This window comes from Neomonachus schauinslandi, chromosome 10 (genome assembly GCF_002201575.2).
Source record: "Neomonachus schauinslandi chromosome 10, ASM220157v2, whole genome shotgun sequence".
Lineage (NCBI taxonomy): Eukaryota > Metazoa > Chordata > Mammalia > Carnivora > Phocidae > Neomonachus > Neomonachus schauinslandi.
The window spans coordinates 30,938,289-31,076,924 of NC_058412.1; the positions used below are offsets into that span (position 1 = coordinate 30,938,289).

Genomic DNA, 138,636 nt, shown 5'->3' on the forward strand with positions numbered 1-138,636 from the left:
CTTCCCGCGGAGCAGGGAGCCCGATGCGGGGCTCGATCCCAGGACCCTGGGACCATGACCTGAGCCGAAGGCAGACGCTTACCGACTGAGCCACTCAGGCGCCCCCAAATAAATAAAATCTTAAAAAAAAAAAAAAGTAGACAAGCAGACAGAGGTAAAGAAGACATTTCAGACAAAACATTTTAAGCAAAAGAATGATAGAATGACTCCACCTCAGCATGCACCTGCTATATGCCAGGCTATGGGGGGATGTGTATAGAATAATATATTGAGTATTTACTATGGATGCCAGGTACTCTCCTGACCCCTTTACATATATTAATTTACCTAATTTTCCCAACCACTCTTTGGTAGAAGTACTATTATTCCCTATTTGCAGATGAGAAACAGAGGCACAGTAAAGCCAAGCAAGTGAAGAATCCAGATTCAAACCTAACCAGTCTAACTTCACAGTCTGTGCATTTTACCATTTTATACCATTTTACCATATTATAACCTTGTTAAAGAAGAACATCCAGGGTGATTTGGAGGACAAGAGAGAGGTACTGCATTAAGCAAAGCAGATCTGACAGGGTTTGGTCACTGATATATGAGAGGAGGGGGAAAAAAAGAGATCTAGTGTGGATGATGGTACCAATCATCTAAAGAGGGAATGCAAGAGTTGGAGGAGGAGGAGATGGCCTTAGGGGTCAATAAATAACATGCCTTTTCCTGCCTGAGTTCAGAACCAACAGGATATAGATGCAAGAGGCAGAACGACACCAAAATATGACCTTTTTGATTAAGTTGATAGTTACTGTGATTTCAGATGTGATGTGCTGCCAAGTGGGCTCACTGATGCTTCGGCCCCTAATTAAACATTTACCCACCTGGTCCCAGGCACAGCTAGAGAGCAGAAAACTCTTCCTGGATTTTTTTTTTTTTAAAGATTTTATTTATTCATTTGAGACACAGAGATACAGAGAGAAAGCACACGTAGGGGGAGAGGCAGAGGGAGAGGGAGAAGCAGGCTTCTCCGGCAGAACAGGGAGCCTGATGTGGGGCTCAATCCCAGGACCCTGGGATCATGACCTGAGCTGAAGGCAGACGCTTAAGGACTGAGCCACCCAGGTGCCCCTCTTCCTGGTTTTTGGTTTCAGACTTTGAACAGGCCAATTCAAAAAGAAGGAATTCAGAAGGCACAGAGCAATACTCTTCCAGATTCTTTTATCAGCTCCCAGCCAGAAGTCAGCCCAGAGTATTCCTCTAGCAGAAAAGTCCCCTTATGGGAACATTAAGAACAAGGACTGGGGGTGGGGGGGGTAAGGAGAGGTTGGTAAAAGAACACAAATTTTCAGTTGTAAGATGAATAAGGTCTGAGGATCTAATATATAAAATGGTGACTATAGTTGATAATACTGTATTGTATAATTGAAATTTGCTGAGAGTAGAAAAATGTTCTCATCCCCCCAAACCATCATGTTATAGATTTTAAATATCTTACAATTTTGTCAATTTTATCTCAATAAAACTGGGACGGGGGAAGAATAGGGAGTGTGTCAACTATACTCAAATAAAAAAAATTTTTTTAAAGGGAATAAGCCTTGCCCCATCAACATTTCTGAAAATGTATGTTATTGATGAAAGAACTTTCGGTTTACAAGGGATTTCCTTCACATGTTTTCTATGTATTACAAATGATTCGAACTTCTCAGAAATACCTCTTAGGTAAATAAAATTCTCTTTCTCTCCCCCTCCCTCTTTGTCTGGTATAGATGAGGATATCCTAATGCTGCACCCACACTATTAGTTTGTCTGCCTCCGTTGTAACAGCGACACCTCAGGCTGCAGAAGTGAGCCTAGTCGGGAGAGCAGGACCTACCCTCATTGCAGCTACGTCACTCCCCTTCAGATATCACCTGTCTCTAAAGTAGGGAAGCAAATATGTCATTTACTCTAAGTAAAAGAGAAAATGATAAGGGGAGTAACTTTACATCAGTCACTGTAAGTAAGGCAGAAAGTGAAGAGGACAAGTTTGAAGACGCCTATGAAGTTATCCCTGTGGCATCAACAATGAATCTAACATCTTCCCTGGAAGAATGCACAACTGGATTGTATTTATTTCTAAATAACAGATTCTCAGAGGCCATAGATCTCATTCATCCGTGGTCGAAAAACAGCATATACCATGCTCTAATTTATAATATCCTTATGGTTGTCAAGGCCATCTTGACTTTTGATCCCTTGGATCTACGGATTGGAATGACTGCCACAAAGGAGGCTTTGAAAACCTGTAACAGTTTCCGAAGAAAATCTAGGATGACAAGTTTTTCTCATCTAGTGAGTAAACAGGGAATAAAGACTATCAAAGAAGAGGAATTGCATGCGGAAGTCTGCTATGCTGAGTGTTTGATTCTGAAATCCTCCATCACATTTATACAGGATGACAGTATGTTTGGTTTTCTTAAAAGCGCAATCAACATCGGGTTAAGTTATCAAATATACAAAGACTGTCAACAAGTATTAACACAGATAACTCACAACCGCAGCAAAACCTACCGACACCTGGTTGGAGGAGTGAAATGTGGTCTTGGAGCATTCAATCTGATATTATCGCTTGTGCCACCAAAGACCCTTAAACTACTCAATATTGCTGGATATTCCGGTAATAAAGAGGTGGGCTTGACTTTGCTTTATGAGAGTGCATCTGAATTCCATATAAATAATATCTTAAGTGTTTTGACTCTCCTCTTTTATTACAGTTATATCTATATAGCTGTTGGTGTTGAAAAGGGTCACAGTTCTGCTGTAGAGGACCTCTTCCTAATATACCTCCAGAAATTTCCAAACTGTGTCGTACTTAAATTTTTTCATGCGCGTTTTAGTATGCTGAAAGGAAATTTTGAAAATGCACAGTTAGTATTAGAGGAGTGCATTTTGATTCAAAACGAATGGGAGCAGGTTCATCACCTGTGTTACTGGGAACTCATGTGGTGCCACATTTTTCTGCGGAATTGGAAGCAAGCTTACCGCTATGCCGATCTACTGTATCATAACAGCAGGTGGTCCAAGGCAATATACGTGTACAGTAAAGCTATGCTACTCGCCCTGCTTCCTTCTGATTCTGTCAAATCAGGGAGCGAGGACATAAACTCTCTCTTCTTAAAAGTGGATAGCCTGAGAATCAAAATCTTGGGAACTTCTGTGCCAATAGAAAAGTTTGTTGCTGAGAAGGGTCAGCGCTACGGCACGACCAGGGGCTGGTTCACAGCACAGCCCATTCTGGAATTCATTTACGCCTGGAGTGGTTTCCGAGTCATGAGCAAAAAACTAGACCTTATTTCAAGCTGGCTCTCGATAATTAATAGAGGACAAGACCTTTTACGAGAAAATTCAAATAAAGAGTATGGCACAGATGACATCAGTTTGTTAAATTTACTGAAAGGTCTATGCCTGAAACACTTAGGCAGATATTCGACAGCTGAGCATTACTTTAATCGTGTCATTCAAAAGGAGAAATTGTTAAAATATGACCACTACTTGGTGCCGTATACTTACTACGAACTAGGAATTCTTCACTATCTAAAAGGAGATTATGACAGTGCAACAAAAAACCTAGACAACATAAAAAACTACAAGGACTATTCCATGGAAGCCCGATTACAGTTTAGGGCTCATGTAGCTCTTGAACAAGTAGCTAAAGAAAAGTGATGGTTTTGACACAAAGTGTGGTTTTGTTTATTATGAGTGAAGTATCTGCAATCGGCAAGGTAATTAACAGTTAGAAAAATCATTTCTTTGTGGAAGAAATCCAAGAAGAGGCAGCTGCTAAGAATCTGATCAGTAACAAGTAAGAAAGGAATTGGCCATTACTTTTCCCTCTTTCCTTCTCCTTACCTATAAAATGGAATGTCTTAGACTGGCAAATGGAGTGATGCACATTCTTGAAAAAGCAAAAGCAAATGATGTACAGTTGACCCTTGAACAACACGGAGATTATGGGTGCTGACCCCTGCGCAGTCAAAAATCTGCGTATAACTTTTGACTCCCCCAAAACTTAACCACTAATAGCCTATTATTGACCAGAAGCCTTATCAATAACAGCCGACTAACATATATTTTGTATGTCGCATGTATACTGTTCCTATAATAAAGGAAGCTAGAGAAAAAACGTCATTAAGAAAATCATAAGAGAAAATACTTTCACAGTACTGTACCATAGCAAAAAAAAATCCATGTGTAAGTTAACCTGCCAGTTCAAACCCATGTTGTTCAAGGGTCAACTGTATATTATGAAATATACTCTCTCTTATATGTTAATGGATTTTTCAATTATGTTAGACATTTTCAAAAAATCAAAAAAAAATTTTTAACATCTCACTCGATAATGTACACAACTTGCAAATAAAATGGGAAAAGTAGCTACACCAGGAATCCCAGTGCCCTATAAATGTTTTTACTGTTAAAAGAAAGAAAAAAACCTTTAAGGTCTTACTGACATTTCAAAACAATGATACACTGAACAGCAAAGACTCTGAATATTTTTCCCTCTTATAATTTTTATTGGCTTTCTATAACAGAGAAGATATTTTCCCCCGTGTCTATGTTACCTTTTACCTTTTTTACTAGGAAGCTCAACTCTGGGTCTATAATTTGCCACAGGGTAGAGAAGAAAAAGCCCCCCACCCCCTCACACACACACAGAGGCAAACCCTTTGAAGATAATTGGAGGAAGCCGGGAGGATAGATTCACTGGGTAGGAAAAAACAGGTTAGGCCTATGGAGGGAGACTTGAGTTACTGCTGGGCCCTCCCTTAGTTACCCTCCCTAAGGTGTATAGAGCTATAATATAATTAAATGCTGCATCTATCCAGTTGCCATTGTTATTGGGCTAATCTGAGAGTAAATAGCAGCTGTCGGCATGGGTTATTGCTTTACCTGCCTTGGGGGTAAAATCAGTACCTAGACCATTTAATTTCCAGACCATTAAATCTGGCTGAGTGTATCCTCCCTTAGAAAGTCACCCTTGGAAACAGACCTTGCTGGGGAAGTCTGGTTTGCTAAAACACATGAGTGAAACACATTATTTATTATTATTATTTTTTAATGCTTTGGGCGTCCAAGCAATCAACTGGAGCACAACGAGGAGCTAGTATTTCAGATTTAAAAATGCTTACTTTGAAAAGCACGTTCTTCATTAACTAAAAATAGACTTTCAGGTGAACAACTGTGCTTAAGTTTTCCTCCATTATTTAATTAGTACGATAGTGTGGTTAAGAGGGCAGGCTCTGGCACTAGCTAGTCGCGTGCTCTTAGCCTCTGTGCCTCAGTGTCCCTGGCTGTAAAGCAGGGTTAATAGTTCCTCTTTCATGTTTTTTCTGTGTTAATTAATATTTTGAGTTAATACAAATGTGTTATTGCTACTACTACTATTACCAGTAGTAATAAGAACAATAATACATTGTTACTCAGTGCAGAGGATTTAAATTACTTTCTTAGAAAAAGCAAAGGTGCCTTTGTTACTGCTTTGCCAATCTGAAATTTGACCTGTTAATTTGTTTTTTCTGTTCTTTGTTTATCTTGGTCACCTATGAAATAAGTAACTCTGCCTACATTATGGTTTGGTCTTTTGTCCCAGCTTCTTCCAGTGAAGAGCAATATTAATTGGGTAAATAAACATGTTGAATGCCTACGATTTGCAGCACTGAACAGGGTATTGAGAATATAAAGATAAAGCATGTTCTCTCTCCTGAGAGAACTTGTCTCCTTTATTAGGGAGACAAGTTAGAAGAGGGTTTTGTTGGGGTGGAAACGCTTAAAATGGTTGCTTAAACAGGTAGGAGTTTGTCTCAAACACAAAAATCTGAAGGTAGGTAGCTCAGGTCTGGTATGGCTCTTTTATTTTTCTGCGTGGTACACCGGCCTTCTCGTACATGTCTCCTCACTCAGTGGAAAGAGCTACCTCATCTCTGGGCCTTATGTCCAAGCCAGGCAGCCTGGAGGAGGAATGGGTAAGGAAGAAAAAAAAGGCTTTCTCCTTCTTAGGAGGCTTTGCCTTTTTGTTTCAGAAGGGACAGTCTTCTCAGGGATTTCCATGTGGATCTCACTGGCCAGGAATATTCATATGGCCACTTCTACCTGCAAGGGAAGCTGAAGATTCAGTGGTAGGTTTCCAGCCTCATTAGGAGGTTGTGGGAAAGGACTGTTAAATGACCCAACCTCCAGTAACTGCCTCCACACATATGTAAATAACAAGATGCTACAAAATGGTATAGAAAGGGCACCGTTGAAAAAGAGCAAGAAAACAATGAGACCAAGGAATCACCTGCAGAAGACTCTATGGGACTCCAACAGGAAATCTTGCAATTGGCATTTCCTTGGTGAAGTTGCTACCCGTAGCCCAGCTTTCTGGTCCTTAACTGGCCCAAAGGTTGACTAGACACATCGAGGCTGATTCTTACCCTGCAAACTCACAAGAGATTAAGGTATAATTTACTCTGCAAATTTATTTATAGTAGGGACTATTCCAGAGTTGCAAACTCAATTTCTTGTGGGATCAGGCAGTTAATGTAAATAATATAAAGTAGCCAAACATAAAACAATAAAAGTGGTTGAAACTAGTTGTGAAGAGAGAGGAAACCTATCTAAAAGCTTTCAAATTAAGGGGTTCCTGGGTGGCTCAGTCGTTAAGCGTCTGCCTTCAGCTCAGGTCATGATCCCAGGGTCCTGGGATCAAGCCCCTCATCGGGCTCCCTGCTCTGTGGGAAGCTGGCTTCTCCCTCTCCCACTCCCCCTGCTTGTGTTCCCTCTCTCGCTGTGTCTCTCTCTGTCAAATAAATAAACAAAATCTTTTTAAAAAAATAAATAAGAGCTTTCAAATTTAAAAAAAATTTTAATAAAGATTTTATTTATTTGAGACAGAGTTAGAGCATGAGCAGGGGGAGAGGGAGAAGCAGACTCCCCACCGAGCAAGGAGCCCGATGCGGGACTCGATCCCAGGTACCCGGAATCATGACCTGAGCGAAGGCAGACGCTTAACCATCTGAGCCACCCAGGTGCCCCTAAAAAAATTTTTAATTAAAAAAATTTTAAACTGTGCAGATATTAAACTATCTGCATGTCCTAATATGACCCCTAGTTTGTGATTTCTGGTCTATTCCTTTCTATTGACTAGAAAGTGCTCATGTTTCCCTGTCAGGAATCACCTCTCCTGATAAACACTCTCCTCCCAGTGTGGAGGAGTCACAAGGCAGCATGGTGAGCATGGAATCAGAATATAAGGAGGCAAATGGTTTTAGGAACGTCTATTCCAGGCCAGGGTGAGATGTGATGAAGCATCTGTTCCCCACAATATGTATATATCTCCGGAAAGTTCCTGCCTTACAGATCCAGGGTCTCTGAGAAATACCTCCCAATCTTTTGCTAACTGACCTTTCTTCTCCCATGTCTTCTGCTGCCAACCCTGGGGTACTGGATGTCCCAGTAGGGTGTCATGACAATCAAGTTTCCATTTACTACTATAAAATCCCATTCCAGTCCTGTGTCCAGAGAATACAACCAGGTCACTTAGTTTGGAATTTTGGTCATCCCCACATTTTCTGGTGATCCAGATTATAGATGGTCTCTCTGTACCAACAAATCACAGATCGAATCACATCCATTTTACTTAACATTTAGAGTTAAAGAGCTTGGCAGAGAGACCTCACTGTGGCCTTCCTGTGCCATAAACACAAAGTGTTATTGAAGCATTTTTTATTCCAGGAAAAAATTTCTTATCTAATTAGTAAATATAATAACTATTTGGAGGCCTGAGATCCTGAAAAAACAAAGAGGAAGAGGGGGTTATGAATGAAGAAAAGAACAGATCAAAGTTCTCAATATGCCCTTGCCCCAATCCAATCAATCACTAAATCCTGTTGATTTTTCCTTCAAAATATTTGTTGATTCTACTCCTTTTTTCTCCTCTTTTTCATTTCCACTGCCATCAGCTTAGGCTAGGACTTTATTATGTCCTGTCTGGGCCACTGCACCAATTTTTAGGAGCTCAGTAGTCAACATCTTCTGTTGTTTCAAGGCAATTCCAGGGAAAAATAAAAATAGTGAACCCCACTTATCATTGACTAAGAGGAACTCAATGAAAAAAATGGCACTGATTTTTAGCCAGTATAAAGGTATTAGCTGAGCATATTTGAAAAGCAACAATTACAGAAGCAGTTTGCTAAACCCTCACGCCTTACATGGATTTAGTGCTTTAGAGTTCACAAAGTCTGTTCAAAGCATTTTCATCCAGGGAAAACAATCCTATCTTCACCTTACTGCTAGGGAAACCAATTTTCTCTGAGGTTGTAAAAATCTCCCCTCTGGGCAGGCCTGGGCAGCGCTGGGCAGAGCAGATAATTAATTTAGAGACACTGCCTCCCTAAATCCGCTTTCCATTTGGAAAGTGGTTCTGGAATTTTGTCCTGATACCACTGCTTTGTTTGGATAGAGAGGCTACATTTTACATAAAGTTTTATGCTGTGTATATATACTGTTTTCTCCACCTCTCATTTTTCTGCATCCTTGCTAATACACTGATTTAATCATGTTATTCCATCACTCAAATTTTTTCCATTCTCTTTGGTATAGTTATTCACTCAAAATGAGGTAATATCTGAAAGTTCTTAAAGTAGTGCCTGGACATATTAGGTGATATGTAACTGCCTAAGAAATGAAAATTCAATTCAAATTGAGCACCTACTATATGCCAGGCAATGTGGTAGAGGTGGGGTATATGGTAGTAAATAAAACAGACATAGCCCCTGCCCTTAGAAGGTTTACAGTGCTTCTAAGTGACTGTATGGCTTAGTCATGAACATTTATTGCTGACAGGATGTTAGGTCATCTAATCCCACATTTTCACTTATAAATGAGGAAACTGAAATCTAAGAAGGCAAATGACATCCAAAGTCATAAAGCTGGTAGGAACACAGTCAGTGGTGTGCAGGAACCAGTTTAAACTGTCTTAAAAGAGCCCTTTGTTAAATATTCAGGAATTTTTTGAGCCAGTTGTTAAATCATTGGTACCTTGAAATCAGCCACGGTAGGAATATTTACACCACAGGAATCAGCAAATGGTACAAATCAAACCTCCTTTTTTCAGGAGAACCAGTTTACCAGGACACTACAGATTTGATCAAATGAAACCAAGGTTTCTAAAACTCCCTGCCCACTGCTTTTCACTCCAACCTACACCTCCTTTGATTAGGTTCTGCGTCCCATAGACACAGAATTTTTTGTGGTTGGTTCATTACTTATAAATCAAGTTCAAGCACTACCTCTTTAAGAAGATTTTCTAAGAACCCTTTCCCCAGCTCTTCCCATTTATTACCAAATTAGGTAGAGGAGACATTATCAGCTTCCCAAAGGGAAGACATTTTTGAAATTAGTTTTTTAATTCCTAGTTGTTAACAGAAAGTGCATGTGTAGGTATACAATATATGCTTGATGAATAAATGCAGAAATAAAGAATAGACACTTTTAACGGACTCTACTTGTTGAATGAATGAAAAAACTAGAACATTAAAAAAAAAAATCTTGGGCCAAAATGACCATTTATTTTTTTCTGACCTTACCTTGCATGAAATATACTCAGCAAATTACTATCCCACCCCCACTCATTTTCTACCTACTTTTTTTTCATGATAAGTATACTCTTTATCTACCTACTATTATGATCCAACACTGTGAATTGAAAATTGTGATAGTCTGGCCAGGGCAGGGCAGGTTTATCTTTGCACCATGATGAAGAACAGTGTAAAACTATTGACAACTTTTTTAAGCTTCTGATGTTCTTCAGAGAAATTAAGAAAAGCTTTTTTTAAAAAAGTGTTTCTTGCTGGGGCACCTGGCTGGTGCCTTTTAAGATTTCATTTATTTATTTGACAGAGAGAGATCGACAGAAGAGAGGGAGGGAGAGCACAAGCAGGGGGAGTGGCAGGCAGAGGGAAAGGGAGAAGCAGGCTCCCTGCCGAGCAGAGAGCTGATGTGGGGCTCCATCCCAGGACCCCGGGATCATGACCCAAGCAGAAGGAGGAGGTTAACCAACTGAGCCACCCAGGTGTCCCAGAGCATGTAATTCTTGATCTCAGGGTCATGAGTTTAAACCCCAAGTTGGGTGTAGAGATTACTTAAAAAAAAAAAGTCTTGCTAAAATTAAAATGTACTCCAAAATCTAGAATAAACAACTTTTCACTTGGCAGAGGAAAAGGTTAAGTGTGTGTGTGTGGGTGGGTGTGAAGGTTTGAGGGGGAGGCAGACATTAGGAAGGAGATGGAGGAAGAGGGAAAGGGAAGAGAGGAAGTAGAAAATGTGAGAGAAGGGACCTCAGCTGGTCTGAGGGAGGCACCAGGTGGACAAGGGTAAGGAAAAGGAAATGGCACCATCTGAACTTGAGGGTGGACTACAGGAGAGGGTCTTTCTGTAAACCTCTATTATGGAGTGGATTGGGCTCAGTCTGTTATAAATCAGTGATTCACATCAGCAGATGCTGGAAATGATTATCTGGGAGACTAAAGGGAGAGGGGAGAGAAGGGAAGGAATTTGCCCCAGTCTTATCACTTTAAAAGGGGTCATTTAAGTTAAGCTTGGAGCTAGCTTCCTTAGTCTTTGATTCTGCAGTACAGATAGAAGGCTTAAAATGCAAATGGCCAGTTGTCACAATTGTTTGAAGCTCTTTTGGACTGAATTTTTATGAGGTCATATGTTTAGCTTCACATTTTAACAACTGGTATGTATGTATGTATGTATTTATACATTTTTTTATTGAAGTAATCTCTATGTGGGGCTCCGACTCACCACCTGGGGATCAAGAGTAGCATACTTTTCTGACTGAGCCAGTCAGGCGCCCCCAACTGGTATTTATATTAGCTCTTTGTAGATTTATAGAGGACTTAACTGGCATAATCTAATTTAATCTACTAAAGCCACATTAATATAATCAACCAAACACTCGAGTGAAGGTTGCCAAAGGATTATTTAAAATGATGGCAATAAGAAACAATGTACTTCAAGGATTATGTGAACTCAGATCCCAAATTGTAAGGGAAAAGCTGACTAATTTTCAATGTTTTCTACACCGTGGTTTGATAGTCCTCTAATTCGGTTTCCGTAAATCTTCCTTGGTGTTCACATTTGCAGAAACTCAATGTTTAACACCTCGTACCATTTTTCAGGATCAGTTTATTTGGACCATGCCAGGAGCCGACTACATACCTGAACCGAAATCTGTGGCAGAAGCGAGTCTTTTGCCCTTTTCCACTGCGGGGGTGGTGAGGGGTTGCGGGGGAGAGGCCCGGGCTTTCCTGTGAGTGAGGCACCCCTCACTAGCGAACGGTCGGCTAGGTGGAAATCATCCCAATCCTGTGCTTTTTCTTTCTGGCTTCTGCACCTCCTGCAGGACTGTAGCCAGGGCACATCCCAAAGGAGCAGACGTATTAATTGCCTTACACTAGCCAAACAAACAAGTATCTTGGCTCTATCACTTTTCTCCAAGGCACTTTCACCTCACACTTCCCGCTTTAGGATTTACCGAGAGGGTTCTTGCGCTTTGAGTCCACCGCAAGGGTGCATTTCCAGGTCTACTCTCAACGAGGAACTTGGCACGAGACTTTTCCTCTTTAAAAACGAAAGATTGAAACGTCCATCGTGACAGTGAAGAGGGGTGGTTCTAGCGAACAAGGAGCCTTATTATTACTACACAAAAATCTCAGGCTCTGCCCGCACCCGGCCTTTATCCCCCCACGCCCGGTGACTCTCGGACTTCTAGGCGTGACCAAGGCCAAGGACTACAAAACAGAGAATTCTGGGGGAAGGAAGTGACGACGTGGCGCAAAGCCTGCTGGGCTCAGATGGGCGCCGCTGGAGTGACTCCTTCCTCACCGCGTGGTTACTGCGTGCCCGTCGCTGCGAGGAGTTCTTGCTGGTATTTCTTTCGTTTGTGGGAATTAAACGTTAAGTACCACCAGGTTTGAGTACCGTTTTAAGGGTCGTGCAGCTGCAAGCTAGGCCACGGAATCTGCGCTCTAGATCCTTCGCTGCTGCCCCCTGGTTCGTGCATCCTCCAAACAAATAAGAGGGAATTGTCAAATCCGGGGCCTCTCCCCGGCGGGATCCAGCGGAGAAAGAGCTGGAGAGAGCAAGTGGGTGGATATCAAAGGAGTTTTCCTCTTCAGTTTTGGCTAAATGTGGTGTGGAGTGAGTTCCTTTGATCGCAGGAGATCAGAGTTAAAAGGTTTGAGCATCTGCTGACCGGAGTTCAAAGCCAGGGTGAAGGCGATTTGGAATCGTACTGGGTGGTGGAATAGAAGTAAGCCGGATGAGTTACCCCGGGCTGGGCCTCATGGCAGCGCCCGTGTCTCCTTAGCTTTCAGACCGAATTGTGAATATCAGCTATTTTCCTGATAATGGAACTTGAGGCAAATCACAGATGTTCTCTATCTCTAGGATGGCACTTGCTTGAGTGGAACATATATTAACGCGAACTGGTGGTGGTTTTAGATCTAGCCAGCTGGCAGCCATGAATGAATGGATGAGGAAAGGCCCCTTAGAATGGCAAGATTACACGTACAAAGAAGTCAGAGTGACAGCCAGTGAGAAGGAGTATAAAGGATGGGTTTTAACCACAGACCCAGTTTCTGCCAAGTGAGTATGGCTCCTTCTCCCCTGAAATCATAATGACACCCCTTTGTGCTGCCTATATGTTATATCCAAACTAAGGAAGTAGATAAATGAAAGGCTAGTTATTCACACATAAGAATTGCGTTGCTTTTGGGCGCCTGGGTGGCTCAGTTGGTTGAGCGACTGCCTTCGGCTCAGGTCATGATCCTGGAGTCCCGGATCGAGTCCCGCATCGGGCTCCCTGCTCGGCAGGGAGTCTGCTTCTCCCTCTGACCCTCCTCCCTCTCGTGCTCTCTGTCTCTCATTCTCTCTGTCTCAAATAAATAGATAAAATCTTAAAAAAAAAAAAAAAAAGAATTGCGTTGCTTTTGAGTCGAAGTGTTGTTCTAACTATGGATTACCTTGGCAGACAAGCCAAGTTTGTAGAAGTGAGACACTTTTTTTGTTACTACATTTTTTTTTTAAGATTTTATTTATTTATTTGAGGGAGACACAGAGCAAGCACGAGGGAGGGGGAGGAGCAGAGGGAGAGGGAGGAGCCGACTCCCCGCTGAGCAGGGAGCCTGACGCAGGAGCCTGGGAGTCCATCCCAGGACTCCGAGATCATGACCTGAGCCGAAGGCAGACGTCCAACTGACTGAGGCACCCAGGCGCCCCTTGTTACCACGTTTTTATTAGACAATCTCAAGCATACATAAATGTAGAGAGAACAGCGTAACAGACACTAGCCTTTCTTTCCCTTTCTAAATATCTTTAAGCCAGTTGCAGATATCATATAATTTTGTTCATAAATACCTCAATATCTTTTAGCAGATAAGGACTCTTTAATAACCACAGTAACATTATAATACCTAACAAAAGTAATAATAACTTTATTATTAACAGTCCGTTTTTAGATTTGCCTGGTTGTCTCAAAATATCTCTTTAATTGGTTTATCAATTTGGTTGGTATGTCTCTGAAGTATCTTAATCTATGACTGCACTTTCTCTTTTTAGTTTTCCATGTCATTTATTTGTTGAAGAAATGGAATCATTTGTCTTATAGAACTGAACACGTTCTGGGTTTAGCTTACTGCATTGTGCATGGTGTAGCTTAACATGTTCTTATATCCGTATTTCCTATAAACTGGTATGCCTATCTAGAGGTTTGATTAGGATCAGATTTGTTTTTTGCAAGACTATTTATTTTTAAGATTTATTTATTTGACAGAGAGAGACAGCGAGAGAGGGACCACAAGCAGGGGGAGTGGGGGAGAGAGAAGCAGGCTTCCCGCCGAACAGGGAGCCCGATGTAGGGCTCAATCCCAGGACCCTGGGCCCATGACCTGAGCCGAAGGCAGACACTTAACAACTGAGCCACCCAGGTGCCCCTTGCCCCTTGCAAGACTACTTTAAAGGTGATGATACACACACACACTTTTTATTTTGGAATGATTTTAGATTTACAGAAAAGAATACAGAGAGGACCCATCTACCCAGCTTCCCCTAATGTTGGCATCTTACCTAACCATGGTACATTCCTCAAAACTAAAACTTTACATAAACTGCAATCATTTGGATTTTAATAGTTTTTCCACTAATTGTTTGCCTTTTTCTGTTCCAGGATCCGATCTAGGATCTGACATTCGTTTAATTGTCATGTGTCCTTAGTCTCCTCTGATCTGTGAGAAAATTTCAGTCCTTCCTTGTTTTTCATGACCTTGACACTTTTGAAGAGTTCTGGTGAGTGAGGTATTTCATAGAATGTCTCTCAGTTTGGGTTTCTGTGATGCTTTCTCATAATTAGCCTGGGATTTTAGGTTTTGGGAGGAGTACCAACGAAGTGAAATTCACATCACATCACACCACATCATTTATTTTATTTAGTTAGGATTTTTGCATTTGTATTCATGAATGAGATTAGCTTGTAGTTTTATATTTTAATCTTCTCCTCTGCTTTTGGTATCAAGATTATATTAACCTCATTAAACAAGTTAAGGCACAGTCCCCCTTTTATAGTCTCTAGAAGAATTTGGTTAGATTAGAAATGTTTGAACCTTGGGGTGCCTGGCTGGCTTAGTCGGTGGAGCGTGCAACTCTTGATCTTGGGATTGTGGATTTGAGCCCCACATTGGGTGTGGAGATTACTTAAAAATAAAATCTTGGGGCGCCTGGGTGGCTTAGTCATTAAGCGTCTGCCTTCGGCTCAGGTCATGATCCCAGGGTCCTGGGATCGAGCTCCACATTGGGCTCCCTGCTCAGCCGGAAGCCTGCTTCTCCCTCTCCCACTCCCCCTGCTTGTGTTCCTTCTCTAGCTGTCTCTCTCCGTCAAATAAATAAAAAAAATATTTAAAAAATAAAATCTTAAAAAAAAAAAATGCTTAGGGTGCCTGGGTGGCTCAGTTGGTTAAGCGACTGCCTTCGACTCAGGTCATGATCCTGGAATCCTGGGATCAAGTCCCACGTCGGGCTCCCAGCTCAGCGGGGAGCCTGCTTCTCCCTCTGGCCCTCTCCCCTCTCATGCTGTCTCTCTCTCTCTCTCTCTTTCTCAAATAAATAAATAAATAAAATCTTAAAAAAATGCTTGAACCTTGAAAATTGTATATAATTTGTTAGTAAAATTGGGCCTTCCCCCCCATGGGAAAATATTTTAAAATACTTACTCAGTTTTTATGAAAGACTATAGGACTATTTATAGTCTCTTTTTTTTTTGACTCAGTAGTAGAAATTTACATTTTCTAGGAAGTTTTCTATTTTAGTTTTCAAGACTATTGGCATAAGTTTGTTCCTAATACTTTAAATTGCCAATCTTTGCTGCCTCCTTCCTAATATTATTTGTATGTGTCTTTTTTTCTATTCTAATCAGTTTTGCCTGAGTTTTGTGAATTTTACGTTGTTTTTGTTTTTTAAAGAACCAACATTTGGCTTTGATGATCTTGTTATTAACTCTTGTTTTCTCTTTCATTAATTTTGTGCTTTGTTATTTTCTTTGGTCTGCTTTGAAGGCAAGTTATTCAGTTGTTTACCTCTAAAATTAAGTCTGTACCCTTTCTTGATTTCTAATACACATTTAAGCCATTTATAACTTTTCAGTGCTTTAACTGCATCCCGCCATGATTGGCTTTAGGCTAGACAAAAAAGTTTAGATGTGTAGGACCCTCGGTGAATACTTATTGAAAGAGTACAAACATTTGGTGGTGAGGGGATTAATTTTAAACAGGGAAGTTCTTATTCCCGATTTCTAATTGCCTGTTGGGGCTGGTGATGCCTCTTCATTCCATTGCTTCTTCCATAGCTTTATGGGCCTTTACATTTTTCTTTTGCAAATCTGCTCTGAACTTAACTTTTCCTCCCAAGTATTGTCCTTGTGAACTTCCTGGAAGATGGCAGCATGTCTGTGACTGGAATTATGGGCCATGCTGTGCAGACCGTTGAAACTGTGAACGAAGGGGACCATGGAGTGAGAGAGAAGCTGATGAATTTGTTCATGTCTGGAGACTGCAAGGCCTACAACCCTGAGGATCTGGAGAAGAGAAAGAACAGCCTAAAGAAATGGCTCGAGAAGAACCACATCCCCATCACAGAACAGGGAGATTCACGAAGGACTCTGTGTGTGGCTGGGGTTCTGACTATAGACCCACCGTATGGTCCAGAAAATTGCAGCAGTTCTAATGAGATTATTCTCTCCCGTGTTCAGGATCTTATTCAAGGACATCTTGCAGCTTGCCAATGAGAGGCCAAGAACTATGGATGCATCAATTGAAATAACATTTCATTTTTTTTCTTCATAAAATGTTTTGAATGTTAAATCCATCATATTACAAGACTTCAAAGGCACACAGTTGTGTGTGTGTGTTTGAGTTTTAATTCTATGTTGTTTTGGTAAAATCAAAGATCTGGATTATAAGTGCTAATAAATAATCAAACTATGGCAAAGCTAGCATCACATGCAACAAAATAGCACAAGGACATTAGAATTGTAAGAGTCTTTTGTTGGTGGGAGTACACCTCCATTTTTGTTAGGCAAGAAACACATGTTAGATTCAATATAAAATGTCTTGTTAAGCCCCTTGCACTAACTGTATGTGTCTGTTTTAAAATATTTATTGTGTAAGGATGAAATCGCTTTTGAATCAGAATCTATTGGAATATATGCTTTTTTGGTTGAAACTTGAAAAGTTTTAACTACTTGTAAAATCTTACCACGTAAGTTGTTTAACTTTCAAAGCCTTTACAGTGAGCCCTGGCTGATATCTCTGACGAAAAAGGTAAATGTGACAAGTATTCTGCTCCTGCACTGAACCCAGTTCCCGTGCCTGGTGGATTCAGCCAAGGCCTTCAGCCCATGCTGCTTTCTGCCTGTAGCCCCCATTCCCGGGTCAGGCTTCACTGAGGGGAGAGAATGCAGGAAGCATGCCTCACTATACCTGGTCCTACCCCTTGGAAGCCAGGCAGGGGCCAGGACTCGATATGGAGGTTTCTGGCCTAGAAACCGAGGGAGGTACCTCAGATTGTCGGTTGGGTGTCTTCTCGGGGGCAGGTCAGATTAGAACCCCTAGGCCTCTGACTCCCTAGGACAAGGGTCAGCAAACTTTGAGCCCTTGGGACAAATGCAGCCTGCTGCCTCCATTTGATAAAAGTTTTCCTGGAACACAGCCATACCCACTGGTTTACGTATTTTCTGTGGCTGCTTTTGAGCCATAGTGGCAGATTTGAATATTGTAACACAAACTATATGGCTTATATTTACAGAAAACTACAGCCCTGCCCTAGGCGTGTGGGGTGGGTGTCTTTATGATAATCACCTGTGACCTACAAAGAATAACCAGACCCTAAAAGGGAAGTAAGCCATTGAAGGAGTTATCAGTAAAGATGTTAAAAGGATTTAAGTTCCCTGGTTAGCGTTCTATAAAAGACCAACCCTGGGATCCCTGGGTGGCTCGGTCCTTAAGTGTCTGCCTTCAGCTCAGGTCATGATCCCGGGGTCCTGGGATCGAGCCCCGCGTTGGGCTCCCTGCTCAGGCGGGAAGCCTGCTTCTCCCTCTGCCTGCTACTCCCCCTGCTTGTGTTCCCTCTCTGCTGTCCTTCTCTGTCAAATAAAATAAATGAAATCTTAAGGAAAAAAAAGACCAACTATCTCTGTCATTATCTCTGTCTCTCAAATAAAGTCCATATATATATATACATATATATATATATAGAAAGTTTGCTCTAGGAAATCCTTGAAGCAGCCTGGTGTGCCAGGGCTTGGGGCAGACTTCCAAAGGCAGTTTTGAACTAGATAGGCCACGTGGGCTGCTATAGGGCTAAACTCAGAACTCTAACTTCTCCCTAGTCTGTCCGCAGGGATTCAGCTGTGCAAACAGCCCTTTCAGTTCTCACGTATGTCCCTTATTCATACAAAAAGAGAAGCGGTACCTTTTGCAAGAAATAGTTTAAAAAAGTCAACTTTTAGGGGGTCTTTGAATGCAGCCCGATCAGCGCAATTTCCTGCATAGTTGTCCAATGACAGGATGTAGCCTCACACTCCTCACACTTCAGCAAGCGTCAGAATCAGTCCGAGAGCTGTTAAAACAGATTGCAGGACCCTACCCCCAGTGGATTCTGTCTCAGGAGGTCCAGGTTGGGACCCAGGCATTGGCATTTCTAACAAACTCCCAGATAATGGTGATGCTACCTGTCTCAGGCCACACTTGAAAAAGCAGTTCAGAAACCTTGGGGAAACAGTCCATCCCTCACAACTTTATAAGGTTCCCATGATCCTAAAAAGATTTAGTGCATAGCCTTGCTCCTTGTGACTAAGACCCTCCCATTCAAATCCTGGAATGTCTTTGGGAAGGAAATAAGGGAAGAGGAGTAAGAACAAATTAAATTTAGTGTGGAAATGATTTTGGCAAAATACGGGGAGGCCTTGAGATGAGAGAAGACATGTAGGAAATTGCCCAAAGCATCAGTTGGGCTTGAGCCCTATTCCAGGGACAGGTGCACTGGTGTTGGTAGATTTGTTTGCTGTCAGACTAATGAGCTGGGGAGAGAGACTGTTTCTTGGCAACTGAGTCCTCTGTTTAAACAATGTGCCTGCAAACAAAAGCTGAGTGCCGAAGAGGGTAAATGATCTGGCTCTGCCACGGAAACCTTATATTCTTATCACTTTGTCAAATCTATTTCTTTGTGTTTCTAATATTTACTCAAATGGAAATATATTCTAATTATGTACTTAGAGCAACATGCACCGCTTTTAACTTATTTTAACGTAATTTCAGATTTATAGGAAATTTGCAAGAACAGGACAAAGAATTCCCATATATCTTTCTCTCAGCAAATGTCAACATTTGACCACATTTGTATTTTCCGTCTATGTGTGTGTGTGTTCATTTTCTCCCCCTGAACTGTTTGAGAGTAAATCATGGACACGATGGAAAAATGAGGACATCTCTTAAATAACCACAGTACAGTCATCAAAATCAGGATAGTAACATTGATATAGTACTGTGATTTAATACACAGCTTATCCAGATCGTCTCAATGTCCTGTACTGGAAAAACAAAACACAAAATGATTTTTTTTTTTTTTTTAAAGATTTCATTTGACAGACATAGACAGCGAGAGAGGGAACACAAGCAGGGAGAGTGGGAGAGGGAGAAGCAGGCCTCCCGCTGAGCAGGGAGCCCGATGCGGGGCTCGATCCTAGGACCCTGGGATCATGACCTGAGCTGAAGGCAGACGCTTAACGACTGAGCCACCCAGGTGCCCCCAAAATGATTTTTAAAATTTGGACCATGCATCATGTTCAGTCATGTCCCTTCCTTTAATTGGAAAGAGTTCCTCAGTCTTTTTTTTTTTTTTTAAAGATTTATTTATTTATTTATTTGAGAGAGAGAGAATGAGAGAGAGCAAGCACATGAGAGGGAGGAGGGTCAGAGGGAGAAGCAGACTCCCTGCCGAGCAGGGAGCCCGATGCGGGACTTGATCCAGGGACTCCAGGATCATGACCTGAGCCGAAGGCAGTCGCTTAACCAACTGAGCCACCCAGGCGCCCAAGAGTTCCTCAGTCTTTCTTTGATTTTTAGGACATTGACATTTATTTTGTGGAATAATCCTCAATTTGAGTTTGATGTTTCATTTTGTTTCAATTTGATAGGATTCTTTTGGGTAGGAATACCCTGGAAATGATAGTGTGTTCTCAATACATCATATCAGGAGGTACATAATATTGATTTGTCCCATTTCTGGTGATGTTAACTGTGATCACTAGGTGAAGGTGGTTTTTCACTTTTCTCCACTGTAAAGTGACTATTTTTTTTGTTTATTTATTTTTTTAGTCATTGCTACACCCAGGGTGGGGCTTGAATTCATGATCTCAAGATCAAGAGTCACATGCTCTTCTGACTGAGCCAGCCAGGTGCCCCACTATTTTTTTGTTTTTTTTTTTTAGTTAAAGGAATCTTACAACAAATTTTTATTTATTTATTTTTAAAGATTTTAAGTAATCTCTATACCCAACATGGGGCTCCGACTCAACAACCCTGAGATCAAGAGTCATATACTCTACCGATTGAGACAGCCAGGTGCCCAGTGTATTTTTTTTTTTAAGAAAGAGCGCATGTGCGCCAGCTGGGGGGGGCAGTTAGGGTGAGGGGAGAGAATCTTTTTTTTTTTTAAGTATGCACGTCTTTTTTTTTTTTTTTAAGATTTTATTTATTTATTTGTCAGAGAGAGCGAGCACAAGCGGGAGAGCGTCAGGCAGAGGGAGAAGCAGGGAGCCAGGATGCCCTGGGATCCTGACATGAGCCAAAGGCAGACGCTTAACCGACTGAGCCACCCAGGCGCCCCAGGCATCCAACATATTTTTTAAAAAGAACTTTAGGGGCACCTGGGTAGCTCAGATGGTTAAGCGTCTGCCTTTGGCTCAGGGTCCTGGGATCAAGTCCCGCCTCGGGCTCCTTGCTTGGCCAGGAGTCTGCTTCTCCCTCTCCCTCTCCCCCTGCTCATGCTCTCTCTCTCTTTCTCAAATGAATAAATAAAATCTTTTTTTAAAGAACTTTATTGAGGTATTATTAACGTATCATAAAATTCATCTACCTGAAGCATATAATTCAGTGATCTTTAGTAAATTTACAGAGTTGTGCAGCCATCACCATAATCCTTTTTTTTTTTAAACATTTTCATCCGCACAAGATTCTGTATCTCATTTGCAGTGAATTCCCATCCCACCCTCAGTCCCAGGCAACCACTAATCTTTTTGTATCTATTGGCTTGACATTTCTGTATATTTCATATAAATGGAATCATACCATATGTGGTCTCTGTGTCTGGCTTCTTTCACTTAGCATTATGTTTCTGAAGTTCATCCATGTTGTAGCATGTATCACAGGCTCCTTTTTCTTAATAATATTCCATTGTGAATATACTCCTTTTTGTTTATTCATTTACCATGGATATTTGGATTATTCCCAGTTTGGAACTATTATGAAAAATGCTGCTGTGAACATTTGTGAGAAGTCTCTGTATGGACATATATTTTCATTTCTCTTATGTGAAATACCTATGAATGGAGTTACTGGATTACATGATAAATTATGTCTAACTTTTTAAGAAATCAAGCTATTTTCTAATATGGCCATACCATTTTACATTCCATCAGCAATGTATGAGGGTTCTAATTTCTCTGCACCCTTATGAATATGTGGTACTGTATGTGATTCTAGAGGTTATGAAGTAGTATCTCATTGTGGTTTTCATTTGCATTTCTCTGATGACTAATGATGTTGAGCATCTTTTCATTTGCTTCTTAAGCCATTTGTATATCCTTGGTGAAATGTTTACTCAAGTATTTTGCCCGTTCTTTAAAACTGAGTTGTCTACTTGAGTTCTAAGAAGTCTTAATATTTCTAGATACAAGTGCTTTATCGAAATATAATTTGCAAATATTTCCTCCCAGTCTGTGGCTTGTCTTGTATTTTCTTAACGATGTTTTTAAGCTGCAAAAGTTTAAGAAATTGACTAAGTATGATTTACCAATTGTTTTTTTTTCTGTTATGGATCATGCTTTTGGTGTTTGTAGCTAAGAACTCTGCCTAACTTAAGGTCACATAGATTTTCTGGGTTTTTTTTTCTCTTTTTTTAATTTTTAAAGTTTATTTATTTTAGAGAGTGCGTGCAATTGGGGGGAGGGGCAGAGGGAGAGAGTCTCAAACAGACTCCCCCACCCCCACCCCAAGCGCAGAGCCTGAGATGGGGCTCCATCCGACAACCCACGACCTGAGCCGAAACCAAGAGTCGGACACTTAACCAACTGAGCCACCCAGGCGCCCTCCAAATACATTTTCAAGAGAGAGTAGACCATAAATTTATTCCCTACAGCTTCTTTTTTGGTGATATGCAGACGTTTGCTCACAATGTTTATTTTTTTTCTCCCCTTTCTTCCTCCACCTGCTTCCCCTTAACAATGTTTGAAGAAACACACCTAGGGGTGCCTGGGTGGCTCAGTCGGTTAAGCGTCTGCCTTCAGCTCAGGTCATGATCCCAGGACCCTGGGATTGAGCCCCACATTGGGCTCCCTGCTCAGCGGGGAGTCTGCTTGTCTCTCTCCTGCTCCCTCTGCCCCTCCCCACCGCTCATGCTCGCTCTTTGTCACTTGCTCTCTCTCTCCAGTAAACAACAACAACAACAAAAAGGCACACCTAATTGCTGAATGAGATGAGATGCTTAAAAAGCAGAATTAAGGGTGCCTGGGTGGCTCAGTCGTTAAGCGTCTGCCTTCGGCTCAGGTCGTGATCCCAGGGTCCTGGGATCGAGCCCCGCATCAGGCTCCTTGCTCCGCGGGAAGCCTGCTTCTCCCTCTCGCGCTCCCCCTGCTTGTGTTGCCTCTCTCGCTGTGTCTCTCTCTGTCAAATAAATAAAATCTTTAAAAAAAAAAAAGCAGAATTAAAAGACTTGGTCAAAGTCATTAGTATCCTTCGTTTTAATTTCAACATATAGGCATCTAGTTTCTTTAGAACCCTCAAAGCCTCTTGCAGGGGGTAAATTATGCTCCTGACTGAATTTATTCAAGTAAACTTTATTTCTTTATTGTCCTGTTTCTCCTGTGTCCCAATTTATCTTTGTTTGTTTTTTTGTTTTTATATTTTATTTATTTATCTGACAGAGAGAGACACAGCAAGAGAGGGAACACAAGCAGGGGGAGTGGGAGAGGGAGAAGCAGGCTTCCCGCCGAGCAAGGAGCCTGATGCGGGGCTCGATCCCAGGACCCTGGGACCATGACCTGAGCTGAAGGCAGCTGCTTAACTGACTGAGCCACCCAGGTGCCCCTCCTGTGTCCCAATTTATCTTTGTATTCCTATCGTGGCTGACACATAGCACCTGCTTAAAATGTTGGTTATATTGAAATTATGAGCATAAATGTGGGAGGAATTTCTGCAACCGCAATATGGGTCTCAAACTAGCCGTGTAGTACACATTAGTTATAAACTGGACATTCAGCCTCCCTGTTAACTAATCAGATTGCATGTTTCAATTAATCCATCTTAGCCATGCTTACTGTGGAAAAGGATGGTATAAAGATTTATGGGCCAGAAATAATGGGGACAGCTGGAGCTTAAATGGGAACATGCACAGGTGAATTTCAGAGGCAGAAGGGTGGCATTAACAGAAACGTCTAATTACGGATTATTTTGTGCTGGGTCTATAATCGATGGATTAGTTTCCTCCTCATATGGGATTGTCCCTTGGTGCCCATGGTATAACATGGCCCCTGATTTGTAAGGACATCTGTCTTCTTTTTTTTTTTTTTTTTTAAGATTTTTATTTGTTTATTTGACAGAGAGAGAGAGACAGCGAGAGAGGGAACACAAGCAGGGGGAGTGGGAGAGGGAGAAGCAGGCTTCCCGCCGAGCAGGGAGCCCGATGCGGGGCAGGACATCTGTCTTCTAAAGAGCATAACACATCTTTGACTTTCAGTCTGGTAATCTTACTAATAATCAAGTCCTTTTTTTTTTTTTTTTTTAAAGATTTTATTTATTTATTTGAGAGAGAGAGAATGAGAGACAGAGAGCATGAGAGGGAGGAGGGTCAGAGGGAGAAGCAGACTCCCCGCCGAGCAGGGAGCCCGATGCGGGACTCGATCCCAGGACTCCAGGATCATGACCTGAGCCGAAGGCAGTCGCTTAACCGACTGAGCCACCCAGGCGCCCAATAATCAAGTCCTAAAACAAACTGATTTTTTTTTTCCAGTTCAAACGATAGGAAAAGGGTTACTGAGCCTAGAAATTATAGTTCCTAATTAGGTTTCATGTTATATTTCAACATTTTACAGTTACCTACCTATAGAGCTATACACTCCCTTCCCCCTTCTTAAAACCCTATTTGTGTTATATCATATCGGCCAAAGTCTACTAGGTTGGACTCTGTTCAAATAACAGAAAGATAAAGTAAGGGTGTGTGTATTTCAGACATCTTAATGTGGGCCTAAGAACTTGAGTTCTGCAGTGGAAAATGTTAACAGTATTAGTGTCACATACAAATTGTATTTTCAAAACACATGTTTTAACCTATTTTCACATTTTCAAAATAAGTGGTATTTACAAAAATGAAATTTAATGCTAGAACATGTTTTTAAAGTAAATATATCCTTACCCATCTGTACATGGCTTTTCCCATTTGTACATATAATTTCCTCACATTCTTTTTTTTTTTTTTTAAAGATTTTATTTATTTATTTGAGAGAGAGAGAATGAGAGAGCACATGAGTAGGGGGAGGGTCAGAGGGAGAAGCAGGCTCCCCGCTGAGCAGGGAGCCTGATGCGGGACTCGATCCCGGGACTCCAGGATCATGACCTGAGCCGAAGGCAGTCGCTTAACTAACTGAGCCACCCAGGCGCCCCATTTCCTCACATTCTTAAGTACTCTGCATTTGGTAACAACATGATGGACTCATACGCTCTTATTCACACAGTACATGTTTATTAGAGTTGATTTAAGCCTAAGTTTCAGAGACCACTGTGGGCATAATTTATATCTGATTAGTAACTAATAGCTAGACTTTTTAAGTAGTCACCTATCTCATTTTGTTTAAAAACGTTTTCTCCACCTTGGCACTACTGACATTTTGAACTGGATAATTTTTTGTTCGAGAAGGATCCTATGCATTGTAGGATATTTAGCAGCATCTCTGGCTTCTAACTACTAGATGCCAGGAGCACACCCCAATCCCCACTCAGTTGTGATGTCTCCAGATATTGCTAAATGTTCCCTGGTGGGCAAAATTGCCTCCAGTTGAGGACCACTGGTTTAAAACAAGCAAAATATACATTTTGTCCTGTGAGGAAACTTCTCTATAGTCTTTGTACATGGTAAGATCCTGTATTGTAGTTAATCAACCTCTATGGACAAATAAAGTCTTACTTGAACGGTTAACATTCTTTTGTTTTAATACATTTGAAACTTAAGGATGGAACAAGGCAAAACTTATTAAAAGGGGACTCTCAGGAAGTAAATGAGTCTTTTTGGCTATGTTATCCTGTCTTGAATCATTTAGAAGAAAACTGGCCATGGATAATCTCCCCTTTATAAAAATAAGCTCATTCGACTTGGAAGGAAAATTAACTCCTTCGGGCCATTCTCAGTAAAACCTAGGTTGGAAGAGGTAGCAGTAACTGCATTTTTCTGCATAAAGAATAATAATAACAAAAACCCTCACTGTTTGAAATGTTTCTGTTGAAAATGTTTATTAACTACATTATGATACCATATTTAGGAATATTGTATTTGTAATGTCAGGGTTATCATCCTAAACGCTGATTTTCATTGTTGGTATTTACTGGAAGTTGCCTTTTTTAAAAAAAAGAATTTATTTACTTATTGAGTGAGAGCAAGTGAGTGAGAAAGAGCCCATGAGCAGGGGGAGGGGCAGAGGGAGAGACTCTTAAGCCGACTCCCCGCTAAGTGTGGAGCCCGACACGGGGCTCGATATCACCACGCTGAGATTGCGACCTGAGCCGAAATCAAGAGTTGGACCTGAGCCACCCAGGCGCCCCTGGGAAGTTGCCTTTTCAAACAAATCCCTCATACAAATCATCTTTTGTTGCGATTTGTTTCTTTCCTAAAAAGTTGAAATACAGGTGGAGAAATCCAGTAAATGGATTCTAAGCCATCCTCCTCCTCCTAGCTCTCACTGGGGCACTGTGTCCTGGCTTATTTACTCAGTTAGCTGGGTTGGAACTGACTCAGGAGTAGACTCGGGGATGGCCCCCATTCGGCAAAGACGGGGCAGAGGCTCAAACGTCTGTGGGAACAAGTTCACATTTGGGCTGCTCTCCTGTATCTTTATGAAATATCGATGTCACCTGATGGCTCATGTATCAGGCGAGTGATTTCCAACACAACTCTTTCTCTGCTCTTTGACAAAGCAAATTATTAAGACATTTAAGATTTTAAAGCACCTTAAGGATTAGTGATTGGCTATAAATCTTATTTAAGACTAATCTCTTTGATATATGGTTTTGGGGGGGTGGATAACAGAAATGGCAAGAAAAAAGTCTCTCCTGGTAATGACTCATCGTGGTTAATGGTTTACACAGTCATTACACAGCTTTACATGTGTGAGACTTAAAAAGACATGGAAGCCGGTCACTCTGGAACAGTCTGAAACTACTGCTGTGACACTACATTGGATTAGCTGTTTCTATAGTTTCCACCTGAGGCACCGTACTGTGTGTACTCAAGTATTGACTAACACAGTTTCATGATCAAGATCTAACTTCTGAAGACAGTAGCTCACCCTGTGTTTATTAACTGGCTAAATATTTTAAGCCAACTTTCCCCCTGCATTTGGGAGAAAACAAGCCCTAGGAATTCCGCTTAATTCTAGCACGACTGAGGCGGAAAGAGCCAGCATCTGCCTAGGCTTGTTTAAGCACAATGGCAGTGTGAGCATAATTCTGCTGCCCCCAGGGATCCTCATTTCTGTGGCAACGAGGTGACACCCACAAGGGACCCTCCGAGTGTGACGCCTGAGCTCCCCAGCTCAGCCCGGCCACTGAGAAACACAACAGAGCGCACGCAGTTCGCAAAAAGCCAGCCTGGGCTGCACCTGAAAACCACACCCTTGGTCCCAATTTGCTTACATTTGCTACATTTTAATTTTACAAAGTACTTTCACAAGGTCTTATTTTAGGAAAACCTCTGAGGGACATACTCAAACCACCGCCTAGAAAGGAAAAAGAACATTTACCATATGCCTACAGATCCACAGGTTGTGTGCTTTGGTATATTAGTTAAACCGCTCGAATAACAGAATGGGAGGATAAAAGACCAAAGTTCAATACTTGTCAGGGAGTCTGAATTATAATATTCAGATACGGAACTCAAGGAGGAAGAAGACAAAGCTAATGCTCTGCCAACCTATGACCGCCTCTGCAAGAAAGAATGTTTACCTACTCTCATTTCCTGAGAACTCCCCAAAGACACAGACTACAAAACCCTAACACAGACTTATTTTGTAGCAAGTACTTTACCAATATTGTTTCCCAGCTAGATTCCAGCAAAACAAATACTTGAGAAACATTTACAGAATTCTCCATAAAATTAACACTAAATGCTGACCATCTTGCTGGGGCTTAGAAATCTGGTTTCACCTTAAAATGCTCTACAGCATGCTGATCTTCAATTTCGAAGAAGTAATCCTGTTTCATTTACTTCATAATTTTAATGAGGGGGCTTAAGTTCAGTTTTGGGGGGGAGGATTTTCTTATTCAGTGTCCTCAGTCAAGGCTTTCCGATCTTTTCCACATTCTGGCACATCTGTGGAATGAGCTGTGCATTTGTATGTGGCTGCAAGTGACCAGCCCAAGAATAACCTCCCCGAGGGGAGCGATTTCTCAGCACTCTGGACGGAAAGTTCTCTTGTTTCTCTTCTCCCCACTGTATCTCTGCTGCAAACCTGTGTGGAAAGCTGTGGGTCCAGTTGGGCAGGTGGCTCCAGCTAGGGTGGCCAGCATCAGTTCCACTATAGCACCGAGAGTCAAAACTGGTTCAAAAAAATGTTTTAGAGGGTGAGTGTGGTCTTCTCCTTCATTTCTCCTGAGCAGTTATGTAATGTGAGCCTTGTTTCGGTAGCAAGTCAGAACTTGAATACTGTGGGTGCGTGCTATGCATATACGTGTTTTTTATTTAAAGTGATGACATGAATCTTTTAAAATACTATTTTTAGATAGTATTATGTTAAATATTTTAAAAATACTATTTAGAGTCTAAGCTCTTCGAGTGCGCCAAAGCTAAACACGCTTGATAATGACCATTTTGGACAGTCCAGGAGGTTTCCTGAAAATGTAACTGAAATAATACTGTGAAAAGTGAACTCCCTTCACTGAGGTGGTTCTGCTGATTAGTTTGAATTCCATCTATAGCATGAAATCTGCAGTGACTCTACCTGAGTGCCAGACAAACATAAGAATATTTTTTCTACTCAGCTCTTTGGGATGTTTCCTGGCCACATGGATAAATGTCCAGAGAATATGTATATGTATTGATAGTTTTTCAAAATGCTAGCTCCCCATTCACCTAAGTGGCGGGTGAAAACAAGCAGCCTCCTGGAAGATATTTTTATGGCTGTGAATCTGACACTAGCAGGGCAACCTTTTCTACCTCGACTGTGCCAAGTCTGCTCCGGGAAGACCATCAAAATTCCCCGCTGGGTAATGTGAAATGTGGCCATTAGAGCTGGGTGTGTTCCTAAGAGAGAGCAGAGACTCCTAAATGGAAAACCAAAAACAAAACAAAGACACCTAGACTGTTCTGCTTTTGAGAATAAGAATGGTAAGGATAAAACCAGCTTGCATTTTAATAACAAACAAGAGCTCTTCGAGTTTGTTTTTTAGGCTGAACTTTAATGAGTAAAAATAAAAATCCCTTACAGATTAAGTTTACTTTATAGCCAATAGCCTAAAAATGAAATTTTAATTTTTCTCGCTCACGATTTTTTTTTTGTCCTTCTCTGTTCTAACTTCTTTCAGATGAGCCTTTATGATAGAAAAAAACATTCAGTATTTCTCCTCATGCTCCTATCTCACCCTAGTAAAAAAGCAGGAGAGAAAAAAAATACATAGATTAAAACAGAATCGTATTAAACATTCACTTTTGTATGATGAGGTGAATTTCATTCATTCCGGGATAGTCACAGAGAAAAAGACAGGCAAGCTGGTTTTTAGACTGCCTCGCACGGATGCTCCAAATTGTGCAGGGAGTGTCCCTGTTCTGTCGAAATACAGAAGGTCTGGGAACCTTCCCTAAGTGTGTGTGGGGCCTCAGCTGACTGCACAGTGCCTGCCCTGGGCTCCTTCACCAGGGCAGCCCAAGCACAGAGCCTGGTTGGAGGTAGAGGTGCTGCTCTTACTTCCCAGGTGAGCAAGAAGCAGGGGAGTAGCAAGCACTCTCCTAAGACTGGTCTTTACTGTGTGGTGACAAGTTTCACAATCATGCTGATGATCCGGGATCCTCGAGGACATGTACACAGATCTATGCTTGGGTTTTTTATCTTATCCTGGAGAAGCTGGTCAAGTTCGCAGCGGAGTTCCTTTACTAGTTCAGCCACCTAAAATGAAAGTTGCAATGTGAGCAGTGATTGGGTTAACAGGGGAGGAAAGGTTATTAAAAGAAATGTCCCACTGATGATTATCATTATTCTAGATTTCTGGTAGTAATTTTAACTCCATGCGGGGGGGGGGGGGGGGGAGGAGAAACTAAACACATATTTATTCTAAAAGGACTTCTAAAATTTCTTGATGCAGCTATAAGAACATTTATGCAATGTCAGCTCTGCAATATAATAAATGGGGTCTATTATATATATATATATTTAAAGATTTTATTTATTTATTTGACAGAGAGAGACATAGCGAGAGAGGGAACACAAACAGGGGGAGTGGGGGAGGGGAGAAGCAGGCTTCCCGAGGAGCAGGGAGCCCGATGCGGGGCTCCATCCCAGGACCCTGGGATCATGACCTGAGCCGAAGGCAGACGCTTAACGACTGAGCCACCCAGGCGCCCCAATGGGGTCTATTATAAAAACGCTCCTCTATCGCATCTCATTTAAAGAAAAGATTAAATCTGGGAGAATGGCTTCTACGTAGTGTTCTGCATATTAAAGCCTGGTCAACGTTTACAATTTGCTCCAGGAAGAAAAGCAGGAAAATGGAGAATTAAAAATGCTGGATATTAAACCAAAAAAATCTGTAGCTTTGGGATACATTTGATGCTTTCATGGGAAGAAATAGCTCCACATTTTTTTATGGCATTTTCTTATGCTGATGTGTGGTGGGCACTGGAGATGTCCTCCCAACGTGGTTTGCCGCTCCCCCATCATTTGGCAACCATGTGGTTTGCACCCTGACCCAACTCAAACAGGCTCATGCCATGAGCTTTGCCAGAGTGAATGGCTCAGATCATCTGGGCCTTAAGAGTTTATGACATTCCTTTGTCCATAGAAATCGATTTAGGAGAGGAAGTTTCTTGTCTCCCCTCCTGGACAGTACGCTGCCACACAGATGTGAGGCCTGGGGCTATGGCAGCCATGCTGCTACCATGAGGTCAGCCAGGCTTTTGTTGTCCTTAAGCTGCTGAATTAAACCAACCCTGCCTGGCCTTCCTGACCTGTTCTGTGCAATACGTCAGCCACCTGTCACACGTGGCTAATCTAATGGCCAGTTGAAACAGATGTGCTGTGAGTGTAAAATACACCCCAGATTTTAGATTTAATATAAAAAAAAATACATCTCAATAAATTCTTATACTGATTACGTGTTGAAATTAAAACTTTTTAGCTATATTAGGTTAAATAAAATTAATTTCACCTATTTTTTACATGTGGCTACTAGAAAAATTGAACTTACATATATGTCTCACACATTTTTATTGGACTATGCTGCTTTAGACTTTATAGTTAAATGTGCCGATAAATTCTCTTTAATGTTTGAGTTGGTGTTTCTGCTTCTTGCTACCTTTCTGCCAGATGCAAATGTTAAAATGAATTTTTCTTTCCTAAACATATACTCCCCCTTAAATGTTTCTGCAGAGATTCCAATAGTGAATATGTGAGACCTGAGAATAAAAGAATTCAGACCCACTTCCTTTTTTTTTTTTTTTCTTAATGGTAGTGGTAGAATCAGGGTGATTTTTGTTTATTTTTGCTCATCTATATTTTCTGATTTTTCTTTGGTGAACATGTGTTATTTGTACAACAATTAGGAAGGTCCAACATCTCACTCATGGCTTCTGCCCCAAACCCTTCACACCAGCCCATCCTGGGCTCCCCTCCCTGTGCACTGCCCAGTCTCTCACTGAGCCTCCAGCCCTGGCCTCGCTCCTAGCCTGGGTCGTGCTCCGTGTCCCCCCCACCCCCCCATAGTTCACTCTTCCTCAGCTCTGTTGTCTGTGGCGCCTGAAGGAATGCCCTCTACTTCACAGCATCAAAGCCCCTCAGGGCCTGCACCTCATAGACAGGCCCGCTAGCCCTTACCTGATGGGAAGCAGCCGCAAAACGGATCCAACCATCATCCAAGGACACTACAAACTCCCCTCTCTGAAGCTGCACACTCACTTGGCCTCCCCCGAACAAGACCAGTGGGTACACGGACACCATACTGCAGTCTCGGATGAACACCCGACTAGTTTTGATCTTTTCGTGGTACACCAGGTAGGGGCTGTCAAAGTGTCTGACCTGGAACAGAAAACCTCAGATGACGACACTGGCAGCCGGAGGGGAGCTCCCCCCATTCCACGGATTGAAGTACCACCTGTCTATGAACGACTCCCCAAATTCTCTCCAGCCGGTACCTGTCCCCCGAGTCCAGGCTTCCACGTGCAATCGCCTTCTTGATGTCTCACTTTGGATCTCTAATAAGCATCTCGGACTTTCGTTCAAAATGAATTCTTGATTTCCCCCTTTACGGTATTCCCCTCCCGCTCAGTACATGATGTTCCCATTCACCTCGCTGCTCACGTCCCCAATTTAGAAGCCATCCTCAACTGCTCTTTCCCCTCACTCCATCGAAATTATCAGTAGGGCCTGTCGGTTCTCTTTTCTAAATACATAACGAACTGACATATTCTCCCCGCCGTGACAGCTACTACCTCAGCTCAGAGCATCACCGACTCGCACGGACCACGGTCACGGCTTCCTAAGCGCTCACCTGCCTTCTGTTTTACCCCTTCATGGTCTCTTCCCCCGCAGCAGCCACCGTGATCTTTTAAAAACCCATGCGCAAAAGCCTGCAGCGACTTGGAGGATAAAATCTGAGACCCTTACCATGGCCTCTGAGGCCCCCCACAACCTGGCCCAGCACAGCGGTTCCTCCGGCACCTCACAGCGCACCCCGCCTGTCCCAGCCGCTGGCCTGCGCCCCTGGAGCGCGCCAGTGTGCTCCCATCTCGTTTCCTCTGCCGGAATGTTCTCTCCTTAGATATCTCCATGGCTCGCCCTTCACTGCATTTAGGATCTGCTCAGTCGTTTTCTCCTCAGACGGTTCTTCCCTGACCACTCTCAGCAAAATGGCCCCTCTCCTGTCACTCTCAACCTCTTACTAGGTTTTCTTTTTCTTGATAGCATTTATCACTAACCTGAGGTGATCTGTTTACTTATTTCTTGCCTGTCTTCCTCAGCAGAACAGAAGCTCCCTGAGGACAGAGACCTTGTCTGTCCAGCTCATCCACTGCCCTCCATGGCCCACAACCGTGCCTGGCACAGAGGAGTTGCTAGTAGATACTGAATGGATGCATGAATAATTTGGATTCATTGCATGACTGTCATGGTAAAGTCAGAAGAGAAGGAGTAGAGCTAGCTCAGCCCTCTAGCTCCTAAGTACACTTGCAGCTGAGAGACCAGATGACCTCCGGGCCTCAGATTCTTCTGGGCTTAAGAAGACCCTTTCATGCTCTGCTGACACATTACTCAGTAGTTGCAGGGGGTTAACCAGCCCTAACACTTCAAATTCTCTTCCTCCGTCCTCCTGTCCTCTTTTGCTCCACCTCCTCTCTAAGTTTTATTGAGCATCTGCTTTCTGCTAGGCGCCACGCTAGACACTGAGAATACAAAAATGTATACCATACAATTCCTGTCTTTAGGAATTTCACAATTCCACAAAGGAGATGTACCACAAACTATAAAACAATGTGATAAGCGCAACAGTGGATAAAATGCATGCCACACGATGGTGGAACCAGAAATAAAGAGCAACTTTGAGGGAGAGCTTGTTCATGGAAGCTCGAAGGCTAGGAGCCTGCTGAGAATGAGAACGTCATTCCAGGTTCTGAGGAAGTGTGTCCAATGTCATGGCACACAGAAGGACCGGGGGTCGGGGGGGAACGGTGCGGGACATGGTATAGGAGGGGCCAGGCACACAGGATCCCAGGAGCGTTTGCAGGAGACTCCATGTAGGAAGAGTTCTAAGCCAGGGAATGATGTGACCGAATGTGTGTTTTGCTAAGTTACTTCTGGCAGCAGGACTGTAAAAGGCTGGAGAGGAAGGACCGGAAGTCAGATCGTGACAGCACTTTCGGGGTTTGAACTGAGGAAGGGACGGTGGGGAGAAGGGGAGGAGGCCCATCTGAGAGTGTCGTTAGGGGCAACTGCTGGGACCTGGGGTCCAAATGGACTGGAGTAAGGAGAAGAGCGGCAGGGTCTCTGTGAGTGCAGGGTTCTGGTTGGGAGGGGGCTGTTCACCAAGACACGGAAGACGGGAAGAGAAGAGGGAAGTGGGAGATAGAGTCTGAGGTGAGTGGCAGGCATCTGGCTGATGATCTCCAGCAGGAGAGCTCCGAAGAAGCCCAGGCCCAGAGAGAGATCTGGGGCTCTGTGGCCGCTTGTAGGTGGCCGTTAGAACCACAGTGCCATGCTCTGGTGCTTCGGGAAGATTAAGTGCCCTGTAGGGAGAAAATGAGGACTAAGGACAGAACCACTATTTCAGAGCAAAGGAACCAGTCAAAGAGGTGTCGGGGGATGATCAGAGAGAATGAGAAGAAAGTGGCATTTCAGGAGCAAAACCACATCAAAGATAGTTTCAGGAGGACGGGAGGTTAGTGCTGTCAAGTACTACACAAGAGTCAAGTCTGAGGAGGACCAGGGCGTGTTCTCTGGGTTTGACAAGGAGGCGACGCATAACCTGTGGGGAGGTGAGTGGAGTGGCAGGAGCAGAGCCCGGCAGCTGCAGGAGGAAGGAGCACCGAGGCAGTGCCATCGGTAAGTTCGGGTCATTTAAGGCACACATTTAGGGATGCAGTTACAGCCTGACTTCTTTAATCACCACTGCAGAGAAACAATTTTATATCTGAAAGCAGGTTTGAGCATTTTTTTGGTATCCAGTAGAATTTTCTTAAAATGGAAATAGTCTTTCCCCAAACAGTCCAATTTCTAGTCTGTTCATGCTTATTCAACCTTCCCCAAGTCAGTGGTGCTGCTGGGGACAGAGAACGATAGAAGGAGGTTTGAAGGGACTGTGCTGCCCCCTGCAGGACCTGCCATATGTAAATATAGGTGTACCCCACCATTCCAACCTGATAGTTCACTGAGGAAGGGTGAATGTGCACATATCCATCATTCTTGGTGACAAACTTCAACTCATCTGATTTGGGTTGCATTCTGACAGCTCCGGTACTGGTCTTCTGAAATTTCCCTTCTGGGCTTTTCACCTAAACAACAGGTATTTTTTTTTTGGGGGGGGGGAATATATATATATTTATATATATATATATTTATATATATGAATATATTATATATTTTTTCATGATAGGAAGCATCCCTTGGCACAAAACCAGTCTTGTCTGAATGCTTTTGCTGTTTCTTCCCTGTTTCCTTTTGAAAGCAGTATAAGCATACTTTCCCCCCTTTTCTTTTTTTGAACCACCAAGAAGTGTGGATGAGGTGTAGCAGCTCTGGGAGACTATACCACACACCAGCCACATGGGGGTGGACGGATGTTGCTACTGGAGGTCTGCACCGAATCTCAGCTGCAGAGATCCAGCTGGGAACAGTGGAACAGGAATCTGCTTCAATCCTAATACAACTTTTCCCAATGTATTTCTTTCCAAAAGAGGGAAAGAATTATATGAATAAACACATTGTTTCATTTGAAAAGAAAAAGTTTATGTGCACATATACATACATATGAATTATCCACATATATGTTTTGCAAAAATAATACACTGTTACTATAGAAAGTAACATATTAGGAAAAAAGAAGAAAATAAAGATACCCTGTAATCTCAAGTTTAAGAGATAACTAGCACTATATTTGATGAATATTTTAGGTTTCGGTGCTAGATTTGTTTATATACACAAGGAAAACTATAAACATATAATATAAATAAAAATGTACACGTATTGAAACTAATGTAGGATCATTTTCTACAATCTACTTTTTAAACTTAATACATTGAGAACATCTTTCCATGTTATTAAATATTTTCTTAAAACGTAATTCTAAATGGCTATACCTAGTTATGAGGATCTATAATAATTTAAGTAATAAATTCCCTATTATTGGTACCTTAGATTGTTTGCAATTATAAACAGAGCTAGAATGAACATTCTCCTAGCTGTATTTTTATGCATACATGCAATTATTTCCTAATCAATAAGTCCTCAGAAATGAAATCTAGAAAGGGTGTATCAATTTATACTCCCACTAAGAGTGAGGGGGTTCATTGTGGGGGCTTCTGACAGCACCAGTATTACAATTTTTAAAAACTTGTGTCACATTGTTGTAATCACCCAAAGCCCATAGTTTACCTTAGGGTTCACTCTTGGTGGTGTGTATTCTATGGGTTTGTGCAAATGTATAATGACATGCACGTATTACGATGGTATCATGCAGAGTCTTTTCATTGCTCTAAAAATTGTCTATGCTCTGCCTATTTGTTCCTCCCAATCCTTGGGGGTTTTTTGTTTTTTTTTTCCTGTCTCCATACTTTTGCTTCAAATGATTTTTTAAAATAAATTTCAAATGGTTTGAAAAGCATGCAAGTACTGAGCAGAAAATGTGCCAGAAATTCATCCGCAGATGTCAACCGAGCATTTAACAAAATGTTAAATGAGAAACAATTTAGCACTCTGACAAATTCATAGTCTTTCTAAGTTTGACAAGGACTGGATAATTAAAACTTAGGTAAAAGTCCAACAGCACATATAGGAGGGTTTTCCAGAAGGCTGGCCACAGCTGGTCCCATGGCAGAGCCCTGGCTTGTTTGATTTTGTTCTTACCTAACTGTAGTCCAGAGCAGAGGCCATAACGGAAACTGTAGTAGAATCAAGCGTCTATCTAATATAGAAGGCTGGTTATGCACACGTTAGCTGGCAGGGGGACATCTATGTCCATTTAAATTTCTAGAATGTCATGTCAGAAGGATTAAAAAGGCACCTCATTTTATACAATAAATGTGTTCTTGAACAATGTTATCTGAAGAGATTTGGGGAAATGAAGGACTGGAAATGTATACAAAGTTTAAAAGGCTCTGTGTGTCTTTGTATGTATCTCTTTAAGATGATTAATGTGTATGTCTTAACTTATGTCCCTTGGCTACAGATCAAACAAGAAGTGGGAGGAACTAGGAAAAACGTTTTGTTACCTGCACTACATTTGGATAAAGAGCAGCACACAGCATTGCTGATATCAGCTTGGGGTTCTCAGCATTTGAGTTTGCCTATGAGAGAAAGACAGCATTGATCTTATAAGTAATGTGGCTACTTCTGTTTGTACCCTGGAATTTACCATTATGTTTCATTGGATTTCTATCTTAAAACAAAACAAAACTAAATTAAAATACCTAATTTCTATCTTTTTGCTAGAAAAATTCTTTCTTTCTAAGTAAAAAATAAGTCTACCAGACCATATTCACATAGGACCCACTCCAAGAAGCCCACAGTAACTCTGGGTCTCTGCAAAGCAGTTACAAAGCCAGTGTTCCTAAGGATCAGTGGACAGAGATTCTTGCTCATGAGATGCTCATGATCTGCAGAAAGTACTAAGTGCACTGAGAACAGAGAAACATCAGGTTCATCTTGAAGAAGCGTTCTTCCTTGGTCATATAAAAAAAACTATTCTTGGTTGGAAAAAGGCTGGTGTGATTTAAGAAGACATTATTGAAACATCTATTTCACCTCTCATAAGCTTATCAAGAACCGGTTTGGGGACGCCTGGGTGGAGCAGCTGGTTAAGCACCCGACTCTTGGTTTCAGCTCAGGTCGTGATCTCAGGGTGGTGAGATCAAGCCCTGAGTTGCTCTCTCCCTCTCCCTCTGCCCCTCCCGCTTGTGCTCTCTCTCTCTCAAATAAATAAATGAATCTTAAAAAAGAAAAGAACTGGTGTGAAATTAAAAAAAAAAACAATAGTAGCAACAATTAACAGAAAAACCCTTCTGTTTTTAGGAGTGTTTCCTGACACTTCTTTGTGGAAAGAAAATCAAGAATTTCACTAAGCCCACTGCTCAGCGGGCTTAAGTAAAAAATTAAGTGAGTTAATATACTATCCATGTGCTAATTAAAGAGAAATAAAAGAACTAACTACACATTCTTTACCTCTTCTCCTGTGGCGTCCAAGATACCATCTCCTCCTTGGGCCCTTTTCTCAATTTCCCTTGCTCTGAGTCCCTCCTTTACAAAGCCTATATCTGATAACAGTTCAGTGAATTGTCGTTTGAGGCTGGCCATTTCCTGAAAGAAATGGAAAAAATTCTTTAAGGCTAGGCAGCAGCAAGTCAAAGGTAAGTGCAGAGTCTTTACTTCAGTGGATAGTAGTGAGGCTCCTATGGGTCATCAGACAGGTATGAAGATTGTCTTGTCTGGTCATTTCCAGAAGGGCACTTTTTACTTTGACAAACCAGCAGACAGAGTGAAAGAGTTACACAGAAATTCAACCAATTTCAGAAAACCTAAGGATCATTTATTTAACTCTAAATCACAGTTTTTAAAAACACATTCATCGGAATTGGGGTAGGTCTGACTTTACCGACAATTCTTAGGACAGCAAAAAATACAGTTTACTTTGGACCCCCATTCAAGGTGCTGTGACATTGTCTAGTTTTCCCTACTTACATTTCTGCTCTGGTCCCCTTAGTTCCTCACTGGAGCCCAGAGTGGTTAGTGTTCTCTCTCAATGGATGCAGAACACCCAGCTCAGAACTTACTTTCTATTACCTTGTGATCTCTTTGGCTCACATCTTTTCCTAGGAATAAGGACATTATTAAGTGGTTTAGATTTAGACACACCTTTGTGTAGCTGAGCACAAGTGTGAGAAAGAAAAGAACAGACCTCCTTCTCTTCCGGCCACTGTTCAAATAGAGGCTGTGTATCAGATGATAGGGAAGGAGTTAAGGACAGTCAAAGAACTGAGAGCCAAGCAATACTACCCTGTCTCTTGATGACAGCTTAAGTATTTTCTTGAAATGTCTCACGTACACATGGATAACCTGGCAAAATATAGCTAGGACTTCTCTATCATGACAAGGTTTTAACTGATATCTTAATAAATCTTAATATCTTTAGTGAGAAGAGGAAACTCTGATGGACCTTCCAGATCATGGCAAAATGTACATACATCCTGAACATTCATAAGAAATGTAATCTGAAAGAAATATCACTTTACACTTAAATATTAATGACTTGAGGACATATCTACAACTGCACCTTCCATATAACATACCCTTCAGACCAGTGGTTCTCAACCCTGGCTGCATACTAGAATCCCTTGGTGCACCCAACAACAATAAACAGATGCTCAGGCCCCATCCACAGAGATCCAGATGTAACTGGCCTGGGGTGGAACCTGGGCATTTTTATTCATTTATTTTGTTAAGCCTCCTCAGGTGAATCTAATGTGCAGCCAAGACTGAAAATTACTGCTTTTGGTGTCCTTAGAACAAAGCTTGAGCCCGTGTCCTCTCACGATGCCTCACTGTAGTACACCTCACGGCAGAGGAGAATGAAGGCCAATAGTGGGATGCTTCTGAAGTCTCTTACTTCGTTTTATTTTTTATTTATTTATTTTTAAAAGATTTTGTTTATTTATTTGACAGAGAGAGAGATAGTGAGAGCAGGAACACAAGCAGGGGGAGTGGGAGAGGGAGAAGCAGGCTTCCCGCGGAGCAGGGAGCCCGATGCGGGACTCGATCCCAGGACCCCGGGATCATGACCTGAGCCGAAGGCAGACGCTTAACCGACTGAGCCACCCAGGCGCCCCTCATTTTAAATAACCAATTCATTCACTTCTGCGTTTCTTCAGTGAATCTTTACTGAGCGTCAGCTGTGTGCTAAGCACCGTTCCTGGCACTGGGGATACACTGTCGAACAACACAGTAAGGTCTCGGCTCTGAGGGAGCTTGTGGGATAGAGAGATAAATAAATGTCAGGTAGGGGTAAGCACTAAGGACATTAATTTTGTGTTCTATTCTAGGACATCTTTTAATAGGAAAGCAAAGTCCTTCCCTTTCCTCAGCCTGAAAATCTCTGAGTAAAACAGATGCTTTACAAAGCTGTGTACCGCCATTACTCTGGCTTCTCCTACCGCTGTGGAAAGGTGCCAACAACACTGTCCCAACGGAGGACAGAGCCCTCTCCACTATGGCCCAGAAGAAGAGAAAGCTTCTCTTTCTTGTACACTCATTATTGACATCTCAGCCTCTGATGGACATAAGGAAAAGGAACAAAACCTGGTTCAGGACTCATTCTTTCCTTTTGCGGAGAAGGTAAGGAGCTTGGCGACGGTCACAGACTGCTCTGAGAATATGATGAAAGCTACGGTCCCTCTCTCCACAATAAAGTACATATGTATAAGCATCTGATTTTGCATATAATTTCAGGGGTTTATAGATCCAGGTTAAGAACGCCTGGTAGAATTCCTGAAAAAACTGACTTCCGGTAAGCAGTAATCTTTACAGTGTCGTATTCTCCTATCCTCCACATAAGTAAACACAGATTCATTGAAAAGAGGAAAAGTGGGTCAGTTGAAAGGTTCAGTGCAGAAGGCCTCATGTCAGAGGATGTAAAACAGGAGTGTGTTTTACACGGCGGATACACGGCGGATAAAGCCAAGCATATTTCAGAAATGATACTTTTAATGTGAGGCAGGACAAGGGAGACAAAGTTGCAACACCCTCTGGTGTGTGGCTACAATAGAAAAATGAATGAAAACAAACTGCCACAGAAACAACTCACCTGAAGAACTCTTCCAGACAAGAAGTTCTGTCTGCAGTAATTGTAACTTGCACGCATTCCTTCTTTCGTACTTAGCTGCCATCCCTAAATTTTGGAAAAAATAAAAGTGAACTTACTCTTTAGTGCCAATTCTGTTAATATACCTCAGCTATTGGGGCGCCTGGTTGGCTCAGTCATTAAGCGTCTGCCTTCAGCTCAGGTCATGATCCCAGGGTCCTGGGATTGAGCCCCCGCATCAGGCTTCCTGCTCTGTGGGAGGCCTGCTTCTCCCTCTCCCCCTCCCCCTGCTTGTGTTCCCTCTCTCGCTGTGTCTCTCTCTGTCAAATGAATAAATAAAAATCTTTAAAAATATATATATACATACCTCAGCTATTAAGTTATATACTTACCTTATATGCTCGTAGAAGAGCCAGATAGTCGCTGTTTGCAAATGCAAATTCTAGCTTTTTCTGGTTAGCTTCCTCTTTTTTATCCCAGGGAGATACCTAAATGAGGAAAACCAGGTTTGAAGGGCACATTTTACCTGAGGTTTCTTTCTTTTTTTTCCTTCAAGATTTTATTTTTAAATAATCTCTATACCCAATGCGGGGTTCGAACTTACAACCCTGAGATCAAGAGTTGCATGCTCCACGGACTGAGCCAGCCAGGGGCCCCATGATTTTTGACAAGAATGCCAAGACCATTCAATGGTGAAAGAACAGTCTTTTCAACAAATAGTACTGGGACAACTGAATAGTCATATGCAAAAGAATGAAGTTGGACTCTTACCTCATGGCATTTACAAAAATTAACTCAAAATAGACCAGAGACCTTAATGTAAGAGCAAAAACTATAAAACTCTTATCGGGCGCCTGGGTGGCTCAGGTGGTTGAGTGTCCGACTCTTGATTTCGGCTCAGGTCATGATCTTAGGGTTGTGAGATCGAGCCCCACGTCGGGCTCCACGCTGAGCGTGGAGTCTGCTTAAGATACTCCCTCTCCCTCTGCCCCTTACCCCACCCCCACTAAAAAATAAATAAAAATAAAACTATAAAACTTAGAAAAAACAGAGAGATAAATGGAATAAAGCTTCATTAACTTTGGATCTGGCAATGGATTTTTTTTGAGTGTAGTTGACACACAATGTTACATTAGTTTCAGGTATACAACATAGCGATTTGACAAGTCAGTAATTGATACATTATGCTATGCTCACAAGGGTAGCTACCATCTGTCATCATACAACACTATTACAATATTGCTGACTATATTCTTTATGCTGTGCCTTTTATTCCCGTGAGTTATTCATTCTATAACTGGAAGCCTGTATCTTCCACTCCCCTTCAGCCATTTTGGCAATGGGGTCTTTTTTTTTTGTTTTTAAGATTCTTAACTATGACAATGGAAGCTCAAGGAACAAAAAAGTGGATAAACTGGACTTAATCAAAATTAATACCTTTAGTGCTTCAAAGGACATATCAAGAAAGTGAAAAAGGTAACCCAGAGAATGGGAGAAAATATTTGCAGATCATATTTCTCATAAGGGACCTGTATCCAGAATATATAAACAACTCTTACAAATCAATATTAAAAGATGAATAACCCAATTAAGAAATGGGCAAAGGATCTGAATAGACATTTCTTGAAAGAAGATATACAAATGGGAAATAAGCAAATGAAAAGATGTTTACTATCATTAGCCATCAGGGAAACACAAGTCGAAACTACAAATTCACACCCCCTAGGATGATTATAATAAAAAAGTCAGATAATAACAAGTGTTGGTGAAGATGGGGAGAAATTGCAACCCTGATAAAAGGTTGGCAGAATGTAATGTGCAGCTACTCTGGAAAAAGAACTGGAAGTTCCTCAGAAAGTTAAATATAGAGTTACTATTTGATCCAGTAATTTTACTCCTAGGTATATACCCAAGACAAATGAAAACATATGTCTACATAAAAACTTGTACATGAATGTTTACCAGCAAAGGTGGAAACAATCCCAAATGTCCATCCAGTGCTGAACGGATAAACAACATGTGGTACGTCCATACAAAGGATATTATTTGGCAAAGGAACAGAGTACTGATCTGTTACTATGTTATAGTGCATATGTTACCTATGTTACTACGCTGTAACATAGATGCACCTTAAAAGCATTATGCTAAGTGAAGAAGCCAGTCACAAAAGACCATATATTTTATTATTTCATTAATGTGAAATGTCTGGAAGAGGTAAATCTATGAAGACAGAAAGCAAACTGGTGGTTGCCTAGGGCTGTGGTGGATGAGGAATTAGAGGGGGGAAGGGGAGTAACGACTGCTAAGGGGTTTCTTAATGAGGTCACAGAAATGTTCTAAAACTGACCATGATGAGGACCACATAAAATTACTGAATGTACAATTTAAATGGGCGAATTATATTTCAATAAAGCTGTTAAAAAAAAAAGTGGTCCAATGTATTTACTGCCTGTTAAAATCATGCTGGGGTACTTTTGCTTGCTTGCATTTTCTGATTTTTCTTTAATGAGCATGGTGGAGCAGATACAATAAAAAGCACATTTAGGTTATTTCAATAAGTTGGATCTTCAGTTCTTAATCTTTATTTGAGGCATGGATTTCTTTGAGGATCAGACAAAAGTTACAGACATTGCGACCTAAGACTTCCCATCTATCATCCTCATAAGAAAATGTGTGGGCAGGCTCACATAACCCTGAATCCCCCCATGGTCCCCTTAGAGACCTCTGGACTCCAGTTTAGATGAATGTTGTTTACTTACAAAAGGAGACTTAAAAGCCAAACTGGCAGCAATGGTGAGGGCAGGATCCAGACAGCGGAAGATAGACCCAAACAGCATCAGTTTGCCGATTCTCACATCCACGGGCAGAGAGGCCAAGTGATACCCTAGGGGGGTCAGCTTTTCATCTGGAGTTAACGCTCCTAAGTCTCGTAATCGTATTTTTGAGGCACGGAGAGAGTCAGTGTGTGGCGGCTCAATGAGCCGAGAGAACACAGACTGGAGATTGTGAGTGCTAAACATCTCTAAAATTTTAATTCTACAAAAAGAAAACAAAATAGTAATTTGTCCATTTTATTTCTGGAGAGATGACACAGAGGAGTAAGCTTCTTTCTTGAATGAAAATAGTTGGTAATTTCCCATACGCTTTCATAAGCCAGACAATGCTAAATACATTTTCTTTTTCTTTTGGGGGGGGGAGGGGCAGCAGAAGAGGGAGAGAGAGAATCTTAAGCAGACTCTGAGCTGAGCATAGAGCCCGAAGTGGGGCTCAATCTTCCCACCCCGAGATCACGACCTGAGCCGAAATCAAGAGTTGGACACCCAACCGACTAAGCCACCCAGGTGCCCCTGAACTGTTTTTAAATCGTATGTACCATGTAATTACATTTTCCCCTCTCTCATCCTCCCTCATGGGTCATTCAACTTCCAAAACTTTCTCAGATCTCTCCGCTCCTCTTCATTTGCACTGTTACTACCTTAGTTCAAAGCAACTGCTTGCCCAACTTCTTAAGACCTGACTGTGGACACTTAAAAGCAGGGCCTAAGTCTTGTATCCTATCTCTAGTGCTTAGCTCAACCCCTGGCAAATGGAAGGCTTTCAAAATATACCTGCTGGATAAAAGGAGAGCTATAACTTCTTTGTACTAGTAACTTTTTGCTTTGGGTTATTATTTTATGGGCATACTCCCTCAAAGCACTGACTGGGTCAGAGGGCATGGGTTCTTACTAATGCCAACCACATTTTCAGAAAGGTTGAACCAAAGGTTGCCCAGCTTCAATAACATTGAGTTCAATCATTCATTCATTAAATCCTATTTTATGAAATTTGTTTTTTGTTCATCAGGTAAGTAAGGGTGTTTCTCAAGTTGTTTTTGTTCACTTTGCTCTGATAATGAGGCTGTAGATCTTTTTGCCTTTTATGATTTAATATCGGTGTTGCCCCTAGCAGAAATTTCTTGATAAGTTAGATTACTTTCCTGAGTTACAAATGTATTCTTAAGCTCTATTTTAGGGCCATTCTTTGCAATGTAAGAGATCTTCATGTGCAGAAAGTTAACACGAATGGTAAAGGCAACACTGAAGAGCTCTTCCTTTGCAAATGAGTGAATTCATCCATGTCTACTCTCAGCAAAATGTCTCCTACTAAGAAGAAGAACCCACGGGACTTCGGGTGAGAAACATGTAGACCTTCTGGAAGCCAGAACACAAAGATCAAGGTGTACCTCAGACACAGCTGTTCCAACGGCACTCTTTGGATCTCTGGCAGCTGCTGCTTTAACAGCTGGTGATTGAAGTGATGGCTGGTGAATAAGTGGAAGCAGACCCCAGAGGCAACCCGGCCCGCTCGACCCTTTCTCTGCAGAGCATTGGCTTGAGAGACAAAAGTATCCTCTAGGCTCTCCATCCCTTTGCTGGCGTCGTATCTACAGAAAAAAAGAAAATGGAAAAAGGAATTATTCTATAAAAACATGGCTAAGACCCTGCTTAGCATGGACAGAACAGATGCACTACCTTACTTCCACCAAAGGACAAGTGTCCTGTGTGTTCTCGGGTAGTTCAGTCTGTGGTGGGAGCACACAGCGCGAATTTCAGTGGCATCAAATGTTGGTGAACTACATACAGTTCCTTTATGCAACCTTTTCTTTTTTTTTTCTTTTTTTTGTATTTATTTGACAAATAAAAACTGTATATACTTAAGGTGTACAATGTGATGTTTTGATATATGCGTACACTGTGAAATGGTTACCGCAATCAAACTAATGAACACATCCATCACCACCTAGATCACCTCTTTTTCACTCAAGCACATGTAAAGCGTATGGAAAAAAGAGAGGAAAAATAATTACTTCCAAGGTAAAACCTGAAAACTTTCCACCACTGTTTGACTTTGAGACTAGGGCCCCGGTACAGAATCACTCATATATACCCACGTAGTTTTCCTAAAACATTTTTCAAACGGCAATCCGTGTCGCTCAAGAGTATCGTCATTGACATGTCACTCTCACTGAGGCATCTTTAACCCTCCTCTACTGGGCCAAAGGAGAATACCTCTTCTCTTTCATTTTCCCAGAATCAATGACATAGACAACATCGTCGATGGTTATGGATGTCTCAGCAATGTTGGTGGAAATTATAATCTTTGTTACACCCACAGGGGGTTTTACAAACACCGCCTGCTGCTCTTCACTAGATAAAGATGAATGAAGTGGGTGAACCACACATCTGAAAGGAAAGAGAAGCACATTTAGTGTCCTAGCACTAAAGGCTGAAATTGGATTCATGGTGGGTGAATTTCTATTACAACTAGCAACAGGACTCCAAGTATCAGCAGCTTCCTTCTAAATGGGAAGGTTCCTTCCAAGCCTTACAAAACATGAACTCAGTTCTATGAACTAGAAACCTCGCACCACCTTGGGAAAAACTGGAGGGTAACTCAGTAGTAAATGATCAAGAAGGACTATAGTTGCTATTCTACAAGTAACAAGCCTAGAGCACACTAACAGTAGAGAATCGTTTTTCCTCTGTCTTTAAATGCAGAGAATAAGAGGCAGTGATGTATGCTCAGAGGCTTCGTTCTTGTATTTCTAGGGAGCGTTTAACCCTTCAGGACTTGTCCCCTTGGGTATGAAAACACACGTCTTGCTACTGGAAAAGAAACTGTTACAAATTACTTTTTTCTCAAATGGCAGCATTTCTTTGCTGTTACTCACACTGGCTTCTCCCATGCCCCTTATGTGGCAACTGAAATCACAGGCAATTTTGCTGAGTCACTACGCTAAGTGAAGAGAAATATTTTTATTTAATGGAATGGGAATGATTGCTTCCCTAGAACAGATAGGTCTGTCTCCTTCCAGCTGGCATACACAAACATATTCTTGAGGAGTGACACCAGGGTCTAAAGAGGGTGATGGCTGTCAGAGACCGTTCTGGTTAGTCATCTTTGCATGTACCTGCAACAGATGGTTAAGGATATGGAAAGCAATTAACTTACCGATGACTGCGTCTATTGTTGAAAAGAGAATTAGATTGTAGCTGTTCATATAGCATTTTGATTTCTGCTAGTCCCGGTAAAAATACAAGTATAGCACCTGGGTACATAAAAAGAATCAATGTGATAGATGCAAAAAAGGAAAAACTAATATGGACTATAGAGCTATTTTAAATTTTTAAAAATGTAATAATCTGAGATTTTTTTCCACTGCCAATTTTCTTTGTAAAGTCCCCAGGGACTTAAATGGATAGCAGTGTTTTTCATACATTTTCTGACTTAACTCCAAAATGAATGGGGTATTATTATCTTTCCACAAGAGGAAAAACTGAAGTGTAGAAAAATATAATACGTTAAGTTATACAAGAATCATTAGCGAAGCTCTTTAAACATACTTCTACTGTGCACCAGGCACTGACATTGTTTTTCTAGGAAGAGTTATCCTGCTAATCTTGTAAGACAGGAAGACTCTTCTATTAGTAAATAAAATCCATAAACATTTCACTAGAAATGAGAAAAAGAAAATACAATTGGCTGGCCAACCTGAAAATCTAAATTCAGATATATGGTGGAGAGGCAGCACATTAACTAACCATGACATATTAACAGTTTATGGGCTTTTAAATTTTACATTAAAGAAAATAAACAGTGATAACTAAAAATAGAATATTTCTGTGCCAAGAGTGGGCACTCAGCAAGTCACCTTCTTTTGTGCTTTATCCCGAGAGGAAATTGACACCATCCTCACTAGCCCCTCCTTTAATCCCACAAATATTTATTGGGTGCCTATGTCAGCTCTGTGCTAGGTACAGTGAACTATAAACCGAAGACCTGCCCACAAGGAACACAGGACCTATTATTTAGCACAGTTATTCTCCCAACGAAGTAAATAAGGAAACGAAATTATTACAAAAATGGAACCCTGAAGGAGGCAAAAGATATCTTTGAGGGTTAGTTTCAACACTTCATAGTATACAAAGCATGTTTACATACACTATCTCATTTGATCCTCACAACCACCCATTAAGGTTATTAGTACTTTCAAAGTGACTCAGTAACTCGGCCAGGCGACAGTGTTACTTAAGAGTGGGGCCTGACACAAACCTAAGGTTTCGGGCACCAAACCCATGCTCTTTCCATTACACATTCCGTCTTCCTCTCTACTAAAATACCACAAAATTTAAGTGGTAAAATTGGCTCAGGCATGATCTCAGGGTTGTGATCTCGAGCCCCTCGATAGGCTCCTTGCTCAGCGGGGAGTCTGCTTAAGTTTCTCTCTCCCTCTCCCTCTGTCCAACCCCCATCTTCCCCATGCTCTCGCTTTAAAATAAATAAATCAATCTTTTTTTTTTTTTAAAGATTTTATTTATTTATTGGAGATGCTCCATGTCACAACCCTGACATCACAACCTGAGCCGGAATGAAGAGTCAGTTGTTTAACTGACTGTGCCACCCAGGCACCCCACAAATAAATCAAATGTTTAAAAAAAAAAAAAAAGTGATAAAATAAACATATGGATGGGAAAAATTTTTTTGTCTATTTTTTTTTTAAAGATTTTATTTATTTATTTGACAGAGACACAGCGAGAGAGGGAACACAAGCAGGGGGAGTGGGAGAGGGAGAAGCAGGCTTCCCGCTGAGCAGGGAGCCCGACGCGGGGCTCGATCCCAGGACACTGGGATCATGACCTGAGACCTGAGCCGAAGGCAGACGCTCAATGACTGAGCCACCCAGGCACCCCTGTCTATATTTTTATGTGCCTCCTGATCTGCTCTGCCCTCACAGCTTGGCCAGCTATATTGGGAATACTTTTTTTTTTTTTCAGGTTTATTTATTTTTTTTCTTTTCTTTTCTTTTTTTAATTATTATGTTAGTAAACTCTACACCCAACCTGGGGCTTGATCACAACGCTGAGATCAAGAGTCACAAGCTTTACTGACTGAGCCAGCCAGGCGCCCCTATATCAGGGATATCTTTAGTATTCACAAATCTATCAGAGTCCCTACTCACTATATTTACTCTGTTTTGAATTCAGGTAATTACCAATTCAGGTAATTTTCTTTTTCTTTTCTTTCTTTCTTTCTTTCTTTTTTTTTTTTGGTGAGTAAAGGAATAGAAGTTTATTAAGTGAAGATACAGAAAAAGCTCTCAAGAGTGCGAGTGTCCCGACAGGGTTGCGACAGGGTTGCCAACGAGGGCCTTTAGGGTTGGTCTTTTATAGAAAGCTAACCAGGGAACTTAAATTCTTTTAACATCTCTATTGATAACACCTTCAATGGCTTACTTCCTTTTTAGGGGCTGGTTAGTCTTTTGTTGGTCACAGGTGATTATCATAAAGACACCCACCCCACACGACCCTCCCCGCACACCTAGGGCAGGGTGGTCCCCCTCTGAATTCACGTAATTTTCTAACAGTTCTTTTTGTCTGCCATGCCTGATGTTTTTCAACAATCATCTTTTCCTTTGGGATGAAACAAGACATTCAGCCCAGTGATAATGCATTAGCTGACACTGACTACTTGCCAAGACATAACAAACTTCAATCCTTTCATGTGGCTCATACGGTTCTATAGAAAATACCACGTAATGATTACAGTCTATGCAGAGGAGGGCAGCCATTCCCACTTCTCTAAAGCACTGCGTAGTGAGCACACGATGGAACTGTTTGATCAACTTACGATCACCCAACAATGGCTGCATCTATTCATGTGACAAATATTTACTCTGTACCTAAATATTCCAGGTGCCGTCCTCGGGTCTGAGGAACACACTGGTGCACGATAAATCCTTATTCTTAGGGAGTTTGCATTCTATTGAAGGAAACTGTCAGTAAGCAGAACTATAATTCTGGATATTGTGAAGTGCTATATTGAAAATGAAAATCACTTTTGGATATCATGCTAGAGTAAGGGGTAGGTGGTGAGAAAACAGATATGGTGGTCAGAGAAGACTTCTCTGAAGAGAAGATATTTGACAGAAACCCGAGTGATGGGAAGGATTCAGTAATGAGAAGACTTGGGGGATAAAGGACTGCAAGTGAGGTTAAGACGGCCACTGGGATGGGAAGACAGCCAGCAAGGGAAAAGTAGTAGCAGGAGTAACAGTGATCTCAGCAATAATAATGACGATGTATGTTATAATTATAATGTTACCATTATTAGGGGTAGTAGATACTATATGCCAGGCACCATGCTAAGTGCTTTACATATGGTTTCTTTCTCACTTTTTAATTTTTTTAATTATTATGTTATGTTAATCACCATACATCATTAGTTTTTGATGTCTTTCTTACTTTTTAAAAAAGATTTTATTTTTAAGTAATCTCTACACCCAACACGGGGCTCAAACTCATAATCCTGAGATCAAGAGTCACATGTTCCACTGACTGAGCCAGCCAGGCGCCCCCACATATGGTTTCTTTTAATCCTAAAAATAGCTATATGTCAGAGGAATTATGATTGTCTTCATTTCACAAACAAGGAAACTGAGGCAGAGCAAGGATAAGGACTTTATCCAAGACTACACGTTCCTGAGTAGCAGAGCTAGAAGTTTATCAGACTCCAAAGCCGGTTCTTTTAACCCTCCTGCCCTGTGACCTCCATGTACAGAGTCTTCATGGGATTCAAACACTCATTACCAGACTCCCATTTAGCCCGGGGCTGAGTGTTTACTATGTGGATCACCCAGGCCTTCTTTTCAGCTTTCGTCCTTTTGGACTTTGTATTGTTAACATCTTTTTGCTCAGTGGGAAACAAAAGAGTGCTGAACAAAAAGGAGCTGGTGAACCTCAAAAAGTAAAAGGTAAAATTTCCCCCTGAAAAGCCTAATAAGCAACCTTATATGCAATTGGGGGTGAAAAAGTAAGGGTGGGGGCAAGGGTTCCAGGAAGGGAGGCTGCCCCCACAGCACCCACTCTATCTCAGTGAGTGAGCTATCTTCCCTTTAGCCGTCTTACAAACAAACTAAGACAAGAAGCGGTTACCTGGAGGGTAGGAGTGCTTTCCATCTACAATCCACTCTAACAAGGCCTCTATTAATTGAAGATTCACCTTTTCGAAATCCATGATGGACATTGTTTTGATGACCGATTTGCTAACCCCTGAAAGAAAGGTAAAAATCAGAAGGATAATTATACCTTATTAAAGACAATGATGCCTGTGAACTAGGTGAGTCTCTTGATTTAATGACACAGATGTTCACATTTATGCACCGAAATGAATCGTTTTCTTTCAGTCTCTCAGAAAATACGTATTTACGAGGAGCACTTTTTGTTGAACAATGACTCAAAGAACAGGCACCTGACCCTGCTGGAAAGGCCCAGATCGGCCACGTTTTTCTTTCTTCCCTCCCCTCTTTTCTCCATCATACATTTATTGACAATTTAAATCCTAGAAACAAAATTCAAAGTCAAATACACTTTAGAAAGCCCTTCCAGATTCAATCAAGTCATGAGTCAGATCAGATGGAAGTCCAGGTAACAGTGATCCAGGGAAATCAACAGAGACCACAGCTTTTACCAACATCTTCACGACAGTGACTCTTAACCTTTAGGTTCCTTTGAGAAAAGGACAAAAGTTCTGGATCTTCCCTGAAAAATACATGTGATTTTAATGGCTTCACCAACAACCCCTGAATTCTAGTCACAGACTTTCAGGTTAAGGTCTCCAGTCCCTTTTTAATTTATCTGAGGCCTAGTGACAGATACAGTTCTTTGGGCTATACTGTGTGCCTGAGCTCTTTTCAAAACAAATAGCATATTCTTGGGGAGACTAACTCTCCAAAGACCGCTGGCCTTTCTTCTCAGGTCCTCTTAATAGCCCATCGCCCTGAATAGTCTAACTGGAACAAAATAGCTGCAGGTGATATGAAGGAAGGGAAGCTTCCTATATTATGCTGAAGTTTGAAGAGGGGCAAAAGCAGTTTTAAACAATGTTGTTCTGGCAGTGTGAACCCTATGTTGGTCAAACATGAAAAGAAAGGATGTGGTTGGGTGTGGAGGGCAGAGAAGGAATCATTTTTATATGTCAAGATTCCAAAAAGCAGACTTTTCAAAAAGGAGAAGGATTAGCTAACACTAAAAAAGAGAGTGAATGTAATTTTTAAAAAACTTTTAATAGTTTGGCAGTTTTTGCTAATCAATTATACACTTAAAAGGACTGACTATTATTATTATTTAACTAGAAAAAGTTTTAAAAATTGAGCTCAGAAACATTATTTAATTTTCTGAGGACAGAGCCTTGAGATCAACCAGCCCCGGTCTTTTCTTGGTACAGGGAGCGATCTGCCCACTACCAGACAGAAGCTACTGGCAGAGCCGGGTTTCTTGACCACAAATCTTCCATCCTCCTCCTTCAGAAAGAAGCTCTCAGAAGTGCTTTCTGAACTTTGGTAACCTGTGCGCTTGAAATTAGAAAGGCCTGGCTTCGATCCAGGCATAATTTTTATTTATTTTAAAAAAGATTTTATTTATTTATTTTAGAGAGAGATAGACAGCACAAGTGGGGGGAGGGACAGAGGGAGAGGGAAGGAGAATCTCAAGCAGCCTCCACGCTGAGTGTAGAGCCCGGCATGAAACTCAATCTCACAACCCTGAGATCATGACTTGAACTAAAATCAAGGGTTGGATGCTTAGCCTACTGAGCCACCCAGGCGCCCCATCCAGTCATAATTTTTATTTTTTAAAAAGATTTTATTTATTTATTTGACAGAGAGAGAGAGATAGCGAGAGAGGGAACACAAGCAGGGGGAGCGGGAGAGAGAGAAGCAGGCTTCCTGCGGATCGGGGAGCCCGATGAGGGGCTCGATCCCAGGACTCTGGGATCATGACCTGAGCCAAAGGCAGACCGTTAACGACTGGCACCCCCAGTCATAATTTTTAAAGAAAATTCTGAAATTTCTGAAATAATTTAATAGAATAAGGAAATGGGAATTATCAGCTGGTGTGATGTACAGAAAGAACACAAATTTTTGACTCAGACAGTTTAATTAGAATTACAAATGTGCACTCACTAGCTGGGCACTGTGCTATGGATTTGTATTACCTCATTTAATTCCCTAAACAACTCCATTTTATTGCTAAGGAAACAGGTATGGAGAGGACAAGGAACTTGCTCAAGGAACTCTGAGTGAGTGAGCAAGTTGAGCCCAAGTCTATCTGATGCAAGTCTATGCTCTCAACCTTACTTCTCAGGATGTTGGGAAGGTTAAGTGAAATAATGTTTAGGAGCTATGCATACTTTCCTAAACAGCAGAATGCTAGCTAATACCTTAATTCCTGGATGATTACCATTGCCCATGCAGGACTGGGAATATAGTCTTCAGAGGAAGGAGAAAAAGGAAAACTCACTTGTCTCTTCTCCCATGGAAGCAGTAACAGGGAATTAGAGGCTCTTACTCCTTGGAAGGTAAATACCATTTTTTCCCCCCAAAAGGCTAAGAGGGGTGGGGTGGCAGTCCAGGGAAGAGAGCAGGAAGGGCAGCTGAGACCTGTCTCTGGTGTAGGCTTTAGGGAAGAAAGCAGAAGTAGTACCCTTGGGGTTTCTATGTGTTCAGCCCAGCTTATCTGTATAGAAGACTATCTAGGAACAAAGAACAGTTAGGTGGGGTCTGGCACAGAAGGAGGGAGCACCTAACAACATATATAAAAATGCTCAGCACAGGGTGGCCCCACAAAAGATGTTATTTGAAAAGCCCATGAGTAATGCTAAAACTAGTGGATAAAATTTTAAGGATATTATAGGATATTTAAATAGTCTCAAATCTCTCTCCACAAATGACTTATTAACTATAAAGGGAACAAACAGTAACCACACAGGGGAGACACCTAGCTGACATCACCCTAACCAAGTGATCAAAAATAACACCGCCAATAATGGGACAAACCAAAATCCTATGCCTCCTGATATGATGTACCGAGAAGGACTCAAAATTGTTTCTGTGGTTTTCTAACCAAAAATGAAACCCAAAAGGTTAGGTTTTCTAACCTAAATTTAATCCTGGGGAAACATTAGACAAAACCAAATGGAGGGACATTCTACAAAATAACTGGCCCAAACTCCAAAAAATGTCAAGATCTTAAAAGAAAAATACAGGCTGGGGAGATTTTCCAGATCAAAAGAAACTAAAGACACATAACAACGAATGCAATATGTAATTGTGGGTTGGATTCTGGACTAGAAAAAAATAGCAATAAAGAACATTTTTTAGGGGTGCCTGGATGGCTCAGTCATTAAGCATCTGCTTTCAGCTCGGGTCATGATCCCGGGGTCCTGGGATCGAGCCCCACATTGGGCTCCCTGCTCAGTGGGAAGCCTGCTTCTCCCTCTCCCACTCCCCCTGCTTGTGTTCCCTCTCTCGCTGTCTCTCTCTCTGTCAAATAAATAAATAAAATCTTAAAAAAAAAAAAAAAAGGTGCAGTTAGCCTTTAAAAAAAAAAAGAACATTTTTTAGATAATTGGCAAAGTTAGAATATTGACTATGGATCAAATAATAGTATTATATCAGTTAAATATCTTCATTTTGATCATATCTGGTGTTTATGCTTTTAAGAAATGCATATTAAAATATTAGGGATTAGGGGACATCATATCTGCAACTTACTCAAAAGGTTCAGGAAAGAAATATATACATGCGCAGAGCAAATAATGATAAAGCAAATGAAGCAAAATATTAATAACTGGTGAATTGGGGTAAAGGATATAGGAGAGTTCATTGTGTAGTCCTGCCAACTTTAATTTTGAATTTGCCATCATATCAAAATAAAAAGTTATAAAATAGTGAAGAATATATTTATATTTCACTATTTCCCAATTTTTCTATAATAAACACATCTTTTATAATAAAAAAACCTACTGGTAAATACAGTAACAATTACATCTAATATGTGTTGGAACTGCTATTTTTCTTTTTTTTTTTGGAACTGCTATTCTTCTAAGTCAAAGGTTATTCTGATGAATTAAGACAATGTAGCTATGAGACAAGAGCCACTTTTTTCTTCCTCTGGATCACTGGTTATCTTTGGCATAACTGTAATATTCCCCCAGGAAACGCATTACCTTTATAGCGGGCCAGGAGCTGCTTGAAATCTAACTGTTGATCTGGCACTGCATCTTTGACAGAATCCTGGGGCTGGAGGTGAAGAGAGAGCCTCAGGTCTTCCTCTACTTCTTCAAATGCAGTTCTGCTGCGCCTTGCTTTCAGCTTCTCCTTTGTCATCTGCTTCATGGAGCGCATATATGGGCTCCCGTCCTGTAACACATACCTGAGGAAGGAAGACAAAGGAATGGGTCTGTGTGTATGTGGGTCTGTTGGCGAGAAATGAAAATTTTCACTGATTTATATGCTCATTCTGCAGAACGTTGCTCTGCTTCTGCCCAATTCGTGTGCTACTCTTCCACCGGTCTAGGGTTCTGCTGGCTAGACCCTATTTCTGGGAGGGAACACACTGGAATGCTTTTGCTTCTGTCTCAAGATCATTCTGGAGGCAGTGAGTCTGAGTTTGAAAGTGAGAGAATAAAGACCAGGAAACTAGTTGAAAGATTAATTTCCCCAGAGATTCACATTCAATGGAAGTGGGATGGGGCCCAGAGAATAACAATTGTAATAAGCTCCCTACGTATGCTTATTGCACACTAAAGTTTGACAGCCACTGGTTTTAGGTTTTTAGCTTGACAATATCATACCATTAAATAATCAGAGAATTGGGAGTGGTGCTTATTAGAAATGGAAGAGGCAGGGTGAAGGAGAAAACTTCTGAATTGAATTCAGGTGCCAGACATCAAGGGTATTTTACTTCTGGAACTCAGAGGTCAGGAATGAAGATGATGATCTGGGAATTCTTGGCACAGAGGTGATGTTTGAAATCACGTGAGTCTAACAGAGGGATGAAAGAGTTTAACAGTGAGAAGAAATAATGCAAGGATAAAACCATGGGGAGTCTTCAAGGTCAAAAAGTGGGAAGAGCAATCAGGGCTTTCAAAGGAGAAAAATGTATTCAATGGAAATGACCATTTTCTGCCCAGTTCCGAAATTACAGACATCTTAATACTCACACTACACTGCAAGCTCCCTGAGGCTTGCAGGATGATGATGATAATAGCTAACTTTTATAAAGCATTTGCTATGCACCAGGATCAGTTCTAGGCCCTTTGCACCTATTAACTCCAAGAATTAATTAATTAATTACTCCTTATAACAACCCTGTGAAGCAGCTGTTAATAATATGACCATTTACATATGATGAAACTGAGTCACAGAGAGATTAAGCTACTTATCAATGTTACGGTTAGTAGGTAGAAGGATTTTCTTTTTTTAAATTATCTATTTAGGGGTGCCTGATGGCTCAGTCGGTTAAGCAACTACTTTCGGCTCAGGTCATGATCCCAAGGTCCTGGGATCGAGCCCCACATCGGGCTCCCTGCTCAGCGGGAAGCCTGTTCTCCCTCTGCCACTCCCCCTGCTTGTGTTCCCTCTCTCACTGTGTCTCTGTCAAAAAAATAAATCTTAAAAAAAAAGTTATCTATTTAAGTAATCTCTATTCCCAACGTGCTCAAACTCACAACCCTAAGATCAAGAGTCACATGCTCCTCCGACTGAGCCAGCCTGATGCCCTTAGTAAGTAGAGGGATTTAAATACTGGCAGTCTATCTGCAGAATTGGTCTTTTTTTTTTCTTTCTTTCTTTCTTTTTTTTTTAAGATATTATTTATTTATTTGACAGAGAGAGAGACAGCGAGAGAGGGAACACAAGCAGGGGGAGTGGGAGAGGGAGAAGCAGGCTTCCTGCTGAGCAGGGAGCCGGATGCGGGGCTCGATCCCAGGACCCTGGGATCATGACCTGAGCCGTAGGCAGATGCTTACCGACTGAGCCACCCAGGAGTCCCTGGTCTTTTTCTTTCTTATTAAATTTTCCATATATTTGGTCCTTCATCATTTTTTTTTAATAGACTTCATTCTTCGGAGCAGTTTTAGTTCACAGCAATATTGAGCAGAAGGTATAGAGATTTCCCAATACCCCCTGTTACCCACATATGCATAGCCTCCCTCATAATCAATATCCCCCCACCAGAGTGGTATAATTATTATAACTGATGAACCGACAGTGGTACATCATGAACACCCAAAGCCTATAGTTTACATTAGGGTTCCAGTCAGTACTGACAATATATAATATTGTCTGTGAATTGCAAATAATTTGTATAATATTTGCTGAAAGGGGAAAACAAAATGCTCAAGCAGAAAAATTACAGAAAAACGAACACATCTATTAAAATGCTGGCACACTGAGCTAAAATGGTAATTCTTTCAAAGACTTTCAACAAACCTTCATTAATGTCTTCCTTACCTTGTCACAGCAATTGCATCTTCCAGAAAAAACTGATCAACAGGAAATGTGCGACCTAGAAGAACAAGAAAATAAAAAAGAAAAGCCTCAGAATACCTGTTCAACTATCTTGAAATAAATAGTTGGCATATGTAAAATTCTCTTAAAACAAAGCCTGGCACAATAAAGGATGGTTTGTTCTGTGGTCTTAAAAATATCAAAAAAGAAAAACAAAAGGTTGGGCGCCTGGGTGGCTAAGCTGGTTAAGTGTCTGCCTTCAGCTCAGGTCATGATCCCAAGGTCCTGGGATCGAGCTCTGCATCAGGCTCCCTGCTCTGCGGGAAGCCTGCTTCTCCCTCTCCCACTCCCCCTACTTGTGTTCCCTCTCTTGCTGTCTCTCTCTCTGTCAAATAAATAAATAAAATCTTACAAAAAAAAAAAAAGAAAAACAAAAGCTTCTGATGATTGAAATTAGAAGGGATATAGATTCCAGCTTGTAAAAAAACCCAGAAGTGCATAGGTGGAGAGATGCTCGTTTATAACACTTTTTTTAAACCTCTCTCTTTTTTTTAAACCTGTTACACTTTTCTCACCCTCCCCTTCTCTGCCTCAGGGAACTTTGAACCATTCAACAACTAAAAGAAATAGTGCGATTATTCGTCAAAATTGTCCCCAAATCATTCCTTTGGCAACCAACCGCAGAAAGGATAGAGCAAAGCCTAAGGTGATAAATTAATCCCACAATGAGATTGTGAAAACACCAGAAGACATAGACTATTCAACTTCACTTTCTCCCAGAGTAGACCAACACCCAGAAAGTTAGCTGCATCCAGCAATGAACCAATATGCTTATACACAGAGACAACTTCCCTCTTTATGACAGATTACCATTATTAACTCACACTTTGATGTTAAACACAATGGAATGCTAGAAATCCTAATAACCTAGACTTTTTAAAAGAGCACATATAAAACTGAAATCTCTTAGCAAATGGATATAATGTTACTTCTTTATTTATTTCATTATATGGTCATAATTTTATTTGTTATAAACGAATCACTTCTCCAGAAAAGATATAAATACCTGTTATTTTATATCTCAAATGAACTTTAAAAATAATTATATTTGCTTATCAGAACAATGCATATTTAAGGATGTGTTTTAATCACCTGGTATAGTAATAACTGGGCAGGAACTGAAATATTCTGAAAAGAGCTCAGCATTTAAAGTTGCACTCATTAGAATAACTTGAAGAGTTGGTCTCTGCAACACTATGTCCTTCAAGACTAGCAGCAAGAAGTCACTAAAGGAAATAAAAGAAACACCTGAAGATCAAACAAATTCAATACATAAAAATGAATTTACTTTTGATGTATTTTTTTAAAGATTCTATTTATTAATATTAATAAATATTATTTATTTATTTATTTATTTATTTATTTTTCATCCAGGGCAGGCCTAGATGAAAAGGTATCTTTGCGTAAAGACTTGAAGGAAGTGAGGGAGCTACTGTGAATGTGTGGGAGAATCCCATAACTGGCAGATTTTTTTTTTTTTTAAGATTTTATTTTATTTATTTATTTGACAGAGATAGGCAGTGAGAGAGGGAACACAAGCAGGGGGAGCGGGAGAGGGAGAAGCAGGCTTCCCACTGAGCAGGGAGCCCGATGCAGGGCTCGATCCCAGGACCCTGGGATCACGACCTGAGCCGAAGGCAGATGCTTAATGACTGAGCCACCCAGGCGCCCCAACTGGCAGATTAATAACATGTGCAAAGGACCCGAGGTACATACTTCAAGGACAGCGTGGCTAGAGCGACTGAATAAGGGGAGAGCAGCAGGAGATGAGCAGTGGTGATGCAGATCATGTCACGTAGGGCCTAACTTGTTGGTGAGGACTTTAATAAGTCATCAGAGGATGATGAGCAGAAGAATGGCACAGTAAGATTTATATTTGAATAGAACTGTTGGTCTGCTCTATTGAGAATAGATTGCAAGGGGACGGGCTGAAGCAGGGAGACCAGTGAGGATACTGCTTTTCTATAGCACATATTATTCTACAACTTGGGTTTTTTTCACTACATCTTAGAGATGTTTTCATGTCAGTATCTAAAGCTCTACTTTATTCCTTTTATCTGTCTCACGTTATTCCATAGAATGGGTGATTTTGTAGTAGTTAACCACTTTTTGGTTGATGGACATTTAAGTACTTTCCATTGTTTTACTATTATAAACAATGCAGTCATGAAAATCTTTGTATATTCTTCATTATGTACATGTAGATATCAAGAAGTAGAATTACCAAATGCAATGATAGATCCTGTTAGTATTTTGATTGGTACTACACTGATTTTAGTTTATTTGGGGGATATCGTTTTAATTTTAAGTCTTCACATCTAAGATCATGACACATCTTTTTATGAGATTTATAGTTTTTTTTTTTACATAAGTCTTACATTCATTGCTCAAAATACATGAAAAGTTGATCCCAGGGTCCTGGGATTGAGTTCCGTGGCAGGCTCCCTGCTCAATAGGGAGCCTGCTTCTCCCTCTGCCTGCCGCTCCCCCTGCTTGTGTGCTCTCTCTCTGACAAATAAATAAAATCTTAAAAAAAAAAAAAAGGGGGGGGACTGGGTGGCTCAGTCGGTTAAGCGTCTGCCTTCAGCTCAGGTTATGATCCCAGGGTCCTGGGATCAAGTTCTGAGTTAGGCTCCCTGCTCAGGGGGGAGTCTGTTTCTTCCTCTGCCTGCCCCTCCCCCTGCTTCTCTCTCGCTCTCTTTCTCTCTCTCTGTGTCAAATAAATAAATAAAACCTTTAAAAAAATTAAAGTTTACTATTGTTGTGTTCTAGGAATTATTTCTTTTTATTTTGATCTATTCTTTTTATATGCAAGTCTGCTTTTCTTTAGTTTCTAATTACTTCATACTTCCTATTTACTAGTGCATCAATGTATTTATTTCTTTGAACAGATAGTCTTCTAGTCATATGTCTTCCCTGTTCAGAGTTTAAAAACTTTTTATCAGCAATAGTTGGAGACTCTTTTCATGTTTGTTTTTTTCCTTTTTAAAATTTTGCTATTAGCTATTTTCTGCTTCTCTGTCTGCCAACTTTAGACTTTGTTTGTTCTCAAAATATTTATAATAGTATAGTCCTTTTTGGGAAAGGCTCAAATTTTTTACAGGATTGTCTTTTTTTTCCCCATTAGTTTTTTGTTGTCGTCGTTGTTCTAGAAAATGATCCACAAACTATGACAAACTATGATTAATGCCATCTATTTACTTGGTCCTTCCTTTTAAAATATTGAAGATTTTGATTTTATATCCCAACCTTTAATGACTTCTAATTCCATTAAAATAAATTCTAAATGTTTTATTGTCCAGGGTATACAAGGCCCTGGAAGATCTGGCTCCTGCCTTTTCTACCTGCCACTTTTCCCCTTGTTTATTACAACCAGCTGCACAGGCCTTCCTCCACTTTCTGGGCTCATGATGCCCTTTCCCACTGCAGTCTGCGAATGCTGGCCTTGCCTCCACCTGTCACATGGGATGCCTTCTCATACTTCAGATTTTAATTTAATCATCATCTCTTGAGAGATATCAGCTCTGACCATCTCATGGATCCCTCTCCCCAGAACACAGCATCCTATTTATTCCTTCGGAGTACTTACTCCAATTCGTAAGTCTTTATTTATTTGTTCATTTGTTTTTCCTACCAGACCATGAGAAAAAGGAGAACTACATATGCCTGTTTCCTATAGTATCCCCAGCAATTAACAGATCATGTGGCACTTAAGACAGTCTCAATAAATGTATGAATGGCTGTCAGGACTGAATGACTGACCAAATGAACAAAGAAGGAAGCACATACTGACCCATCTATCAACTACAGCACTGGTTACACCTGTTATTCCTACTAAGTACAGTGCCCAGCTCAGCATGAGGCCCAGGAGGGTGTTAAATATCTCCTGGTAGAAGATGTCCATCTAACAGGATGACTCTTCTAGTGATGAACATGTGCCCTCCTAGCATTCCGAGTATTCTAGACCCCATAGATCAGGAAAGCAGTTCCTCTTCTCTAACTTGGGCCTTCTCTGTGGCCTTCCTCTCTAGTTCTATGAAACCGAACTGGAAACAGAACAAAATTATTTCAGCCATGCCTTCATTTTATGTGTGTGGCTATTTTTTAGAAAATCTTTGGTTTACCTTTCTTCTGTCCTCTCATGAACTTCATCAACAATGATATGGGTGACTCCTTGGAGAGCTGTGTCTCCTTCCAGCCTTCTCAGCAGCACGCCTGTGGTGCAGTATAACAGTCTGGTGGCTGAGGACTTACACAGAAAAGGGCACAGAAAGCATTCATGGAATTTTTGCAAAAAGGAAACACTTTCAAAGCCAATATGGCAAAGCCATTTTGAACGGATAGGGACAAAGAATCTTGAAAATATCAGCAGTTGCATTTAATATGAAACCACACTAAATGCATAGCTTCTTGCGGGCAACAACGGTAAAAGCTTTTCTACTTCATATCAAAATTTTAAGTTTAAGACTCATAAAAAGCATTAAAAAATTATTATAAAACATAAAAACAATAGCGAGTGATGAACTCAATTCTGCATTTGTCCATTCCTTATTTGGTTAAATGGATTGAGTCCCAGGTTTAAGAGTAAAACAGCACTTACTAGATCATTTCTGCCAATGAAGAATAAAAGGTCTTTATAGAGGAAATGAAGTATACCCAAATAAGAATTCTTATACCAAAATATTTCTAAAAGGTCTTCAGCCGTACTGAAGTATGCATCCCAACTTGCCCATGAGTCGCTAGAATCCAAGAACTCTTTATACTTGAAAAACAAAATTTCTGTTACCAGGAAATAAGCAGAGTATACAAACCTTGACACTTTCTAGCCGGATCTGGTACCCCACAGTCAGACCCACTCTTTCTGTCCTTTCTTTAGCAACACGTTCAGCAACAGATATTGCTGAGATTCGTCGGGGTTGGGTACAGATGATGTTAGCCACTTTCTCAGGTGGTCCATTCAGAGAATCATCCAGAATAAACTGAGGAATCTGTGTGGTTTTCCCACATCTGTATGTCAAAACAAATAAGTCCTAAAATGAGAGTTTTCAAGTGCTAGTTAACAAAAAAAAGGAACCATGTGCAATGAGGGAAGTGAGAAAGCCAATTATAATAAAACTTGTTCAGCTTCCTTTATCTTCTAAACTGACCTACTGACTTGTTACCTATAGCTCATAACTGCTAGGAATTTGCACTTGGAGTAACAGGACACTCATATAATAGTTTAGTATCATTTATAAAATTGGGACAATTGAGCAGACATTAGATCAAGTTCTGTAAATACCTCTAGGAATATGAACTCTGTATTTGAATCCTAAAGAAATGGGAGTATTCTTTTATGATTTTATGTATTATCTTACTGATTTGGCTATAAGTGGACTGAAGTGAAAAAGATAAGAAACTGGAAGATCTCCAATTACTACTGTATCAGTGAGTCTGGGCACAAATATAATTATTAGGTTGAATAACTTTGAATATAGAACTAAATTAAGCCTAGAACCTGTCCTTGTTAAATAAGTTTGGATAACATATGAAAAGTGTGAAACAGGAAAGATAATATGCCCTAAGTTGTTCTTAAAAGAACAAATAAAAGCTGTAAGGAAATCAGAATAAATTTAGAAGAGGAAAATGTCCAAGTTAAATGTTCTGGAGGGGTGCCTGAGTGGCTCAGCTGGTTAAACAGCTGGCTCTTGATTTCAGCTCAGGTCATGATCTCAGGGTCCTGGGATTGAGGCCCCCCATCGGGCTCCATGCTCAGTGGGGAGGCATCAGCTTGAGAATTCTCTCTCACTCTCCCTCTGCCCCTCCCCCAGCTTGCATGCACACATGTGCTCTCTCTCTCTCCCAAATAAATCTTTTTTTTTTTTTAAGATTTTACTTATTTGTCAGAGAGAGAGAGCACACAAGCAGGGGGAGCAGCAGGCTGAGGGAGAAGCAGGCTAATGACCTGAGCCAAAGGCAGATGTTTGACTGAGCCACCCAGGTGTCCCAATCTTTTAAAATAAATAAATAAATTTATGTATGTTCTGGAACTATCCTTTACATAAAAAAATGGGCCTGTTAAAAGCGTTCAGTAAGGGGCACCTGGGTGGTGTAGTCAGTTAAGTGTCTGACTCTTGGTTTCAGTTCAGGTACTTATCTCAGGATTGTGAGATCGAGCCCCATGTTGGGCTCTGGGTTTAAGATGTTCTCTCCTCCCCCTCTGCCCCTCCTACTGTGTGCTCACATGCTTTCTCTCTCTCAAATAAATATTTAAAAAAAAAAAGTCTTACCAAAAAAAAGTATTCAGTTAGACCTTTTGCCTTAAAATTGTCTCAAGGCAGGGGCCCCTGGGTGGCTCAGTCGTTAAGCATCTGCTTTCGGCTCAGGTCATGGTCCCAGGGTCCTGGGATCGAGCCCCACATCGGGCTCCCTGCTCGGCAGGAAGCCTGCTTCTCCTTCCCTCTCCCACTCCTCCTGCTTGTGTTCCCTCTCTCACTGTGTCTCTCTCTGTCAAATAAATAAAATCTTTAAAAAATACTGTCTCATGGCAGAGGAGTACAATGTCTGTAAATTCCTGGGTGGATTTCTGAGTTTTGTTTTTGTTTTTTTTTGTAATTTAGGTCTATTGGCTGCAGATACACAATATTATGTTCTGTGAAATATTATTTCGTATCTGACCAGAAAAACCACAAATAATAATAGCTACTGGTTTTTTACAAGTAGAACTGGTTATGGTAACCAGGGTACATACCATATTCATGGATGAAAGCTGCATTACAAATAAATTGCATTCTTACCCAGTCATACCACTTATAACAAGCACTTGGTGCTCACTCAACAACTTAAGAATGGTTTCTCTTTCTTCCCAAGCAGGGAGTGATTGTCTTTCTTGCAGAATTGACTGGAACTGTCTGGAAGCCTAATAACATAAAAGATAAGGTATCAGTTAGGTACTTTCAATCATCTTTCACAAAGCTCTGAGTGTTGAATCCGATAGCTTGACCCACCCTTTCTGCTCTTTCTTTAACAATTTGCTCAGAGATAGAAATTGTAGATTTGTTAGGATTGGATGCTGATGACTTCAGTCAGAAGGATGCTCAGAGAATCAGCCAGAATGAGCTGTGAAATCTTTATGGTTTTCCTACATCTGAATAAACTGCAAGATCTTATGAGAGAAATGAGCCGTCCTGCTTAGCACCATCTAGCTCTTCCTAGCAGGAGTCTCTGCATCAGCACTATCCAACAGAACTTTCCACGTTAATGGAAATGTTTTTTAGCATTGACCAATGTAACAACCTCTGGCTACATATGGCTAGTGAGTACTTGAAATGTGGCCAGTGCTACTGAGGAACTGAATTTTAATTTTATTTAAGTTTAATTCATTTAAATGTAAATAGCCACATGTGGCTAGGGGCTACCACATTGGACAGTGTAGTTCTATACCGTATCAGATTTTTACTAAAGTCAGTAACAGTAAGAGCACTCATGAAAGGGTTCTTTTTGGCCAGGCATCATATATGTAACTCAGTCCGACATCCAATGGCCAATAAACATTGTAGTATATGCTAAAACTAAGGAGGTATTTTTTGGGTTTTTTTTTTTTAGAAAAGTATCCAAGGTATATTTCTTATTTTTTTAAATTTTATTATGTTAGTCACCATACATTACATCATTAGTTTTTGATGTAGTATTCCATGATTCATTGTTAAAGATGTATTTTTGAATAAGAAATTTATACTAACACATCATTTTTCTGCATATTATTTTATCATATAAATTTATTACCTCTGAACACAAACTGATCAAATTGAATGTGGAATTTTTTGTTTCTACCATCTTACTATTTAATTATGGTGTCAATTTCTATTCACTTTGACATTCTACAGGTATTGCACTCTAATATGCGATAGTGTTATACTGTGTCAAAAATCAGAATCTGAACTTCACAATTAGAAGAGCTGTTAGACACATCCCTAATCCAATCCCCAAAATGGTTAAGCAACCTTTTGTTCTACACCCAACTCTGCCCTAAATGTTCACTCATAGGTTCTTTTAAAATAATCTTCTTGTGAATGGGATAAAAACAGCATGGACTTTAGGAACAGAGAATTAACTTGAATCCCTGTTGCCACCTACTAGCTATGTGACCTTGGGTAAGTTATTTATCCTGTGATTCTCTGAAATGGGGTAAGGGTCCCTCCTTATCCTTCTCCTTTCTACACTATTTTTTTCTAATGTAAGTCAGTTTTAATTTTCATTTCACTTATCAGATTGTCTAGCAGAGTACGAAAGCCACGATTCTGAGAATATTTGATATATATGCACGTGTTTCATTTTCACCAGCCATTGGATTTTCCAAAACTATCTACAACATGCACCCAAGTTTGCTGTGGCATGCAGAAAATTTGACCACTCAGAGTTAAAGAGAACCAAAAGTAAACTAGGGAAGGTAGCCCAGGCTTCCTAATTCCTAATCCGTTCACCCGTACATTAGGGAGGCAATGCTAGCCATTCTCTCAGAATACCCTACCTGTTTTATTCGGAACTGCTTGCAGATTTTAGCATTTTCAGCATGTACTGATTTTGCCTGCCAGTCATATCTTTTGGAAATCTTTTTCTTAAGGTTCACATAGCTTTCATTCTCCACTATAACTGGTGCAGGACCTTCATCCTCATCTGTCTCCTCCTCAGGTTCTGATTCTTTTTCAACTTGAAGGGGATAAAAGGAAACATTTTCGATATGGAGCCCTTTCTTTAGCAAAGGGGGAAAATCACTATCTAATAAAGTAACAACAACAACAAAATCGTAAGATGGAGAAAAAGTTAAAAGCTTGAATAAAGCAGGTTCATTCATTTCAAACAACTACTTCTGCTAAAGAACTTAAAATACATCTTCAAATAAACTTTCATCAAGTACAAGTGGCTATTGCTAAACCAAATTAAAAACAAGGAAGAAAAAAATCATGGCACGCCTTGTTAATTCCATAGACTCTTTACATTCAAGGAATTAACTGAAAGTTTCAACTATTTGCAAGTGTTCCTAAAATCTCATGACATAAAACCACCCAGATATCTATCAAATGATAAATCAATAAACAAAATACGGCACGTTCATATAATGGAATATTATTCAGCAATAAAATGAAGTATTGATACATCCTACAATATGAATGAACCTTGAAAACATGATGCGAAGTGAAAGAAGCCAATCACAAAAGCCACATATTGTATGATTCCATTTCTATAAAGTGTACAGAATAGGCAAATGCATAGAGACGGAATGTAGATTCATGGTTGTCAGGGGTTGAGGGAAGGGAGAAAAAAGGACTCACCGCTACTAAGTATGGGGTTTCTTTTAGGGTTGATAAAAATGTTCTGGAATTAGATAGTGGTCACGGTTGCACAAATCTGTGAATATACTAAAAACCCACTGAACTGTACACTTTAAAATTAAGGGTGAATTTTATGGTATGTAAATTTTATCTCAATAAAGCTGTTACTTAAAAAAGTCCAGGCCAGGGCGCCTGAGCGGCTCAGTCATTAAGCGTCTGCCTTCGGCTCAGGTCATGATCCCAGGGTCCTGGGATGGAGTCCCACATCGGGCTCCCTGCTCGGCAGGAAGCCTGCTTCTCCCTCTCCCACTGCCTTTGCTTGTGGTCCCTCTTTTGTTGTGTCTCTCTCTGTCAAATAAATAAATAAAATCTTAAAAAAAAAAAAAAAGTCCAGGCCACACAATTTGTCATTTCTCAAGGAATATATTTGAATCCCACACGTTAGAAACTGCTGTTTGGGAGCAAGTGGCCTAGTGAGTGAACCTACCCAACCGTCCACCGGGATATCCCCATCTCAATGCAATTTCATTGTTCTCTACTTTTTGATGTTTACCTAAGAACTCTTGTGAAATAATAAAAACTTGTTTCTCTCAAAGAAAGATGGCAACAGAGAGAATTCTTTGATGAACTTTTGAACAAGGAGTTTAATTGTGGTGTAAGAATCTGTATAGCAAATCTGGATTTCGATACAGCCAGAAACTTGCACCAACATTTCTTTGAGGATTTAGGGATTCATAAAGGTAGCCCTATGCTAATGAACTTTGGGGGTCTAGTGTACTATAGAAAGAGAAATATCTCTAAAAACTCATTTGAAAGTAATTCTGTGTAAAGCATCAGAAGTAAACCTGTGAAACGAAATGAATTCAACACAACAGTTTTTCTAGGAAGATGCTTTAAGGTTCTTCCAGGCCCCAACTGCTTGAATAAACTTATACATCGCTACAAACTTTCAATGCAGAGAGCCCAATCATGATGCCAAAACTGGGACTTAAAGTCAGGCCACAGTTCAGGGGCTTCTCATTCCCTTTTGTCCATGGACTGAGGAGAATGATTTGCCTAAGATCACCAGGAGATCCGAGGGCAGCCCTTGGAAACGCTGACTTCCTCAATCCACCATTCTGAACACCCCCTCCACAAAGCCCTCCACACAATCAAGGCCTTACATACCTTCAGGAATTTGATTTGAAGCAAAAGAATTACTTGGAATCACTGGTTTACGACAGACAGGATTATTTATTCTGGTCCCAGAGGATACTGGCAGAAAGTTCACAGGAGGGACACTGTACTTGTGATGGGTATTTGTCAGTAAGTTGACTATTTCTGATTCTTCCTCTAAGAGGGTTATCAAAGAATATACAACAGGTTCTGAAGTTTCTGCAAATGTCAAGGCCTTGCCATAAAGGAACTCAGAAATATGTAAACGACAAGCCAGAGGTAGATTCTCATTGGTGGAATAAAATGCCACAAGCGGAGCTTGGTAAGGGTATTTGTGGTCTTTAGAAAATCGAATTTCAAGTTCATATAAAAAAGAGGCATCTTCATGGACATTAAGATGAGAATCATCTACAATTCTTTCTGCTCTTCCGACAATTTGATTTGGGGGCACTTCATGTTTGAATTTGCATCTTGATCCAAATTTGCAATTTCCTTTGAGGTAAAATTTACAGATTTCAAGTGTAGTGTCCTGTGCATTTTTGGTACTTTCCTTTTGCTTGGATTTGCAGAATTTACTCGTCAAATACTCCAGTTCTAATCCAATGGTCCAGACTCGGTTCTGAATTCTTTCTATGAATTTCTCTCCACAGATGGACTTGAGAGCAAATGCCTCTTCCTGCCGCTGTTCCACACACTCATCCAAGCTTACATGGGCAACTGCCTCAGAGATCTTCATCTTCTCCCCAAATGTCTCTGAAAAACACTGTGTGAGCAGATGTTCTAGTGAAGCCCCCACATCTCCATCACAAATCCTCAGGGCTGCCTGACAGTGTTCAGTGTTGAAGCCATACCTACCGAGTGTGAAACGTGACAAAAAATATTAAGTAGTATCAAATCACAAAAGTGAAATTCACTTATGTATGTTTATGTGAAGTTATAACCATATATAGGCAGGATCTGTATTTTGAAAAAGTTTCTCTGGTAATACTCCCTAATCACCTTGTTCTGAAAGACAGGATATTGGACATATATCACGCACCGCTGCAACCCACACAAGAGGAAAGTACTCAAGGAGGCGTAGTTGGGTTTACAGTATGATCTCCCCTAACTCCCGTAAATGTTGGAAGCAATCACCTGGAAAGTTTCTGCACTGCAAACGTTGAGACTGTAAATTCTGGACTATGAGGCTCCACTGGGCCTGAGCCAGCATATTCCAAAGGGTCACAGTCAGGAACAAGGGAAGCTTCTCGTCCAGCAGACCAGTACTGCTCATCATCACACTCAGGCTCGTCATCTTCCTCCTCCCCAGAAGTGCCTCTTCTGACAAAGGTAACATTTTCATATATTAGATACTAATTTCCATGCACTTCCAAGAAAAATTTAGCAAGAGTCTAAGAATTTAGTTCAAGGAGCCAGAGGACATAGGATGCTAACCATTCTTCAGTTACTGATTTAAACTTTTATTGATCTATTCATTTATATCTTGGCAATTAATATTTATCCGGCATTTATTACATGCCAGGTACTATGTTAAGTGTTTTATATGTTCTATCTCTTTAAAAGTCTTCCCACTAACCCTTAACCAGATACTACTGGAATCTCCATTTTTCAGATGATCAACTAAAACTTAGAGAAGATTAGTAATTGCCAAAGGTTATACAGTAAAGAGCAACTAGAGATTTTAACAAAGGCAGTCTGACCCCAGAGCCTATATTCTTAACCACAGAAGCCCTGGCTATCCTCTCTCCTCATTCATAAAAACCATCCCTCATTTTTTGCTTTGCTGCATAACCACCTTTCCTAAATCTAAGGCAGATAAAGAGATTTGTAGATAAGATGGAAATGGAGCTGTTCATGATTGACCACCCATTAATTGTGGCAAATGCAATGAATTGACTTCTTTGACTGAAATCACAAAGCAGAACAGTAAAAGTTGTTTCTCTTAGGCAGATGGTTATGAGAAAGTGTACCCCTAAGACTTCATCTCATCAAGTCAATATTTACTCTTACAACAATACTGCTACTGTACACTCCAAGGTTTTATTTGGAAGGCTGTCAATAAAGCAATTACTGAATCCGTTTCAGTGCTGTCTTCGGAAAAAAAGCTAAAAAGCCAATCTGTACTGCTTGCAGATATTGCAAAACAAACTTACTCTAAAACTGATGTTGAATAGTTATTCTTGTATTTCTCTCAGCTCACTTTCAACTAATTATATTGTCACAATGGGATCAGTATTGAAAAGTACTCCCAAAGACACACAGGACCTTCCCACTGCCAATACATCTTCCTTAATATACGAATTTACTCAAATAAAATGATTTACTCAGATCCAGCATCCGCATCTTGTTCTTGGAGGTCCCGGAGAAGAGCTTTCACTTTCTCTTGGTTCTCAGAAGTCATGTGCAGGGTTTGAAGGGGCACTTTGGCTTCAGGCTTCCATTTGGGGCGTGCCTCTCCTTTTCTTACGCTACTGTTGCTAGGTCTGCAAAGGACACATTTACTTGGGACCAGCACTTTGACATTCTCCCCACAGCCCCCAAATACAGACAACACGAACTGGACTGTCAAGTATCTTACAAATGGTAACAATGAATGTGAAGAATTCCCTGTTTTCTATAGTACTGACTAGATTTCATTATCTTGCCACTGCTGAAAAAACACCTGATTAGATTCTTAATCATTAAATCTGGCTTCACTAACTCAAGAATCCTCTGGAAAAACTAATGCTATGATGACTCCTGCTGGAATAGAGGATTTTCAAAAGAAATACATTACACACAAACTATTATTTCATTCTACTTTAGGTACCCAATCTGAAAACAACGAAGGGTCTCATTTTACTTGTGAATATTAGGTCCTGCTTTTGAAATATTTACCTAAGTTATCATTATTTCCTGATTACAAAAATAATAATAATAAATACATGTTCACTGGAGAAATGTAGAAAACAGAAGTCATCCTAATTCACATCAATTCTTTTCACAGACATTTATAAATAAAATTATACAGCATATATAATCTTTTATAATTTGCTTTATTTCCTTATCAAAATAAAACTGGTATTTCTCTAAGATTAAATATTCTCCTACAACGTGTTTTTAAATGGTTATGTATAGATATAGATGCACTGGAATTTATTTCACTAATCTTTCATTGTTGGATTTTAGATTTTTTTAGGTACTCTTTTTAATATTTAAAAAAACAAATTCAAAAGTTTAACATTATTCACTAAATTTCTTTTTTTCGTCTGGCATGTTTCATTATAAATTTTCACAAATCTAGGGAAATGGAAGAAACTTTTTTGTGTTTAAAATCTCAATCCACAATACTGAGACTTTGAAAAGAACCACACACGTATACTTGCAACACTGGGTAGCAAAGGAGAAAATATAATCGACTGTGGTTTTAGCCACTTAGTCACAATTTCTGAAAAGAAATGTTGCACCAAGTCTATCATTTCCTCTAACAGTTTTTTTCTTTTTTTTAAAGTAGGCTCCACGCCCACTGTGGGGCTTGAACTCATGACCCTGACATCAAGAGTCGCGTGTTCTGTCAACTGAACAAGCCAGGCGCTCCTCAATAATGGAACACACACACACACAAACACAAATGGAACCTACGCTTTAGAGAGTCAGTTTTAGGACTGCTTTAAAAAGTAATCTCTAGGGGCGCCTGGGTGGCTCAGTCGTTAAGTGTCTGCCTTCGCTGAGGTCATGATCCCAGGGTCCTGGGATCGAGCCCCGCATCAGGCTCCCTGCTCGGCGGGAGGCCTGCCTCTCCCTCTCCCACTCCCCCTGCTGTGTTCCCTCTCTCGCTGTGCCTCTCTCTGTCAAATAAATAAATAAATAAATAAATAAATAATCTTAAAAAAAAAAAAAAGGTAATCTCTATACCTAACGTGGGGCTCAAACTTATAACTCCGAGATCAAGAGTGGTTTGCTCTACCAACTGAGCCAGCCAGGCAAAGAGACCTCTAACTTTTTGTTTTGAAAAAATTTAAACCTATAGAAATAAACATCTTTTACCTAGATTCACCAGTTGTTAACACTTGCCATACATTAATGCGCAGACACATTTATGCACATCTCATCTTCTCTCTCTACACACATATATGCCTATGATATTGCCCCATTTTATGTATATATTGCTAAACCGTCTGAATGTATGCTGCAGACATCATATTCACTCTTAAATATTTCAGCATGCCTTTTCTAAGAACAGAGATAGATTCTTACATAACCATAATACTATTATCACTCATAAGATATTTTATATTGATATAATATCATCTAATATATAATCCATATTCAAAGTTCCCAACTGCTTCAATCATGTCCTCTATAGATTTTTCTTAAGATTTTATTTATTTATTTGAGAGAGAGAGAGAGAGAGAGAGAGAGTACAAGTGGGGGGGGGCGCGAGGAGCAGAGGGAGAGGGAGAAGCAGACTCCCCGCTGAGCAGGAAGCCTGATGCTGGGCTTGATCCCAGGACCCTGAGATCATGACCTCAGCCAAAGGCAGACACTTAACCGACCAAGCCACCCAGGTGCCCCAGATTTTTTTGATTATCTAATTAAAAATGATATTTAGCTATTCTTTTTCTCAAACTCCCTTAATTTCGAACAGTTCTCTCACCTATTTCCTGACATTGTCTTTTTGGAAGAGCTCAGGCCAGTCAGCTTGTAGAAATTCTCACAACTTGGATTTGTCTAATTACTCCCTCGTGATTAGTTAAAAAGGGGGGGGGGGATTCTACATACTCCTTTCTCATCCACCATTTATCTGTATACCCCTTTACTTTGCCTTCCTTCCTGTTACTAAGGAAGAACCACACTAGATCCTAAAGTCAATCCCTCTATTTGTACACTGTATCCCAATCTCTTCAATCTCCTCAAGGAAATCATCCCAGCACTTCTCTTTCCCTCTACATCATCGGTTCTTCATTCCCCTTGGAGCATTCCCATCAGCATACACACATCTTATATAATGTCACCATCTTAAAAAACCAAACCAAACCAAATTCTCCCCTTGAGTGCACACCACCTCAAACTACTGCCTTATCTCTCCTCCCTCCTCTGCCCTTTATTGTAAAACTCCTCAAAACGGTTATCTAAATCATTGTCTTTGTCTCCACTTTCTTTCCTTTTCTCTCTGACACACACTGCAATCAGGGCTTCTCCTCACCAACTATATCAAACAGCTCTTGTCAAGGTTACCTATGCTATAGATATAACTCAGTGAGGCCTAAAACCAAAATTATAAGGAGAAAAATCAAACACTACACTAAGAAAATCCTGCCTCATTCTACCACCCATCAAGAGTCTTGAACATTATTGTTACTGAAGCTAAGGTGCAGACATTCACCAGCTGAGGCCTTGGAGTAAAACTGTATGTGAGAAAAGACCAAAATGGGGGGCCATAGAGAAGAGATCCTGTCAGCTCATTTTCCTCTAGGCATAGAATTGTCATGCCACCTACAGAAACAGTGTGAGATCTGGCTTTGGGATTCACAGAAAAGGGAGATACCAATTAAAAACTGAAATTACCTGATTCTTGGGAAACAACACGTGAGGGACATCTGGATTGTAAACTTTTCCATGTATAAGATAATTTTCTTAGTTAATCTTACCGTGGTAACCTGCATAATCTCAGTCCTCAATAAAACAGAAGTCTCCAATAATCCTGAATTCAAATGAATAAACGTGATATCAAAATTTCCAGTCTATCCCATCGGTTCAAGAAATTCCTGGTGGCCTTCACATGTGTTCTCCAGTGGTCTGAGGGTCATAACTAGATTCAGCATCTTTGTGGGAATGAAGAGAACGTTGCATCTTCTAGGCCTACTTAGGGGAAGTGATCATTCCTATGGGGCAGAAGGGGAGCTGGGGCAAATGGGTAAAGGAAATCGAAGGGAACAAACTTAGTAATAAGATGAGTGTGTTCTGGAGATGTAGTGTACAACACAGTGACCACAGTTTACTATAATGTTTTATATGTTCGAATTTGGTAAGACAGTTCTTAGAAGTTCACTCATATATGTAAAATTTAAGAAACAAAAACAAATGAACAAAGAAAAAAAAAAGAGACAGGTGGGTGCCAGGGGAATGGGTGAAACAGGTGATGGAGATTAAGAAAGAGTACACTGATCTTGATGAGCACTGAGTAATGTATAGGATTGTTGAGTAATTATACCGTACAACTGAAACTACTATAAGACTGTATATTAGTTAGACTTGAATAAAGAAAAAAGTTCACACCAAAAATAAACAAACTGTAATTATATAAGGCAATGGATGTGCAACCTAAAAAAAAGAAGTTACCTATGCTATCCGCATTGCCAAATCCAGAGGCCAGTGCACATCTCTCTTGAGCTCTATAAGCACTCCTTTACAACTGAATATCCCCTTTATGTATCCCATCCTATCTGACTGGATAATCCCCTTTAGAGCACCTTTATTTCCCGATTCCAGAAACCAAACTCTCCTAGTTTTCCTCCTACGCCACTGGCAACTCCTCTCTCCCCTCTGTCAGATTCTCCTAATCTCTCTCAGCTCTAAAGCCTCGAGTATCCCAGGGCTCAAAGCCTCTTCTCTATGTAGTCTATCTCATCCAATCTCACAGTTTTAAATCGAAGTCATTCAGAGGACTCACATTAACTTCTCTAGCTTAGATCTTTTCCTTGAACTGCAGACTTAGAAGTACATTGTCTGTGACACTTCCACTTGGAGAGTATCTCCTAACTAGTCTTCCTGCTTCCAACTCTGCCTCCCCTGGAGTCTATTTTCCACGCAGAATACGGAGTTAGGGCTACCGAGTATAGTTGCGCAGACCACACATATATTCTGGGGCTCTAACTGCCTAAAGGGACACCGTTTTCTAATTCACATAAAGGCGTATGTTGAATAGTAGCACCTCTGGCCGGAGGGAATGACGTCACACACCTTTGCCTCAAAGCCGGCAATGGCTTCCTATCTTTCTCAAAGCAAAAGCCAAAATCCTTATAAAGGCCAATCAAGTCCTACACAGTGTTAGCCTCTTGGATCTAACTGCCTGTTACTCTCCTTCTTACCCATCCACTCCAGCCACATGCTTCCCTGCCACTTCTTAAACCTTCTAAGCACACTCCTGGCTGAGGGGCTTTGTACGCGGTGTTTCTTCTGCCTTGAATGTTCTTCCCTCAGGTAGCTTCATAGCTCTCTCCTTCATTTCCTTCTTGTCCCTGCTTAAAGGACATGCTATTAGAAGCCTTCCCTGATCACTCTACATAAATAGCAACTATTTAAAAATAACAGCAGTTTACTTTGGCATTTTCTACCTCTTTTATTTTTTTCCAGGGCACTTTCTACCTGACATATTAGATATTGTTTAAGGTCTTTATACCTCAAACTTGCTTCTCTGAAGACAAGAACAATATTTTATTCATTGTTGTAATTCTAGTCCCTAAAATAGCACCTGGTGCCTAGTAGGTGCTCAGGACATACTTGCTGTATGAATGAATGCCAAAGACGGTAAGAACCTCCAGTTATAATGTCTACGTTTTCAAAAAGAAGGGACTGCATCTAACTCAGAAGTTAGGTTCTTAAGTCAGCAGGTAAAGTGAAAATAGAGCTTAAAATTACCCTGGAAGATTCCTAGATTCCTTTAGAAAAAGGTGTCAAGTTTGAGATTGACATATTAGCTCTCAGTATGTCTGAAATGACTATTTTTCTTCTAGAACAAAAGAAATTGTAGATTCTCTAGCTGAATATCAGATCAAGTATTTGGTTATGTTAGGGACTATGTATAAAAAATATATATTTAAACCCTAAAATCACATACTCAGTACATCAAGTGGCTTCAACTACAAAAAGCACTTGGAAACTAAGACTGACCAAGGGAATTGTAATTCTTCTTCCATTTCTTGCCCACTGTGGGGCTCAATTCATTTAGTGGCAAGTTTAAACTACTTAAATGCTATCTGTTTTTCTTTTTCTTTTCCTGAGTGCATACAGATGTATTCATTTAAGTTAAAAGCATGTTTGATGCAGTTAAACTCCAGCATTCACCTATATTCCTTTCTAACTAATATTTAGTTGGGAGTTATTTCCACAAAAGAGAGAGAGTGAGTGTGTGTGTATGTGTAGCTTTAAAGAAATCTTTCCATCTCTAAAAATTCCAGTAGACAGCTTGCAGTGCCACTTGAGAGACGAGAATTCTCTATCTATACTGCACAACATGCAGCAGTAAAATCTTTACTTTCACTAAATATTCATTAGAGTTATCAGAATCTACTCATTATTTAAAAGTTGAGTACGAAAGAAGCCTGGCTATGACTCTGTCACGGGTCATCACAGGAAGCACCAGTGAAGATTTGGCTGATATGTCTGGAAAAGAGATAATTAATCCATCAACTAAACAGACAGCAAGTACAGTCAAGTAGCATTTTGGGACTTTCAAACTACAATGTGTAAGAAACTCTTAAAATAATTTTCATCACTTTCGCCATTTCCAATATTTACTTTCCTGGTAACAGGAGTTACAGCAACAGTATTATATTCAATTCACAGTGTCATGTAAGTTGAAGTTAACTTCAGATTCCGACCTTGCAAAAAAAAGCCGTTATTTGCCAACATGCCTCTAGAAAAGGTTACAAAGTGGGAGACTGCAAGGTTTTAAAATAAGAGGAACGATTCACTTGACTGGAATTACTCGGCATTTCCCCCCTCTTCCTCTTAGCACTCTGCTGTCCCACAGATTAGGAATTGATACCTTTTCTGCATTTACACATTACAAAAGCATAATGACCTGGATGAGCGCCTTGATTCGCTGAAGATGCAAAAGTCATTGCCATCATCCCACATTCTGCTCGAGGCTTTCCTGTTGCCGGCACCACCACCACCACCGCCCCCGTGAGATCTGCTCGTGTGACTCCTGCCTTCCCTTCCTCCTCTAGAAGACCCTTTTCCACCTCCTTTGCCTGGCTTGCCTTTTCTTCTTACCGAGGAACTCATTTTCACCTGCAAGAGAAAAACTAATACAGACATCATAAAACCAGACAAGTACGACAATCCTTTGTCACAGTTATGGAGATAGCCCATTACAAAGAAATAAGGACGGGCATGTGTTTTAAAAGGGTCAGTCTAGGGGAAGCAGAGATAAATTGTTTTGACAAAAGTTTTACAAGCACATCTCTCTGAGGATTAATATTTAGTGAGTCTCTCTGACACAGATTTCTTTCTTTTTTTTGTTTTTTAAAGATTTTATTTATTTATTTGACAGAGAGAGACACAGCGAGAGAGGGAACACAAGCAGGGGGAGTAGGAGAGAGAGAAGCAGGCTTCCCACGGAGCAAGGAGCCCAATGCGGGGCTCGATCCCAGCATCAGAAATACACGGAGAAGTTTCAAAACACACATGCTTAAGCCCGAGTCCTACATCCTGATTTGGTTAGATTTGGTATAGGGTTTAAAAAACTAGTTGAAAAAGAAATGTTTTCCATGTATTTAATATGTGATTTGATAAACAAAATTTTAATTTACATATACACTTTCAGAGACACAGACCTGGCTCAGAGATTTTGCCTGGGTAGAGTGAAAGTATAGAGCTTTTGTGTGCAAATGAAGTTGAGCTGTTAACCAGCTTAAAATAGAATGTTATAACTATATGATGTTTTATGTAAGCCTCATGGAAACTACAAAGCAAAAATCGACAGTACATATACAAAAGAGAAAGGAATCAAAGCATACCACGACAGAAAATCATCAAATCACAAATACAGCAAGAGAGGAAGAAAGGAGCAAAAGATCTATAAAACACCTAAGAAACAATTAACAAAATGTCAGTATTAAGCCCTTACCTATTAATAATTACTTTAAATGTAAATAGATTAACTTCTCCAATCAAAAGACACAAAATGGCTGAATAGATAAAAAAATAAGACCCAACTATATGCTGCCTACAACAGAAGTGCTTTTTGGCTTTAAGGACATCGAATGAAAGTGAAGGGATGGAAAAAGCTATTCCATGCAAATGGAAACCAAAAGAAAGCTGGGGCAACTATACTTTTATTTGGCAAAATAGACTTTAAGGCAAAAACTAACAATGGACAAAGATGGTCATTATATAACGATAAGGGGATTAATTCATCAAGAGGATCTAACAATTGTAAATATTTATGCACCCAACATCAGAACACCTAAATATATAAAGCAAAACAGAATTTATAGACCAAAAAGAAAGTAAAAATGAAAATTATACATTAAAATTATAAAATATAGCCAAAGCTAGATATTTATTTTTATTTATTTATTTATTTATTTTTAAGATTTTATTTATTTGTCAGAGACAGAGAGAGCACAAACAGAGGGAGGGGCAGACGCAGAGGGAGAAGCAGGATCCCCGCTGAACAAAGAGCCCAATGCACGACTCTGGATCAAGACCTGAGCAGAAGGCAGATGCTTAACTGACTGAGCCACCCAGGCATCCCCGAAGCTAGATTTAAGATAGTTTCTTAGACTTAATATATTCCTATAATAAGAGAAAATAGCTGTAACTCAAGAAGTAATAAGCTACATTAAAAGAATAAAATACCTAGGAATAAATTTAACCAAGGAGGTGAAAGAACTGTGCACTGAAAACTATAAGACATTGATGAAAGAAACGGAAGAAGACACATATAAATGGAAAGATAGTCTGTGCTCATGGATTGGAAGAACTGATATTATTAGAAAGTCCATACTACCCAAAGTAATCTCCAGATTCAATGTAACCTTTACCAAAATTCCAATGGCATTTTTCACAGAAACAGAACAAATAATCCTAAAATTTGCATGGAGCCAAAAGACCCTGAATAACCAAAGCAATCTTGAGAAAGAAGAACAAAGCTGGAGGCATAACAATCCCTGACTTCAAACTATATTACAAAGCTGTGGTAATAAAAACAGTATAGTATTGGCATAAAAACAGATACACAGATGAATGGAACAGAATAGAGACCCCAGAAACAAACCCACATATATATGGTCAATTAATTCACAACAAAAGGAGCCAAGAATATACAGTGAGGAAAGAAGTCTCTTCAGTAAATCGTGTTGGGAAAACTGGACAGACACATGCAAAAGAATGAAATTAGATTATTATCTTACACCACACACAAAAATGAACTCTAAATGGATTATAGACTTGAATGTAAGACTTGAAGCCATACAACTCCTAGAAGAAAACATAGGCAGTAAACTCTTTGACATCAGTGTTGGTGAGGATTTTTTGAACCTGACTCCAAAATCAAAGGCAACAAAAGCAAAAATTAAAAAGTGGGTAAACTAAAAAGTTTCTGCAAGCAAAGGAAAACATCAACAAAATGAAAAGGCAACCTATTGTATGGGAGAAAATATTTGCAAATCATGTATCTGATAAGAGATTAATATCTAAAATACATAAAGAGCTCATACAACTCAACAGCAAAAAACCCCAAACAATTCAATTTAAAAACTGGCAGAGGATCTGAATAGACATTTTTCCAAAGAGAACATACAGATGGCCAACAGGTACATGAAAAGATGCTCAACATCACTAATTATCAGGGAAATACAAACCAAAACCACAATGAAATATCACCTCACACCTGTGAGAATGGCTATTATCAAAAAGACAAGAAATAATGAGTGTTGGCAAGGACATGGAGAAAAAGGAACTCTTGTGCACTGTTGGTAGGAATGTAAATTGGCGTAGCCACTATGGAAAACAGTATGGAGGTTCTTCAAAAAATTCAAAATAGAACTACCATACAATTCAATAATTCCACTTCTGGGTGTTTATCCAAAGAAAATGAAAACACTAATTCAAAAAGATATACATATGGATATATACAATGGAATACTATTCAGCCATAAAGGAGAATGAAATATTGTTATCTGCAACAACAAGGATGGACACTAAGGGCATTTTGCTAAGTGAAATTAGTCAGAGAAACACAAATACATACAATCTCATGCATGTGTGGAATTTAAAAACAAAAACAACCAAGCTCACAGATAAAAAGAAAAGACTGGTGGTCGCCAGAGGCTGTAGGTAGAGGGTGGGTAAAATGGGTAGAGGGGGTCAAAAGGTACAAACTTCCAGTTATAAAATAAATAAGTTATGGAGATATAATGTACAGCATGGTGACTATAATAAATACTCTATTGCATGCTTGAAAGTTGCTAAGAGAGTAAATATTAAAAGTCCTCATCACAAGAAAAAAAAATTTGTAACTATGTATGGTGGTAGATGCTAACTACTAGACTTACTGTGGTGATCATTTCACAATATATACAAATGATAAATCATTATGTTATATACCTGAAACTAATATAATGTTATATGTCAATTATACCTCAATTTAAAAAATGATATACGCTATAGCTATATGCTATATCTATATATATCTATATATAGCTATATGCTACTTATCACTTTAAATTCAAAGAAACAAATAAATGAAAAGTAAACAGATGGTAAAAGATAAATTATGCAAACAGCAACCACAAGAAAGCTGGAGTGACTGTGCCAGTATCAGACAAAATAGACTTTAAAGTAAAAAAAAAAATGTTACTAGAAATAAAGAAGGACATTTCATAATGATAAAGGGGTCGATCTAGCAGGAAGATATAACAATGATAAATATATATGCACCTAATAACAGAGCACCAAAATACAGGAACCAACAATTGATATAACAGCAAAGACGACAAAATTCCTCATGAAGCTTACCTTCCAAAGGGTAAGACATAAATAAACAAATAAATAGATAATATCAGTTAAATGCTATACAGAAAAAGAAAAATCCTAAGACTGTTATTTTAAAGAGAGTGGTCAAGTAAGGCCTCTCTGGGATCATGTTTGAGCAGACACCTGAACAAACTGAGAGAATGAGCCATGAAATATTTGTGAAAAGAATATTCTGAGGGGAAGGTGCCAGGTCCAGAACATCTTCAATGCACTGAGCTGGACAAACAGTAAGAAGTCTGATGGGTATGTACTGAGGAGAGGGGATGAGGTCAGAGAGCAGAGAAGGCCAAGAAAAAGCTGGAGACGGGGAGCACTGGGAGGAGAGGCAAGAGAGAAGAGGTTGTTACCTCAGTAAATCCTGCAGGCCACAAAGCTAACATTGCATTGCCACAGTAAAGATCTGGTTGGGTTTAGTGTTTAAGTTGCAGTTATTGCCACTTTAGGCTAATACTTGACTTTGAAGATTTTATACACAATATTTTTGTTATACATCACAACTTGGCCACCTCCACTCCAAACAACAGAATGAATTTTCTTAAAGTGAGCTTAGTTTCTTTTGGTGATTCATGTTTGTACATAGATTCTGTGATCCCATTTCATACTGCATCATATAGGAACACTTTGTATAAATGAACTGCTTTTTGTTTTCATATTATTAGTAGTATCATGGTCCCATCACATGCCTATTAACCTCATAAATGTGTCATTAGTCTTTGAAAAAAAATACATAAATATGTATGTGTAACATGAGAATTTCTCTCCAAAGCAGGGCTTAAAGTATTTTGGAAAAGTTTGACAGAGTATATCATGTGAATTCAGATTTACCTCAGTGCCAAGAATTATGTTTAGATAGGAAAAAAGAAACTTGTTTTGATCTCAGATAGAAAAATAGATTGCTTTGGGTTTTATGTAGCTTTAGATTTTTAAAAAGCTAGAATTTAATCTGTTTAGCTAAGAGTGATTTGGAAAAAAATTTTTTTGGAAAATTTTTAAAAAAATTCTAAATATGATAGGAAGTCACTAAAGAGCTGAGGCAAAAGATGGCTAGGACTGACTCATGTTTTAAAACAATTATGCTAGCTGCTTCGTGAAGAATAAAGAGACTGCAGGGGGGTGAGGAGAAGCCAGGAGGCCAACTAGGAAATTACTGCAGTTGTTCAGGCAGAACAAATACAGAGAAAATACAGTGGGCGGGACTAGGGTGGGAGCAGCAGAGTTGAAAGGTGGTCACAGATTCTGAATGTATTTTAAATGTAGATGAATTAGATGAAAAGTATCAGAAAGAAATGTCTACAATTATTGTAAGATTTTTTTGGCCTAGGTTAACTGGGTGAATAGTGGTGTCATGTGCTCAGAACTGGAATATTGGGGAGGAAAAAACCGGGGGAAGGGTGTCACAAGTTCAGATTGGATCTGTTACATTTGAGATGCCAACAAGATACTCACGTGGAGACATACTGAAGGTAGTTGAATATACAAGTCTGCATTAAGGGAAAGGTAAGATTATTTCATTTAACCGTCTAAAAATCTAGTACAGTAAAGATTATTTTCTACATTTTATAGAGGAGACTAGAGCACAGATAAATTATATGACTTGTCTGATGCCACTGAATGTATAGAAGCAAAGTCTGGAGCCAGGGTTTCAAACAATCTGACACCAAAGCCAAAATTCTTTCTACCGTATCTCTTCCTCCTCAACCACACACGTACCTTACATCTTCAATTCAAAGTTTAATGATAAACAAGACCCCCTTTGATTTGTGCCTGGGTCTTAATTTATAAAAGTGACAACAAGGAGAGGTCAATGCCACCAAAAGAAAAGTTTAATGTTATTCACCGTTTGGCCAGAAAGGAGAGAGGTACATCATGCCACGCCGGGCCAGGCCCCAGGAGGAGGTACCAGAGTCAGTCAGGAGGCACAAAGGAGCCAGGGGAAGGCAAAAGCCACAGCCTTTCTTAGTGTTTCCGCAGGAAAGGCAGGGCCGAGTAAACAGTTTAGGATTGGCCAGTTAAAATAATTCCAGCAGGCTTTGGGGCTGTGCCTAGTTGCCTGTGACCTGGCCCTGGGTTGATTTAGGGGGAGGGAGGAATTGGCTTGGGGTGCAAAAATTAGATGAAGGAGGTAGGTGGTTGGGGGTTGGTCTGCATATGAAAGGTCTGTTCACAGGTCAAGGTGAATTAGCTATCTCTAGGAAGGGCAGTTTCTTCCTGGCCAGGTAGGCCCCCAATGTGTCAAAATATAATAAAATATGGAAAATAAGAAATGATTAATATACTTTTCAAATCCAAATTTCAAATCCCTTCATTGCAAGTTTCCTGACTCCAGATCTCTTAGATAAGAATATCGTAAGAAGCCCAACTACCTCAAATTCTTCTGTAAAAACAGTGGTACTTACACACATACTCACAAAAATGTAGGGTCATTTAAAGCTTAACAGAAGACCAAAACAATCAGACAAACTGAATTCTGTAAAGTTGTGCATCAATAATTATCTATTACTTCTAGAATTCAGACAAAGGGAAAAGATATACCAATCAGACAGAAAGATCAGAGCTTCAGCTCAAAAAACACCCAGTCCAGGGAAGTTTGTGTAAGTAAAATACATTAGGAAAAAAGCAAGAAGATAATGTGCTTTGATTTTTAGAGTGGCTAGCCAACCAGACTGCGCCCCAGCTAGCTTGCCTAAATAATGATCAACAACTTGTCTCACACCAACCCAGAAAATCTCACCTTTACAACCTGATCTGAGATCTGCTCTCAAAATGTTGAAGGAAGGCTAGCTGGCTGTATCCAATACAATTCAGCCCAGATGTTTTCAAGGGAATGGGAATTAGGTTGTATAATCTACATGTATTAAATTTCAGCATTCTATTCCATTTAGCCTGGGAAGATTCCAATTATTTTTCTTCACCGCGGACACAGGGACCTAAGTTTGGCTCAAAGAGGATCCTTTGTTTCACAGGCAGAACAGGCCCCCAGGAACAGAATCACCAAACAGGACACTGAAAACTGATCACACACCACTCCCTTCCCAGGCAAACCTCTGACTGACCCCATATATCCAGCTCTACGCAGATACCTACACCTGGTACCTTTCTTCCAGCATACACTCAGTTCGAGACGGTGACAAGAGACAGGAAGGGAAACCCGAGCCTCTCCAATGTAATCCTTTACCCCTCTCCAAGTTGAATTCAGCTCCCTCGCCTCCAGCCTGGGTGCGGACAACCGGGATCCTGCTGGTCCAGACTCCCAGGCCCCAGCCAGCCTGCCCGGATCCCACCCGGCCGGATGCTCCTCAGACTCTGACCATCCCCGGAGGGGGAGGCGGTAGCAGGGTCCGCACACTGACAACCAGGGCGGCGCGCAGACCACGCACACAGGCACACATCCCTTGTCCGCGGAAGGGGAGGCCGTGGCGGGTTCGAAGCGCTGCTTCCCGGGGCGGCTGTCAGGAGGGAGGGCCCAGGCTGAGGGGTCCCGCCAGGGCTTCGCCACCCATCGCGATCTCACCTAGAGCGGCGCCGCCGCGGCCCTGCTGCAGCAGCACAACCTCCTCCCTTCCGATTGGCTCAGCTTCGGGCCCTCGCATATTCGCTTCCGGGTGAGAGGTGCCTCGTCGCCCCGGCAACCGAGTCGCGCTCTGCGCGGAGTTAGCGCTTCTTTCCCTCAACGCTATAGAGCTGGCGGCCCAGGAGGAACCGCAGAGTCAAGAAAATATCTGCAACACACCTCTGTCGAGTGAGTGCCCCTCCTCCCAATGCCCCGAGCCGGGAAGTTCACCTCTAAGTAGAACTCGCATTAAGCCAGAGCGTGGACACTGGTAGCTCCTGTGTGGCTGTGACTTATTTCCTGATCGTCTACACTGGGGATGGCGTGGGGACACGGAGACACCCCCCCCCCCGCCCCGTCCTGGGAATCAGAACACCTGGATTCCAGCCTGTTTCGGCCGTAGACTCACTGTTGTGACATCTTAGGCAAATGCCATCCTCTCCAGATTTTTCCTCTATGGTGCCAGATGGTCTCCATCTCTTACATTCCCTCTCGCTCTAACATTACAAAGTTTCCAATGGTTGAAAACCGTTTGGTTTTTCTGTATGATCAACTTAGGTACCCTGCTTAATAAGCATTTAAAGACTGGGGCGCCTGGGTGGCTCAGTCGTTAAGCGTCTGCCTTCGGCTCAGGTCATGATCCCAAAGTCCTGGGATCGAGCCCTGCATCGGGCTCCCTGCTCCGCGGGAAGCCTGCTTCTCCCACTCCCCCTGCTTGTGTTCCCTCTCTTGCTGTGTCTCTCTCTGTCAAATAAATAAATAAAATCTTAAAAAAAAAAAAAGCATTTAAAGATTGCTTCCCAAGTGCCATTTATTCACTAGACATTCAGTTCCTACCTACAAGTACTAAGCACCTACCACTAAGTACTACTATGCTGGACACTAGAGTGAGAAAAAAAGATTTGACTAATCCCTGATCCTTGACCTAGATGAGCTGGGTATTGTGATTGGGGATTCCAGAAGAAACACATTATTTTAACAGGGTTCTAAGTACTGCAGTAGGGATCGGCCCAGGGTGCTGTGGAGACTCCTAGGCGAGTCTGGGGGTGAGGGGAGATAAGAAAGGATTTGCTCAAGTGATACTTGTCTTTTTCTTTGTGCCTTTTTCTGGGAAAAATTTGCAACTTTGTATTACAGTTCACCAATTTACTTTTCAGTTGTATTCATTATGCTATTCAGTCATTACCCCAATTATGTTATTCATTTCCTAGATTGCTAATTGGTTCTTTTTCATAACCACCTATTTCTGTCTCAAGGATACTATACTCTCCCTTTCTGTCTGAGGATGTTACAGAATTTTAATGTCTTCTACCTATTGTGTTATGTTTCCTCAAAGGGGATGAGCCTCTGGTCTTTCTCGATTGGCACTTAATTTTTAAGTAAAAATGTCAGTTCTCTTGCCCCACCCATAGAGATTCTGTCAGTAGTTTAGGAACTTGAAGGCATCCCAAGTAATTCTGAGGCACGAGCCACACTTTGAGTAACATTCTGGTAGACTCTTTAGTCCCAGAAGTTAGAATTTACTTATCTTCTCTATATATGTTTTCTTTGGTATTGGAAAAATATAATTTTTTTAAAGATTTTATTTATTTATTTGACAGAGAGACAGCGAGAGAGGGAACACAAGCAGGGGGAGTGGGAGAGGGAGAAGCAGGCTTCCCAAGGAGCAGAAAGCCTGATGTGGGGCTTGATTCCAGGACCCTGGGACCATGACCTGAGCCGAAGGCAGACACTTAATTGACTGAGCCACCCAGGCGCCCCTGAAAAAAATAATTTCTAATGATTTGGTCCACTAAATGTCCCAGGGCTTTGAGGCATAGATTCCCCTCAGTCCTTTCTTTTGACCTGGTCTCCATTCCAATCTCATTCCGTTTAGACAACCTCACCCCTACCTCTCCCCACTATCATTTACTATCTTTATTTTCTATTCCCTCCTTCTGCCAGTTCCTCACTTCACTTTACCTCTGTGAGGGCATCAATAGGTCATATAGGCTACCCAAGAGAAATAAAAACATATATCCACACAAAAACCTATACATGAATGTACATAGCAACATTCTTCATAACAGCCCAAACTGGAAACAACCCAGCTGTCCACCAATTGATGAATGGATAAACAAACTGTTATTTCTGTACAGTGGACTCTTACTTGGTGATAAAAAGGGATGAAGTACTGCTACATGCTACAATATGGTGAACCTTAAGAACATTATGCTAAGTAAAAGAAGCCAATCATAAAGGACCACATACTGTGTGACTCCATTTATAGGAAATGGCCAGAATAGGCAAATCTATAGAGACAGAAAGTAGATTAGTGATTGCTAGGGGCTAGGGCTGGGCCTGGGGTGAGGTGGAGCTGGGCGTAGAGAAGAGGTGGGAATGGAAATTAGGGGAATGAAGACTAACTGCTAACATTATAAAATTAGATTGTGGTGATAGTTGCATACCTCTTAATATGCTAAAAAAACACATTGAATTGTATACTTTCAAAGGGTAAGTTTTGTGGTATGTGAATTATATATTTATAAAGCTATTATAATAAATAAATAAAAATAGATCATCTAGACAAAGTTATTCATTTCCCCAGGACCTACACTAGACAACGGAAATGCCAAGTAATCATGCTTGTGATCATATGAAGTGAGTCAGTTTGGGTAGCTCTTAAAGCACATAAAAATATTTAAGTTTATGTGACTTTTCTTAAATCTTTTATAACAGCTGCTGAAGTGTATAAGATAAACTTTATATTTCCAAATGGAGACAAGTATGGTAAGCATACATTTCAATTACTTTTTCTATCTAGACCAAAATTAAATAGCTTAAGGGGTGGTTGAGGTGGAAAGAGCCGAGATGCCCTTCAACAGATGAATGGATAAAGAAGATGTGGTCCATATATACAATGGAATATTACTCAGCATTCAGAAAGGATGAATACCCAACTTTTACATCAACATGGATGGGACTGGAGGAGATTATGCTAAGTCAAATAAGTCAAGCAGAGAAAGTCAATTATCATATGGTTTCACTTATTTGTGGAACATAAGGAATAGCATAGAGGGACATTAGGAGAAGGAAGGGAAAAATGAAGGGGGGGGAATCGGAGGGAGGGATGAACCATGAGAGACTATGGACTCTGAGAAACAAACTGAGGGTTTTAGAGGGGAGGGGGGATTGGTTAGCCTGGTGATGGGTATTAAGGAGGGCACGTACTGCATGGAGCACTGGGTGTTATACGAAAACAATGGATCATGGATCACTACATCAAAAACTAATGATGTATTGTATGGTGACTAACATAACATAATAAAATTAAATTAAAAAAATAAAATGCCATTGTAAAATTCAAAAAAAATTAAAAAAAGAAAAAAGAAAAAAAAAGAAAAAAAATTAAAAACCTTAAGAGTAAAAAAAATGAGGGGTGCCTGGGTGGCTCAGTCGTTAAGCATCTGCCTTCGGCTCAAGTCATGGTCCCAGGGTCCTGGGATCGAGCCCCGCATAGGTCTCCCTGCTCCTTGGGAAGCCTGCTTCTCCCTCTCCCACTCCCCCTGCTTGTGTTCCCTCTCTCACTGTGTCTCTCTCTGTCAAATAAATAAATAAAATCTTTAAAAAAAAAAAAAAGTAAAAAAATGAGACTGTAAATTTTGTAAAACAACTATTGGGATATTAACTCCATTAAATAAAATGACATAGAAATACTAATAGATGGACAGATTTAAAATTTTTTTTTTAAAGATTTTATTTATTTGACAGAGAGAGACACAGCGAGAGAGGGAACACAAGCAGGGGGAGTGGGAGAGGGAGAAGCAGGCTTCCCAAGGAGCAGGGAGCCTGATGTGGGGCTTGATCCCAGGACCTGGGATCCTGACCTGAGAGCCAAAGGCAGACGCTTAACGACTGAGCCACCCAGGCATCCCGACAGATTTTAAATTTAAACTCTAACGTTAAGTCTAGACAGTATGCCTTGGAAACCTATGTATGGGATCTGTCAGTCTTCCCGGCCAGTGTGTTTTAATGGTTACCTGACCTTCTAAGGGCCGCTTGTCTGGCTCAGTTAGAAGAGCATACAATGCTTGATCTCAGGGTCATGAGTTCGAGCCCCATGATGGATGTAGAGGTTACTTAAATAAATAAATAAATAAATAAACTTAAAAACCAAAACAAGACTTCTAAGTGCATGGAGCTCCTTTATCTCTGGCCTCATTGGCTTCAATGCTAGGGAGCCAAAGAGACCCATAGGGGTACAGTTATGATTAGTCCTGAACATAAATACTTTATTACCTAGTCTAACAAGGTTCCCATTCATAATGGATTACAATATATTTCTCTCTTGTTTAGATGGTGACTGTACAAGAACATCTTCTGGAATCTTTGAGAGAAATGGAATAGGTATTCATACCACTCCTAATGGGATTGTCTACACAGGAAGCTGGAAAGATGACAAGGTATTGTTGTTGTAATATTGACAGTGGATAAGTAAGCCTATTGCTTAAATGATTCCTGGCATTTCACCATTAATGAAAAACACATGTGAGTAGACTATATAATAAAAATAACTGATATGAACATAGGAGTGATATTAAAGTCATACAGGGTTTGTCATCTTTTTTTTTTTTTTAAGTTTTATTTGTTTAAGTAATCATTACACCCAACATGGGGCTCAAACTCACCACCCGCCCTTCCCGAGATCAAGAATCACATGCTCCTCTGACCAAGCCAGCCAGGCCCCCTGTCATCTTTATTACCATCTTTCTCATCTCCTATTCACTGAGTAAAGCTAAATGCATTACATAATTTACTCATCTAATCCTCACAGTACCTCATGAGGTAGGTACCATTAATGCTCCTATTTTACAAATGAGGGAAATCAGGCTCAGGTTTCTTGCCCAATGAGTGATGAAACCAGATGTGGACTCAGGTGTGCTTGAATACAAATTTTTGTTTCTAACAACTTCTTTGCACTGTTTCCTGGGCTAACTAAATTGGTTGTCCTTTAAGACTTTTGATATATTCAAGATGTCTTAAGGATCCTATTATCATCATCATGGACCCCCTAGATGTTCAAATGCCCCAGATTAGGAACATTTGACTTGGTGGGCTTCAGAGAGAGATGCATTTGAAGGACAATGATCAATGGTAAATGTTGTCTTATTTTTGTGGAAATAAAGGGTGATACAATGATAGATTAAATAATAACTAAATGGATGATAGACATATATATACAGAAACTGAATGTTAGTTACTGATGTCATTTCGTTTGTTACAAACAGATGAATGGTTTTGGAAGGCTTGAGCATTTTTCGGGAGCAGTGTATGAAGGACACTTTAAGGACAATATGTTTCATGGATTGGGGACTTATACATTCCCAAATGGGGCAAAGTATACTGGAAACTTCAATGAAAATAGGTAGGCTTAAAATAAGAAGTCATTGTAGTTCTAAAAGGTTCTTTTCAGGCATTTTTGCTTAAATATTATATTTAGTTAATGCTAAATATTCTTTTGTAATACAGTTCATTAAAATATATTTATAGTATATTTGTTAAGAATTGTTGGATTAGGGGCACCTGCGTGGCTCAGTTGGTTGAGCGTCTGACTCTTGGTTTCGGCTCAGGTCATGATCTCAGGGTCGTGAGTTCCAGCCCTGCATTGGGCTCTGAGCTGGGCGTGGAGCCTGCTTAAGAGTCTTTCTCTCCCTCTGCTCCTCCCACCACCTCTCTTCCTCCCTGTTAAAAAAAAAAATTGTTGGGTTATTTTGGGGGGGAAATGTTATAAACAGAGGTTAAGACCATCATGAGCCTCCAAAAGAAAATATTCTTGTTGATAACCTATTAGACTTTTCATTTATTTCCTCTTATCTCTCCTATTGCTATAGAACTTTTTGTCATCAGCGTGGAAATGGAAAGCTTGTCACAATTATTGAGAAAATTTAGGCCAAAAATTATATATATATCAGGATATAAGAAGTATATCCTGATAAGCTTTGTTTTTTCTTAATTTTAGAGAGGGAGGGAGGGGCAGAGGGAGAGGAAGAGGGAGAATCTTAAGCAGGTTCCACACCCAGCATGGAGCCCGATGCCAGGCTCAGTCTTACATCCTTGAGGCCATGACCTGAGCCGAAATCAAGAGTTGGATGCTTAACCAACTGAGCCACCCAGGCACCCCTATCCTGATAAATTTTTTTAAAAAGCAGCCTTGGGGGATAATTTCAAATTTGTTTATTGGATTTTGACCTGATATGTGTGTGTATTTTTACTAAGCTAATTTTTATTTTATTTTTTTTTTAAAGATTTTATTTATTTATTTGAGACAGAGAGAATGAGAGAGAGAGAGCACGCACATGAGAGGGGGGAGGGTCAGAGGGAGAAGCAGACTCCCTGCCGAGCAGGGAGCCCGATGCGGGACTCGATCCCGGGACTCCAGGATCATGACCTGAGCCGAAGGCAGTCGCTTTTTTTTTTTTTTTTTTTTTTAAAGATTTTAAACTAAGCTAATTTTTAAAGTGTAAGCAAAATTAGTTAGTTTTCGAATTGTAGAAATGTACTCACTGTTGTCCTTTCTGGGCTTATGCTTGAAGGAAAAATAAAAGTAAAATGAAATAAAAGCACACTTTTACAAGCTTAATCTTCACACTGAATACCATGCCATATAATCCAGAGGTTCGTGTTCATTTACAAATATCCCTTTATTTCCAGAATTGAAGATACAACCTAATTGTTATGAAGTGGTTGATATAAATACATTTTGAGGAGGGCAGAAAAGTGTTCACCTTTTTTGACTCCCAAGTCTGTGCTGATAATGCAAACTTTTTCCACTGATGTTAATGAAGAGAAAAAATCTAACCCCTGGCATAAGTCTGTTTGTTTATGTGAAGTACATTTTCACTACTCCCAAGAGTCTAAGAAAACCCCGCATAAAGCATAGCACCTCACACATAGTTGATGGTCAATAAATATTTGTTGAATAAATGAATGAACTAATATGAACTTTTCATTTTTTAACTGATTGTTTTGGTTTTGTGTAAACTGAGTGTATGTGATCCTAAAGTCTTGGATACCAGAATTTGTATATTAACAATGTTTGTTTGGAATAGTAATGGTTTTGGTAGGATATGAAAGCAGGATGCTGAATTTCATTTTACTTTATTTTATTTCATTTTATTTTATTTTATTTTTAGGATGCTGAATTTTAAATCAAAGTTTGAAAGTGGAAAGATATAATTCTTCAGGCATAGAGTATAATATGCTAGACAATCTTATACCTGGACTCTAAATTCTTGGTCTTGGTTAATGAACAAATTTATTTTTCACTATTGCAGGGTGGAAGGTGAAGGACAATATACTGATACCCAAGGACTAGAATGGTGTGGTAACTTTCATTTCACTGCTGCTCCAGGCCTGAGACTAAAGCTCCACATGTAGTATATTCTGCATTAAAGTTTTAATGTGGTAACTGAAACTTTTAGGTATAAGGAAAACTTAGTCATCTGAAATACCTTCATATACTACCTCTATATCATAATTTAGCCAATAAAACCATCTCTCAACGTCTTTTTGAACTTTATATTCATCATCTTATAATTAGTTTAAAATAAATTATGTGGGGTGCCTGGGTGGCTCAGTCGGTTGAGTGTCCAACTCTTGATTTTGGCTTAGGTCATGACCTCAGGGTCATCAGATCGAGCCTGGCATCGGGCTCTGCTCTGTGTGTGGAGCCTGCTTAAGATTCTCTCTCCCTCTCCCTCTGCCTCCCTCCTTGCTCTCATGCATGCACTTTCTCTCTCTCTCTCAAATAAATCTTTTTAAAAAATTAAATTATGTGATTCATTTTAATAAACACAGCAGAACTATCTAAATCTTGGCAGAGTCAATTTCCAATCCTGTGCCTGAGTTTTATCATCTTTAAAAAGTATATCTGTGTGTTAAAGGGAACTATCAAGGAAATGAAAAGAATCCACAGAATGGGAGAAAATATTTACCAATCATATATCTGATACAGATTTACATTCCAGAGTATATAAAGAACTCATATGTAAATACATATAAATAAAAATACAACCCAATTAAAAAATAGACAAAGGATTTGAATAGACATGTCTTCAAAGAAGATATACAAATGTCTAATAAGCAAATGAAATCATTACTCTTTAGGAAAATGCAAATTAAACCCACAATAAGATAGCACTTCACAATCACTCAGATGGCTATATTAAAAAAGACAGACAATGACAAAGATTGGCAATGACAGGGAGAAATTGGAAACTGCCAACATTTCTGGTGGGAATATAAAATGGTACAGCCGCTATGGAACAGTTTTTCAAAAAGTTAGACATACTGTTACCGTATGACCCAGCAATTCCTAACTATGTCCCCCAAATAAATCGACCTGTATGGGAATTATTCATAACAGCTCAATATTGGAAACAACCCAAATGTCCATCAACTGATGAATGAATAAACAAAATGTGGTATATCCATATAAAGGAATATTTTCAGCCATAAAAAGGAATAAAATACTGACACATGCTACAACATGAATGAACCTTGAAAACATTATACTAAGTGAAGGAAGCTGGTCACAAAAGGCCACGTATGGTATGTGAAATGTCCAGAATAGGCAAATCCATAGAGCTAGGGAGTAGATGAGTGGTTGCTATGAGAAGTAGGAACTGGGAGGCATGGGATTTCTTTTTGAGGTGATGGAAATATTCTAGAATTAGTGGTGATGGTCGCACAACCTCGTGAATACTAGAAACCATTGAATTATTCACAATAAAAGGGCAATTTTTATGTGTGGTATGTGAATTATATTTATTTTTTTTTAAAGTAGATCTATGTGTCCTCACCTATTCTATGCCAAGGAAGCTTTTTTACCTTCTAGATAATACAGTTTAAAAATTACCAGAAGAGTGGGTGCCTGGGTGGCTCAGTTGGTTGGGCAACTGTCTTCAGCTCAGGTCATGATCCTGGAGTGCCGGGATCGAGTCCCGCATCGGGCTCCCCGCTCAGTGGGGAGTCTGCCTCTCCCTCTGACCCTCCCCCTCTCGTGCTCTCTCTCTCTCAAATAAATAAATAAAATCTAAAAAAAAATTACCAGAAGAGTACATGACAGCTACATATTAAAAATTACAATGAAGACCTGAGTGTTTGCTGGAACTATTTTTCCAAAAATGACCAAAAAGTGCTATAAACAGTAACTTTAATATCATATTTCTTCATTCAAAGTCTTGTGGAAATTTGTACTTCTCAAATTAGCAAGTGTACTGTACTTGCTAAATTTTTAAAAATTTCTGTTGTACTACTATAAATCTGGGTTGAAATGTCTTTTAAAGTAGAACCAAAAATGGTATTTTTGTTAGCTTCCCATAATCATAGATTATGTATTTAATTTCAAAATACCCTATTTTTAACTGTTCAAAAATACATTTTTAAAATTAGACACTTTTGGATTTGTTGGTTAGCACTAATTGGTATGTTTTAGAATTAAATATTATTGTACTAGAATTTATACAAATTAAGATAAATTGAGAGGATGTTTTCAGGGACCAGGACATATAATGCAGTTTTAAAACTTCTGGAAAATATAGAAAAATATCTGTTTTACTGAAAACTAAATTTTTCCCAATATTTTTCTTCAAAATATCTAAGGTAACAATGGCTTAAGTCAAAATCTTTAAAATCTTTAAAATTTTAAAATCCTTTAAAAATCTTTAGCTTTTTATTGATATATAAATAATGTTTTAATGCTCAAGTTGCCAGTTTTCTATGATAACAAAGTCATTCCTTTTAAATGGTTTTCTTTCTCTTACTCCTTGAAAGTAAATCCAGTTCAGTTGATTAGTTGATGCTAGAATTTGACCTGAAGCTTATATAATTAGAAGAGACACTAGTTTTCCTCATTTAAAAGCCTAGTTAGCATATGACAATCTCGTTTCCGGGGAAGTCAAACCTCTCCTGCTTTTTTTTTTATAACCTTTAAATTAATTTAGAATCCAGATAAGCCTTGATCTGAGGATGATATAACCTCAGCAAGCAACATGGGGTAAGTGTGTGCTTTTATGTGCTTTGAAAGGCATTGACAGGGGAAATATTTTCATAAAAAAAGAAATCCCATATATCCTTACTAATTTAGATTCAAACCATGCTGACATTTATTTAAGGTAGCCATTTAAAGAAATAGCTATTTAAAAGTTATAACAACTTGTACAATATTTATTTTCTTGCTTAATTTTTTAATTTTATCATAATCTGCCTTTGCTTAATTTTTAAATTTTATCATCATCTGCCTTAATGAAATGTTTGGAGACTGAAGAGCGTTGAATATTTATGTATTAATTTGAAGTGGAATTACATTTTGAGAGCAATCTTAAAGAAAAGATGACAAGTTTCTTGATTTACAAGGCAGATAAATCCAACATGCATATGCCTCTTTGGGATTAAGAATAAAGAATAAAAATTAGGAATGCCTTTTGTAACACAGAAAAGGGACAGAGGATTCTATCAGAGTTCACTCTGTTATGTATAGAATAATGTGTGCTGATTAATTACACAGGGACCTTAGTGAAACTTAATTCTAAACTCTTTGTGGGGTTTTGGGAGCATGATGAGAAGAATTGTGTTTCACCTGAAAGCTTTCTATCCTTTACTTAAGCAAGAATAGCATTCCATTATAATCAGTATTGGAATTATATGGGTTTTTGTATGTTGAAACTAGTATTCTGAAAATATAGAAATATGTCTTTATTACCCTTTGTTTTTTTAAATAGCTCCTTTCAATACAAAATTGTATTACTGGAAATGGTATTGCCATTTCATTGAAAGTACGTCTGAAGGATTTAACACAAATGGTCAGAAATTTATCCTAGAGAAATAAATTTTTGACACATGTTTATTCTAAACAGTTTCCTTGAATTTAATTAACATCTACATTTTTATTAATACCATGGACTCTGAAAATGCTATCTAAACCAGTTTGAAACCTCAGAGGCTTTGAAAGGAAGATGATCATAATATTGTTAACTTTTAATACAAATACAATATAAAAGTTAACAGATAAATACCTTGTGCAAATTTCATATACATTTGGTTGATTTGATTTGGGACAGAATTGATGAGACTCCTGGTTCCTCTTTATTCCCCCTTCTTCCTTCTCTCTCTTCTCTGTATATAAGAGTGAATATCAATATAGCAGTAAACTAGTAAGCTCCAAGCAATGGGCAGACAAAAAGTCTTCCTTCCTCTCTGAAAAAAAGAATTGTAAAATCAAACAATGTCAGGCGATTTACAGATGGTCTGAATTTTAATCTATGGACCCCAGATTAAGAACCTTCTGATTTTGAGTTTAGGGATATTTTTCTCAGCTTTTGGATTTTTTATAAAATGTAAGAATATTTAATAATTCCTACTAATCTTCTCTCAGGGACAATGTTGAAAGTACTGATTCTCCCACTGACCATCTCCCAACACACACACACACACACACACACACACACACACACTCCATGAAAATGAAGCACAGTTTGATCAATATCCATAGTTTGACAATCACATTACTGCTGCTTGTCCCCAATGACTTGATTAATCACCTGTGCTTTCAAGAGATCAGAAATCACCTTGGGAACCATGGAAGAAAAAATCCTCATTATTTTATTTGTATGGTGCTTTCAGTGCCTCTTATAAATAAGATGAACTAAACCATAAATTGCTAAATTTTAGCCAAGGATATTCTTCTGATTATTTTGTTATCTGCTCCTGCCCTTATTGAGAAAAGAGAGTTTAGTAGGTATTAACATCCATTTAAATTGTCCTAAAGCAGAAAAATAAAAAAAGAAAGTGGCAGCTGATCAGATGCTCAAATTTTTTCATTTGAGGAAGGGTCTAGAATTTATCCCCTGGGAATGAGGAAGTAGCTGTTTAGGATTTTTTCTGGACAACAGTTATTTAACTCAAAGCTCTTTGAAAATACAATGCCCTCATACGGGTCCGTTCCAGCTCTATCCATTTTCCTCAGGCTATGTGGGCATGATTTCAGTGAGCAACGAAGAGGCAAATAATAGAAAATTCTTACGCTCTCTAGAAAGCTTCCTCCTTCTCTTAAATTTTCACTGGACTCCTTATGGAGTGTGGGGGGGGTGGGTGGGTAGAGATGGTGCATAATGGTGGTAAAGGGTGATTGGGGAGAAGTGCAAGAACCTTACTGTGTAAGGTACCCTGGGAGCATGATGAGACCTGCTATTTATTGTCACATCTGGGCAGAAGATGAACAATGGGCATGAAAGGATGGTTGTATTTCTTTGCTAAGATACTTTTTTTTTTTTTAAGATTTATTTATTTATTTTAGGGGGAGAGAGCGAGCGAGAGAGCCAGCACAAGTGGGAGGGGCAGAGGGAGAGGGAGAGAGAATCTCAAGCAGACTCCACACTGAGCGCAGAGCCCCACACAGGGCTGGATCTCACGACCCTGAGATCATGACCTGAGCTGAAACAGAGTCAGCTGCTTAACCGACTGTGCCCCCCAGGCGCCCCACTAAGATACTTTTCAATACTCTTTCCCCATCTACCAGTTATTCTGCGCACTCCCAGTAGACATCTGAGGATAACAAAAGTTAAGGCTCTGCTAAAATTGTAGAACCAGTAAGTTCATTATTACAGCATATTCAACCTCCTTTTGGTTCCCCAGTTCATAGAAGAGTATTTTTTTTATGGATTTTATTTATTTGAGAGAGAGAGACAGTGAAAGAGAGTACACAGGTGGGGAGGAGAGAGAAGCAGGCTCTCTGCTGAAAGGGAGAATTTGTTATTAAGTAGAAGGGACACACAGGCTCAAAGGAGGGAAAACTTTCAAGAATTAAAAATGCTTCTTGGTTCTAGACATTTTCCTAGAGGACCAGCATATTAGTAAGTTTGGGTTCATCCATATATGATGGAAAAGCAAAATAATAGTGGCTTAAACAAGCTAGAAGTTTCTCTCTTATGTTAGAAAAAAAAGCCTAGGGCCACCTGGCTGGCTCAGTCAGTAGAGCATGTGACTCTTGATCTCAGAATTGTGAGCTCAAGCCCCACACTGGACATGGAGCCTGTTTAAAAAAAAAAGAGCCCCCAGGTAGGCAGTCCAGAGCTGTTTGAGCAGGTCCTTGTGTGAAGGACCCTGGTTCCTTCTATCCTGCTCTTCTGCCATCCTTAGTGTATCCCTCTTGGTCCAAGAAGGTTGCTCGGACTCTACCCATCTCATTTGTGTTCCCCCAGTGGGAAGGAAGAATAGGAAGAAAAGATGTATTCTCTCTTTTGAGACTTCCCAGAGATTGCTCACATTATTTCTACCTCTACCTCAGGGGTAGAGTCTATTCTTGTGGTTACACCTAGCTGTGAAGGAGAAGGGGGAATGTGGGGGTTTTTTTGTTTTGTTTTTTAAAGATTTTATTTATTTATTTGACAGACAGAGACACAGTGAGAGAGGGAACACAAGCAGGGGGAGTGGGAGAGGGAACACAAGCAGGGGGAGTGGGAGAGGGAGAAGCAGGCCTCCCGCCCAGCAGGGAGCCCAATGCAGGGCTCGATGCGGGGCTTGATCCCAGGACCCTGGGATCATGACAAGAGCCGAAGGCAGACGCCCAATGACTGAGCCACCCAGGCGTCCCGGGAATGTGGTTTTTAAACTGGGTTACTAAAGAAAAGGGATGCTGGGTGGCAATGAGCAGCGTCTGACAGAGCCAGGATTGGGTGGGGCGTTGCCCCTTAGATTCCTTCAGGACAAAGAGCAGAGTTATGCACAAAGAGGACCATATTAAGAAAAGTTTTCTGTAAAGTTAAGAAGAAAAAAAGAGCAAGACAAGCTGGGAATAAATATAGATTCTCTTAGGATAAAGGAGGGGACCTTGACAAAATGATGAAGGCAACTAAGTAAGCTGTTGGTGCCCCTACTGCCCATGTTCTAGCCTCTGGTCCCCCAGCCTCCATCTCCCTTAATCCTCACATCTGCATTGTTATTATTCTTATGCCAATTATGCAGATCAAGAAACTGATGCCCAAAAAGATTCCGTAACTTGGCCAAACTGCCCAAGAAGCTTTAGATAATGAAATAATGAAAAATAAATAAAACATATAGCTGGATTGAAACCTGCTATATTCCTCAAAAAACAAACAAAAACAATATCCAAACCACCATATACTCATAGGGTATTTTCCAAATGGGTTTCTACTTAATTTTGACTATAGATCACCTCGATTAGCCCCTACAGAAAAAACCTATTATGAACCTATTTCATTTGTCACTTGAAGTAGGTGACTTTCATTTAATGTGGGATACTTAGGAAAATCTCTAGATTTGTGGCTTTCATTATTTTAGGGTCAGATGAACTGCTTTGAATGTTGGAGTACTCCAGCTAATTCTAAATACATCGGAATTTTTTATTAGTCCAGAACTGTTAGATATAAATACCCAAAGATATAAATACCAAGGTGAATGTGCCTACTCAACACCAAGTAACTTAAAAATGAAAAGACTAGGGGCGCCTGGGTGGCTCAGTCGTTAAGCCTCTGCCTTCGGCTCAGGTTATCATCCCAGGGTCCTGGGATCAAGCCCCGCATCGAGCCCCGCATCGGGCTCCCTGCTCGGCGGGAGGCCTGCTTCTCCCTCTCCCACTCCCCCTGCTTGTGTTCCTGCTCTCGCTGTCTCTCTCTCTCTGTCAAATAAATAAATAAATAAAAAAATTTAAAAAACTGAAAAGACTAAAAGAAACAAGGATTTTTTTTTACTTTATATATTGTTGAATGTTTAGACTTTTTTTTTTTTAAGATTTTATTTATTTATTTGAGAGAGAGAATGAGAGACAGAGAGCATGAGAGGGAGGAGGCTCAGAGGGAGAAGCAGACTCCCTGCCAAGCAGGGAGCCCGATGCGGGACTCGATCCCGGGACTCCAGGATCATGACCTGAGCCGAAGGCAGTTGCTTAACCAACTGAGCCACCCAGGTGCCGCTGATTAGACATTTTTTAACAGCAATCGCTTGAATGTACAATAAAAACGTTTCATTAAAAAATTATTAAAGCAAAGGATGGTATAAATTACAAGGTACCTATCATTATCAATGGCATTTTTATTTCTTGTAGAACCTCTAGAAAAATCAGAAAGACTTCACAAAACATGATGTGATGTCTACTGGTGGAGACAGGCCACGAGGTGAGTGAATACTGCAAAGAACTTGTTTCTAGTCACTGCACAGATGAACCGAGAGCTTAGTTTAAACCAGTGTACTTAGCTTAAACCAGTCCTTGTACTTCATTTATAAATCTAAACATTTATAAATTGCTTAAGAATCTTGTAACTCTTCTGTTTATTTATTTATCTATATATTTTAAAGATTTTATTTATTTATTTGAGAGAGAGAGCATGCGCAAGCACAGGAGTGGGGGGAAGGGCAGAGGGAAGAGGGAGAAGCAGGCTCCCTGCTGAGCAGGGAGCTCCATGCGGGGCTCAATCCCAGAACCCTGGGATCATGACCTGAGCCAAAGGCAGATGCTTAACTGACTGAGACACCCAGGCACCCCAACTCTTCTATGTTTAAAAACAAACAAAAATATCATGGGATTCTTTATTAGTTAGCACTCAAAGCTAATAGCCACCTTATAAACTAGCCATGTTACTTTTACTGAATGTATGAATGCTTACAGTATTGAGATAATAATGAACTATATTTCACTGAGTTCTATTTCGGATTGCAAACAAAACAAAACAAAACCTTAAGGACGACAAAATTTGCATTCAGCTAATATTTACTGAGTCCCTACTTCATGCTAGGCTTTGTGGCATGATAACTATGTGGGATAAGTATTACCTTCATTTTACAGATGAGGAAATGTAGGCTTATAAGGGGTAAGTAACATTCCCAGGGGCACAAAACTAAATAAGTAGCAGATCTGCAATTTGAAGCTAGATGTCTCCTGAACTTAAGATGAAAGTTCTATGTTTTAAAACAGTATTTTTTAAGTCAATCAGAGAAAGACAAGTATCATATGATCTCACTGATATGAGGAATTTGAGAAACAAGACAGAGGATCATAGGGGAAGGGAGGAAAAATGAAACAAGATGAAACCAGAAAGGGAGACAAACCATAAGAGATTCTTAATCTCAGAAAACAAACTGAGGGTTGCTGGAGTGATGGGGGGTGGGAGGGATGGGGTGGCTGGGTGATGGATATTGGGGAGGGTATGTGCTCTGGTGAGCGCTGTGAATTGTGTAAGACTGATGAATCACAGACCTGTACTTCTGAAACAAATAATACATTATATGTTAAAAAAAAAAAAAAAAGAAGATAATAGGAAGGGAAAAATGAAGGGGGGGATATTGGAGGGGGAGAGGAACCATGAGAGACTATGGACTCTGAGAAACAAACTGAGGGTTTTAGAGGGGAGGAGGATGGGGGGACAGGTTAGCCCAGTGATGGGTATTAAGGAGGGCACATACTGAATGGAGCACCGTGTTATACGCAAACAATGAATCATGGAACACTACATCAAAAACTAATGATGTAATGTATGGTGACTAACATAACGTAATAAAATTAAATTAAAAAAAAATAAAACAGTATTTTTAAATTTCAAAACTAAAAAGCACACATTGTAAAACAAACAAACTTGATCAAGACTGAAGAGTATAGGGGCACCTGGGTGGCTCAGTTGGTTAAGCATCTGACTCTTGATTTTGGCTCAAGTCATGATCTCAGGGTCATGAGATCAAGCCCCGTGTTGGGCTCCACTCTCAGCAAGGATTGAGGATTCTCTCTTTCCCTCTCCTTCTGCCCCTACCCCTGCTCACACGCACTCTCTGTCTGTCTCAAATAAATAAATAAATCTTAAAAAAAAAAGATACAAGGGTATAAGTTAAGTTTGAACCCCATCCCACCCCTATTCCATCCCTCTTTCCAAGAATGACCACTGTTAGTAGTAGTTTGGCATAAATGCTTCCATATCTTTCCTTTGACCAATGTACCTTTTACACTTCCTATTTTAAAAACATCAATGAAGAGAGGAGGTTGAATTTACTATATATCTACTAATATAAATATCTAGTCTAAATAATAACTGAAACGTTCATTCAGCTAACATTAGGCATCTAATTGTAGAGTTTCAAAGAAGTATAGAACTTACTTTCTGTTTCCTAGGGACTCATAGTCTAGTGCAGTGGTTCTTAATTTGGTTTTGAGAGGGTAAATATAGACTCTGTTGTGAGTCTGATGTGAGCTCTGAATCTTCTCCCCAGCAGAAAATGAACCTACATAAAATTTTGCCTATAATTCAGGGGATTCATGGATACCCTGAGAGTACGTGGACTCCTGCCTCTGGTAGAAGTAAGGTTCTTAAATTAATAATTTAACATAAATACTATAATAGAAGTGTGGACAGGACACTATGGCAGCACAAAAAAGCAGGGGCTTACCTTTAGCAAGACATGTCAAGAAAGATAGGGAAGAGTGCTACTTGCCCAGACTCCTGAAGGACACAAGGAGCTTGACAGCTAGCCCAGGGTAAGGGAAGGATGTCCACTGAGGAACAACTCTATAAAGCCCAGAGGCTAGACAAGACAGGAAACCACAGGACTCTCTTTGTGATAGGAGTCCAGTGTATGTACGAGAGTGACCGAAGAGAAGTTTGGAGAGCTGGGGAGAGGTCAGATCTAAAGGTAGAGGTCTGCTGTGTTAGGACATTTGAACTTTAGGAGTCACTGAAGGATTCTGATTAAGATTTTCATAGGTAGGTAAGAAGACTATAATTAAGGCATGACTGAATAAATGATCATGGGAATAATAATTTAGATGGCAGGAGAAGATAGAAAAAGGAGATAAGACCACTTGATTCAGACTTGTGGGAGGATCAGTGACGAAAACATATGCTATTAAAAAGATACATTGCAGGGGCGCCTGCGTGGCTCAGTCGTTAAGCATCTGCCTTCGGCTCAGGTCGTGATCCAGGGTCCTGGGATCGAGCCCCGCACCGGGCTCCCTGCTCCGTGAGAAGCTTGTTCTCCCTCTCCCACTCCCCTCTGCTTGTGTTCCCTCTCTGTCAAATAAATAAATAAAATCTTTTTTTTTAAAAGATACATCGCTAAAAATCAGATGGAATTCATTGGAAAGTCATTCCTTTTGCAAAGGAGATTGAGAGAATAAAGCTCGGAGACTGTGTGTGTAAGACAAAACTCAAAATTTGGGCAGCACATCTGCCCCCTCACTGCAATGAGTCCCATGCACAATCAAACTAGTGTCAGTCACTCAGGACGTATCACTCACTCCTGGTCTGCACACCCCCATGCCTTCTGCTGTCCTCCAGTAACTCCTGATGGACAGCTTGTTTTCCCATCAACTCTTCCACCTGCAAAGAGTAGAAAATGAAAGATGGCAAAATCGGTCAGTTTCTCAATAAATCTACATTGAGTATATGTATTCCTTTTATAATTATTTTTGTAATTCAGGTTTCAAAGTAATGCAATTTAGAGCAAGGCTTACAAATAATGCCATATCTGGTTCATTTCTTTTTGGGTCTACTTAACTTAATATACCTAGTAAAAAATCCAATTTTAGTCTCGCCTCCTACTACTTGGCAATGACTTCATAATTGAGGCAAGACTATAACATCTCAAGGATATTTACTTGATAAATATTTATTATTCATTAAAATTTTACTTATGCTGTAGGAGCTTTGAAGACTAAACTTATTCATATATTGAATATGCAGTTTTGTGTGTATGATGTATCATAAAATTTTTTTCAGATACAAAGAAGCATTTGGTCTTTGCCAAAGGACAGTTGCTCCAAAAGACTTCTCAGTCCCTATGTTTAGAAATGAATTTTTGTTAAAACAAAATTTATAATTTTAGCTGAAATAGCATTGATTTTTCCAGCTTGCCTTTTCTAGCTTATTAATTTAAAACAAAAGTGCATCTCCTTGCTATTACTACAAATGAATAAAGTTCTGTCATTTTCTTTTTTCCTCAGCTCACATATTTACCTTTTTTGGGGGGGGGGGAGAACATTAAGAACATTAAGTTCTACTCTCTTAGAAATTTTCAATTATACAGTATTTTTAACTATAGTCACTATGTTTTACATTAGACCCTCAGACCTTATTCATCTTATAACTGAGAGTTTGTACCCTTTTACCAAACTCTCCCTATTGTTGTTTGCTTTAAGGAAAAAAAAAATCATTAACCATCCACATCCTCTGGAATTGAATTAAATTCAACTCAAACTTGTGTTAAGTGCTCATCACAAAAAGTTCTGAAACTACCTCAGAAGAATGTGAACAAATAATATAAATGTATTTACCTTTTAAAAGCCAAGCTAATTTTGCATGCCTCTCTATAAAATAGCTCAGCATTTAAGAATATATAAAAAATTTTAAGTTGCTTATTATTAAGTAAAACTGCCATATAAGGAGATGATCTATAGTTATCCGAGGCTTAAAGTCTAGCACTCTGGTGAGAACCAGATGCCCAGGTGCTATGGCTATGAATAAGGCGCTATGGCTATGGCCATGAATAAGAAATGGTCCCTCAGTTGGGGCTGACAGTTTTGCAAGGGAATCAGACATGGAGACTACAGCCGGTCATTCCCAGCACGGAGAGATACTAAGAGTATGATATGACAATGCAGTAGAAGAGGGGTTGACTAAAGATGACTTGGAGGATGAGGGCTGGCTTCATGGAGAAGGAGGTGCTTGAATAGAGCACTGAAGGATGAGAAATGCTTATTTAGGTGAGGAAAGATCTTTGAGGCATAGAGAATGGGAGAAACAAAGTACAGAGGCAAGTGTTTGATGAAATGCATGAACTGTGATCATCTACACATCTATATCACATATACTAACTACTATAAAGTTTTATTTGAAATACTACGAAATAGAGAAATCAAGTAAGTTCAGCTGGTTCCGGCGTCAGCTGTTACAATAGCAACATCATACCAGCTAACGGCTAGACGGCCCAGGGACAGGTGGGGAGCCTCACCCAGACAACCAGCCTGTCCAAGGTTCCAGAGAAGACTGCCTGAGAGGATAGGGTGAGATTGTGATTTGCAGAGCCGATGACTTGGTGAGAAAGGGCTCCTGAGATATAAAATTAAGGGTCAAGAGACCTGAGGCTGCCTAAAAATCTGACACTCATTCAAATGGATTTGCTTTCAATATTGAACATTTGAATAAAGGGCAAGCTGATCCCCTCAGGGAGGACGACTGAGAAAGGAGGCCCCTCAAGGGCAATACTTGGCCTCCCATCCCCGATCAAGGCCGTTCGGCGCCAGCCTCACACTACAGCAATCCGCAAAACAAACATTTTGTAAGGAAACCGGACTCACCTTTCTTAGAAGGCTTTTTGGTGACCATTTGTTGTTACTCAAGACTGCACCTCCGTGGGCACCTGGCTGGCTCAGTCAGGAGAACATGGGACTCTTAACCTCAGGGTTGTGAGTTCAAGCCCCATGTTGAGCATGGAGCCTAATTCTAATTAAAAAAGGAAAAAAAAAAGACTGCACCTAGGACAGCCCATCACCCCCACCCCCAAACACCCCCACCCATCCACATACCCTCACCATGTTTCTCGAAGCATTCCTTTCAATCACACAAGATACTTTCCTTGAGAGAAGTCCTGACAAATACAATTTTCTTGCTCTCCCATTTCCACAATCTGATAGATTGTGCGTGCACAGCTCCGCCATCCAGCTCTAACCCCGTTTTCAGGCCTGAGAGTGTCAAGCAGGCTCCCCCCACCCCACAGCTGGGCTGAGGCTGCAGCTGCAGATGCAAGCTCCAGATTCTGGCTCCCACAGTGGTAGCCAGGGCCTCTGAGCGAGCCATTTTATTATTTCAGTTCAAACAGGAGCTTAGGACTTAGTCTAGGTCACTCAACCTCTCGGCCTCATTTTCTTTATTCGTGAAGCAACAGGGTTTGTCTGGCTGATCTCTATGTAATCCTTCAGTTCTGATTTCTTTACCACTATATGCTTAATCTTTAGTTTGTATTGCAAGTAATGCTGGTTTGGTTTGGCTTGGTCTCTCCCAACTATGATATTGGTTCATTCATTTATTCAACACCTATTTATTCGAACCTATTCTGTGCTAGATCTTGTGTTAGACCTCAGGGAATGCAGGGTGAATAAAAATGCCCGTGCCCTCACGAAGTGGAGGTGGCGGGCCCAGATGGCCGGTGAGCAAAGAAACAGATGGTATTGTCGTTTGCTGGTAAATGCTATGGAGAAGAAGAAAGCAGTGAAAGGCAGGTGGGCAGCAGAGGCTGGGTCCTGCTCTTACACATGCGGTCAGGGAAGGCCTTTCTAATAAGGTGACATCTAAGCAGCAACCAGAAGCCTTGGAACTTTTTTATCCTTGATGTATGATTATGGGATATTGTAAATTTGAGAAGACCTGGAAGTTGTCAAGAGATAGGAATGAAGTAGGTTCCAGTGGAGGTGTGTGGGAGTTTGGGTTTCAACCTAGCTTTGCCCTGTCCCATCCTTCGTGTCCCAAGATTTTCACAAATGAGCTTACCTCACTTCTATGATTCTGAACATTCTAACATTTTAGTGACTTTTCAAATGTAACATCATCTTACTTATTTCACTTTTGTCAATGGGAATTATGCCTATTAACAATAAATTAAAAAAGCTTTGACAACTGAATGTATAGGAATTTACCAAGCAGGGATTTGTTTGGCAAGTGAATTTTGCATCCCGATGTTGAGTACCTTTCTCTTCAGCTCCACAAACCACAGCCTAGAGGCAGAACACAACCTAAAGAATGTGTGGGAAGGAGGTAAAGACTCAATGGCTAGACTGGAAATACTCCTTTCAAAGGGGTAGGTCTTTTTTTTTTCCTCCCCCTAGATTCATCTTGCATCCACTGGCTCATTCACTGCCTATCATGTGATTTGTTTTGGAGCAGGCCAGAGGCATGGGTCCCCAAGCAGATGGATGGCAGACATTGCAAGCTAATGGCAGGTCCTGTGGATGTTAAAAGAAAAGAAGTGGGCAAACCCCAGGTAGTGACATTGCTGAGGTGCATTCTAAAGTGGGCTAAGGATGAAAAGGATTCACTTTGCTTCTAAATCCAAAACATTAGAATCATATATATATACATATATATAAAACAAGGGCAGAGCCATTGCAGATCATCCTATTTTTTTAATTAAAATTTTTTTTCTTTAGAGAGAAAGAGAGAGAGAGGGAGGGAGCTTGCCAGCAGGGGTGGGGGAGGGGTAGAGGGAGAGAGAGCGAATCTCAAACAGGCTCCAAGCCAGACCCAGGGTCTGCATGGGGCTCGACATGGGGCAAGATGTGGGGCTTGATGTGGGGCTCAATCCCACAACCTTGAGGATCATGACCTGAGCCAGTGTGATTTAAACAGCTTGAGCTTGAGGTGGCCATGGAGAGTCAAGTGAAAATATTCATTAGAGAGAAACAGAACAACCAGGGATGCTCATTTAGCAGAAAAGAAAAGATCAGAAGAACAAATGGTTTTGTTTCCTTCCCTCAAAATCAAGACCTAAGTACTAAAAAACAGCTAAAATTGCATAGTGGAAGAATTAAGGATTAGGAAATTGTGAACGGCTTAGCATAATTCCAGTTTGGGGTATAGTGGGTTTTTTGTTTTTTTGTTTTGTTTTCATTTTTGGGTTTTTTTTGTTGTTTTTTAGATTGAACAAACGAACAATTATGGGAGGCTGAGGGGACTGAGGGGGCTGGGGAAGGGAGGCCATTGGTTGCTAGAGTCCCATGTTGCTGAGTAATATTTGGAGACACCCTGCTAGATTTTAGTCTCAGCATTTTAGAGTTCCAAGGACGTTGAGAGCCTCCTTGAACTAGAGATGAGAAAATGGAAGGCCAGAGAGAATACGTTGCTTCCTCCTGGCCCCGCAGAGTGAGAAGTCAGGGTCGGATCTCAGTCCAGTGTTCCCCCCAAGCCCCCACCCCGGACCCTGCCAGTCAGCAGGTGTACTACCATCCTGATTTGGGGGGAACATTGTTACATCAGTCTATAGTGGGATGCCTGGTGAGAAGCTTCATATTGCATTATCAAAAAGCAAAAGGGATGGTCCGTGAAAAGCACTAAGTGCACAGCACTAGAGGCAGGAAACAATGTGGCACAGCATGTATGCACTCCTGTTAGGTTGACTTGCCTTCGGTGGGGGAACCGTTTTGAAATGGCATCCGAACAAGATGAAACGGGTATAATCTACACAAGGAATGATTTCCTTATAGCATGTTTAAGCAGCCCTAGAATAGATTTCAAGTGAGATTGTTCAGTGTGTTTCCACATCTATTTTTAAAGGTGGTGAAGATTAGGATTGCTATCCAACAACCTGGGATGGGAGAAGCATGTAATTCAGTTTGGAGGCAGGAGGATGAAGAACTTCTTTGTTTCATTTACTTATTCCTGCCCCAATTTGTTCCCAAAAGGAAAGTGAAACAGTGCAATAAGAGATTTAGGAATCAGGATATAGCTTCTTAGCAAAACCAGTCCCAATGTGTTCTGGTCTCTTCGTGAAATATTTCTAGACCTTTTACTTTGTGCCAAACTTACCAGATATGGGTAAGAAGTGGTAAGACATTACTCATTGATTGGGTGCAGTATGCCTTAATTCTAGGAAGGCCATGTATGAAATAGGCTGAAATTATAGAAGAAATAATCAAGCTCATGATGAATTTACATTTTTTATTGATGAATAAAAATGTTGACTGTTTCTTCTATCTAGATTAATGTGTTGTTGAACTCTAGTAATAATGGGTTATAAGATGACCCTTGCCTTAGTGAGGAGAATGGCCAAGGCAGGCTTATGAAGGGTATGACACATGAACTGTCCTTTGAAGGGTGAGTGGGCTCTGGGTTGGCAGAGTGAAGAGGGTTTTAAGGCAGGACACCTGCAGCGACTGAGATCCTCAGGTAGAAACGCATACAGTCTGTGGGTAGACCAGTTCTGCAGGGAGAATGTTGTCGCTTTTTAGTGGCCCAAGACCATCACCAATCCCTGTCAACAGTGCACGAGCCGTGGGGCTATTCTTCTAACTGAGGTTATAGATTCGCAGGGTTTGTCTGTAATTTCCAATGCCTGGAGTCTTTGTTCACTGGGAGGTAATGAGAAATTACAGTCCTTCTGAGGATTGGCTTTTACTTTATTCTCCTTTCTGAAAGTGCCAAAGGCAGATCCAAATTGGATGTCATTTTATCTGAACTATGAAAAAACGTCTCCCAGGAGACCCAGCAGTAACCCGGTTCCCCCTCTCACCTCAAAAGGCTTTGGTGACCGATGATCTATTTCACAAGGTACTACTACCACAGCCACGTGATCCAGCTCTGGGGAGGCCTGCTGCTGCCTCAGCAGGAGGCATACTTCCTGAGGACTGGTTAAGGTTTGCGATATGGAAAGACCCCCCCTGCTAATTAGGGTCGTCCCTAGGGCTGGAGCTCAGGACCCTTTGCTTCACGGTTCTCCCAGGAGCCTCTCTTGCCCTTTGCTGTCTTCCTGCCCGTCCCGTCAGGACCAACCTGGTGAAAATACAGTGACAGTCATTCATCTTCCTCTGAAGTAGACATTTAACTTGCACTGGGGCAACACTGTGCTCTCCACTCCTGCAGAATGTCCCGGAGAAACTCTTAACTTCAACTCAGATGAATCCAGGGAGAGAACCTGTTTGAAAGGTTGAAATTAAAGTGAGTCGAACCAGGATAAGAAAAGAGAGAGAGCACATCTTCCTAATCAGACCCAAGCTATAGCACTGAGGTTCACAAAATTGGGTTCTGGCACATTTATGTTTGCCAGTCAATAAAATGAATCAGAAGAGCCCCTGGAAGTAATAGGGCCTGAAACTGTTGATACGTTTTGATGTCCTAAAGGACATGATAAATTCAATTTTAAATTTTAAAATAAGTCTCTCTAACCATTGGGTTGTTTTGTGTGTGTGTGTGTGATATCCTGCCGGTGTTCCTTTTTTCTGATTGATGTTGGTACATAGCAACGCAGCCAAATTACTCTATCCTGGCTGGTATTAGGTAAACAAACCAGAAAATTAATGTGCCCATGGAATGGAAATGAAAGGATCTCTGTTATTCTATATTCTGATGTAAAGAACCTCTATGTGCCCTTGGGCTAAGGAGTTGCCCACGCTTTGCCTCTCTTCTCACTGGCTTTGGGAGCTCTCAGCTGGAGCAGTGGTTACAGTTAGTTTTAGCGTGGGACCGTTCATCAGGACATGGCAGGATCTTTAAGCCCAATGGTGGGCACAGGGGATATAGTTCTGCTACTAAAACTTTGCTTGGTGGTTCCCCCCCCACCAACAAAAATCACCTCCAGGCTAAACTCGTTCTCTATTTACTCGTAATTCTTTTTGGCTTATGTGAAGCCCCGTGTGGTAGAAGGCATGTTTCTCTTGTTGTCCTGGATGAGAATTCAATTCACTTCCACAAGTATTTGTTGATGACAAGCCCCAGAAGGGCACAAGGAGCTGGGGACACAGCTCCTTGGGTGAATAAAACCCCACTCTGCTCCCAAGTTGCTCACAGTCTGGGGAGGGGACAAGCATTCAGGCAGTTAACCAAGGACCAAGAATGATGGCCTTGTGACCTGGTTCAGTGGCAGGGACTGCCCTGTTTCTAGCAACACCCACATTTGGGAAAAAGTCAATTAAGAGGCTGACTTGAGGAGCGAGGACCATTTTCAAAATAAGACCGCTTATTTTGGGGGATGTCTGGTGACAGAGTCCTATATTTTAATTCTTTAATGTGTTGCCTTTGCCACCATAAGCTGCTACGTATTCAAGAATGATTTGGTTATCTCTGTTTTTAGAAGCAGGTATAAAAAATTACCTTATCATTGGGTATCCTCATTTTAATCACTTGCCTCCATGCTTATACATTGTGAAATTTGTTTTATCTCCTTATCATTTTGCTTCTAAGAGTCACGCTATGCTCTTTGCTTTCTTGCATTATGTTGATTAGTGAATTATATTAGTAGATTTATAAGCATCCAGCCATTTTTATACTCTAGAAAAAAACTCATGGGGTTGCATTTTTGCTTTCTGATATTTTATTTAGAATATTTGTACATTTATTTATTTAGGCTTTCCTAGAGTAGATTCAGTATCAGAACCTCATGGGACGGATTTAGTGATTTACATATATACTATTCCCTGGTACAGATTACATAATACAGTCACTGCTATTTTCAGAAATTCCTGTGATATTATCCTAGGTTATTTCTTATTTGAGGGGTAGATATTTGACACCCCCTTTCAGTATCTCCTCTAGATAGTTATTGTGGTTGACTTTACAGTTTTTAAAGCTCAGCAATTTGTTTTCCTAGAAAATTGTCCATTTCATTTGGTTTTAAACATTATTGGCAATAAATGACATAGAGAATTTTTAAAATAATATTTTATAGCCTCTGAATTGGTGGTTACAGCTCTCTTTTTTGTCCTATTTTGTATTTTCTCTTTCTCTCAATCACTCTCTGTCTCATCAGACTTGCTAGAACTTTTCTCCTTTTACCAATCCATTCAACCTGTTTGTTCAAATGGCTCTGAGAGCCCACATAAGAAGGAATACATTTTTCCTGAGATTAAGCACAGATCTGTACCTCTGAAACAAATAATACATTATATGTTTAAAAAAAGAAGAAGAAGAAGAAGAAGATAGCAGGAAGGGAAGAATGAAGGGGGAAATCGGAGGGGGAGACAAACCACGAGAGACGATGGACTCTGAAAAACAAACTGAGGGTTCTAGAGGGGAGGGGGGTGGGAGGATGGGTTAAGCCTGGTGGTGGGTATTGAGGAGGGCACGTTCTGCATGGAGCACTGGGTGTTATGCACAAACAATGAATCATGGAACACTGCATCTAAAACTAATGATGTAATGTATGGGGATTAACATAACAATAAAAATTTTAAAAGAAGGAATACATTTTTAATGACAGTAAAAGTGGTTCCTTTTAATATAGTACTTTGAAATGCTGTGGCATGAAGTGGTTCATTTAAAGATCTAGGCTAATAGAGTAATGGTCTTACTTGGAGCTATTTCTGAAGTAACTTTGAGCAAATAATTGTTGAGAGCTTCAGTTTCCTTCCATATAAGCTGGATGGTAACAGTGCCCTGCACAGCTACACAGAAAAACAAACAACCCCCTTTGAAATTTTTTAAAGCATTCTTCTACATCACAAAGATTATATAGATTTTGCTCTCTGAAAACATTTGCAGGATTTGTCCTGATGAATTAACTTTGGTTTCAGGGGAAAATATTTCCTCCTCACCCTCCCCCCAACATAAAAAGTTCTCATTCTACTAAATTAGAAATGTGCACTAAAGACCCATTCAATAAAGGGCACTGAAATGGAAATTAACTCAAGTCTGCTTTCAATTAATTTCAATTCCCCAAAGTACCAAACTTTCCTTTTCTGTCACAGCAGTAATTGGAAAGTAATAGACAATCCTAAGTTTTTGTGGTCTTTTGCGTGTATGTGTGTGCACGGTATACATTCTAGGTCAGTCTCGGGGAGGGCCAGGAGATTTTTTTTCGGTGTTCTTTAGGCTTCTATTAACTTTATTAATATTACTAACTTTATTATTTGAATGTATTTCATAAAAATCTGGCTATCACTTCTTAGGCTAATTCCTCTTTCTCTATTGCAATAATTTTAGAACCTTTGTCTTTCAGCAGCAGAAACTGATTTTAAAAGGAAATCCTTCCCCCAAACCTGCAGTTTGTTAATCAGACAAGAACAGAGAGACTTGGGTTGAAGGGGATGGAGAGGGGGGCCCAGGACCCCACAAGCTTGGTGGCTTTCTCCCTGTTCCCAAGGCAGGTTCAAAAAAGCCCGAGGGTTTCGAAGGGTACAGACTGAAAACTGTTGCCCTATATAATGATCAGGCATGGTTTAGTATCTAAGAGGCTTTTCCTAAAAACACACAGTGTTTTCCAAGGGTCTGCCAGGGCCCACATGGGTGTGTTTACAGGCTAGCACTGCTGTTGTAAAGATGGAAAGACAGGAGGAAGACTGGGGAGGAGTAGAAGCCACATTAACTTGGTGAAAGCAAAGCATCCGCCTGTTAGGGATTCCAGGGCAGTGAAGGACCGGCTAGAGAAAGGCTCAGAGAGTGAGGGATTCCCACAGAAAATGAAGCAAAGACTGTAAATAAGATCTCAAAGGGAATGTCAGAAAGTAGTAAGGCCTTTTCCAGAAAAAGTCATACTACTTTTCCATGTAATCTTGTTATTCTCCCTTTTAAAATGTGCCTTTCAATATATGTTACTCGTTTATATGATCACAGCACTAGTAATTCTCTTCTGGAAATCTTGCTTAAGGAAAAAAATGTCTTAAATATGAAAAGAAAAAAAAGCTATATTCCTTTTAATATTTATTTATTATAGTGAAAAACAGAAAACTATCCTAATGTTCAATAATTGGGGGAAGGAAAGAAAACTGACACATTTCCTCAAACAACTATTTTTCAGTAACTAAATACAACAATTATGTAATGATTTGGAGAAAGACACGAGTAAGAAAAGCACCCATTCTGAAGTCACAGAGACCTGAGTTCCGATTCAGGCTCCCTCTGACATTTTTTTATCCTTGATCCTGGGCATATTATTACCTCATTTTCCCCAACCCTCAATATTCTCTTCTACAAAACGAGGATAATGATACATGCTCAACAGGACCAGTATGAGGATTCAATTAAATGTGACAATATAAATAAATATGAAGCAATAGTGCTTGGCACATAGCAGCTGTTCAATAAATGTTATTTCTCTCTCCACCATTCTTTTTTTTTTTTTAAGGTTTTATTTATTTATTTGACAGAGAGAGTGACAGAGCACAAGCTGGGGAAACAGCAGAGGGAGAGGGAGAAGCAGGCTCCCCGCTGAGCAGGGAGCCCGATGCGGGGCTTGATCCCAGGACCCTGAGATCCTGACCTGAGCCCAAGGCAGATCCTCAACCGCTTAACTGACTGAGCCACCCAGGCACCCTCCACCATTCTTTATATAGCACACAGAAAGATGCTTAAGCTCTATCAACAGATTTGTTGACAAATTTAAGGAAATACATGGTTTCCTAGGAAAACACAAATTACAGAATTAAGTAGAAAAATTGAGTATATTGACTACCTTTGAGAGAATTGAAAAGAGTTTAAAGATCTGTTTATCTTTTAAAAAAAGGCACAAGGTCCAAACGGTTTCATAGCTATGCTCTATTATCTTTTAAACAACAGGCAATTCCAATTCAACTGAAATTTTTCTAAATTATGGGAAAAGATTGAAAACTCTCTAATTCATTTTAAGAAGCTAGCATAACCTTAATACCAAAAAAGAATAAAAGACAAAAAACAATAAACCTGCCACAGATCAAAATCACTCATGAATATAGATGCAAAATGTCTAAATATTAACAAATAGAATCCAGCAGTGTATCAAAAGAGATATATCCTATGACCAAACAAATACTATAGGAATGTAAGGATGATTCAACATTAGGGAAGCAGTGTAATTCATTACAATACTAAATTAAAGGGGAAAAAAAAGCAATTCTATCAATGGCTATTAAGAGGACTAATAAAATACAGTATCCATTCCTAATAAGAAATTTTAGTAAAATAGAACTAAAAAGAAATTACTTAAATACAATAGAGATCATTTTTTAAAAATTCTATTTATTTATTTGACAGAGAGAGGGAGAGCACAAGCAGGGGGAGCAGCAGAGGGAGAGGGAGAAGCAGGCTCCCCGCTGAGCAAGGAGCCTGATGTGGGGCTCGATCCCAGGACCCTAAGATCATGACCTGAGCCGAAGGCAGACGTTTAACCAACTGCACTACCCAGGTGCCCCTGATAGAGATCATTTACCAAAGATAGCAAGTATCATTCTAAATGACTTTAAAGCCATTTACATTAAAATCAGAAAATGGATAATGATGTCCACTATCACCATTATTAGTAAACATTATTCTGGAAGCTCTAAGAAATACAATAAGATAGGACAATGAAATAACGAGTATAAATATTTGAAAATAAGGATAAAAATCACCTACAAAGGGGGCACCTGGCTGGCTCAGTCAGAAAACTGTGTGACTCTTGATCTCGGGGTCATGGGTTTGAGCCCCATGTTGGGTGTAGAGATTACTAAAAAAAAAAACTTTAAAAAATTATTAAAGCTCAAGAAATACTCATTTATTTATTTTATTTTTTAAGTGGGCTCCACGCTGGGCTTGAACTCACAACTCTGAGATCAAGACCTGAGCTGAGATCAAGAGTTGGACGCTTGATTGAGCCACCCAAACACCCCAAGAAATACTCATTTAGAAATCTTCAATAATTAATAAAGGAATTTACTAAGGTGGCTAAATGTAAAATAAATACGAAAAAATAGAGAATACAAAAACCAGCTAGAAGTGAAAGTGGAAAAATGCCATTCACAATAGCAATAAAAATTATAAAATGCTGAAGAATAAATTTCACAGGAACAGTACAGGATCTTTAAGAAGAAAACAATAAAATCTGGGCGCCTGGGTGGCTCAGTCGGTTGGGCGACTGCCTTCGGCTCAGGTCATGATCCTGGAGTCCCAGGATCGAGTCCCGCATCAGGCTCCCTGCTCAGCGGGGAGTCTGCTTCTCCCTCTGACCCTCTTCCTTCTCATGCTCTCTCTCATTCTCTCTCTCAAATAAATAAAATCTTTAAAAAAAATGAAAAAAAAGAAGAAAACAATAAAATCTGATCAAAATACCTAAAGCAAGATCCAGTCAAATGGAAAGAATATACATGCTCTTGGATGACAAGATCTGATGTAAAAAAAAAAGATCAGTTGTCCCAAATTAATATATAAATCTAATACAATTCCAATGGGAATCCCATTTTTTTTTGTAATGAGTAAAATGATCTTGGAGTTCATTTATTCATATGGAAAAATAAATGTCAGGTGAAGCAAATTATAAAAAAATAATAGTTGACTTGCCTTACCAAATATATATTTTTTTAAAAGATTTTATTTATTTGATAGAGAGAGAGACAGTGAGAGCAGGAACACAAGCAGGGGGAGTGGGAAAGGGAGAAGCAGGCTTCCCACTGAGCAGGGAGCCCGATGCGGGGCTCGATCCCAGGACCCTGGGATCATGACCTGAGCCGAAGGCAGATACTTAATGACTGAGCCACCCAGGCACCCCGCCTTACCAAATATCTTTAAAACACAGAAGAACATCTATAATTTGTGATTTGGGAATAGCAACAGAGAGATCAGAATGGAACAGAGGGCCCATAAGAGATCTCTGTGTATATGGGAATTTAATGTGTGACAAAAATAATTTCAAATTCTATGAAGGAAAAGGATGGCTAGATAATGGCTGGAGCAGGCACAAGCAGTTATCCATCTGGAAGACAAACAAATCGAACACTCCCTCACGCCACATATAATAAGTTCCAAATGAATTAAACACTTAAAAATAATGAAAGCCTTAGAAGAAAATTTAGGGAAACATGTATATAAAATCTTGGGGCTGCAGAGAGCTTTTAAAGCAGTGCAAGAAATCTAGAAGTAAATAAGGAACAAGATCTATTTGACTTCATAAATTTAAAAAAATGTTTCAATAGCAAAAGTGACTACAAAGTCAGAAGACAAAAAAGACAGATGGGAAAAAATACTCAAAATTCACATGACAAATAAAAATCTACTCTCTCTTATGTGAAAATTCTTACTAATTGATAAGGAAAAGACAGATGACCCAATGGAAAAAAATGCAAAGGAGAGGAATAGATAATCCCAAAGCAGCAAATCTAAATGTACAGTAAGTGCATGCAGAGATGCTCAGTAGCGCTAGCAATCAACAAAAGTAACTATGAAATATCACTTGTCACTCACCTCATGGGCAAGAACTAAAAAGTGTTAACATTCACTATAGGCTGGGATACAGGAGAGGAGGTACTCATGCCATATTCTTGGGAGAGATGAGCCTTTTTATGAAACAATCTAGTTGTATCTGTTAAAACCCCACATAATTAAGAACACCAATGTGTAAAGCTCTATGTACTAAGCTGTTTGTTATAGCACTGTTTGCAGTGTCAAAATAATGGAAATAGAGGGAATGTACATCAAAACAGAAATCATTAACATAGGTCATTCGTACCTCAGATACTATGCAGCCATTAAAAATAATTTATTTGATCTATACCAATTAATTTGGAAAGATTGCCATGATGTATTATTAAGTGAAAGAAATAAGATGCAGGGAGGTCTCATTTGAATCTACAATGACATGTATATTCTGTGTATATGTGTGTATGAGATTATATGAGGATGGAGAGAGGAAAGGAAGAACACTAGCAGATTGTTAACACTGATCGGGACTGGGAAGAACACTCCAACTCTCTGTTCAAATGGCCACCATAAAAACATGAGTAACAAGGATCCAAGTTTTTAAAAAGAAAGTAAAACACTTATGCTATAATGTAGGTCAAACAGTGATGCCAACAGGTCCATTAACAATCGTGTGAAACATTCAAGAGAAAAAAGATTGGCAAGCAACGCAGCTGAACGATCGTCACGGTTGTTTAACTAGAGGCACTATGGTTGTTTTTTTCCTCTGTATTTTCTAAATTTTCTCTAATGTAGTTTTGTTGCTTTTGTAAATAAATAAATAAAATAAAAATTCTAATTTACTTTATGTGAACCACACACTTTTTATTATGTCTTGAAATCAGTTACCATAGGTATATATGTGAGCTTGAGGATGTCCTAACTCTGAAAATCTGTACATTTACATTTTATCTATGACACATGAGAGGTATTTTCAGATTGTTTCAATTAGTTGTAGATTAGATAACTAAATCCCTAGGTAATAATTATCCATAAAAACATGACTTTACATATTTCAAGATTTCTTTTCCCCCTAAGCAGTAACAGACGTCACTTCTTTTTTTTTTTTTTAAAGATTTTATTTATTTATTTGAGACAGAGAGAATGAGAGACAGAGAGCATGAGAGGGAGGAGGGTCAGAGGGAGAAGCAGACTCCCTGCCGAGCGGGGAGCCCGATGCGGGACTCGATCCCGGGACTCCAGGATCATGACCTGAGCCGAAGGCAGTCGCTTAACCAACTGAGCCACCCAGGCGCCCCCAGACGTCACTTCTAACAGTAATTTTCCAAAGCTTCGTGGCATAGGGCAGGTCATTTCTCTTCCCCTCCCTAGGCCTCAGTTGCTTCACCTATAAATGAAGAAGCTGGATGAAGTAATTTTCTCATGGCCTTTGGCTCTAACATTCCGTGATTTAATTTACATACATCATAGAATCCATTAGATATCAAACAAGTGAACAATTGCTAAGGAGAAGAAAGTTTTCATCTGAGTAATACTTACATCAGCTGTACAAGACATTCAGATAGGGTGCCTGGGTGGCTCAGTTGGTTAAGCGACTGCTTTCGGCTCAGGTCATGATCCTGGAGTCCCTGGATCAAGTCCCGCATCGGGCTCCCTGCTCGGCAGGGAGCCTGCTTCTCCCTCTGACCCTCCCCCCTCTCATGTGCTCTTTCTCTCTCATTCTCTCTGTCTCAAATAAATAAATAAAATGTTTAAAAAAAAAAAAGACATTCAGATAACTAAAGAAGATGCCCCACCTTGATGTAACTTTCATGTTCACATGAAAAATGTACAAGATTTCAAAGACTGTATAGCCTTGACTATCTTGATATCCCTCATTTATAATTAAATAGCTGTTGAACATTGCTTTTTCATTCATGTTAACACTTCTGCCCCTGCCAACTTATTATTTTGCTTTACAGACCTCAATATATGAATGAAAAGGGTTTTTTTTTTAAGATTTATTTATTTGTTTGAGAGAGAGAACGTGAGAGCATGAGAGGGAGGGGCAGAGGGAGAGGGAGAGAGAATCTCAAGCAGACTACGTGCTGAGCATGGAGCTGACCTGGGGCTCCATCTCATGACCCTGAGATCATGACCTGAGTTGAAACCAAGAGTTGGATGTTTAACTGATTGCACCACCCAGGCACCCCTGAATGAAAAGTTTTAATTCTACTTTCTTGAGGTGTAACTTGTAGAGAATAAAATGCACCCAATGAAAACATACATTTTTATGAGTTTTGACAAATGTATGCACCTATATAACCACCACCACAGTTAAGCAATAGAACATTTCTATCACCCTAAAAAGTTCCCTGTGCCTCTTCCTAGTTAAGCCCCACCTCCTATCCTAGGTAATTACTGATCTGCATTTTGTCACTATAGGTTAGATATGTCCTTTCTAGAGCAATGAACACATTTTTTTTAAAGATTTTATTTATTTATTTGAGACAGACAGAATGAGAGAGAGAGAGCACATGAGAGGGGGGAGGGTCAGAGGGAGAAGCAGGCTCCCCGCCGAGCAGGGAGCCCGATGTGGGACTCGATCCCGGGACTCCAGGATCATGACCTGAGCCGAAGGCAGTCGCTTAACCAACTGAGCCACCCAGGCGCCCAATGAACACATTTTTGACTTGTATTTTCTCAATCTTGGATAGAGTTAATATATTTTGATAGTTTCAATCAGGTTTCTCAGTTGCACACAACAGAAAAGAGCTCTGGCTGATTTCAGCAGCAAAGGAGTTTGCTGAAAGGATGTGGGCAGCTCATAGAATTGCTGGGAGACTGCTCTCGCTCTGCCATTCCCTCTGCTTGTGCTCTTCTGTCTCTGTCAAATAAATAAATAAAATCTTAAAAAAAAAAAGAATTGCTGGGAGACTGGAGAACAAGACTGGGATTATGCAGCCAGCAACAATGCCCCAAATCATAGAGTACAGCTCTTCTGGTGAGGAAAGCACCACAAGCAGCACTTGGAGTTACCTCAACTCTATACCAGATCATGGTCACCTCCACCACCCTTGCTTCCACTGATGTTTTGAGAACTCCGTTTCTTAAAAAGAACAAAGTACATTCAGTATATCTGTCCTAGGAAATCCTTCTGTAACTGCCAGTATCAACTGGAGTGAGTAAATCTGAGTGGCATATCCTAGGTCATGTGGCCTTCATGCCTAAGCTGCAAGAGAGGCTAGGAGAACCTGCCACTTTCAGCCTCTAGAGCAAGAGGCTTAACCAAACTTCATAAGATGGGAGGATTCCCCCATCATTGGAAAGGGTTAAAATTCTAGATGGTCAAAAAGAGGGCCAATGTCCACAACACTGATGGTTATGTTTGTTTGTTAGATTGCATTCTGAACATGCGGCTTCATGTCTGAAGACCACTACAACCAGGCCACATTTGGTAACACCTCCTGTGTGTACAGTGGTCTACCAGATGCCAAAAGTGGGAACGAGGTCATCAGGGCATTTACTGTGTAATAAAATAGAAACCGATGTATTGGCCTTCATACTTGCTTAAGATTTTTCTTCTTAAGATGATCTCCCTAAAATATAACCTGTTAATAAAATTAATGGGCCTAAAGTAATTAATTTGATCCAAAAAAGAATGTAATATTAAAAACTGCCATAATTTTAAGTCATGAATTTCATATTTATTTACAAAATACCTTTAACTTTTATTTATTTTTTATTTATTTGTTTGAGAGAGAGAATGAGAGAGAGAGAGAGAGAGCATATGAGAGGGGGGAGGGTCAGAGGGAGAAGCAGACTCCCCGCTGAGCAGGGAGCCTGACAGAGGACTCGATCCCGGGACTCCAGGATCATGACCTAAGCCAAAGGCAGTCGCTTAACCAACTGAGCCACCCAGGCGCCCTACCTTTAACCTTTAAACTAAATATTAATTTGATATTTTTACTCTTCTGAAATTACACAAACCTTAAGTTGTCTCTAATAGCTCTGTTCATTCAATTATTTTAAGTTAACACATAAAGTAAGTCCAGTTATTTCACCAGTTTTACCTGCTATCCCTTATTCTTGATTTCAATTGCCAGGTCCAGAGAAGAAGGGGTGGCCTGATCCAGGGACAATGAGGATGTAATGTTGAAGAATCAGCTGGAGGAAAGAAGCAACAGGCACCATGGAAAAGACCAAAACAAAGCAAGGTTAGACTTTTTCCTGTGTCTTGCTTTAGATCTCGGGATTTAAGAAATGTAGGTTTCAGTCTTCTCTTCCATTGTATCAAAACATGAGAATATGTCACCTTGACTATTCTCATCTCCTTATCATCATATAATGACCATGAAGAGCACAGACTTGGTGCTGGAGAAACAGAAAATGCTATATGTATAATTTGGTCTGAGTAGTTATCTTATTTTTCTTAGCAATAACTTTAGGACTTGCTTCAGAACAACCTGCTGAATAAGGCCAAGATACAGATTCAACTAATAAACATCCAACATCTTCTAGAAACATAAGTGCTCTCTCTTTTCATCTTTACCATATCGAATCAACCATATAGAAATAGTTCTGTTATCACCTCCAATTTACAGATAAGAAACATTCATAGAGGAGTCAGGCTACAATCACAAAATGTCAAAGTTTGATCTGGGAGCCTGGTTTCTGTTCTCATGTTCTGGTTCTTGCCATGATACCAGGCTGTTGGGACACAGTATAAAATGGGCTAAGTAATCTTTACCTAAGCTTGTGTGAGGAGCTTTGGAGGTCAAACCACCTGGATTTTATAGGAACAGCCTTCTGTCTGTGTAAGTTCTAGGCTGAGGTCATGTATTATTTATGAACTTAATACACTGAGGCTGGTTCCTCTAAGGAAGGGTTTTCTATACCAGTATGTCTTAAGAGAACAGTATACATATCCACACAACCAAATATTTGCAACTGGTGCTTTCATCTATAAGCTGCTTGATTCATATGACGTGACACAATGGAAATACAACTAAGTGGATGAGCAATGAGCTGCATGTTTTACATGGCTTGTCCTGTCTTCATGGCCAACCAGTGTGGTTCTGAAAAGTACTAAGCCAACCTTTTCTCCTCCCCAGTTTGTAAGTGGTTTTTATAACCTACTACTTCCTTTGTATTTGCCCTGTGTTTCACAGTCTCTAGTGTTGCCAATATTCTTTTCTTTCTGCCTGCATCCTTCCCAGAATCTTTCCATTGACAATTCCCTTTACTGACCCTCTTGCCCAGGAACACAGTAAGATTACCTTAGCTGATCTGGGCAGTGACAGGAGGGGAGAGGCTAGAAGTTTGGCAAGGACATTTTATGCAGGCTTCCTGAAAACAACAGAGTGACAACTGGACAGGTGTCTGGTGTGGCCTTCCTGAGTATAAAACTACCCCCTCAAGTAAACTCCTGTCAGCCCCAAGAACATGAGGGAAACCCTTCACGGGTATTCCCTTCTGGTTGATTAATGATCACTAATCATTCAGTTTGGTTGAGAAACTTCCTCACTGTGGTAGAACATGTTTTGTTTTTTTTTTAAAGATTTATTTATTTATTTGAGAGAGTGAGAATGAGAGAGAGAGTACATGACGGGGGGAGGGTCAGAGGGAGAAGCAGGCTCCTCGCCGAGCAGGGAGCCCGATGCGGGACTCGATCCAGGGACTCCAGGATCATGACCTGAGCCGAAGGCAGTTGCTTAACCAACTGAGCCACCCAGGCGCCCTCTCAAGAAAATTCTTTTTTTTTTTAAAGATTTTATTTATTTATTTGAGAGAGAGAATGAGAGAGAGAGAGCACATGAGAGGGGGGAGGGTCAGATGGAGAAGCAGACCCCCCGCAGAGCAGGGAACCCGATGCGGGACTCGATCCCGGGACTCCAGGATCATGACCTGAGCCGAAGGCAGTCGCCTAACCGACTGAGCCACCCAGGCGCCCCTGTTTTGTTTTGTTTTTTACTACAAGAGTTGTATCGGGTAGATATGATTAGCTTATTAGGATGTGAATATAGAAACCACTCACACCAGCTTATGTTTTGTTCTTGTATCACTGGTTTCTTGCCATGCAGCCAGGGTCCTGTGAGCCCTATGAGTCCCCTTATTCCCTGCGTGTGTGTGAAGAGGATAGGGACAGAACGAGTCACGTTCATTGAACAAAGCTCTTTCTTCCTACAGGAGAGAATGAACATATGCCGATGAATAACCCTTCCACACAGATTTACCAGGTAAAGACAATTAGATTGTTTTGAACACTCCTGTGTGTGATGGTGATGACTGCCGCTTACATATAAAGTTTTCTAGCACTCACAAGTGCCTACACATCCGTTATTGCGTTTGTGCCCTTACCAGGACCATGAGGTAGACAGGGCAGAGAGTGCCGCTCACGTTGCACCTTCGAGAAGGCTGTTCAGTGAAGGACAGCTTATCCAGGTTCTAAATTACAGCACGACCACTCCCACATCCACTCCAGTTTCCTTGCGTGTCGCCATCATTACTCTGGCCATGACACAGTGCGATGCCATCTCCATGAGAGAGGAGGAGAGAGCAAGCTCTGTTTTTCTTGGTCTACTATTTCAGCAGGGAGAATTGAGAATTGAAAGCAGGTTAACATTGCAGATGTTCACATAGGGTGATCGGAAAAAATGTTAAGCTCCCTTTAAACAATGGAAATAATTTAATTTCCAAGGAAGATAAAAATTCTGCAAAACATTTTATAATATGTTTGCAACAGGGGTCACTTGGGGCTGCTTTCACTTTCTACACAGTATTTATTTGGTGTCTGTCTTTTAAATGTAAATTTAAAGTAAAATTCTGTCCTTAAAAATCATGGATGTTTTATTCTGATGTAATTTGTAATATAAAAGAAGCTTGGGCTAGGAAACTCCATGCTCCTCTCTAGAGTTAAGGCACTGTTACCTGGAATGCAGGAGAGGGAAGAAGAACTAGCAGGGCTTGGTGGGGGCTGGGAGAAAGGGTGATTTCAAAGTTGGCTGTAAAGTTTTAAGCGTTGGTAAGGATAAAGAGTGGTTTTCTGAAAAGAGCAATAGGAATCCAGAAGAGTGGAGAGTTTTAGGGGAAACGTTATTTAGATTTGTTGAGTTTAAGTGACAGTAAAGTGCAAATAACAGCTAGTGCCCAGAAATCTCATGCAAGAGATCATTGCTGTGGGCCAATCAGGGCGAGCCAACACAGGATTATGAAAACATTTTTGTAGTCGTGCTGCTCCTAGACCAAGACCAGCAGTGGGAAGGGGTAGAAGAAACAGCTTCATTTCAATTTACTACGTATTTATTGAGCAGTTACTATGTGTAAAATCAACTGCTTGGTCTAATAAGAAATAAAACAGATGCAACAGGCATTTGCTATTGATTTTTAAGTGCCCGCCACCTGGAAAACATATACAATAATTAGCTCAAACAGGCTGTTGGAAGGATTACAACAGAGGCATTGATGTGGCGGAGGGATGAATGAATATTGGCTGAAAGATTTGAACCAGGCATTTAAGGACAGATTGGTCATTTGGTAAGTGGATATGGGGAAGAGTGTTTCAAGCAGGGGGACCAGCTTGAACAAAGACCTGGAAGCAGGAGTGAGTCTTCACTCAGTGCTGATTTGATGCCTCATTTGTCCACGACCTCCAAATGCCTTCCCTGCCCACCTCCCCTCTGTTCACATCTGACCTGTGTAGGGCATTGGAATGACTGTGAGTATGTCTTTAAACTTAGGTATGATTTAAAGTCTATTATAGATTTTATGTAGGTCACTCCCTGAATGTTGGCTAAATATAGCGGCAGTGGGAGGGGGTGGCCTCATTCTCTTACTGTATCACAAATCCAAGTACATCTGTTCGCAGTGGAACAAATGAAACAGATGAAGCAGTGGAAGCGAAGTTGGTCTATATGACCTCTGTGACAATGTGGTTATAACCCCATCCTTGTTTTAAAAGAATGCTTCCTAAACCCCAGTCTGTTTACTCCAAGCAACATTTAACCAAAAGAAGATGAGGAGAAGTAAAGAAAGAAGAAGAGGAAGAGGAAGGAGGGAAGCAGGGAGAGGTTAACTATAATAGAACACAATCCATACCAAAAATGGAGAGCAAAATATGAAATTTGAAGCAAAATATGATGTTTTAGCCATTTTCTATCTACTTTATTTTCTTGATAAACCCCCATCCCTACCTGAAATTACATTAAATATTATCTTGTTTATTTACTTTTTTAAATTGTCTGTTTCCTTCTCTAGAGTGTAAGCTCCAAGGGCAGGGATTTAGTACATTTTGCTCTCTGTTGTATCCTCAGCATAAAGTACAGTGCCTGGAATATAATACATATTCAATAAATATTAGTTGAATGAATGAATGAATATCTGCCAGATGTGTATATTGCTTTGAGCCAAGAGATCTGATGCAGTCACTTAGTCTGGTGTCAAATGATGTTTGGAAAATTGTCTGGTTCTTCTTTGGGACAAAAAAGAAGAGATTCTTACTTCATACATTAATCAAAATAAACTCAAAAATGGATTAAAGGGCTAGAAATTAAAAAATCAAACTATAAAATTTAGAATTAGTGAATATTTATCTTGTCTCTGGATGTGAAATGTCTAAGTAAAAAAGCACTGGAAGAAATCACAAAGGAAAGGGCTAGAGATTTCACCCACATCACAACAATTAAAAAATTTCCCAACGTAAATATATTTTCAACCAATTCAAAGGCAAATAAAAACATGGGAAAATTCTTACAAAAAAATACAAGGGTTTAATGATACATAAATAGTTAATACAAGTCAGTAAAAAAAGAAACTTGAGACCTCAGTAGAGTATGGGCAAAGGATACAGATAATTTACCAAAGTAGAATTACAGATAGCTAATAAGTAGGAGAGAAGATAAGGCTTTTGAAGCTTATGACAATCTGATTAGTGAATAATAAAATAATTAATAATATTTAGTTCTGATGAGTGTGTGTAAATTGGAAACTTTTACAAAAATTCTTAAACTACAGTAAAAGTGTTAAAATGTTCATAACCCTAATCAGCTCCCTGCTCTTTAGATGGATTTGACCTCCTTGGTGAGTAAGGTACATTGACCCAAATCAGATCATGGCAGCCAACAGGAGAATGAGCACTACCATCTCCCAGTTCATTCCAGTATTATTATCAGAACCGGTGAATCTGTGTGGATACACTGATTGCTCCTTAGCTCATATTCCCTTTTATTTGAATCCAACTCTATTCCAATTTTCTCTCATCCTTTGTTCACTGTACATAGGCCTCTGAGATTTCACCCAATCTCTTCTCCAGAGTCAGACTGTGTTGCTGCAGACTGACTACTTCCTTTTGCACATGGATTTTTAAAATAAGATTCCATTAACGTGAGAAGTGGGGGTGGGGTCCCGCAATCAAGGCCACAGATGTGGTAACTGCACCATTTGGTCCTAGCCCAACTCTCGCCTAATGATGTGAATGCCAACTGTGTTTCTGGCTCACCTGTAACATGTAAACATTGCAGCCTCCTCCATTTATATTACTTATGTTTTATATATTTGTCCAAGACATGTTTTTCTAAATACACTAATTTAGCCCTTTGAGTCAAATATTACCCAAGGTCCTTAAACTCATAGTAATTTCATATTTAGGAATTTATCCTAAGGAAATAATCTGAAATACATACCAAGCTTTAAATAAAAAGCATTATATGTCAGCATTATTTATAATGTTGAAAAATTACAAACAACATAAATTTCCAAGAAAACTGAATGGGTGGATAAACTGGCATATCCATAGGATGGAATATTGAGTAACCATTAAAAATAGACACAGAGAAAAAAAATCGAAGGCTATAGGAAAGGGTTTATAACAGTGTTTGGCAGAAAAGGCAGGGGGTAGGGTCAAAATATATCCATAGTATGATTTCAAACATATAAATGTATGCATTTATATCCATAGAACAAAACAGAAGGAAATGCGGTTGTATTAAAATAAGGAGATGTGAAGTGTTTTTTTTTTCTTTTTTCTTTTTCTCTGGAATGAAAATAATTTAAGAAAACGAGTTATGTGCCAAAAGGACCCCTAACTGAAAAACTATGGGAACCAGTCCTACAGCAATAGGTTTCATCATTAAAATTGCCATTGAAAGTTTTCTACGATTTGTAAGTCCCGTTTGAGCCTCAGTCTCTTATTGCCCTTAAGGAATATTTTCCAACCTCAGAGAAATTAATTCTACTAGGCCAGTGGTGCATCCAGGAAGCGATAAGATAAATTTCTGGCACACCATGCTTCATAGCAGTTTCAGCAGTGGCCTGTAAGAATGACATTAAGGGTCAACTTCTGCAGGGAGTGTAGAGGAGTAGATTTGCGAAATTTACTCTTGACTATTCAAACGACTTGCTGCCCACTTTTTGTTTTAAATTATCATATTTCTGGGGATTACTAAAAAGGCCTAAAATGAAGACGATGAAAACTGGCAGAAAGACCATGTTTCTTCTGTACAAACCCTGGTTTGGGGGAAAACCAAAGCAATTACATTGGCATCGTTGCCATCATGTGCTGCTTCTTACAGCCTGTAGTCAGGTGTTGTAGGAATTTGGCCTGCCTTATGGAGCTTTCTCAAATCTTGACATTTATGACTTAGCAGGGATCTCAAGGCCCAGGCCCAGTCCCCTGAGTTGGCCTCAGAATAGACTTTGACCTTGATAATGGAACAGAATGAAGGACAAATCTGTGTGAAAAACAAGTTGGAACAACTTGCATAATTTATGAAAATTTAGTTTGAGGGAACTTTGGTGGAAAATGATGGGAAGACACTGATTAAAATTCACCTTGAGAAAAGTTAAGAAGCCAAGAAAGTAAAGAAAATTGAGAAACAGAAATTAAGACCAGGAAATAGGAAGAATTCGGACTCCTCTCCCCTATTTCTTTGAGCCTAAGATGCCCTCTGTGGTACCCTAGGCTTCGAAGTACAAGTCTTCCCTGAACCTGCCTCCGGTGGGAGCCCGCCTTCAGCGGCAGGATGGAGGGATCATAACCTCTCTAGAGCAGCTTCATGAAAAAATCAACGAGATGAGGAACGTGTTCAACTCGCTGGAGAACAAGGTAGACACCCATTTCTAATCCTTGGGGTGGGCTGTGGGCTGTCAAATGAGAGAGCTGAAGAGAGAGCAGAGAGAAGATGTTAAGTCCATGTCCTCAGGATATTTTTTATTCACAAGGAATGGCAGTTGGTACTGGAAAACCAGTCGGTAGCAGCTAAAGATACTGAACCCCATGCTATCTTCAAAGCAACATGTTCGAAGCAATTATGCTCACATATGGCATCCCCTCCCTGGCTGATCAGTGGATGTAAAGCTGTTTATCAGGCAGTAGTGTTACTTTGATGGTAGGTACCAGGAAATGGGCTCATGGCTTAAAATGGTTTCAAAATTCCCAAAGTCCCTATATAACCTGGCTATTAGGGAAAACTCAATTTTTTTTTTTTTTTTTTGAGAGCTGGGGTTCTACAGGCCAGGAAAAGTCCTTTCCCCTAGGATCCTACTGCTGTCTTTTGGTTCCTGGGAAAAACTCCACACATCTAGTGAGCAGTGATAATGAAACCTATTTCTGTTGGATAATGGTTCCCTTTTTTTTTCAAACAGGAAACCTGAGTTTACAGGTTTCCAGAGTACCTGAATGAACGTCAGGTTTCCTTCCTTCAATTTTAAAACTTGCACAGATTTTGCTTTGGTATTATATTGTTGTCGATTTTGTTTATTTTGTTCACTGAAGATGAATTTATGTAATGACAACTACCAGATCAAAAGTAATTGACCTGGTGATTTAAGCCATTACGATGACTAGGTTAGGACATGTGCTAAAATCCATCACAAAGATTAATTAACATTAAAAATGATTGGAGTGAAATACAGACTGCTCATGGTGTTTCTCAGGCTTCTAGCCCTGAACACTTGGCAGGTCCTGCTTTTTTCCTCAGAATGATCTCTTTGGTTCCTCTTATTTCTCCCTATTCCCGGCCCTTGAAAGAAACCTTTGAGGCACAGTGAACCACAAAACCCCATATTTTAAAAATGTGGTGTAGGAAACCAAGTCATTTTTTTTTTTTTATAATTCTCATTGTATTCTCTTTTTTTTTAAGATTTTATTTATTTATTTGCGAGAGAGAATGAGAGACAGAGAGCACGAGAGGGAGGAGGGTGAGAGGGAGAAGCAGACTCCCCGCTGAGCAGGGAGCCCGATGCGGGACTCGATCCCAGGACTCCAGGATCATGACCTGAGCCGAAGGCAGTCGCTTAACCGACTGAGCCACCCAGGCGCCCGAAACCAAGTCATTTTATAGTGGGAGGTGTCGTTGTGAGTTGGAGTCATTTTGGATGACCAGATTCTGAAAATGTTTAGAAGTACACATTTGAAGGAATTTTGTTAATTTTGTTAAAAGTTCTGCTTTAAAGAGAGAACTGGGGCTAAGAGTTCCTCTCTTTAGCAGAGGGTACGATCATGAATTTCAAGAAAGTGTTATTATCTGGTTGTACTATTATTGTATTATTATTTGTTCAATAAAAAAAAACCCCTGAACTTTAGAAGCGCTCTATTTTCTCCATATTTCTGTTTGTGCTCAATTTTTTGATGTGCCACTGAAAGGGGGAGAAGAATTAAAATCTCTTGAACACCTTCTATGAACCAAGCATGCACTGTGGCAGGAAACTTGCCTATCTGTGTTCATTTAATTCTCCAGACAGCCCTGTGACATGGGTGTCACAGTAGTTATTTTACGCAGGAGGAGACTGCTACAAAGAGGTTAACCAGCTTGCCTGAGGTCTGACTTCTCATAGGAGAGAGCTAGGGTTCGTACCCTATCGGACTCCAAAATTGATACTTTTTTCATGGTGTGGAAGTTGACAACAGAAGTCCAATGTGTGCACTCCTACACTACCAGGCTTGACTCTTGAAGATAATTCAACATCACTATCAACAGTGTGCTGAGCTCCTAACATTGTAGCTATTTCCTGCCACTCAAATGCAAATGCCATTTTCTCCTTTTCCATGACATCATCCAACATCCATATATATATATATGAATCCTGTTCCCTTTCAAAGAAATTCTCAGATATGCTTAGTTATTACTCTTTTTATCATTTAATTTTTAAGGGAAAAATAATTGAATTTCTTCATCTTTTATAACACCAGGGATAATATGACCCATCCTTTCTTTCATGGGATTCAAAGAGTTACTGGATCAAGATTGTCTTTCACAAGCATATGTTGGTTTTCAAGTAAATCTCATTTTAAGCAAAGGTGTTAGAATAAACATAGCTCACAGGAAGACCTGTCAACCTAATTGTTTGCTTGCTTGTCACTATCGAGCTTCGGCATGTGCTATATAAAAAAGACCCTTTTTTCCCTAAAAGAATGGGACCAAGGTTGCCTTATGTTGTCTAAACTTTAGTCTACCAGTATATGAGGTCTGTAGATTTTCAGGAGCTTGGTTTCTCAAACAAAATGAAAATTCAAGGGGCCAGTGGCAGTATTTATAGTAGTTTATAGCAAATTGAATTCATTCTTGGTGATTATCTTTAGTTGCAGGCCTTGGCCTCTGAACTCAAAACTGGTTTCACGGAAGCAATGCAAGAACTGTCAAGAATTCAACATGGAGAATATGCTTTGGAAGAGAAGGTTAAGAGCTGCCGATGTTCCATGGAAGAAAAAGTTACCGAGATGAAGAATTCGTTAAACTATTTCAAGGTAGGCTCCTTTTCTTTCTTTCTTTTTTTTTTTTTTAAGATTTTATTTATTTATTTGAGAGAGAGAATGAGATAGAGAAAGAGAGAATGAGAGGGGGGAGGGTCAGAAGGAGAAGCAGACTCCCTGCTAAGCAGGGAGCCCAATGCGGGACTCGATGCTGGGACTCCAGGATCATGACCTGAGCCGAAGGCAGTCGCTTAACCAACTGAGCCACCCAGGCGCCCCCTAGGCTCCTTTTCTACTCCCCTGCTAAACAGAGGGGTTCTTGATCTTAGCCACAGAAGTAGAAAACACCTTTTCATGTAGCAGTCAAATAAAAGAATTTTCCCTCTGGCCCATTTGCTAATTATCACGAAAAAAAAATCTATTTCATGTTTTTCTTTCTTGGATCTCTGTGTTAAAATTACAGACTGCAATAGAAATAAGATGTTCATTTCTCATTCATTCATTCAACAAATGTATACTAAAAGCTTACTGTATACTAGATATCATCTTATATCCTTTCACCCCTTTTACCAGATTCATTATGTATCAATTCCTATTTTTCAGGAAGAGCTGAGCAATGCCATGGCAATGATTCAGGCCATCACTTCCAAGCAAGAAGAAATGCAACAGAAAATTGAACAGCTTCAGCAGGAAAAGCGAAGGGAATCTCGAAAGGTTAAAGCCAAGTGAGTGTCTTACACAAAATTAGCCAACGGCAAACCCATAAGCAGAGGTTTGGATACTTACACCGAGAACACCTTCCCCCCATCGGCAGATAGATAACTGGCTACATACTGCTGGAATCTGTGGGTCAGCATGTGATGGAAGTTATAGAATCATAAAAATCGGTTACATTTAAAAATGGATGGTAATAATTACACGGAAAATGCACTCAGTACAATAGGAAGTGAAATGAAAATGATATAAGATGACATGTAGAATTTTATTTCAACTGTAAAAACATGTAAAATAAAAACTAGAAAGATATATTTTAAAATGGTGATTGTTGTGTTAATATAGTGGGGTCACTCATGATTTTCTTTTTTAATTAGTTTTCTAAAATTTCTCTAATGCTACTACTAGTTTACTTCCACCACTGAAAATACATTTATGTTAGTATCTCAACCAGGTTGAGTCAATTAAGTTTCACCATTAAACATATGTAATCATTATTGTTATAGGTTTTTAAATTATCAAATTTAAAATAGAAATATGGCAATAATATTTGTGTGACTCCAAAGAATGGCTTGTTGTTTGTAGTTGAAGACCTGCTGCTTCCTGGTACCTTTGTGTTGCTTTGTTAAGTGAATGTAAATCACCCCAAGCAAATTGTCATCACTGCAAACTCTGTACAGATCCTGATGACAAGGAAGCCAGGAACAGAAAAACAAAAATATAGGTATTACCATTAGGATGTGATTTGTACGTATTTGAAATTTTTTCTCCAGTTTTGGCAATGAATTAAGTTGAGCCCTAAGAATTGCTAGTATCTAACTATTTTTAATTTACAAAAACAGCACTTTTTTGGTTCAACCTAATGTTTCAGAATTTTTCTTGAATCATTCTGAACTGATTCTCTTCTTAACCCATCAGACATTAAGACCCTTTGTTTTTCTTCCCCAGGAAAACTCAAAAAGAAGAACATGGCTCACAGGCTGGGCCTGCTCAAGCACAAGGAAGTCCTTTCCGTTCAATCAATATCCCTGAGCCTGTTCTTCCAAGTGAAGACTTTACAAACCTCTTGCCTTCTCAGGCCTATGAAAAAGGTACAGTTTGCAAACCATATTGAATTAACCAAGCCTTTCCCCTTGATTCCTAGAGCTTAAGTAATATTGAGAATGGGTTTATGTCTTCCATCCTTACAGGAAAATGATGTATTGCTCAGAATTTTTCCTCCTATAATTGGAATTTATAAGAATCCAGAGAGAGGATCCTGGGGTGCCTGGGTGGCTCAGTCAGTTAAGCATCTGCCTTCAGCTCAGGTCATGATCCCAGGGTCCTGGGATGGGGCCCCACATCGGGCTCTCTGCTCAGCAGGGAGCCTGCTTCTCCCTCTCCCTCTACCTGCAGCTCCCTTTGCTTATACTCTCTCTCTGTGTCAAATAAATAAATAAAATCTTAAAAAAAAAAAAAAGAGAATCCAGGGGATCCTAAGAGACCAGGAGAATCTGCCCAATTTTAAAAGATTTTCTTTTTTGGGAAAATACTTATCTGGGTTTTCTAAATTTCAAATACTAACCCTAGGAGAAAAATGTTAAAAAAAAATTATCCACTCTAATAACTCGTTTTCTCTTCCACATTACTGCTCACGCCTTGTCTCTCTGCATAGACATTTTAAACATAGGCGTATTCTTACCAGAAAATTGTGTGTTCTGCGCTTTTTTCAGTGAGGTTTCACTGATCAGAGAAAATCATATCTGCCTTAACTGGCAGGCAGTGACGTCAGTGGTGTGCCCCTCTTTCTCTGGGTAACCAGAGCTGGTGCTGTCTGTGGGCTCGGGTCACTAGCCACACCCCTGATCTGAGGGATGAGACAGCAGATGCTAGAAAACTGTCCCTGGGCAGTGCTGATGAAACTGGCTTTCCATCCAGTTACATCCATCTGTAACCATGTCTGGTTACACGTTTGCTACATCTGTGTATGCTCAGCAATGTCTAGCAAAGTACCTATGCTGGAGAGTGACATTAATGTTAGTTAGAGTAATTGTCCTTTTTTTTTTTTTTAAATTTTTTTGGGTCACATATAGAAAGTCTCCAAAAGAGGCTCAAGGACTTCTCAACCAATTGGAAGCTCCTCTGGGGCAGAGCTGGTGGTTTTCTACCCTTCTGCCTTAAGGCACCATATATTCCTAGACGATAAATGTGTTTTGAATCACTAAATTTAAAAATCTAAATCAGATGGCTTTTAAATCGGTATAACTTCAAAGTATGGATCTGCTTTTTTTCTTTGTAGTTTTTTTTTACCCCCTTGAGTAGTTACTTTAGAGACTGATAGGTGCAGCCTGGGAAAACTCACTGATCCATCTGGGGACTGAGTGGGTTCATCACAGGTGGTTCTATTTTCTTTGCTCCATGTCATGATGAACAGAACATAAAAGGATGGTCTTACTAGGAAAGAATACAGGATGGCCTTGGAAAGTAGAGGTCAGATCAGTGCCAGGTCTGGGGAAGTTGAACATTTTCACAAGATAAAAGATTAAAAATTATATTTGCAAAGTGCTCAGATGGAGTTCAATGAGCTGTGTGGTGGCAACCTCCCTCCTTCCCTGTTATAATAGACGTGGCTTATATAATACAGTTCGTTCAACCGAGTCACTGCAGAATTTGGGAACAATGTGCCATAATAAGACATTTTGGATATGATTGATGGTAGGTTAGTTGAAACGCAGGATCTAAGGGCCAGACTTTAGAAAGGGTTGGCTTACCCACTGTTAATTATAAAATGGTGCAATCGTTGCTTATTGCTCCCAAATTCAGTAGCTTACAATAATAAACATTCATTATGTTATAGCTTCTCTGAGTCAGAAATCTGTGGGTGCCTCTGGCTCAAGGTCTTTCGGGAGATTGCAGTTAAGGTGTTGACTGTCCCACTATGCGTTTGTCTTTCCTGCTATCTATCCATCACCCCAGACGCTGACTTAGATGGCGGGAGACAGTAATGAACAAAACAACAAACATTCCTGCCCTCATGGAAGCAGACAACGAACAAGATAGATAAAATATGTAGTACGTTAGTGATAGGGAGAAAAATAAGGAAACACAGGTGTAATTTTAGAGAGGGTGCCAGGTAAAACCTGAAGGAAGTGAGGATGTGAGCTTATGCATTCGGAAGGGAAGAAAGGAACAGCCCATGCCAAGGTCCTAGCGGGAACATCACTGAGATGTTCATTCAAGTTGGAGCGGGAGCAGGGGGGCTAAAGCAGAGGGAACAAGAGGGACAACAGGAGACGAAGTTTTCAGAAAAGAAGGAAACAGGAGGGGCAGGAGGGGGCAGATATTTTACGGCTTTATGGTCATTATAAAGCCTTTGGCTTTTACGCTGACCTGGGAAGCCATTGGAGGGCTGAGCAGAGGAGTGACAGGGTCTGACTTACATTTGAACAGCATCATTCTGGCTCCTCTCACCCTCACCATCATAGTTAGACAATAATTTAGCTCTTATTGTGTACAGTTTACACATATTAACTGATTTAATTCTTGTGGTAGTCTAGGAGGTAAGCGCCACTTATTATATATTCTTACAAATGGGAAAATAGTGCTTGCCACTATATTGAAATTTTATTTTATTTTTGGCTCTTCTGTCTCCCTCAGTAAGCTGTCAACAGTGAGTCTGTCCCCAGTGTCTGGCTCATAGAAGGTGTCAGCCCCTGTTAGTGGAGTGAATACTGACTGAAAGCTTTCCTTTCTCTAGCCCAAGAATCCAGATCCATGCATGTAGCAGACAGTAATGTGAAGGGGATGATGGGTCCTGGTAAGTAGCTCTGTGTTTAGTTCTCTTCTCTTCTAGCAACTCTACCTTTTCCCTGCTTCCACCTTCCCTGCTTCTAGGCCCTCGGTCCCAAACCAGGCTTGAAAGAACTCAGGCAAGGTAAAGCACTGTGGTTACTAAGACCCCAAGATGTGTAATAGAGTAAGTCAGTGACTCAGTTAAACCAAGGAGAGAGAAGGGAAGGGGTGGAGATATTTAAGACAAAGCCAGTATTCTTGGTTCTTTCTGGCTCACATCAATTGGTTCTTTCTGGCTCATGTCAATTACTGAAATAATATTTGCTGAGAAACTCACAGGTATACGTAGCATAAGTTTTCTATGGACACAGTTTATAGTTCATTTAACTTAAAAGTTATTTACTTAATAGACAACCCACCAGTATTTTTTAAATTATTTCATCTTCCCTTCCCTCCATTCCTTCCTCCTTTTTGCAACTTACCATTATTGCGGCCAAGGAAAACAAATTCCAAAAGAAAACATTGTTTTGGGCGCCTGGGTGGCTCAGTTGGTTAAGCGACTGCCTTCGGCTCAGGTCATGATCCTGGAGTCCCGGGATCGAGTCCCGCATCTGGCTCCCTGCTCGGTGGGGAGTCTGCTTCTCCCTCTGACCCTCCCCCCTCTCATGCTCTCTGTCTCTCACTCTCTCTCTCTCAAATAAATAAATAAAAAAAAAATCTTTAAAAAAAAAACAAAACAAACAAACAAACAAAAAAACAAAAAAAAACACATTGTTTTGGCATCTTTCTTCCTCTGTACTTTTTCCCCTGGTGTGCTTGCCTAAAAGGAAGGAGATACAGGGAGTCAATGCATACTTACTACAAATTAATTATATTATTTTATAATTTTATTTTTTTTAAACGCCTTATTTAGTAGCGACTACATACAAAGAGTAGAGGATGTATAGGCCAGAAACAGAGGTGATCCTTTGCAAGTGTAGACACTTTTAATCTTCAGTTGATTTATTTAATCCTCGAGGGACAGTTTGTACCCAAACAGGGGCATAATATTTCAGAGTTAATAACAAATATAATTTTTTTTTAAAAAGTCAAATCTTGACGGCAGGTGTTATTTTTCAGGAATGAACCCAACAACTCCAGAAGCAGAAGAAAACCTTAAGTCTTGCCTCTCGGCTGATATCCAGCCCAAGAGCCATCTCTCATCTGGTGTGTGGAGGCAGCCTAAGGATGGTAAAGAATGGGGCGAGGAGTATGTCACGAAAGACCACCCAGATAAACTCAAGGACGCTGGCCAGGGCAGACACAGCTCCCTGGAAAATGTTTTATGTGAAACCTCTTTAGCTGGTAAGTCCCAAGGGAAAATACAGGCTGAAATTTTGAAGAACAGGAAACCTACAGGCTAGAATCCTTGCAATATAGGTTCAGGGGACATATGAGACCACCTGCTCTCTGGTTTCCTTTTCTGATGAAGGCTAAAGCCTATAGAGATGAGGGGACTCACCTGAGGTCACATGGCCAGCTTGGGACCAGCACCTCAATTCTGGGTATCCATGACATTTAGTAATGCAGTGCTTTGGGGGAAAGAAAGGGATAAAGTTGGTGGGGAAGAGGGCAGCATTTTGTGAACTATGTAGTTAGTGATGCGAAATCTTCAAAAAAATGTGCGTCTTAGATCAGTAGTCTGCCACCAAGATATCAAACACTGCAACAGGGTCCGTCCTCCCTCCCTCCTTCCTCCTTCCCTCCTTTTTCCCTTCCTTCCTCTCCTTTGTGTCACAAATTGCTATTCCACACTTACTATATGTCGCATAACGGCATTTCCCTCCAACCACTTTGTGGAAGGCAGTTTTTAAAAATTAATTTTTACTATCAAACACATGAAAAATTAAATAGTACTAAAAGGTTTATTATGAAGAAAAGAGCAACCACTTTAAATTGTCTGCACAGTTTCTTGTGGTACTTGCTTCCATGTTTTAAAACAAGTTTATGCTGCTGTTTTGTTTTTTTTAATCAGTACTTTACTGGGGGATAATTTACGTACAGCAAAGTTAACAAAGCTTAAGTTTAAGCTCATTGACTTTTTATGTATGTATAGTCCCTTGTGATCACTACCTGCATCAAGATATACAATATTTCTGTTACCCCAGAGAGTCCTCTCATGCACCTTACCACCTGAAGAACCACTATTCTGACTTCTGTCACTGTAAATTAGTTTCCTCCGTTCCTGAACTTCATACAGAGGGAATAATACAATGTGTACTCTTTTGAGTCAGGCTTCTTTCTCTCAATATAATGTGCTGTGTGTAATTCATTCAGTAGTTCATTCCTTTTTTCAGTCATTGAATAAATTTACCACAATTTGCTTATCTGTTCTCCTGTTGATGGACATTTGGCTTGTTACCAGTTTAGGGCTATTATAAGCAAAACTGATATGAATATTCTTGAATGAGTCTTTTTTGGATGTCTGCCCTCATTACTCTTGGATGTACACGTAGGAGTAGTATCTCTAGATTAGGGGAGAGGATTATGCTAAACTTTGAAAGAAAACATCAAACAGTTTTCCAAAGTGATTGGGACGTTTTATACTCCATCCAGGAATGTCTGCGAGTTCTGGTTGCTTCACATCCTTCCCAATGTTTAGTATGGTTAGTCTTTTTAATTTTAGCCATTCTCATGGCGGGGGGGGGTGTACTGGTATTGTAGTTTTAATTTGCACTTGCCTGATGACTAATGATGTTGAGCATCTTTTCATGTGCTTATTAGTTATTTGTACACCTTCTTTTATGAAGTGCCTGTTTAAGTCCTTTGTCCAACTTTTAAAGTGCATTATCTTCTTATTATCAATTAGTAGAATTTAATATATTTCGGATATGAGTTATTAGATATATGTGTGGAGAATATTTTATTCCAGTATGTGGCTTGCCTTTTCATATTCTTAATAGTCTTTTGATGAATAGATGTTCTTAATTTTGGTGAAGTTAATCAATTTTAAACTTTTTATATAGATTGTGACTTATGAGTCCTTCCAAGAGATCTTTGCCTATCCCAAAGTTGTGGAGATACTCTAGTATGTTTTCTTCTAAAATCTTTATAGCTTTAGCTTTCACATTTAGATCTATTACTTACCTTTTTTTTTAGATTTTTTTAAGTAAACTCTATGCCCAATGTGGGGCTCCAACTCATGACCCCAAGATCTAGAGCTGCATGCTCTACAGATTGAGTCAGCCAGGAGCTCCAATCTATTACTTACCTTGACTAGATTTTGATGAATGGTGTGAGGAAGGAGTCCAGGTTCATTTTTTTCCCATACGGCTGTCCAGTTGCTTCAGCACCATTTATTGAAAATATCTTTCTTTCCATATTGAATTGTGCAAAGAACGTCAGGTGATTCACATATTGGTGGTTCTAATTCTAGACTCTGTATTCTTTTTATTCCAATTAGCATAGAATTTACAACTTGGCAGTATTTAGTGTTCCAATCAAAGAACATGGTTTATGTCTCCCTTTATATAGGTCTTCTTCAATTTTTCTTAGCAATGTAATGGAAAATCTCTCATTTACATGCTTCTTCTTCTCCCCTCTCCACCTGCCAAAGCCTTTGCCCTAGAGTCCTCTGTCATCCTATTCCATTCTGGCCCATTGCACCGCTGCTATCCTGGGACTTCCCACTCTTCTTAGGAATTCCTTTCATAGTTCGCCTACGTTAGATTCCCTTTTGTTTGTTTTTATCTTGTGTGCCTGTTGGTTTCTTGATTTACTCCTTGTTTGATGGAACCCATCGTCCAGTAGCTTCCACGTGCTTTGGTGATAATTTAGGTGAATATAAAATAATTTTCCCTCATCATTTTGAAGCAATTGTTTCATTGTCCTCTAGTTTCTAATGTTACTTTTGGAAAGTCCAATACCATTTTTTTTTTTTTAAGATTTATTTATTTATTTATTTGAGAGAGAATGAGAGACAGAGAGCATGAGAGGGAAGAGGGTCAGAGGGAGAAGCAGACCCCCCGCCGAGCAGGGAGCCCGATGCGGGACTCGATCCAGGGACTCCAGGATCATGACCTGAGCCGAAGGCAGTCGCTTAACCAACTGAGCCACCCAGGCGCCCAGTCCAATACCATTCTGATCCCCAGTCCTTTGTATGTTACCTGAGTGTTCTCTCTGGTAACTTTTAGGATCTTCTCTTTACCTGTGATGTGCTAATGTGTCACAGTGTTGTGAGAGTCTTCTTCATTAATTATGCTGAGCACAGTGGGCCCTTTCCTCTAGAAATGTGTCTCCTGGTATTTTTTTTTTCTATTATTAATTTGATAATATCCTCTCATCCATTTTCTTTCTTTTCTCTGAAATTTCTACCAATTTGATATTGGGTCTCCTGGATTGATCTCCACTACCATCATTTCCTAGTCTCTTTTTCTTCAAAATGTCTCCTTCTTGTTTTGTGGGGGGAGTGGGGAAGAAGGCAGGAGATCTCCTTGACTTTATCTGCCACCCTTTTATCTTTGAAAAAATGCCAAAAATTCCTCCTCCTCCTCCTTCTTTTTCTTCTTTTTTTTTTCTTTTTGGAGTGTTCTCTTTTCTTAAAAAAAAAAATAGCATCCTGTAACTATTAAATGGCCGGAATGTTTTTCTCATATATCTTTGAGGATATTAATCATAGGATTTTCTAAAAAGATTTACTTATTTATTTTTTTATATATAGAGAGAATGTGTGAGCAACTGGACAGCCTGTGGAAAGACCTGGAGAGAGAAAGAGTCCTTTTTTTTTTTAAACATTTTATTTATTTATTTGACAGAGAGAGACACAGCAAGAGTGGGAACACAAGCAGGGGGAATGGAGAGGGAGAAGCAGGCTTCCCACTGAGCAGAGAGCCCGATGCGGGGCTCCATCTCAGGACCCTGAGATCATGACCTGAGCCGAAGGCAGACGCTTAACGACTGAGCCACCCAGGCCCCGAGAGAAAGAGTCCTTAAGCAGACTCCCCGCTGAGCAGGGAGCCCAATGCAGGGCTCTATCCCAGGACCAGATCATGACCTGACCTGAAATCCAGAATCAGTGCTTCACCGGGGTGCCTGGGTGGCTCAGTCAGTTAAGCATCTGCCTTCGGCTCAGGTCATGATCCCTGGGATGGAGGCCCACATTGGGCTCCCTGCTCAATGGGGAGCCTACTTCTCCCTGTCCTTCTGCCTGCCACTCTCCCTGCTTGTGCTCTCTCTCCCTGTGTCAAATAAATACATAAAGTATTAAAAAAAAAGTCAGTGCTTCACCAATTGAGCCACCCAGGAGCCCCTTAATTATAGGATTTTTAAAAAAGTTTTGTTTCTGCATTGTCTTTTTTTTATTAATGTAAAATTGACACATAATGTTATATTAGTTTCAGATGTATAACATAATGATTTGATATTTGTATATATTGTGAAATGATCACCACAATAAGTCTAGTTAACATCATCGCCATACATAGCTACAATTTTTTTTCTTTGAGGAGAACTTTTATGTCTACTCTTCTAGCAACTTTCAATTATGCGAAATAATATTATTAACCATGCTGTACATTACATCCCCTGCATTGTCTCTATTTATTCAAAATGTGTATATACCTTTTTCTTCTCTTTATTTTATGATGTCAGGTTGATTCAAATGTCTGAGGATCCTTAGCTGATATATATATATATATATATATATATATATATATATATATATATATA

At 40.0% G+C, this 138,636-nt stretch overlaps 5 protein-coding genes across 15 annotated transcripts in view; 4 read left to right on the top strand and 1 right to left on the bottom strand.

Annotated features, from left to right (window-relative positions):
* The first annotated feature begins 1,923 nt into the window (after nucleotides 1-1,923).
* LOC110587482 (tetratricopeptide repeat protein 39B-like) lies at nucleotides 1,924-3,690 on the top strand. The gene has a single exon (XM_021697712.1). The coding sequence runs from the start codon at nucleotides 1,924-1,926 to the stop codon at nucleotides 3,688-3,690; it is 1,767 nt and encodes a 588-aa protein (XP_021553387.1).
* An 8,205-nt stretch (nucleotides 3,691-11,895) lies between these two features.
* GEMIN6 (gem nuclear organelle associated protein 6) lies at nucleotides 11,896-17,469 on the top strand. 3 transcript variants are annotated; one of them, XM_021697516.1, is made up of 3 exons: nucleotides 11,896-12,066; nucleotides 12,463-12,660; nucleotides 15,973-17,469. In XM_021697516.1, exons 2-3 carry the CDS (start codon nucleotides 12,536-12,538, stop codon nucleotides 16,346-16,348), a joined length of 501 nt encoding a protein of 166 aa, XP_021553191.1. In that variant the 5' UTR covers nucleotides 11,896-12,066; nucleotides 12,463-12,535; the 3' UTR covers nucleotides 16,349-17,469. The 3 variants fall into 3 exon arrangements, 2 of the variants coding, with proteins under 2 accessions (XP_021553191.1, XP_021553192.1); XM_021697517.1 differs by having other exon boundaries at nucleotides 11,907-11,931; XR_002480745.1 differs by lacking the exons at nucleotides 11,896-12,066; nucleotides 12,463-12,660 and adding an exon at nucleotides 14,219-14,358 and having other exon boundaries at nucleotides 15,973-16,049.
* Nucleotides 17,470-28,520: 11,051 nt separating this feature from the next.
* On the bottom strand, nucleotides 28,521-82,960 carry DHX57 (DExH-box helicase 57). Of its 8 annotated transcripts, none has more exons than XM_021697475.1 (24): nucleotides 82,921-82,960; nucleotides 75,448-75,659; nucleotides 68,987-69,145; nucleotides 67,797-67,982; nucleotides 66,675-67,513; nucleotides 64,706-64,884; nucleotides 62,973-63,094; nucleotides 61,008-61,203; nucleotides 60,321-60,445; nucleotides 57,289-57,422; nucleotides 56,140-56,194; nucleotides 53,853-54,058; nucleotides 49,781-49,897; nucleotides 45,801-45,897; nucleotides 44,858-45,031; nucleotides 44,032-44,232; nucleotides 42,569-42,845; nucleotides 40,202-40,297; nucleotides 39,813-39,896; nucleotides 37,178-37,312; nucleotides 36,229-36,303; nucleotides 34,159-34,293; nucleotides 31,127-31,327; nucleotides 28,521-29,203 (listed from the first exon to the last, which is right to left on the bottom strand). In XM_021697475.1, the coding sequence occupies exons 2-24, from the start codon at nucleotides 75,651-75,653 to the stop codon at nucleotides 29,060-29,062; spliced, it is 4,143 nt and encodes a 1,380-aa protein (XP_021553150.1). In that variant the 5' UTR covers nucleotides 75,654-75,659; nucleotides 82,921-82,960; the 3' UTR covers nucleotides 28,521-29,059. The 8 variants fall into 8 exon arrangements, with proteins under 8 accessions (XP_021553150.1, XP_021553156.1, XP_021553154.1 ...); XM_021697481.1 differs by lacking the exon at nucleotides 82,921-82,960 and adding an exon at nucleotides 82,585-82,804; XM_021697479.1 differs by lacking the exon at nucleotides 75,448-75,659 and having other exon boundaries at nucleotides 82,921-82,951.
* MORN2 (MORN repeat containing 2) lies at nucleotides 81,523-90,375 on the top strand. Its single transcript, XM_021697622.2, has 6 exons — nucleotides 81,523-81,531; nucleotides 83,019-83,148; nucleotides 85,678-85,728; nucleotides 87,295-87,401; nucleotides 88,227-88,363; nucleotides 90,273-90,375. Exons 1-6 carry the CDS (start codon nucleotides 81,523-81,525, stop codon nucleotides 90,373-90,375), a joined length of 537 nt encoding a protein of 178 aa, XP_021553297.2.
* A 28,575-nt stretch (nucleotides 90,376-118,950) lies between these two features.
* ARHGEF33 (Rho guanine nucleotide exchange factor 33) overlaps nucleotides 118,951-138,636 on the top strand; it is a 47,226-nt gene continuing 27,540 nt past the window's right edge. For both annotated transcript variants that reach the window (XM_021697642.2, XM_044918845.1), the window contains exons 1-7: nucleotides 118,951-118,975; nucleotides 120,948-120,997; nucleotides 128,335-128,499; nucleotides 129,049-129,170; nucleotides 130,108-130,250; nucleotides 132,896-132,955; nucleotides 134,050-134,274. In XM_021697642.2, coding sequence (XP_021553317.2) covers nucleotides 118,951-118,975; nucleotides 120,948-120,997; nucleotides 128,335-128,499; nucleotides 129,049-129,170; nucleotides 130,108-130,250; nucleotides 132,896-132,955; nucleotides 134,050-134,274 — 790 coding nt within the window. The remainder of the gene's footprint in view (nucleotides 118,976-120,947; nucleotides 120,998-128,334; nucleotides 128,500-129,048; nucleotides 129,171-130,107; nucleotides 130,251-132,895; nucleotides 132,956-134,049; nucleotides 134,275-138,636) is intronic.

Coding starts and splice junctions, on each gene's coding strand:
- MORN2 (XM_021697622.2), top strand. Junction 85,729..87,294: donor TCCAAATGGAGACAAGTATG/GTAAGCATACAT, acceptor TCTCTTGTTTAG/ATGGTGACTGTACAAGAACA. Junction 87,402..88,226: donor GAAGCTGGAAAGATGACAAG/GTATTGTTGTTG, acceptor TGTTACAAACAG/ATGAATGGTTTTGGAAGGCT.
- GEMIN6 (XM_021697516.1), top strand. CDS start 12,536: ATGAATGAATGGATGAGGAAAGGCCCCTTAGAATGGCAAGATTACACG. Junction 12,661..15,972: donor ACAGACCCAGTTTCTGCCAA/GTGAGTATGGCT, acceptor TTTCCTCCCAAG/TATTGTCCTTGTGAACTTCC.
- DHX57 (XM_021697472.1), bottom strand. CDS start 75,740: ATGGGCTATCTCCATAACTGTGACAAAGGATTGTCGTACTTGTCTGGT. Junction 69,146..75,447: donor GAATCAAGGCGCTCATCCAG/GTCATTATGCTT, acceptor TGTCCTTTGCAG/ACCTAGCAACAGTAGCGTAA. Junction 61,204..62,972: donor GTTATAAGTGGTATGACTGG/GTAAGAATGCAA, acceptor TTTGACATACAG/ATGTGGGAAAACCACACAGA.
- LOC110587482 (XM_021697712.1), top strand. CDS start 1,924: ATGTCATTTACTCTAAGTAAAAGAGAAAATGATAAGGGGAGTAACTTT.